Raw genomic sequence first — 144,179 nt, forward strand, 5'->3', positions numbered from 1 at the left:
AATGGTCACCTAAATCTGTGCTACCCTTTTCTGGCAACAATTGCTATCAAGCCTTTACGATAACTGGCAACGAGTCTTTTACATCATGGAGGAATTTTGGTCGGATCTTCTTTGCAGAATTGTTTTAACTCAACCACATTTGAGGGTTTTCCAGCCTTTTTAAGGCCATGACACAGGATTTCAAATGGATTTGACTGGACTTTGACTAGGCCACTCGACAACCTAATTGTTGTTTTTAAACTTGCTGGTGTGCTCTGGATTGTTGTCCTGCTCCAGAATCCAAGGGTTATTGAGCTCAAGGTCACCAAGTAATGGTCAAACATTTTCCTTCAGGATTTTGAGGTATAAAGCCGAATTTAGGATGCCATCAGTTACACCTAGTTGTCCAGGTCCTGAAGCAGCAAAACAGTCCCAGACCATCACACTACCACGACCACATTTAACTGTCCACTCGTTATTGTCCCAAAAGATCTTTGTGAAATGTAAAATAGGCCTTTGTGTAGTCTTTGGGCAGCTGTGGATTTCACCAGGAACTCTCCCATGGATCCTATTTTCACCCAGTCTCTCTTATTGTTAAATTATAAATGCTGTTACCTGAAGCAGCTGAATTCTGCTTTGCTTTAGATGCTGTTCTGGGTTCTTCTGTGACCTTCTGGATGACCCGTTGGAGTAATTTTGATACACCAACGTCTCCTGGGAATGTTCACCGTTTCATGTTTTTTCTATTTGGGGATAAAGGCTCTCTGTGGGTTGATGGAGTCCTAAAAGCTTTGTAACTTCGGACCAGGGTCTAACATATTGTTTTTAGTGATCTTTATGCCTGCTTCATGTTGTAAACCAGATTCTATTTGAGTGACCTTTAATTGTGCATGTCTGGCAGTATTCCAGTCCACGTTTGTCTGGTGAAATTGAGCTTTGCTTTCAAGATAAAAATTGGTTAAATTATTATTTAACTAGGGGAGGAATTACTTTTTCTACATGGGGTCAGCTTGGTTTGGATAGTTTTTTTACTCTTAATAAATTAAATCATAACCTGGGAACTGTTTATTGTATTTGCTCTTTTGATTTTTGTTTGATTTTAAAATTAGTTTGATGATCTGAAATATTCAAGTAACAAAACAGATGCCTTTGCCCAACCAGAACTAATACTGGTTCAAAAGCTACACGGTTCTGTGGTGGAAAGCTTGTCAAAGAGTTGTGGAACATCTTAGAAAGCCTGTTTCTCTCATTACATCTCATTGTGGCAGGTCTGCAGATCAGCGAGCCGTGGTAATCCTTCAGTCCCACGATGCCTTTCTTTCAGACCTGCTGCTGTTTACTGTAAACTGTAGCGCTGAGATAGAAGTTACAGAAGTTGAAAGACATGATCTTGCAGCTAAATGAGACTAAGAGCACCCACTGCTTTTATTCAGCAGGTGGACCTAATTAAGCCCATGTATGATGACAATGCGTGCATAGAGCAGCTTGCACTAACATAAGTAGATTACATAGCAGTAGAGCAAAAGATAACCATTTTATTTCCAAAACTTGCGTTTTAAAAATGTGCAATCCATCTGTGCTGTGGAGATTTTCTCTCTCTACCCAAAAAGCCCCATCCTTCCCCCATCGTAGCCCCTCTGCTTCACAGAAGGGGTTGTCATGACAACCACCCTGCTCCTCTGCCACATTTGGAGCAAGGAGGAGACGTCCACCATGGTATGCTAGTGACATGCTCTGACTGCTCAGAGTGAGGGAGGAGCAGGAGGAGGAAATCTGTGCGTATTTAGGACATCAGAACCTTCTTCCAGAACCCTTTAGAGAAAGAGAGAAACTGCTCTCTCATACCTCACACCACCTACAGTTGACGTCCCAGCTCTGTCTCCTCACAACAGTGAAAGCCTTGTTGTCCCGTCAGCGGCCAGACCGAAACACTGGGAAATCTGCTGGCTGTTTCATCACGACAAGAAAATATCTGTTCCTTCACAATGGGACAAAGTACTTGCTACACACTTCTTACACTGCAGAGAAATGGCTTTGAGCATACCCTGGAGCATTTGGATGTAGCTACTGATACTTGCACAGTGAAAGATGAAATCCATGTCTGGATGGAAAGTAGGACAAAGTGGAGCGAAATAATATTATTTGGTGTAGAAAGTAAAATAGCTAGGCATGGTAGGTTTTAATCAGACAAGAATACTGTATCAGCTGCAGAACATTCATAGCCGAGGTTTTTCATGTTCTCACTTCTTCATGGCAGTGAGAAAATGCACGTTTAAACTAACAGAACTTTTTATTATATTTGAACATCAACACCCAGAGGAACAGTGTAAGTGGAATATCCTAAAAGCTTTCTGACAACAGGGGCATTGTGGCGCAGGATTTCAGGCTAGCAGGTGGAGAGGATTAGGACACTAGGACTTGTAAAAAACTCAAATAAAAACAACTCCTGTCCTTTCACTAAGGTTTACACAGACTATGTATGTAATGTATATAATATGCGATGCCTTTTAAAAGTATTTATTGAATTTTTCACATATTGTCACCTTAAACATCACCGTGTTTTATGGCAATCTGTGACTCATTTGTGATAGACCAACACAAAGTAGCGCATATTTGTATCGTAGACGACGTCAATGACACACGTTTTCAGTTATTTTACAAATAAAATAGGGCCTGCACGGTGGTACAGCTGTGGCGTTGCAGCAAGAAGGTCCTGGGTTCGAATACCAACCTGAGGTCTTTCTGAATGAAGTTTGCATGTTCTCCCTGTGCATGCGTAGGTTCTCCCTGGGTACTCTGGCTTCCTTTCAGAATCCAAAAACATGACTGCGTGTTCGTGGATAGTTGTTTATCCTGTGTGTGTCTGTGTTGCCCTTTGATGGACTGGCAACCTGCCCAGGGTGTACCTTTCTTCTCACCAAATGGGGAGTAGCAACATTTAACATTTTACAAAGATCTGTCCATCTAAAGCCGGGTCAAGGAGTGCATTAATCATAGAAGCAACCCACGGTTAAGCCCAAAATTACTCAGAACCCAGGCGGATTTAGATTTAAAATAATCTTTAAACAACAAAGACATTTTTTTCAGTTTGAAAATGAGACATTTTTGTCTTAACAAATTAAAAACAAAAATGTAACAGGAGCATTTTATTAATTGGCATGTCCAAGATTATTCACACCTTTTCTCAATAATCAATGGAAGAGTCTTTACTCACATTACAGCAATCAAACCCATGTTATAATTGTTGACTTGGTTTTGCATATTTCCACTGGTATATTGATGGTTCATCTTTGATTAGAAGCGCCAGGTTAAGGTTATATTTAGCTCCCTCCACAGATTGTTAGATTCATCTCAGGACTCAGGCTGGACCACTCTAAAACATTTTTATTACATAGAGTCAGAAGAAACATGTTAGTAAATTTAATGTTTTACTTTAAATCTAAATCTGGCAGGAAAATGATTCATCTTGGGCTCAACTGCAATTCTATACAGGTCAGTTAGGAAAATATGTTGACACAACAACTATCTGTTATGCACTCTATAAATATGGCCACAGGCAAAGGCGGCATGAGACCACTGATTGAACCATGAGGGAAGAAAGCCTTAGGATGTCCTGTTTGCCAAAAGCCAAGTAGAGCACACGGGGAACATGCAGAAAGAAGCTATGTGTCCCTGCAGATCTTCCTGAACACACGGTCCTCACCTGATGGCAGTGGCAGCATTATACTGTGGAAATGCTTTTCTTCAGCAGCGACAGGGAAGCGGATAAGAGCTGATGGGAAGATTGATGAAACCCGAAACAGGGCAGCAGTCAAGGAAGAAAAACTGTTGGAATTGGAAGGCTGCAAAAGACTTGAGACTAGGAGAGAGTGTCATCTTTCAGGAGGCCAATGAGATCATGTGTTAGAATGGCCCAGTCAAAGCCCAGGCCTAAATCCAATGAATTGTGGCATATCTTAAAATTTTAAATTCAGACGACAATCCAAACTGACTGCTTCAGTTATTTGGCAAAGGAAACTGGAGAGAATTTTCTATAAGAGCTGAATACAAAAACACGCCACACTTTTCAGATTTGTTTTTTGCAAGAAAATTTTAAAAGCCTTTTCCCTTCTCTTTACAATGAAGCACTGCTTTGAGATGGTCTATCACATAAAATCCCAGTAAAAGATATTCCCAGAAAAGGAGGTTTGAGGGTTATGAATGCTTTTACAAAACTACTGTAAGCATTTAAATTTCTAACTGAACTGAAGAAATCCTGATCATCTTCAGATCTCATGTCTGTATGGAAACAGGAACCTTCTTGTGTAGTGTTTAATACAGGTTTCTAAAGATGGTCGCATGGCACCAACAACCTATGCTAATCACAGTTACATCCTGAAAGCTTAGTAGTCATGGTTACCTAAATCTTGGCCTTGTTTGTGAAAATAAATCCTCACTGAAAAAATTGTAGTTCATTTAGAAATGAAAAACAAACAGAGGAGGAGATCCTATTAAATAGATGATTTGTTTAATAAAAGACATCTGTTATTGCTTCAGGAGCTTACAGTATGGAGCCCGACCCGGCCAGTGTGACAACAAGGTGTCACAGAAACACATCCTCTGAAGAAAACACATCTCTTCAATGTACAGTTTGTAAATCTACATTCAAAATCATTAAACGTTGAAAAAGAAACTACGTACACACAATCCACGATGGAGACTATAGCACAGACGGATGGACTACACAAGCACCAGGTAAGAGGTCATCACTACGATGGAGTGAGTGGAGGTGATGGATGGTACAGGACATGCGGCAGAGTAAAGGTGGATGGAGTGGGAGAGGGAGTGTTGTTTTTTACTTTTTGGCCATGCAGAGAAGCAGATCTTTGTTTTATTAAAACAGCTCCACATTTGACATAAGTCTATAAATTACTGTTATCCTTTTAGAGCAGGATTAGAATCGGAGCATTTTCAGTTTTAAAGAAGTTCTGGGATCCAAACATTGCTCAGCCAGAGAGTTACATATAACAAATATAGATGTAATTATAGAATATAGTGTAGAGCAGGGATGGGTGGTTGATTACAAAGGTAGCATAGTGATAATAATATTAATAATTAATGGGACAATAACATAGATAGTTTTAATATCTATGGCCACAAGGCAGGGTGTCTGTGCATGTGTGTGTGCCCAAAGGTTTGTGTGTAGCGATGAAGGATCAGTGTCTACTTGAACTGCTTAAGGGGTGGGGGCACCTTGATGTCCTGGCCTTTCTCCAGTCTCTTCTCACACTCAATTAGATAGTTGACACCATCGACCACAGTCTGCACCAGCTGGACCTAAGTAAGAGACACGCCACATTTATATCCCATGATTTATTTTGCATTAAAAACTGCAAAACTTTTCCTTACTGCACACACAGAATCAAACAATTAAAGCATTTCCACCAACATCTGTGATCATTTGACTGCTATTTGATTCAATGAGTAATAAATTCATTATAAAAATGATAAAACTCTATTTTTTGAATTATTTGATCATGCAACCTTTTTAGCCTCAAGTCAGAGCTGCTGCCACTGGCTATAGATAATCAGCAACAAGCAACTCTGAACCATGGCCACATATTTTACAGAGATTATCAACTATAAACATAAGTGGCCTGCTTTTAACAGGGAAGAAAGAAGAAACTAAACCTATGTCTTTTAAGATCAGGTAAAACAAAGAATAACTCACAGCCAAAATGTTGAATACAGATGTGTAAACCTTGGTATACATAACTAAGAAATTGTATAGAACTGTCCCTGGTATCATTTAGTTATAGTTCTGTGTGTTATTCATATTCAATGTAAATTGGAAACAGACATTCAGTTTTTCCCAGGACGTGAACACAACTGTTCTGTAATACAAATCCTTTTTTATACAGAAAGAAACACTAGATAATAATCTCATTCGTCACTATATACCTACAGTATAAGTGCCCTAGCTTATAAAAACCTCCTCTGGGATAATCCATCATTAACAGATGTCACAGGTTTCTACAGTAGCCAGGGAGAGACAAAACACAACCTGGATTTGACCTTTCTTTGTTTTCATTATCAGAAACTACTGCAGTTTCTCCTGCATACTTGCAAGCATAGCGTGAAGAAGGGTTCATTCATTTCCTGATTATTGCGAAATTCATACCTCTTATTTTCCATGAACAGTGAGCTTTCCCTTGTTCTCATTAAAACTAGCAACAAATAAAACAGTTTTTACAGCAGGAAAATAAACACATCTAAATCTATAACGTAGCACATAAGCAGGGCAATTCAATACTTAATTTGTGTTCTCCAATACAGGCCCATACACCACAATGCACAGTGGCTTTTTAGATGTTTACTTTCTATTGCAACAAAAATGAATTTCCAATGTTCTAATCAGGCTCTGCAGAAGCAAACTCAGGCTTGTGGAGGCAGGAATACATCTCAACCACGCAGCAGTCTGCCAGTTAGCCAAACAACAGGAGTAAGAAATCAAAGAGGTCTCGGTCATCAGAGTCGTCTCAACAAGCTAGACATGTTACAGTACATCTAATAATTCAGATAAATCATCCTGTTGGCTCATCTGGAAAATATACATCAAATAAGCAGAATCGCATTTTTGTAGCTTTCTTAAAAGATGCTTAAAAAAAACTAAAACAGTTCCAGACCATTTAAACATTGTGTTAATCGGTTCTGACAACTAAAATTTACATCAACTGAATGCATTGATTAACTGATACTGAACTCCAGTGAAACAGTTCAGCATCCAAATATAATTGACTGATAAAAGACACGTCACGTTTTCCCCACCCTACCTCTGAATGTCCCAGGCGGTCCAGGTTGGAGATGTCAAACACACCGCCTACAGCAGCGGTGTCCACGCCACCGGTCCCGCGCTTCTGGAGACGCAGGTTATCTAGGATCTTACTCAAGCGGGGATCCTGTAAGGTAGAGGAAAGGAGTCATGCTGAACACTGTCAAACACCAATTCCCAAAATAGCCACATTCAACACCAGGTACCTGCTGGCAGCTTTCGTAAATCTGGAAGTTTACTGCCAGTGTGTAATAAAGAAACTCTCCCAAATAACCAGGTGAAAAGTAGCATAGGAGCTTTCAAAAACATGTCATCTAAAAATGTTCAGTAAAACAAATACAATGGGACTTACAAAACCTTTTTTACATTTTGACACAACCACACACCATCAATGTCTTTTTAACGGGATTTTATGTGACAGATTTAAAGACCCAGCAAACACAGAAGAAACTCTACAGGCGACAGGAAGCCAACATTACACATCTCCCTGAACACAACATCTCCACCGTGGCAGGTGGTGGCAGCAGCATCATGATGTGGGGAAGCTTTTCTTAAGCAGCAACAGGAAAGCTGACCACTGGTACTGGGAACATAGATGGAACAGAGGCAGCAGAAAACCCAGGGCAGAGGTTCACCCTCCAGCAGGACAGTGGCACTAAACAGTAAACCAGAGCTACAAAAGAACAGCTAAGATGAAAGCATATTCATGTGTTAGAATGGTCATGTCCAAGTCCAGACGTATGCCCAGTTGAGCCTGTGACAAGACTGAAAAACATCTGGTCATAGATGCGCTCCATCCAATCTGACTGAGCTTGTAATGTTTTGCAAAGAAAAATGGGCAAAGATTTCAGTCTCTAGATGAGCAAAGTTGGTCGAGATATAACCCAGTTTGCAGCTGAAATGTGACACAATGTAGATAAGTTCAAGAGATAGTAATATTTTTGGAAGGGACTGTATGTGTCATCTTGTAGTTATAGGCATTTATAAACCATTATCTAAGCAAAACAAATCTAAGTCAAATGACATTTAAAACAGATTGCTGCTTGTCAGATTTCCATTGATAAAAACCCATGTAAAGATGTTCAACGTTTGTGTTACCTTAGCTAGCAGGGGCAGCTTAACGTGGACACCAGCCCTGAGTCCAGTTCCCAGGTTGGAGGGGCAGGTCAGGACGTAGCCAAGCCTCTCGTTCCACATGAACTCCCAGCCTCTCTCCTGGATTAGACGCTCCACCTGATGGGGCATTACCATTGATATATATTACTGGATTGGACATCGCCTATTAGCTGGAACAGATAGTGATGTGCACACGCAGGTGCCATTGCTATACTCATATCAACCAAACCACGCTGTTCTGATGCAGGATGAGCGTGCATCTGTCACAACAGGTGGTGGCGCCCTTATTTCTTATCTAATTTATATAAAATATGGCTCAAATTAAAGCAGAGAAAATTGCTGATGTTCTGATGGATAGAAATATGTATTAACGTGTTAACAGATCTTGAAGCAGTGTGAGAACTGTAAATTATAGCGCTGACAGGTATCCCTACTGGTCTACACATATCACCATGCTGTCGATTGACTTTTAAGAGCTTAAGCTGCATAGTTGTGATTATTGTATCAGTTTGTTGCTAAGGGAGCAGTTAGGACATAAACACTAGTGGCGGAGAGTGAAAATGCTGACATTTCATGTAAATTATACATCAATTACATTCAGGTCAACCTGTCAAAGCAGTATGTTAATCTACTCCCAGAACTTTATTGGCCTTTAAAAAGAACCAGTTCTGTGTTCTTCTGAGGATGCTTCTGTTTCTGCAGCAGTCCTGACTCAATGCATGGCGCCTGTGTGTCATGCTAAAGTCATGTGGGCATTAGTTCCAGTAAGCACGTAACAGAATTTCATTTTTTTCTGGGACATCAAACCAAAAACGTGTGTAGGAGAGCTGCCTGTTAGTTGTGCAACAGAGCAGCACCACAAGCTGCATTGCTTGTCCTTTGCTCTTTGACTAATGGGGAACATGGAATGTTTGAATAAATAATTTATGTTCACATGACCATTTTTGGACAGTGTGTTCTTTATGTCTGTCAACAGGCTTTATTTTAGAAGGAGACGGAGGACTTATGTTCACCAGTTTCCTGCTTTTAGACAAACCTAAGTCCCCCTCGTTGAATTTATAAAGCCGTCTAAGAGCAGAAACCGTCCATAATAACAATATCCACCATCTATATTAGATAATGCAGAGCAGCTCAGTTCTGGGCTGTATTTCAAATTGGCTGAGCTTAACTCAGTACAAGCACCAGATACATTTAGTAAATATCACACACAATGACAAATATAGCCTAGAATGGCTGTTTACTCTCTGTTTTCCCTCAAGATCATAAATAATCTAGAAGGATCCATTCTCAACTGCAACCACATCTTACCTCTTTGAGACCTTTGCAAAACCTCTCGAAGACCCTCTTCATGTTACCTCCCTTCTCCATGGAGATAACTCTGGTGTGATCCTCCTCATTGACCCAAATCAGAAATGTCTTCTCATTGTTGTGCCTGCACAGAGGGAAGTTCTTTGCTTGATAAACAGCTCAGATCCATGTTATTTAAGCACGTTCTGTCCTTTACAGTTGCACCAACCTACATTGTCCATCAAAAGCTCACATTCAGTCATTGTTGACATAAATTACACTTCAATGGCCTTTAAAACCAATGTATACTAGACTGGTTGGTCAGTTCCCATGCGTCTTTAGGGTCATTGTTCTTCGGGACAGCTTTGTCCAAGTTTCTCTCATTTGACCCAAACTATTGCCTCGAATTGGAAAAAATTAGTTCAGGGTGTTTAGGAATCACCCAGGAACCACAAGCACGGTGGTGGTACTACGATGCAAAGCATGGTCCCAAACAAACATTAAAACTGGTTTTGGAATGAGTAAAGCTGGGTAACATCAAGCTTCTGGGGTCTCTTGTGCAAAGACTTAAATGCATTCGCAACTAAAACCTGCCATATGCTAACAATCAAGAAGGTTCACGCACAAAAAAATCCAGATGTATAAACCTTGATCCAAGCAGAATGTCTTTCTACGTCCCAATCAACATGGAATTGAGCACACATGTCAGATTACCAGACCGATCCTTAAAAAAAACCTCTATTTATGTATGCAAACCGATGTAAATAAACTCGGCGTGTGTGTGTGTGTGATTCTCCTGGCTGCACGCTCAAAAATCATGTCTTCTCGCTAGAAGAAGAGGAATTAAATTCCTAATAAGAGCCATTCTATATTCAACCAAAATTACACCACAGCTATAAAAAGTATGTGGTTTCTATGCAAATTGCTAAGGGACATTAATTCAAATATAGTGAGGCTGAGACTAAACTACTCGATACTCTGTGTGGTTTAGAGAAAATCAGAGATGTAGAAGATGAAGCATGTAGTTGTGATGCTGTATGCTGACTATTACGATGTTGATTATTATTAACCTCCATTTTCATGACTGTCATTTCTTCTCCATCATCACAACCATTAACTGTGAGCTTTAGCATCACAGTAATTAAACATCTGGATCTGGTGTCATCATCAAGGACAGGTCTGGCATGCAGAATCTCACTGCATGACACTTAAAATACTCTACTACATGCAAGCTGTGCTTTACCACTGCAATGTCTCAAACATTCATATTGCTATAATGACTGTGATTTGAAATATTTTGCAGGATTAAATAAAATTCATAATAAAATCAACCTTGTGAACCAAATTCTTGTTCTTAACATTTGATGAGGCTGTTTGTCATACCAGCATGAAGAAAAAATGCTTCAAATGCATCATTAAGAGCCTGAAATGAAAATGACACTGATGGAGATAATGGATGTTTGTAAACCTCTTACTGGCCTGAGATATGTCATCTATTGTGACACAGAAACTAGGAGTTGCCTGCAGGACTGACACTTCTACTCTCAAATATATTTCTTCTTGGTACAAATAGCGATGCTTGTTTCTGAGTCCACAAATCTGTTAATAAACGTTTTAAACTTTTTATGCAAAAACATACAGGTAAAAAAAAAAATCAATTGTTTCACAAATATCATTGTTCAAGAAGGAGTTCAAGAAGTACACAAATGTGTCTAGATGTCCAACGTTATGGTCCAGACTGAAAACAGAAAATGATTGGAATTAGATCACTAAAGATGCAAGAGGGTGAATCCTAATAATTAGCACCATAACCAGAAAAATGTCCCCTTTTGCACTCACCCCACACTTCAAGTCCTTAGAGACGTGGTGAAAGATGTTTTTTTTTTTCACTAAAGACAGTAATGTTTCCTACCAAGTCTTTATGTTGACGATTAATCTCCTGGCGTCATTCAAGCAGAATATGTTTCAAGTTTTAAAGCAACAAAACCATTTTACGCCCCAAACCAGTCTCCTTTCTTTTGTTTGACGATTAACAGAGGGTGTTGTCTGCAGTAGGAGAGGAAATGCCAACCAACTGTAGATCCCAGAATACATTAGAGGAGACCTAGAGGGACAAACAACTGTTCCCCTGAAAGAGGAGATAAAGGTCGAATACTTAAGAAGAGGAGTGTCTGATAGGCCTTGCAGAGGAAATAAACAGGGGGGTAGGTGATTGATTTTAGCCGACAGACACGTTGAACTGGGATATTCCTGTACACACACTGAAACTCAAAGCTTGTAGCATTGCCAGTGAATGCATTTTCACCACAGCTCAGCAAAAACAGAGAGGACATTACTGCAGTGAGTGATAGAAAATGAAAAGATGGTTTGAGTATGAACTGTATGGTTTTTTTTTATTGATAGAAAAGTCCAGTCACAAAACAAACATACCATAAATACAGTTTGCCTAATGGGCAGAATATTGTTATTCCTGCTTACCAAATACCACGGGCATCGGGCCAATCACGAGCCATGCCTGCACATGTCAGGAGTGGTGACACAGGCTTGTCAAACAGGAAGTGATCCTAATAAAAATACACAAAATCAATATTTTATTCACAACTTAGGCTGGACAGTATTCACCAATTAGGACAAACTACAATATTATAATTCAATAACATAACGCTAAGTACAAAAAAATATAGTAAAAAGAGTAAAAACAACCCTCTACATATACATATACTATAAAAATGCTATACTAAAAATACTATAAAAAAGAATTTAAAGCAGAAAAAATTAATTCTTGAAAAAGCAAAATAACAAAAAATGTCTTATTTTAAAGGTTGTACATATATTTAAAGCTTGAAAAAACTAAGAAGATTATGAAAGTTTTATATTTCAAATGAATCACATTTAGGTTTACATTGGTTTATAAGGAGGCGTCTCCAAGCTGCTGCACTCAGACATCAGTTGTCTTCACTTCCTCCACCTCAGATGATGAATTCCCAGATAAATCTTCACTTTATCAACTCAAACCATTCATTCTTTCAGGGGTGGACAGAGTGTGACGTAGATCCAAGCCGAAGGTTATAAGACACAACCTAATGAGAGGACCTTCCAGCTACTACACCTCTGGTAATATTTCCTTTTTAACATCCATGTTTTAACGTTTGTATAATATATAAAGTGCATCTCAATAATTTAGTATATTATATACGGCCATAACACAATCTGCTTTGCTTGAATCTCACGCCTCAAAGTCCTTTTACATGATGTACCATCAAGTGAAAAAGTTAGGACACCCTATGAAATCCTGTGTGTTTTTCCAACATAGTTGGACGTGTAGATTTTAAATACACATTTTAACAATATTGACATATTCAGCAACCTAACCAAACAATCCAAACTGTAGACCATCTAAATTTTTCTGTAAAATGTAATAATAAATGCAGTTTCCGGTGAGGAATAAATTAGGACGTCCCACATTATTCCCAGGGAAATGGCTAAAAATGTCTTCAGGTGAACATGATCCAAACAATGTTACTCAGCATTATGAAGAAGTTGCAAAAATTATGATCTATCCATTTTTATGATGGTTTACTGAAACACAGATTTTTTTTCCAATGAATGATTTTTGTAGAAGTTAAAACATATCTTTAGTACAGCAGGTTATTATTACTGACACCATGCATCACTTACATCAATGAGCTGTTGCTGCTCCTTCTCTGTCATTTGAGTAAGACTGTAGTATCTGCCAGCCAGGTCTCCCTTCAGCCCAGCGAGAGCATCCACCACCACCCTTTCCACTTCTCTGCGTTCTGCCCGGGTGCAGGCAGGGGGCAGGCTCAGGCCCCTGATGCTACGGCCTGTCCTCACCCTGGACGACAGCACGTAACGCTCATCGAAGTTACCTGAATGAAGCTGAAACAAATATGCTTAAGGATATACATCATTTTTAACATTTAAATCTTCTAGAAGTTTTCCTGAATTCATCCGATTGTTTCTATGAAAACATCTCTAGGGAGTGGCTGCTATACAATTATATCCTCTAAGATGGCTGTGGTTGGTTTCAAGAAATGGCAAAGAGCTAGAGGAAATTCCCCTGAAATGACCTAAAATACAAATCTGTGCAATAAAAACATGTTCTAACCAGAGACCCAGTACAATAGAGAAGGAACCTGTCATAGGTAGTCAGTACCTTGCTGGAATCCAGGTCAGTGGGATGTTTCATTGTGTTGGGATCATAGCCATTGTGCCTCTCTTTGATAACAGGGTCCAACAGGTCTGCAAACACCTAAAGAGAAACATATTCATCAGTTAATCCCAAGATTATTCACACCCACGACAGATTTAGATCCTGAATAATTTTCATCTAACATGAAAGCGTGTTTTAGACATGAAATGAGACAAATATCTCTCAAAACATAATAAAACAATACAAAAGCAGTTCCAATTCATAACAGGATCTATCTATTTTTATTTACATTGCAATAAAAAAGTGCATTCCAAATTATTTACACTATTCTCTTCTGATCAGCTTTTTCATGTACCCAATGGTAGTTTGAAGATTTCACTTTAGTGAGGAGCCCCAAGCCTTTAAAGTAGGACGTCTCTTTGCCATCACCCTAATATTTAGCTCCCCCTACAGATCCTCAGTCAGATTCAAGTTGGTACTCTGGCTGGCCACTCCAAAATGTTTACACATTCAGAAGTTTACATACACTAAGGGCCTGATGGTTTATGTGTGCATAACCTCAGGCAAACCTGTTTGCGTCCACAAAGCTCCTATAATCGGGTGCTAATCGGTAAAATCAGTGGAACAGCGGGCGCAAACGTTTTAGGGTGTTTACCTCAACGAATATGCAAAACATCTGATAATGACCCAAACATTCAAGTTTATGGGAGGGGGATATGCAAATGTAATCCCTTACCACCCGCAATGCGATTTCTCAAACATGAAACGGATTGCGGCGCTGTTTTTGCGTCTGGACTCTAGACATGTTAGAAATGCAGGTACTATCTGGGAAGCAACATTGTCTGCTGTCACTGTGGTCCGAGGGAGGCATGCATAGAACGACAGAGAAAGGAGAGAGAAAATCTTCTGTACTTGTGTCGACAGATTTGGGTTGTCAACAATTAAAATAATAAAAATAGATGAGAATAGAGGATTCTATGAGGATTATCTAAGGGATTTGGAGCCAATAACAAACAGAAGCCATGACACTTCTCCTATGACAAAACTCCTTGCAACATTTTTTTTCTTGCATCTGGATCATTCCAGCGCACCAGTCCTGTCAGTGAGATAATCTGCTGCTGAAGCACAAACCTGATGACGCAGAGGTGTGCACATAACTGATAACAGCCTGTTAACTGTAATTGCACACCATGCAAAAGACTCACTGTGCTTTGATGTTGATTTTATAATTAATAGAAAAGACATAAAGACATTATGAGGCAGATTAAAACCTTCATTTGCAAACTAGATGCTAGAATCACTTTTTAGCAGGTGAGAAATCACCATTTTAAGGCAACCTATTCCATGTGGTGAAAAACAGTGTAAGCTTTACCCTGGTCACTAAACTAAACAAACTGCATTATTGACAGCAACATTGTGTCGATGCAGAGCAATCGGAGCTGAATCCGTTTGATTATGTTGTTTGAATGTGAACATATGACAGGGGAGGGTTTACACAGTAAAAAATGACTTCATGCCACCAAAGAACAAATAAAACAAACAAACACGTTGTATATCGTTAGAATATTGGCAGAACAAACAAAACGAATTCAGTAAAATTATTGGAAAATATTACATTTTATGTAGTATGTTCAATTTGAATTCTTTGCAGGAACCTGGTGTGATGTTATGTTTTAAAATGAGCAAAGCTATAACATACAGATTGCAAACTCTTACAACAAACTATATCCATGTTTCTAATATTATATTCAGGCTTAAATATTGTGGCTGTTTATGATAAACACCAAACACTTCAAACATATAGTATATAAAAAAGAACACTGAGTCTGTCATGGTGGTGTTTAGGGAAGGACCAACGTGCAGGTAAGAGCTGGACAGCAGCATGTTAGAGGAAAACTTCTTCTTTATTCCAAAGTCCTTTACAAAACGTAGCAAAAACGTAGCATAGTCGAAATCCTTAACGTTTACAAAAACAAAGCAAAACGTAGCAAAATCACTGCAGGTGTACAAAGGTATTAAGCCCAAAAACTTACAAAAAGCCACTCTGCAGGAGCGAAGCATAAACAAGGTCTAGACGTGGTAAGGAACGGGGTAGTAACAGAAGGAACCAGCGAAGAACAATCAAAACCAGAGAGCTTATAAACAGAGGGGAGTGAGGTATGAACCAATGAGACACAGAGCCAGGTAATCAGAGGAGAATGAAATTCGGGTGTGGACCAGGCTGTAGAGAACTGGGGGAATGTGAATAGTTGCTAAGGTGACAAGGCTAGAACAAAACACGAGAACTAAACCAGAACATAAATCCAGAGGGGAAACATAACAAAAACAATAAGGACTGAAAAACAAACAAGAATCAGGAAACCAGGACAAAGATAAATAACCAGAGAAACAATAATGATTAGCTAAAGTAAACCGAGAAACTAGAAGGAACAGAAGAAACACCAGAACCTAATAATTAACAAAGAACCCATAAAGAAACTGACCAAAAATAAACAAAACCTAAACCACAGAAAGGGAACAAGAAGCGAGGGGAGAGAAAACAAGAAACACTAGGAGGCAGTAGAAGGAAATAAACAAAACAACCATGACAACAAAACCAAACCAAAGTCAAAACACAAACCACAACAAAGTCCAAAAAGTTGCACCACGACAGGGTCTCCGAAAAGAATTAAAAGATCAGGGGAGACAAACCTCTAATAAATTAATTGACAGGCATGTTTGTCTATTTTATTGTTAATATTTATCGTCCAATTTGTTGTGAGCTACGTCAATCAAAACAGTTAACAAGCTGTGCGTGCTCCTATGATGCTGTCAGCCTAGACCAGCTGCCCCGTGTTCGCACCGATGGCTGAGGGCACGCGCTACTTTGGAGAATGTTAGTCAGAAAAAAATAACTTGTTTCTTTTTTAACTTTATTCCGCCATGAACATTTGTCCGGACCGACTCTTCCTCCTCCGAAGAGTACCCACTCCCAACATACGCTCCTCACAAAACCAGTGCCCCTGGCGGATGAACATGTAATACGAAGAAATAAAGGAGTAACAATCTCCCACTTTTTCTAAAAAAAAAAACCAAACAAAATAAAGATATATATATTTTTAAGATTCATGAGAAAACACAGCCGTTAAGGATTTTGTTAGAACAGTTTCAACCTGATAGACTGTGAAACATCTTGTGAATGAATTTATTGAATTTTCCAAAGGCCTTCATAAAGAGCCTTAAGAAGTGAGGTTGTGGATGCTCCCTTCTTTGTTAAAGAGTCTGCGAGTTGGTCTTTTGTTTGAGACCACAACTCTCTTAGTTTGAATCAGCTCTTTAATTGAACTGATTTCCAGCCGTAACCTTTTCTCTGCAACAAACTTAGTTGACTTAAGTGCATCAACAAGAGAGAAATTATCAGTCACAGATTATAGGAGGATAAGCAGTACTACCAGCACTGAGTTCAGAAAAGAGCGTGGAAAGAAAAATGGCATTATCGATCCCCTCAGACATAGCAAGTGTTTCACCTGCCAGAGTGCTTCTGACAATTCTCTTAATTCTCTTTAACTGCCATGAAATGGGAGAGAACCGCCCATTGTCACCCATCAATACAATGAAGTGCCCGCCTTGAGTACCCCCATCTGAAAGATTTCCAAAAGATGCATCAGTAAATGTAACTATCTTTAAGTTACTGTCTTCCCCAATGTGTTGAAAATTCAATTCAACTGGCTTGGCCTTGAGCTTACACACAACTCTGTTTGCTTCATTAATGGTCTGTACTGTAGCATGTTTGAGACGAGATGCTAAATGACTAGCATCAAACATGACATCAGGCCTGCTCTGTCTCGCCACCCACAGAAGTCTTAGATCTGAGCTGCTCTGTCTCCTTTTCAGTGAGAGGTGAAGCTGACTCTGCTGCTCGTGAGGGTGAGAGGTGTATGGACTCCAAGTGCTGAATGTATGTTTCTTGGTGTATTTGCACCTTCTTACCTTCAGTAACAAGATCTACCCCCACATAGGAAAAGCTATTATGTGCTTCACGACCGACATTAAACTTTGACCTCAGGTGAGGTATGACTGACTCTAAAAACATGTGTGATCCATTCCACATAAAATCATCAACATGACAAGCAAGTACACCAGTTAAAGGCAAAGCAGGATGTAGTCTTTGCCTCACTGGGCTCGTCCGGACCACAAAAATGAAACATCTGCCCGCAGAACATCTTCAGACTCAACCTTCTATATGTGCAATTACGCACTCAGAGGCGCCAAGCGCACATGAACAGAGAAGAGAAATAAACTCATCACGGCAGAGGCTGCGATGACAAACCTGTTGCTGTGAATAACGACAAGAAAGGTTAACAAACTGTAACAGTCCAGAAAAGCAAGAGTGGAACAGAAGGAAAAAATCAGCAACTGGATCATTTATAATAACGCAGCGCAACAACCCCTGCATGCTTGGGGCAGTAGCACACGCAATTTCCTCATTTTAAATAGGGCCATCTGCACCTTTTTGCACTTGTTATCCATTGCACACGCACTCTTTGAAAATCCCACGCAACACTCCCAGTTATTGCACGTGCAATTTTTTTTTGTACAAGCAGTTTAGTGCCCCCTTTTTGGGATCTTTGAAGATCAGGCCCTAAGAGTGCTATCCCTTTAAACCTCTTGGTATGTTACAACATATGAGTTAAACTGAGGACACATAATATACATTTGTGGATGTATACTAAAGGAACACCACAAACACACTGCCTGTTTATGTCACACCATGCAACAATCTAATGAAATCCTCCAGGATATCAGGGAGAGAAACGTAGAAGTCTTCACAAGTCTGGTTCACCTTTGATACGATTCCTAGACGCCTGTAGGTTCATCTATTCGAACAATTATATGTAGATTTAAACAGCGCAGCTACGTCTGGCCATCATAGCGGAAGCATAGGAAGAAGACAGGACCTGTGTCCTGGAGATGAATTTATTTATTGTTAAATGTATCTCCTCAGACCAAAAGCTAAATCGATTTTAGACACCAGAAACATTTTGAGAAATGACCCAGATATATACTGCTTGATAAAGGAGCATACTTAACTCCACTGCAGATCAAATATACTGTTGTTTTCCACACAGCATACAGCACACTTGAACCTTGCACCCTTTATAGACTGATTATGAAATGCTCCATTTTGTCAAAGAATCTTTGGTAGCATAAATTGTGCTATTTTTGGGAACAATGACCACACGGACATTTCTGTTTGATTAAAACCAAACCCAGTGTGACGTCTGACCTCATAGGACTCCTCATCTCCTGCCACCATGCCAACAGTCTTGATGAAGGGGTGCCCGGGGTTGTCCACACCTGTCTGGATGGCCTGGTCCAGTGTGAACCCATTGGGCGTGGTCTTATCACACAGCTTGGCATAGATGGCAGGTGTCAGGTTACTGGCCATGCAGTTGTTGTGTTTGCGCAGGTCAGGGTACTCCGCACTGTGCAAATAGAAAAATGAGATAAAGCAAGACTTCATTAAGCTTTCAGACTGCATTTAATGGCAGCTTTTGTACAAGGTTAACAATCTGCTGAGCTCTGAACCCAACTGACTCACTAAAAGAACCGTTTACTTGTTTTTTCCACGAGCAACAGAAACCTAAGCATGTGGCCTTCCACTATTAGCATACCCTGTTGTTAACAATCCAACAGGCCTATTTACTAAAGAGAGACACAGATAAGTGGCACATATCTCCACACAAACGACAAACTGTCAATTATTTAATGGAATTGTCTTTATTGAATTAAACAATTATGATATTGAACAAAAAAAGAGACCAGACTGCATTTATTAAAGTATTTTAGGATTTAGGGTAACTATTTCAGCTTTGTTTTCACCTAATCTGTTAAAAGATAAAGTGAAGATGTTTAATTTTCTCCCAATAGGAAACCATTACCTGTGATTATACTAGCTTCAAGGACCTTTAGTTGGATTGAGGTCAATACTTTGACTAGGTGGTACCAAACTATTTAAATATCTCCTGTGAAACCACTCAAATGTTGTTTCAGCAGTGGTAAAAGCAAACCTGACGCTTAGTCTCATTTCCACGGATGACTGAAATCTGTGAAAAAATCTTTGAAAAATTCTATTTCAGGTCATCTTTCCCTCCTTTAACTTTGGTGTCAAATTCAATTAGAAATGTTAAATGCAAATCTGCATTTTATTCATACAGGAGTGTTTATTTCTGTTAATTTTGATGGTTATTTGCTTGCTGCTAATGAAAAGTCAGAATTGGGTCCCTCAGAAAATTTGAATATGACAGAACAACAAAATACAAACATGTCAGTCCACTGTAAAGTAACCCTAAGTGCTGTATGTTATATGTACTGAATACTTGGTCAGGGCTCCTTTTGCATTAATGCAGTGTGGCACGGAGGCGATTAGCCAACAGTTCCGAGGTGTTGAGGCTGTCCAGGTTGCTTTGATAGTGACCTTCAGCTCTTCTGCATTGTTAGCTCTGCTGTCTGTAGTCTTCTTGACGATACTCCATAGATGTCCTCTAGTTTGCTGGCCAAACCAAGCACAGTTGGACTTAAAGCATGCATTACTTCAGGCAGCGTGCGTAGGTGCCAAGTCCTGCTCGAAAATGAATTCAGCATCTCCATGATGTTTGTAGGCAGAGGGATGCATGAAGTGCTCTAATGTTTCCTAGTAAACAGATGCACTGACTTTACACTGGATAAAACCCAGTGGACCAACACCAGCAGATGACATGGTTCCCCAAATCATCAGTGACTGTGGAGACGTTACACTGGACCTCAAGCAGCTTGGATGTCTCTCCTCTCTTCCTCTAAATTCTGGGACCTACTTCTCATCAAGAAACAGCACTTTGGACCGATGAACAATGGCCCAGTTCTTTGTCACCATAGCCCAGGTCGGACACTTCTGAGGTAGGGGCGGGCGTTTATCTTATCGTTTATCGTCAACAAGGAAAATCCACATCTTGTGAATCTCCAATATCATTTAAAAGTTTTTAAACAAGCTTGGCTATACAATCCTCTTAAGGCTGCAGCTATCCCTGTTGCATGTGCACCTTTATCTACTACACTTTTACCTTCCTCTTAACTTTCCAATAATGCGCTTGAATACAGCCAGGTTCTTTTGCAATGACCTTTTGTGATTCACTCTCCATGTAGACAGTGTCAGGGACTGTCTGCTGAACAACTGTCATGTGAGCAGTGTTCTCCATGACGGTGTAGGCAAAAACATAACCTTTCTGTATTAAAACTCCTGCGTTGTAATACTCCATTTTTCTGACAACTCACTCTTGGGTTTTCATTAGCTGTAAACCATTACCATAAAACTGAAAATAAATAAACACTTGAAATACATCAGTCCCTGTGTAATAAACATGCATCTGATATTCAATTTTTTAGTTGAATGACTGAATTTAAAATAATCTTTACAATGACATAGTTGATATGCAACTATATGGAAAGTGTCAATTACAACATTATTATTCTGCAGGATGCAAAACTCCCGATGCTGTAGCAAATGTATCCGAAAGGATCAACAAGAAAATAGCTAAACCTGGCAAGAAGAATCAAGGTCAATCTATGAGCAAAAACGTCCTCTGTTACCTGAAGGGACTTTTATCCAGGGAGCAGATAACGTTTTACCAATCTGCATACAGTAAGGCTGTTTTATAGTTCATGCAGGAGTGCCATGAGTCACGTACACATCGTTTCTTTGACTGATTATCACACCCAAACCACGACTGTGGAATACTGTAGGCCAGGATGTATTTTATTCAACTAAATTGTAGTCTATTAGTCACACCGTTTTGAATTGTATTAATGAACAACGGATTGCAGTGCAATCTGTTGTTTATTAAGAGAAAGACAAGAAGACAAGATCCACTATAGCCTCATTTCTTATGAGGAACTGAGGCTGGGTTTATGATGTGTTGTAAAGTAAAGTTAAGATTAGGTTTCTCTCTGACCTGAATATGACACAAATAGTCTCCATATGGCTCTCCTGCTCTAGCAAACTGTGCTTCTCAATGTTTGCATAGATTTTATTTATGTTGTGTGCGACATTGGACGGTTTAGACATCCTAAAATAATATTCGTTTATTCATTTTCTGGGATGAGCACCGGTCCAATTTCTGCCCCTAGGCCTTGAACTTTCAGCAGTCGGCCATTCCTCGTCTAATAGCTCATTTTAATCATCTCTTTGTCCTTGTATCATATTAGAAAGAGTTTTATACGTCATAATTTGGTCCATACCTAACAAGGTCGGTAATATAGTCCAGGTAACACTATACTGGCGGGGTTTTTCCTTCTTACACTCCTCCACCCGCTTTAGCTTCCAACCGTTATTGTTTAAAAAACAAACTGAATATTTAGGGCGCTAACGTATCATTTCAATAAATGCCGTCTAAATATTTCATATTAATTCAGATAATTGCACATATAGTCTCTAAAAAGTCATAAAATGCCCATGTAGGCCGGAGGGTGCTGTTACCTGGCGGGGTACCTCCTGCGCAGAGGTTCTCCGGCGGTGACCTGCTCCCGGTGAAGCAGAAATCCAGCCGCTACGGAGCCTCCGACCAACGACAGGATTCCGACGTTTCTCTTGGAGGAGAGGATTCTTGAGAAACTACTGGCCATCTTTTCTAATTCTTTTCTTTAGAATTTAGCGCTTACAAAGGGTCTTACTGACAGGGTTGAACGGAGGGACGAACAGGTAGGTTGATGGAGAGAAGGTGATGAAGCTTAAATGATGGAATTATAAGGACAACGGTTGACCAGGGAGGGTCATCAAGATGGACGGAGAGAGCTGAAACTGGACCGGAAGTGAACATATGCCTTCAAAATAAAATACCCAGCTCGTTAAAAGTGTCTTAAATGTATGTTTTAGTTAAACGTTTGTAATTTACATCATTACTCTTACTTTACTGAACATTTTCTGTCATTTTCAGATTTTGATTTATACAAATGTTCTAGCTCTAAATCAGGGGTCTGTCAACAGTGGCCCCAGAGTGACACAGCGCGCATTAGGCCCTTGGCATGGGATCTTAACAACTTTGAACAAAAATAATACTGAAATGAGCAATGTGTTCAATTACAAAGATAATACAAACGGCTGGTTCTAGCAGTTCGTCTGTAGGTTTTCATGCAGCATCTGAATAGAGTTTCAACAAGGGAATGACACTGGCACCATAGTGGCATCTAAATGACTTTTATGTCATTTAGATGCCACTATGTTCTTTTTACTTTTCTAGGTAGTGCTGTTTTTCTTACTAACCTATAAGTATAAAAAGGATCCAGTTGACCTTATCCTGAATAAGAAAATGAACTTCCCCCCTTTTAAAAGTCTAATATTAATAATAACTTAATAACTTTATTTGTAAATCACTTCCAAACAAAGTGCTAAACAGTTACAGAACGATAAAAAAAAAAACAGTAAAACAGAACAGTGCTGTTTAAAACAAAACAAGGAAATACCAAAAGATGCAGTAAAACATTGAGCATAAAATTAAGAAGCATTAGTTTAAGTGAACAAATGGGTCTTTGGCTTAGCTTTAAAAAGTCACATAACATGCCTGCCTAATAACTTGAGGGATATACATTCCAGATAATAATCATCTGATATGTGTTTGCTTTTTAGTTTAATAACCAAAAACATGATTCTAGTGTCAGACAAATTTGGCAGGTAAAAAACTTGCAGTTAAGCACATTTTTGATTGAACAATGTTTTTTTTTTTGTTTTTTTTTATATATATGAAATAGTCCTTTAATTCTGTGCTATTTTGAGGCTACAGATCAGATAGCAATTTAAGCTTTATAATTTCTTAAAATATGTGTCTTCAACATTTTAGGGGGCTAACTATGAAAATGTTTTATTGTGTTGTCCTTCAACAGGAAGTTTGCTCTGTTCGTTTCGGTCAACTTGCTGAAGGTAAAGCGATGTAAGAATATTTGAAGAAAACTGAAGAGCTGCGGAATCCAAGGATTTACATCGCAGTTAGCTGAACCGGTCATTTCTCTTGTAATTTAAATTTCATTCGAATAATCGTTTAAAAATGTTTTCTTCGCAAGGTTATTCCAGTCATTCATTGTATTAAACTGCCGCAACGTCCTCATTGCGTCACGCCTGATTGGACTTAAAGGAAGCCTCACCTTCATCGTCCTGTTGGAAATTGCTTTCTGATAAACGCAACACAATGTGACTAACAATAATCTTTCTGAACATAAAAACAAATAAAGATCATCAGCAGTTTAATCTGAATTGAGATCAACATTTGCCTAAGAGTAGAGCTGCAGATTTTTACAAGAATTCTAATGCAGCAACTAAATATAATTTAAACTTGAAAGTAATGCATATTGTCTGGTACGCTTATTTCCAGCAAGCATTTAAAACCTGCAGAAAAAGCAGGCGCTTGTTAAGCGGTTTGTCTTGCAGTCACAGTCAGACAGGAAGTAATGTTTTAATCCTGTGCCAGAGCTCCTTATAGAACAAATCTGTTCAAAGTTCACATTCACTTTCATTTGATAAGTTTTATGCTTATAGACGAACAATGTGGTCACAGTAAATTGTTAGACACCCTGACATTAAACTGATATACCGTCTTGGTGCTTCAATGAACTGAATAAGATTAAAGAATAGATAAAAACGAGTAGAACATAATTGGTGTTTCAGGCTAGAATCAGTGTAAATAGAATTGGGCTTTCCATAACATGAACATGGTTGTATTAGTTTGATAAATGAACACACTGAAAGAACAAAAAAGGTTGTGCAGCTTCAATTAGAAAAAAAGGCAATTTAGCACAAAAAAAAATACCACAAAATCTGAAAATAATGATGACCAATTTAACAATAAATATTTAAATACTATACATTTTATTTTTAAACGTACGTTTATATAAATGGATATATTATGTTGAATTTATCAATGTCACTCATTTCTAATTTCAGGTGTTTACTTCGTTTATCTTGACATAGAAAACTTTACCCAGACGATGCGTTTTAAAAGCTACAGGAATGAATCATTTAGTCCAGGGGTGTCCAAAGTGCAGCCCCTGGACTGTTTTGGTGTGGCCACCTACTGTCCTGGTGCCAGGCCGGCCGTAAAAGCCTGCTAGGGCCACTGTTTTTGTGGAAACCAATGCTGATTATCGGCAAACAGGATGTCATTGTTATAGGTTACTTTTAAATGATGTCTTTATTTAATAAACAGCATTAGACCCATAACATAAGGTGGCTGTATTTATTTGGATAGAAAATAAATAGCACTGTGTGTGTGAGACGTGCTGAAAGGATGACGAAGACTGATTACACAAAGTTTCCACAAAAACAGCGGCAACCGCCATAGCAGGTTTTTATGGACCGAGCCAGAGGAGGGAGCCAGGGGACGGAGAAAGGGGAAGGAGCCAGGGGAGGGAGCCAGGGGAAGGAGCCAGGGGAAGGAGCATGGGGAGGGAGCCTCGGGAGGGAGCCAGGGGACGGAGCCAGGGGAGGGAGCCAGTTGACGGAGCCAGGGGAGGGAGCCAGGGGAAGGAGCCAGGGGAGGGAGCCAGGGGAGGGAGCCAGGGGAAGGAGCCAGGGGAGGGAACCAGGGGATTGAGCCTGGGGATGGAGCCTGGGGAGGGAGCCAGGGGAGTGAGCCAGGGGACGGAGCCAGGGGACGGAGCCAGGGGACGGAGCCTGGGGAGGGAGCCAGGGGAGTGAGCCAGGGGACGGAGCCAGGGGACGGAGCCTCGGGAGGGAGCCAGGGGAGGGAGCATGGGGAGGGAGCCTCGGGAGGGAGCCAGGGGACGGAGCCAGGGGAGGGAGCCAGGGGAGGGAGCATGGGGAGGGAGCCAGGGGAGGGAGCCTCGGGAGGGAGCCAGGGGAGGGAGCATGGGGAGGGAGCCTCGGGAGGGAGCCAGGGGACGGAGCCAGGGGAGGGAGCCAGTGGACGGATCCAGGGGACGGAGCCAGGGAACGGAGCCTGGGGATGGAGCCAGGGGAGGGAGCATGGGGAGGGAGCCTCGGGAGGGAGCCAGGGGACGGAGCCAGGGGAGGGAGCCAGGGGAGGGAGCATGGGGAGGGAGCCTCGGGAGGGAGCCAGGGGACGGAGCCAGGGGAGGGAGCCAGGGACGGAGCCAGGGGACGGAGCCAGGGAACGGAGCCTGGGGATGGAGCCAGGGGAGGGAGCCAGGGGAGGGAGCCTGGGGATGGAGCCAGGGGAAGGAGCCAGGGGAGGTAACCAGGGGAGTGAGCCTGGGGATGGAGCCTGGGGAGGGAGCCTGGGGAGGGAGCCAGGGGAGTGAGCCAGGGGACGGAGCCTGGGGAGGGAGCCAGGGGAGTGAGCCAGGGGACGGAGCCAGGGGACGGAGCCTCGGGAGGGAGCCAGGGGAGGGAGCATGGGGAGGGAGCCTCGGGAGGGAGCCAGGGGACGGAGCCAGGGGAGGGAGCCAGTGGACGGATCCAGGGGACGGAGCCAGGGGAGGGAGCCAGGGACGGAGCCAGGGGACGGAGCCAGGGAACGGAGCCTGGGGATGGAGCCAGGGGAGGGAGCCAGGGGAGGGAGCCTGGGGATGGAGCCAGGGGAAGGAGCCAGGGGAGGTAACCAGGGGAGTGAGCCTGGGGATGGAGCCTGGGGAGGGAGCCTGGGGAGGGAGCCAGGGGAGTGAGCCAGGGGACGGAGCCTGGGGAGGGAGCCAGGGGAGTGAGCCAGGGGACGGAGCCAGGGGACGGAGCCTCGGGAGGGAGCCAGGGGAGGGAGCATGGGGAGGGACCCAGGGGATTCCTCACAGAACCCCCAGGCTCCCTCCGGCATGCCATCTTCTAGCGGCCTCAGCCGCGAATTGACCTCCGCCCTGCTTTCCCAGCGCCGCCCAGCAGATAAAACTCCGACCCCTCTTTTGGACCACTTGTTTGCTGAATATTGGACCATTTGCACGTTGCTGGACGCCACTATGCCTTTCCAACGTCATCGGCCATTTTGTATCCAGGACAGTCCGTTCCTACAAATCCCATCGGACACTACGGCTGATATGACGGGGCGTCCCAAGAAGTCTGACATCGCAAGACGCTATATAGGAAGGCGCCCATTTTGAAAACTCACCTTCAGCTGGAGACCGTGACGCGGTGACCACGCAACTGAAGCATCACCTGGCGAAGAGTCCTGAGTGGATTTCATTTATTCTCCTTCGTTGGCCAACGAACAGTTCATAACTGAGGTTTCTGGAATAAGAAGGCCAGAAATTTCACTTTGCCGATCGAAGACGTGAGTTTAACACGTAACTAAAAACACAGAGTTTCGAGGAGACGAATCGCCACCTTGTTTTGTCCTAGTCGACTTTGACGGTCAGATCATATTTTCCCTTTCGCCAAGGAGGCCAGAGGACAAAGATTGACCGTTTTTCCTGAAGTAAACTGTGGACGCACAGTAACTTCCAACTTCCACCCCACTCTCTCTCAACCCCCCTCAGAAGGAAGACTTCAACAAAGTAAAACACATCCTTTTATTATTTCTTTCTTTCTTAGAAAGTCTGAGCAGGGTAGAGGAGGTTTTAGTGCGATGAGATTCGCTATTTAATCTAATGTGTCCTGAATGATATGTGCATGTAACCTTTTTATTGAAACTTTGACGTGCCGTGTTGGATGTCTGGAAGCCGCTGCGCTCCCCAGCTTTGTGTGTGTTTTGTGGGGTTATTTACCACCTGAGAGTCAGCGCAGGTACGCTGTGAGACTGGACTGTTAAAATAACCTCATGGTGAAATTCACCATTTTCTTTGTCTTCAATTTTACTGCCTAATAGCTTGCCGTCAAAAGTTTTATAACTCTTTGTCTGCTCACCTCACAGAGTTGGGGGACGTTTTATGACTGAGTTGCAGTTTGAGCTCTGCTCCCAACCGCCCCTCACCACCACATCCCTTTGTCATATTATCATTTTTCTATAACTGCTGGTTTGATCCCATACTGCTGTTTGCTTTATTTTGTTTAGATATTTTACACCTTTTGTGTAGAACTTTGCGTGTTTGATTAGGTGAAGATTATTAAATCAGAAGAACGGATTGTATCAGGGCTGTGATTTAATAAATGTTCACATAGATGGTAACAGAAGGCGTTTTGTGTTTATTTTGTGCAAGAGTGATTCGTCAGTCAAGATAAGGTTAAAAGTTCCACACATTTTGGCAGAAACTGTCGATTAAACAGCGACATCTCCGGTAATAGTTATTAATTATTACTGAGTATTTAACGGTTGTAATTATCAAAGGCGTTGAGCCACAATTACAACACCAGAAGACATCTCTGGTCTCGATTCATAAATGAGGATTTTGGTTAAGAAATTAATTTAGTCAAATTATGATTTTAATTATTATTGATAAATATGAATTGATCAATAATAATAATTCTAACACCTCATTTGAATATAAGAACATGAAATAAAAAGAGCTTAAAATGAAAAACGGGGTTAAAAAGTAAACGTCACTAAAATACATAAAGTAGCTTTACAAAATAAAAGTGTCGCAAAATAAAACTGCATTATGAAATAAACCTTTAAATAAAATATAAAAACTTATTTTAACAATTATTTTGTTTTATTTCATGGGGATATTTATTCATTTCATGGAATATTTATTGAAAATTTATTTCAGTTTTTTTCAATTCAATTCAGTTTTATTTATATAGCGCCAATTCACAACACATGTCGTCTCAAGGTTCTTCACAACAGTCAGGTTCATACATTCCAATTAATCGTAACCATTGAACAGTTCAGTCAGATTCAGTTATTTATTCAAATTGGATAAAAAGTTTTTCTATCTAAGGAAACCCAGCAGATTGCATCCAGTCAGTGACTTGCAGCATTCACTCCTCCTGGATGAGCATGTAGAGACAGTGGACAGTCACTGGTGTTGACTTTGCAGCAATCCCTCATACTGAGCATGCATGTAGCGACAGTGGAGAGGAAAAACTCCCTTTTAACAGGAAGAAACCTCCAGCAGAACCAGAACCAGGCTCAGTGTGAGCGGCCATCTGCCACGACCGACTGGGGGTTTGAGAGAACAGAGCAGAGACACAAAGAGAACAAATAAGTACTGATCCAGGAGTACTTTCTATGGGAAGGAAAAGTAAATGTTAATGGATGTAGCTCCTTTAGTCGTTTCATCTAGAAAGAAAGAACAGATAAACTCTGAGCCAGTTTTCAAGGTTAGAGTCTGAAAGAGAGAACATAGAGTTAGTTACAGTAGAAGCTCAGTCAGTAGCCATGTCTAGGAGAGAGAAAGGGTTAAATACTGAAAGACAGGGCCATGTGGATCATTGGTAGAAGGTGAGCATTACGTTGTTGCCAGCAGAAGCTCAGACGATGCCCCTCTCCAGAAAGGTGTCACAGGTAGACACAGAGTCAGGCCAGGTGTAGCTTCTAGGAAGAGAAAAGAGAGAACAAGGTTAAAAGCTGAAATAACAGCAAATAATGCAAAATTGGAGAGTAGTGTGAGAATGTAGCGAAGAGGGTGAAAGTGGTCATTATGTCCTGCAGCAGCCTAAGCCTATAGCAGCATAACTACAGAGATAGCTCAGGATAAACTAAGCCACTCTAACTATAAGCTTTATCAAAAAGGAAAGTTTTAAGCCTAGCCTTAAAAGTAGACAGGGTGTCTGCCTCACGGACTAAAACTGGGAGCTGGTTCCACAGGAGAGGAGCCTGATAACTAAAGGATCTGCCTCCCATTCTACTTCTAGAGACTCTAGGAACCACCAGTAAACCTGCAGTCTGAGAACAAAGTGCTCTGTTAGGAACATATGGACCAATCAGATCTCTGATGTATGATGGAGCTAGATCATTAAGGGCTTTATATGTGAGGAGGAGAATTTTAAATTCTATTCTGGATTTAACAAGGAGCCAATGAAGGGAAGCTAAAATAGGAGAAATATGATCTCTCTTTTTAATTTTCATCAGAACTCTTGCTGTAGCATTTTGAATCAGCTGAAGGCTTTTAACTGCATTTTGTGGACATCCTGATAGTAAAGAATTACAATAGTCCAGCCTTGAAGTAACAAATGCATGGACTAGTTTTTCAGAATCACTCCTGGACAGGATATTTCTAATTTTGGCAATGTTCTGGAGGTGAAAGAAGGAAATCCTAGAAACCTGTTTAATATGGGATTTAAATGACATGTCCTAGTCAAAGTTAACACCAAGGTTTTTTACTTTATTACCGGAGGTCAATTTAATGCCATCCAGGTTAAGTGATTGACTAAGCAGTTTCTTTTTTAAAGACTCCGGTCCAAAGACAACAACTTCTGTCTTGTCTGAATTTAGAAGCAAAAAATTTAACGTCATCCAAGTTTTTATGTCTTCAAGACATGCTTGTAGTCTATCTAACTGGTTGGGTTCATCAGGATTTATGGATAAGTAAAGCTGAGTATCATCAGCGTAACAGTGAAAATTTATCCCATGCTGCCTGATTATTTGACCTATTGGAAGCATATATATAGTAAAGAGAATTGGCCCAAGTACTGAACCCTGTGGTACTCCACAATTAACCCTGGAGTTTAAAGATGATTTATCATTTACATGAACAAACTGGAATCTGTCAGATAAATAAGATTTAAACCAGCCTAGCGCTGTTCCCCTGATCCCTACAGCATATTTCAGCTTTTCTAAGAGAATATTATGGTCGACTGGATCAAATGCAGCACTGAGATCTAACAGAACCAGAACAGACACAAGTCCATTATCTGAGGCCATAAGAATATCATTAGTGACTTTCAGCAGAGCTGTTTCAGTGCTATGATGAGCTCTGAAGCCTGACTGAAACTCTTCAAACAGGTCATTGCTGTATAAATGTTCACACATTTGATTAGCAACTATTTTCTCAAGAATTTTAGATAAGAATGGAAGATTGGATATAGGTCTGTAATTTATTGTCATCTCGATCAAAGGTTTCTTAAGTAAAGGTTTAATTACAGCTAACTTAAAAGCCTGTGGTTCTGATCCATTTACTAAAGATAGATTAATCATATCTAAAATGGGGCTGGTAATCAGAGGGAACACTTCCTTAAATAATTTGGTTGGGATTGGGTCTAACATACAAGTTGAAGGTTTAGATGAAGCTAATATTTCTGATAACTCAGGAAGCTTCACAGGATCAGAACAGTCCAAACACAAATCAGGTTCTGCAGTTACTTGCAATGTTGTCTCACTTACTAAGGATGAAATAATCATCTTCAGGAGTATGTCAAAGATTTTATTTTTAATAGAATCAATTTTATTTAAGAAGAATCCCATAAAGTCATGGATGCTAAGAGCTAAGGGATTGGATGGCTCAACAGAGCTATGACTCTGTGTAAGTTTAGCAACTGTACTAAAGAGAAACCTTGGATTATTCTTGTTCTCTTCTATTAATGATGAGAAATAAGCTGTTCTAGCTTGGTGAAGTGTCTTTTTGTACAACAGTAGGCTATTTTTCCAGATTAAGTAGGAATCCTCTAGGTGTGTAGAGCGCCATTTTCTCTCCAATTTTCTAACATTGTGCTTTAAAGTACGCAGCTCTGAATTAAACCAAGGAGCTAGCCTCCTATGATTACCTTCTTTTTCAAGGGGGCTGCATTGTCTAATGCATCACGCAATGATGAAGAAACACTATGAACAAAAGAATCAATTTGTGAAGGGCAAGAAACAAAATTATTTTTCTCCATTGTGCTTTTCAGTGATAATGAGGAAATTAAAAATGGAACAGATTCTTTAAAGGTTGTTACAGCATCGCCTGATAATGATATACTATAATGAAATTTTCTTTCAGGTGTGGAGAACTCGGTTAAATTAAACTCAAAGGTTATTAAAAAATGGTCAGACAGGACAGGGTTATGAGAGAATATTGTTATGTCTTTACACTCAATGCCATATGTCAGCACAAGGTCCAGAGAATGAAGACAAAGGTGGGTAGGTTTGTTAATGTTTTGATCAAAGCCAATTGAGTCTAAGATAGCATTAAAGGCTATATTTAGGCTATCACTTTCAGCGTCAACATGAATGTTAAAATCCCCCACTATAATAACTTTATCTGTATTTAACACTAAATCAGATAAAAGGTCTGAAAACTGATCTAAAAATCGAGAGTAAGGGCCTGGTGGACGGTACAAAACAACAAACTGAAGAGGTTTTAGTGCTTTGCAATTTGGATGAGGAAAACTAAGGATTAAATATTCAAAAGAGTTGTAGCTATTGATTGGTCTGGGACTAGTCAATAAATCGGACTAAAAGATGGTTGCTACTCCTCCTCCTCGCCCAGTATTTTGAGGAATGTGAAAATTTAAATAATTAGTAGGAGTTGACTCATTTAAAGTAACATAATCCTCTTGCTGCAGCCAGGTTTCCAGGTATCAATAGCAGTATTTAATTTTGAATGAAACAGTTCTCCATAGAATGGGGACTTATTTCTAACTATGGTAAAATTATTACCAACAAATTAAAATACCATGAAAATGTTGGAAACACTATTTGTCTTTTAATAATCCAGATTTTTGCATTCTGTTCAACTTCATAGCAAATAGGACCACATCCATCCAGTGTTTTTTTAATCAAAAGCAGATTTAGCTGCACCCAAACCTGCTTTTAATTTAATGAAATACAGCGAGGGTTTTCAAAGAGAGCCGAATCCTGTTCTTATTGCTGAGAATAGACTAAATTGGTCCTATTTTTTTCTTATCAAAGCCAATATGACTTACACAACCCTGCCCTACAAAAAAAAATTTGACTTTAAAAATAAAATATTTCATGTTGAATGTATTGTTGAGCAAATAAAAAAAACAACTTTTTTGATTTGTTAAAAAAAACCCAACTTTTTTTTACCTGTGAGTATTGTTGACATGACGATTTTGGGCCACATGACAAGTAGAACCAAAGACAGAAAGGAAACAGAGTTTCAGATGTAGGTTGGTCACACTGCAGCATAAAAAATGGAAAAGGGCGTGTTGGACTGAATTCACTGCCCTGACCTTTGAAACCAGATGAGCGTTGGTGATGGCAGGGCGCTGATAGATGTAGTCACATTTATGGAAAGCCAGAACAATAAAATGGAGTACAGGTTTTATTCAATCACTACTCGGGTTTAGTCTTCCTGCTGTTCAATGACTTCCCAAATGGTTAAGAAAAACTGTTTATTTTCAAGAATTTATCAACATTAACAAATTTACAAGATTTCAGAAAATCCCTTTTACTGAAAGACAAAGTTGAAAAAAAATAGAGCGAATTAATAAATAAACAATACTATTTAAATGGATGAGGAGGGATCAGCCTTGATTGTAAAAATAGGTGGGATAAAAAATATAATCATATGTACATTAGCACCATGCTTCACGTAAAACAACATCCATAGCCATTTTTGTTTAGTGAAATACTCCAAACAACTTTTGAAATCAATATAAAACATTCTTTGAATTCTTAAATGGTTCCGATTGAACAAAAGCAGCTCCAACACCTTTCACTGTGCTATCAAAAGGCTCACAGCTTCCCAGTCAGAAACAGAACGGTCGGTCCGACTGCTGATTGCCTGCAACGTTTTAAACATTTTGCCTCAATGCAGTAGTCTCTTCCTGCTGTAGGTCTTCCCTGTGTTTGAGCGTCTAGTTGGCTGGAAAAGGCTGAAAGGGGAGAGGTCCGGTTCATATTCTGTTTTCCCTGATGCAGCTTCATCTGGAAAATTCAGAAAATAAAGCAGGATGACGTGACCTGCAGTAAGAGGCCCATATATACACATCACATGAAAACGTTACCTTTGAAATTAGGTGTTTTCTTTCGAGTAGAACCCGTTTTTCCCTTAAACAGCAACGGAGACTGAGTGAGGGCCAAAATGCCGCTTGGTGTCACTGGTTTACTCCCCTTCCGACTGGGAGGAGTTACTGCTGCCGGAGAGGACAAAACACAACCGGGGGTTGATTCATGATATTCTACCTTAAGAAGCAGGACAAAGCAAAGCTATTCTCTGTATCCAGCCAATAAAACTTCATGTACAAGATGGTGATTGTTCCCTAAAATGCGTTGTACCACTGTATGAACAGATTTCATTTTTTTTCCTGACAATAAATCTGACAGAAAAGGTTTACATCCAAAGAAAACGATATTCAGTTTGTTAGTTACCTAATTAGTCATTTATTAAGCTAAAACAAAATTAATATGTTTTTTATTCATTATTCAGTTTACACTAGATGAACACCAGCTACCCTCTCCATCACATACATGACATATAAGAACATGGCTGGACTGCAGTAAATATGCAAAACTTACAGGGTTCAGGGACTCATGATGTTGCCATGCTTCTTAACAAAAAGGTGGATCTTTGCCATTTTCCACATCCGCGAGACGCTTTCCTGGGCTCCCGAAGAACCCTACAAGCCAGGAGCCCCGTCCCTTGATGATCCCATTATCGATGACCACAAATACAACACCCTCCCCTGGTGTGAGCCTCTCAGACCACATCAGGAAGAAGCTACAGACGAGATCCTACACAAAAGCACAGCACTACCACAGTGGGGATGGCATCTGTGCCACTGCTTCAAATTCTCAATAAGCAATGGAGTGGGAAGGCCCCATGTCATGGAGACCACGACCATGCTGACACCACGCTACTCCACGCCCCACACAAGACCTTGAAACAGTTTCACTGTGATAAATGGTCAAAACAATGCTGCAGCTGATTTTCGCATTCTCGAAACGCCTGCGCATCCTCAACCAGACTGCTTGGGTTTCAACGTGCCCCAGTAGACCATGATCTTCCACATTCTGGCTGACATGTCATTCATCAAAGGTTCCTCCTCATTTTTTACCTGAAAACTCCATACTCTACAAGACTTTAACTTCTCTTTTCATCCATTTCTAAAGTAAAAATATCAAACTTCACTAAATGTATGCCAAATATTTCAACATTGGTCAGGCTTTAGCTTTCGAACCACGGACAGGAAGGAAAGATGGATAAACACAAACGAATGGATGGATGATGAAGAAACCAATGAACAAACGGATGGATGGACAAAAAGTAGGATGGATAAATGGGAGGATGACGGATGGAAGGAAGGCGGACAATGGATGGATGGATTAATACAGCCATATAGGTACATCTCAAAGATTTGAGTATTGTAGAAAAGTTCAAAATCATATAGATTAATTACGCATGGAATAAAATTTTTCAATCCTTTATTTCTTGTAATTTTGATGATTATGTCTTACAGTGTTCACAGAAAACAAGATTTCATAAGATCAATAAGAAATGATTTGTAATCCATAAATTCCATGTTATGGCCTATACAGCTGTTCAGAAGACTGCAGATCTGCCAGTTGTCCAACACACACAAACACCCTCCACAGGAAGGGGACCCCACAAAAAGTTAGAAGCTGGCTTGCACAGAGTTCAAGTATATCAATGGAAAGTTGAGCGGAAGGAAAAAGTGTAACAGAAAAGGTACATGGACAAGAATAACTGTTGCCTTGATAGGATTGTATAGCAAAATTCATTCACAAATTTGGTGGAAAATTTTGTAGGCCATAATCATCAAAACTACAAAAAAAGTATTGAAAAATGTCACTATTTATAATAGAATCTAAGAGTTTCACTTTCTGAAATAAGGGACCCAAAAATGCAGAATGTTTTCACAATGTTCAGTTTTTTTCAGAACCTATATTTTCTTTCCTCACACACATGCAGATCTGGAAAATACGTGAAACAAATCCAATCCTTCTCCAAACTGCGTAGGAACCTTGAAATCACTGGGAGCTTTTATAGTAACAGAACGGAGCTGGAGCTGAGCTGATGGGACCGACCTGGACAGGACACTGGGACATCAGTTGACCAGTGCAGAGGCAAACAACCACCTGCAGTCATACTTACACCTGATGTCAGCTTAGAATGACCAGTTAACCTGCATGTTGTTTGGACTGTGAAAGCAACTTGGAGAACCCTGATGGAAAGCTACAGGTGAAAACAAACTCCTTACACAAACACACCGAGACTGGAACCCAAACCCTTTTCATTTTGAGACTGCAAAGCAAAAGGTTGTCTAATTTAATACCTCCAATACTCTTTTGAAGTACTGCTAGACATGGAACACTTTCATGTCATAGACTGTAAAAGTATTGCTTACTTGACATTAGCTCTCCAGCTTCAGATGCCCAGATGACTTCTGCAGTTTTATCCGAATCAGCATAGTCTGCCCCTTCAGCCAGCTTGGCCATCCAATACAAGTCCTCCATGGGTGAAAGAGGAGACGCATTTGCTGCAACTGGGGGAGCCTGTTTAGAAGTCAAAGCCATTTTTCCAGCTTTGCTGCTTGAGGGTTCGTCATTGTCATCAAAGTCCTCCAAGCGACTAACTCCAAGCTCAGCCTCCTCCAGGAGCTCCTCCAGCCGAGGCTCCCCCCTCAGCACTCGATCCTTGCCTCCAAACACACCGAGCTGAGGCCTCTTCCTGCGAGGCCAGCTGTTCAGGTTGTCTGGAGTCACTTTGCCCACACTCTGAGGTGAAGGAGTGAGAGGAATAATGTCTGCCACTGCCACCGCATTTGGAGAAGGGGTTGCTGTAGAATGGCGTGTAGGCGTGTAGGACTGACAGATGTAAGTTTGGACACCACCGCCTTTCCCAGGAGTACATTTGGCTGGAGTGATATGAGCGCAAAGAGACGGAGAGTAGCAGGAAGGATCTTTGTGTTTAGACATCAGAGCCAAGGCGCTTTCCATGTGAGGTTTTGTGCCGACTAAAGGGCTCTGTGCTCCGGGTTGAGGAGCGCCACCAGAAGAAAAGTCATCTGCATTCATGGAATCTGTTCGTTTTATTTTGAGTTTTGGAAGCCCAGATTTCTGCATTTCCAGTTCGACTTGGTAGGTAAGAGTGTTTGGAGTATTTGAGCCTTTCTTACTGTTGGATCTTGCCAAGCCTCTGGGGGTTGAAAATCGAGGGGAATCATTTCCGTATCCTAAACGGGCAGCAGCCTCCCTCTGCTGGCGGTCGGGGGTTTGTCGGAAGCCATAACTCCGGCTGGGTGTGTTTTGGAGCGGCAAAGGTTGTTTTGGGGAAGCTGTTCTTACGAGACAGTCTGGACTAGACACAGAAGACTTCCTTGAGAAGCTAATACTCATTTTTATACCTTGGTTGAACTGAGTCTTTACAACTGCAGCATCGACAATATTCAAACTGTCGTCATCTGTGGTCGCAGAATTACCATGAGAAGACTCACATTCCTGTGATTCAGCCTGGAGGCTGGAATCGGTTTCAGAAGACTGTAATGTTTCAGTCTGCTCCTCTGTTCTAAGTGAAGGTACAGAAGCTGTTGAACATCTATCACCCTCTGGTGGTGTAAATGTTGCTTTAAGGGGGGATACCGTGTCTGACCCTTTCCTCGGGGTTCGTCCAGAGCGAGTAACCATTTGGTGAGTAGGACTAGGTGTCTTCACTAGAGTTCTGGTTTTGTGCTGAGGTGAGATATGTTGGGTTGAGGATGCTGAGCGTAGTGGAGGAGTCGTTTCCAGATGAACTGCATCAACTTTTTTAGCTGTGTTGCAAATCGAAGGCGTCAGATTTTTTTCTGGAGTCAATAAATAATGTTCAGATATCCGTACTAGGCTTACATTGCAGATCTTATCTGGGGTCTTAAACATGCTTGTCTTATCATTGGTGCTTTGGTCTGGACTGCAGAGCTTGCTGGGAGTTTTCATTTGTCTCATAGAGATGTGAGAAGCTGTGCTTGGTGACTTAGGTACTTTAAAAGTTGCATAGTTCTCCTCCGCTGTACATTTCTGAGGAGAGGGAGACCATGTGACACTCTTCTTGGACAATGGACTGCTAAGTTTACATAATCCAGGAGCTTTGACTGGAGTCCTAAGAATACCCTTTAAAGGACTTTGCTTACTTGGCGTTGTTACATGAGGCTCTTTGCCTGGAGATTTCAAAGGGCTGGACTCAACAGCTGTACCAAGTCCAGAAGCAGCTGCTTCGGGGCTCTCTGCAACCATAGAAATGTGCATTTTAGACGATACCAGAGTCCTTGGGGTTTGAGGGGTCCTGGGCATCTTAGGAGATAAATTCCTTCCACGTCTGATGGGTGACTTTGATGGTGTTTTGTTTGGGCTCTAAATGGAAAGCAGAAATATTATATAGGTTTCAGAAAAATGTCAGTTGTTCAGCATAAACTTTTTTATATTCCTGGTAGATTTAGATTTAAAATAATTGTCATTCAACGAAGAATATTGTTTCTGATAGGAAACGAGACGGGCATCTCTCAAAAGATAATAAAGCACTGCGAAATAAGTAGCAGTTTTGAAAAGTAAATATAAAAAATCAGTCGGTAATGGTTGACTGTGATCCTTGCCTTATAGAGGCATTATATAATAAATCAGTTGGGACTGGATTTCATTTTTACAACTGGGCAGATGGTCGTGATGTCACTGTAGCATTCCCATGTGCAGAGTACCTGGGGCAGTTCAACATATGACTGGTTGGAAAAAATGTCCAAAAGATTGACCAGCAGCAGATAAGGGAAAAGTAAGTATTTTAGAAAAATGGCTAAACTATCTCTGAAATGAGTTTGGTGTGTTCTGGAGAAAGCTTTGAGGATCTGTAGGAGATATTGCTGGTTGTCTTACATCAAATAATGTTCAAAGAGTCATAAAGTAAATTAATAGGGCTGACTGGGAAGGTCTTGTACTGCATTCACTGTGGTATTTAGACCAAAACATTACAAATACAATTCAATAAGATTTCAGAACCTTTTAGTTAAATTCTGTCAAAATCTTTTGAAAAAAAAAAACAAACAAAAAAAAACGTATAAGTATTCAAAGGGGATACACTTTAATAAATTACCTCAAAAACACTGGAGTCTGTGGACAACCGGGACCTGGTGGTGCGGGTTTCACCAGACTGGTTGCTGGAACATATGGGAGAATCTGCAGCCCCGAAGAGAAGACGCATGGGAGACTGGACCGTTTTCACATTAATGCCACAGATTTTGCTGTCGCTGAGTGTAAGCTGAGATGAAGAAAGAGCTCTCTCCAGGTTCCTGGAGCGAGGCTGAGAACTTGAGTAGAAGGTGCTTGAGTGTCTTCTAGAGAACTTCTTTATTCTTGGGCTCCTTCTCAGGTCTGACAGAAAAACACAAAGAAAGAAAATATACTTGTGGTTTTATATCAAGCTTACCCTGTACTTCAAGTCAGGCAAACAAAACAAGTATCTTTTAGGTAAAATACTTAAAATTATATTTGAACCTTTATAAGGACGAGCTGTGCCCAGTAAACTCAAGTAAAAGTTTAAAAATGCACAAAGGAATTAAGGTGAAACCAAGGGGACTGGAAATGAAAGATTTTAATCCACCCACCCACCACAACATACTAATTCACTACGATGACAAGGCAGAAAACAGAAGTATAGGGTTGAGTTAATTAGCTTAAATACGACTATGAAAATCTGTTCCATCCATCCATCCAAGATCAGGTCACAGGGGCAACGGGTCCAGGAGGGAACCCCATTCATCTCTCTGCTCAGTGACATCTACCAGCTCATTCTGGGCGATTCTAAGGCTTTCATGTTCTGGGTCTTCCACAGGGTCTCCCCCACAGTAGGAAGTCCCCAGGAAACCTTCAAAAACACTTTGTTTTTGGAATATGTTGCATTCAAAATGAGCAAATATTTGCAAAAAAGATTAAGTTTATCAGTTAGAACATTAAATGTTTTGTCTTTATAGTGTTAGAGTTAAAGTTTTACAGAGATCATAAATCAGCAATGGTGGATTTCTATAAATTATAAAGGGAAAAGTAAACTAGGGTGAGCAACTCTGTATACATTTCAAAATAAATAGTGAATTTAGCTTCATTTATTCATTCATAGCGTTGTGTCCCAGATTAGTGGAGTTTTTTTACATTCATTTATACATTTCTTGAACAAAAAACAACCCTCAATTTACATAAATAAATAAGAAATATGTGATGTACATGAATATAAACTTTGGGAAAAACAAGGAACAATACCTTCGGCTGGTTTTATTGGTGATTCTTCTACTATGCACTCCTCGGTAAGGTCAGATTTCCTGTGAAATAAACATGATTTACTGTTAATTTACACCAAGCTACAGTTGATTTCATGTAATAGCAGAAATACCAGGATAATGACTGAAACATACCTTCCTATTTTCTGCCGTTGTAATAGGCGACTGGACACCTGCTTGTGGAGAGGTGTCTCACACACCTTCTTTGTGAGAAGTTTGTGTTTTTCTGATAATATAAAAAAGAGATTTAACCATTAAAATGTTAAAACAATAGTAAGTCATTAAAAATTGAGATTTGTTTTTGATAAATCTCAGAAACAATATCAAGTTGCACAGCCAAATACTGGAAAACACTGTTCACCTCCTGTAATTTACCAAGTCTAACATTATTTTTAAAAGCAACATATAACAATGTACGACATTACCTTCAGATTCAGAAAAACGTTTGCCTTTCATTCCTTCCACAGCAGATACAGACTGGCTCCTTGGTAGTTTTCTTTTCTTTGATGGGGAAACTATCTCTTGGTTGAAGAGGTTTCTTCTGACTTTGGTCACCTCTGTGGACCAATAAATGTATGATGAAAAACTTTACTACTTTACCTAGAGGATTTGTAGGTAGGGCTGCACAATACTTATTGTCATCACAATATAACTGTATGAAATATACATATCGCAAAGAAGCGCATAGACTGCAATAAGTCTCAGCTAATTACTTAAGTACCATGAGTTTAAGCTTTCCATGCCTGTAATGTACAAGGCGACTGTGGTTTAATGCAGTGTAAAAGGTTTTAGAAGGTAGAGAGGTGGTCAAGTCATTAAGCAACTACTGCTAATGTAACTTTTTCTATTGAAATGTTACTTCTAGGCAACGTTTGCTGTTTAGCTAGAAAGAATAAATTAACATTGTCTTCCAGTAGCTGGATCGACTACTCATTTTCTGGGGTCTATGTTTGCTAGAAATCAAAAGCAGCAAGACAAACACTTCTTAATTATTTGTGCATTTATCGCAACTCATTTAGCTATTACAACATTAAACAGTATTATCACATATCGCCAGACTTCCTAATTTCGTGCCGCCCCAAGTGTAGGACCTCTAACATTTATAAATCAAAATATGCGATGCCATTTGGCTTCGAGGTTTTTTTTTTCCAGGTACATTTTTGCTGGAAGTAAAGCTGAATCCAGCAAGTTTATATAAAAAAATCCCAGACAGGGCGTGGCGCTGGTGGTGTAGGGGTTAAATGTGCAACCATATATAGAGGCTATAGTCCTCAACCCAGCAACCTTTGCCGAATGTCTCCCACTCTCTCTGCCTCTCTTTCCTGTCTCACCTATTGTTGAAAAATGAAAAGTAAAAGCTTCTAGTGCCAAAGAAATATCTTTAAAAAAAAAGAAAAACCTGACAGAAGCCAGTTTATTGATCTGATCTACAATTTCAAGCATTCATTGGATGCTGCAACAGAGCACCTGAATCAGAGTCCACACAACGCTGAAACCCTGCAGTCTTACTTGGTGTCTTCTGAGCTGCTCAGAAAGCTTAGAAACTCAGAGGAGGGGGCTTCCGGTGGGACGCGAATCAAGATGGCAGCATAAGACCGAGCTCCCGTGTCGAGGAAATAAAAAAACCTCCCTAAAACAAAAAAGAATAATTAAAACACGATTTGCCCAGACACGAAATGATTGGAGGACGTAAGCAGAGAAGTATGAAGAATCCGGGACCGGGTCGCGGGGGCAGCAGACTCAACAGAGACGCCCAGACGTCCCTCTCTCCAGACACCTCCTCCAGTTCCTCCGGGGGGGAACCCAAGGCGTTCCCAGGCCAGCCGAGAGACATAGTCCCTCCAGCGTGTCCTGGGCCGTCCCCTGGGCCTCCTCCCGGTGGGACGTGCCTGGAACACCTCCCGAGGAAGGCGTCCAGGAGGCATCCGGTATAGATGCCCGAGCCACCTCAACTGGCTCCTCTCGATGTGGAGGAGCAGTGGCTCTACTCCGAGCTCCTCCCGGATGGCCGAGCTCCTCACCCTATCTCTAAGGGAGAGCCCGGCCACCCTACGGAGGAAGCTCATTTCAGCCGCTTGTATCCGGGATCTCGTTCTGTTGGTCATGGCCCTAAGTTCATGGCCATAGGTGAGGGTAGGAACGTAGATCGACCAGTAAATTGAGAGCTTTGCTTTTCGGCTCAGCTCTCTCTTCACCACAATGGACCGGCACAGCGCCCCCATTACTGTGGCAGCCGCACCGATCCGTCTGTCAATCTCCCGCTCCATTCTTCCCTCACTCGTGAACAAGACCCCGAGATAATAAAACTCATCCACTTGAGGCAGGAACTCCCCTCCAACCTGAAGAGGACAAGCCACCCTTTTCCGGTCGAGTACCATGGCCTCGGACTTGGAGGAGCTGATCCTCATCCCAGCCGCTTCACACTCGGCTGCAAACCGCCACAGCGCATGCTGTAGGTCTTGGCTAGAGGGGACCAGCAGGACCACGTCATCCGCAAAAAGAAGAGACGAAATCCACTGGTCCCCAAACCAGACCCCCTCCGGCCCTTGGCTGCACCTAGAAATCCTGTCCATACCCTGGCGTAGGCCTTACCAGGGAGGCTGAGGAGTGTGATCCCCCTGTAGTTGGAACACACCCTCCGGTCCCCCTTCTTATAAAGGGGGACCACCACCCCAGTCTGCCAGTCCAGAGGCACTGTCCCCGACCGCCACGCAATGTTGAAGAGACGTGTCAACCATGACAGCCCTACAACATCCAGACACTTGAGGTACTCAGGGCGGATCTCATCCACCCCCGAAGCCTTGCCACCGCGGAGCTTTTTAACCACCTCGGTGACTTCAGCCTGGGTGATGAAAGAGTCCAACCCCGAGTCCCCAGCCTCTGTTTCCACCAGGGAATGCGTGATGGCAGGATTGAGGAGATCCTCGAAGTACTCCTTCCACCGCCCGATAATGTCCTCAGTCGAGGTCAGCAGTCTCCTGCCCCCACTATAAACAGTGTTGGCAAAGCACTGCTTCCCCCTCCTGAGGCGCCGGACGGTTTGCCAGAATCGCTTCGAGGCCAACCGGTAGTCCTTCTCCATGGCCTCACCGAACTCCTCCCAGGCCCGAGTTTTTGCCTCTGCCACAGCCCGGGCCGCAGCACGCTTGGCCTTACGGTACCCGTCAGCCGCCTTAGGAGTCCCACAAGCCAACCACAGCCGATAGGACTCCTTCTTCAGCTTAACAGCATCCCTTACTGCCGGTGTCCACCACCGGGTTCTGGGATTGCCGCCACGACAGGCACCACAGACCTTACGGCCACAGCTACGGGCAGCAGCATCGACAATAGATGCAGAGAACATGGTCCACTCTGAGTCTATGTCTCCAACATCCCCCGGGATCTGGTCAAAGCTCTCCCGGAGGTGAGAGTTGAATACATCCCTGGCCGAGGGCTCCGCCAGGCGTTCCCAGCAGACCCTCACTATGCGCTTGGGCCTGCCGAGTCTGTCCGGCTTTCTCCTCCTCCAGCGGATCCAACTCACCACCAGGTGATGATCAGTGGACAGCTCAGCCCCTCTCTTCACCCGAGTGTCCAAAACATGCGGCCGAAGGTCTGATGATACGACAACAAAGTCGATCATCGACCTCCTGCCTAGGGTGTCCTGGTGCCAAGAACACTGATGGACACCCTTATGTTTGAACATGGTGTTCGTTATGGACAATCCGTGACTAGCACAGAAGTCCAATAACAAAACACCACTCGGATTCAGATCGGGGAGGCCATTCCTCCCGATCACGCCTCTCCAGGTGTCACTGTCATTCCCCACGTGGGCGTTGAAGTCCCCCAGCAGAATAATGGAGTCCCCGGGAGGGGCACTATCCAGCACCCCCAACAGGAACGCCAAGAAGGCAGGGTACTCTGCACTACCACTCGGCCCGTAGGCTGAAATGATAGTCAGTTTATTAAGGCAGAAGCATAAAAGGGAGTTATGACATTGATTTCGAATAATGTTCAGTTTGAATTGTTCAAGGAAATTAAGGACAAAAAAGGAAGATATCTACTGATAAAGGGCAAATTGGAAAATCAGTTAATAACATTGTTTAATGTATACGCCCCCCTCCCTTCGATATAGGGAGGAAAATGATAACGGCGAAGTCGACCCATTAATACTACGGGATGCCCTGAAAGCAGTCATAAGAGGGAAGATGATTTCTTACACAGCATTTATGAAAAAAGCGAGATTAGAAACATACAATAAGCTAATAAAGGGGCTAAGGGATTTGGAGCAGAAACATAAACAAACAAAGGACCCAGAAGTATTTAATTTGATTATAGAAACCAGGAAACAATTGGATGAGAGTTTATGGGAGGAAGTGGAAAAGAAGGCTAGATTTACCAAACAAACATACTATGAGGGAGGACCTAAAGCTGCAAAAAATCTGGCTAGACGTATTAAGAAACAGCAAACATTAAGTAATATATATAAAATAAGAGACCCACTAACTAAAAAAAAATGTATATGGGCAAGAAGATATACAAAGGATATTTGAGCAATACTACACTATAATACACTACTATACGACTCATTTAACTATAGTCTTAGGACTGGCAAGATCCCTCCATCCTGGAAAGACGCTATTATATCTGTTATTCCAAAGGAAGGTAAAGATCAGGAATATTGCCACAATTATAGACCAATATCGGTTCTTAATGTTGACTACAAATTGTTTTCCTCCATTATATCCAAAAGAATGGAAAACTTAGGGTATATTCACACCAGGAAAGTTCTTTGGTCCACTTGTTTGGTCCGGACCAAAAGCTAACTTTATTTTTTTCATTTGGTGCGGTTTGTTTTCACATTGTACTTTTTACAAGTGAACTATTACTGGTAAACAAAGCCACGCAGGTGACTATCATGGCTCCCATTGGACAGAAATGACGGGGGCGGGACAGAGCACAGACCTGGAAATGGAGGAAAACATCTGTAGATGTTCAGCTCCTCTGTTCTGCATATTTATGCTGTTATTAAAGCTGTAATATTATTGTGAGGCTGAAGAGCAGCTCATTCAACACAGACTTTGAGACGTTACATTTATAATGTTGGAACCCTGTTGGAGAACGCGTGCTGAACGCTGACGTTCTCTACGCGCCTTGTCCCACAACAAGCCAGTAGCGTTGCTAAGCAACACACAGCTTATCGGGTATGTTTACCTTACAACACACACCTTTGCTAGCGGCTACGGTGGCTTCTTAGGTCCAAAGAGACGTACGCTTTTTGTAGTTGGTTCAGATCAGGGCCGCTTTGTATTCAGACCATAAGCGAACCGCACCAGAGTCTGTTTGGAAGCGGACCGAGACCACCTCAAAAAGTGGGTCTCGGTCCGGTGGTTTGGTCTGGGGGGAAACGAACTCTGGTCCGTTTAAAGCGGACCGATAGAGGCAAGTGTGAATACACCCTTAATGCAGGATTTGATCGATGAGGATCAGACTGGCTTTATCAAAGACAGACAAACACAAGACAACATAAGAAGGACTCTACATATCATAGAGCACCTGCAATTCTAGTAAGTATAGACGCAGAGAAACCCATCGACATTGTAAATTGGACCTTTATGTACAAAGTTTTGGGTCAATTTGGATTTAATGAGATATTTGTAAATTGTATAAAATCAATATACTAGAGCCCAACGGCAAGGATTAAAATAAATGGCAACCTGTCGGGAAGATTTGCACTGGAGAGGGGAACCAGACAAGGTTGTTGCTTCTCACCAAGCCTTTTTGTATTGTTTATAGAGCCGCTAGCCCAGATGATTAGACAGGAAGATGAAATAAAAGGAGTGGAGATAGGAGGGGAAGAACATAAAATAGGGTTGTTCGCAGACGATATATTTATTTAAAACATCCAGATGAAAGCCTTTTAAAAACAATGACTCTTCTGGAGGAATACAGAAAATTATCTGGATACAAAATTAATGTTGAAAAAACACAGATTCTAGCAATAAACTACTCTCCACAGCAGAAAATAAGGGACATCTACAAGCTTAAGTGGAACGAAAAACATAAAATACTTGGGGGTAAACATAACCAAAGAAATAAGTAAACTCTACGAGGCAAACTATCCAAAAATAAATCAAGATATTATAAGGGACCTGGGGAGATGGATGGATGTGGTTCTAGCTCTCAGTTCAAGAGTGGATTTAATTAAAATGAATATTTTACCACGACTGCTATACATGTCTTTACCATTGATGATAACACAAAAACAATTTGTAGAATGGGACAAATGGATATCAAGGTTTATATGGAGTGGAAAGAAACCTAGGGTCAGATATAAAACACTTCAGCTTCCAAGGGACAGAGGAGGGCTGGGCTTGCCGGGCCTCAAGGAATACTTCTGGGCCGCACAAATTAGACCCCTAGTGTTTGGTGCAATGATGATTATGTTTCAAGATGGAAAAATATGGAAATAGGTATGAAAGGAATGGAAATCAAAAATCTAGTTGCACATAAAGGCTTATTAGGCAAACTAAGTAGTGAGCTAGATTTAATAACCAGGAATATAACTGAAATATGGAACACTGTAGTTGACAGTTATAGATTAGAGAAAGAAACGAAGAGTCTGAGCTGGTTTGTTTGGGACCCGAGGTTTAGACCGGGGGTTTATGATAAAGAGTTCAAGCGTTGGGCAGATAAGGGGATTACAGCGACATGCAAAATGCTAGAACAAGATAGGCTGCTGAGTTTTGAGAACTTGATCAATATCGATATTTACAGATAAGAGACTACTATGAGAAAGAGGTGAGGACTGAAATAGGTACAATAATTGGAATATTTCAGAAGGCTTATGAGGGGAAGAAATGTACTGTATCAGGGGTTGATGGGAGGCAGGGAAACATCTACTGTATATATTAAAGAAAAATGGGAAAAGAAACTGCAGGAACATATAAGTGAGGATGAATGGTTTAAAATCTGTAAAACACAGTGTACAGCCGCTTGCTCCAACGTTTGGAGAGAATTCAATTGGAAAAATATAATCAGATTTTTTATAACCCCAAAGATTAGAAAGAGGATGGTAACCAGCTCTCAGCTATGCTGGAGGCTCTGCGGTCAGATGGATGTGGGCCACACCCACATATTTTGGTCCTGCCCAAGATTAAGTGGATACTGGGATAACATGTGTTTTATTTTGAAAAAAATACTCGGATATGGAATACCCAGATCATGTAAGGCACTCTATTTGGGGTGTTTTACTCATGATATAATTTAAAAAGAAGATGTGTACCTGGTAAAAATCTTGCTTACTGCAACTAAGAAAGCCATCACAAGACTATGGTACAAAGAAGATCCACCAGCTGTGGAGTGGTGGCTGGGCATCGTGGAGGAGATTTATGAGATGGAAAGACTCACTTATAAACTGAGACTGCAAGAAGACCAGTTTGTTGAAAGATGGGAAAAATGGTCTGATTATAAAAACAAGGATGATACCACCTACACAACAGGCCAAAATGAACATTGATACGGTAAAAAATTAATATGGATGTATATATGTTGATACCTCTCCACTGTAACTGTTTAAAAGAAATGTTCAATAAAAAATAAGTAAAAAACAAAAAGGTCACTAAACTGACTAAATGACTGAATTTAAAAATCTTTCCCTGATTCTGGATCAAAATTTGAACACCATCAACATTTTTTATTTTATTTTACAACATTTAACTACAGCTAAATACATTTTAGATTTATTGGGAACTTTATTTCCCTGGACAGCCAAGATATTTGCAGACCATAAATCTGTCCCAGAGGACCTATTGTGTCACCAGCTACAGCGAGGATGGTGACACACCAATAAAGAAATGTCGAGCTTTTTCATTGTTGGCTTATGTTTCTTTTTGTATATTTTATTCATTATTTCATTGTTATTCTTCGACTGTTAGGTGTTCTCCTTATTTCAACACACTGAGTGACAACAGAAAGCTCTGATCTGGTATAGTGCAACAAATGTGAACATTTATGTTTGAGCTGTACAAATAAAAGGTAAGTAAATAAGAAACTCAGAGGAAGCAGCAGAGTCTAGACTGCGGTCAGTTTGTAATACGTTGATGAAACCACTGAATTTTCTTTATATAACAGAGCAAGAAACACACATTTTACAAGCTATGGCATAATCCTTAAAGGTCTACTTTAATTTCTAACACATACCTTGTGCTTGTTGTTTCTGAGGTTGCTGTATTTCTACATGTTTCTCCAAAGCAGTAGAGGTCTTCATTTTGGACTGAGAAAAAGTAAAATATAGTCAGGTGCTTGGACCAGGCATCGAAAATTAATAAGTACAAATGATTTTCCCCACCTAAGCAGTTCCATTGCGTACAGAGGGCTGATGCTATGAAAGGTTTTTAACTCGTTCTCTAACAGAACCGGTTAAGTTTTCGAACAACCAACAGAGAGAACTCAGAGAAATGTAATTACATCACTATTCCCATCTGGTCCAATAAAAGTTTGGTCATTTATCAGGCTTTATTTTTGTAAAAGATCAGCGAGAAAATCACCTAATTTACTCCTTCAAACAGACGATCAAACATAACTAATCTAATTTATTTTAAACAATAAGTAATGTTTGGGGATTTTTCAGAATCCTGACCAGCTAATCGTTTGTTCATACAGAAACTACAGTGGGATTGATGAACTACAGCTGATGATAGGAAAAGATCAACAGTTTTAGGGAAGTGTGTCAGAAACAGCTTTTATAGATTCAGCAGAAAATATTGGCCCACGAGGGGTGATATCAAAATAAATAGCGGGAAGATGAGATACAGAAGGTTCATGTTATTCCACAGCTAATTCACCTTTTTATTAACACTATAGCTCTGGGTCTTCACTATGTTCTGTCTTAAAGTACGAACAACCAAAAACAGTAACTCTGGATGAAATCGTAAAGTTATGCATATAACTACTGTTCCCTGAAGGAGAGTAACGAAGTACAACACATGAGTATGGGATATCACGTCCCGCGTGTCCTGGCTGAAGCCACCTCCAATCACGCCTCCTAGGTAAATGATGTGATGACGACAGGTGACAGGCCCCGCCTGCACTATATACCTGTCCGTCATCGTCGTCGTTACTCAGTTCGACAGCCGCTATTCACCGAGCCCAGCTGAGCAGCGGGGCAGCCATGTGTTGTACTTCGTTACTCTCCTTCAGGGAACAGTAGTTGTATTCATAACTTTAAGTTCCCTTTCAGTCGATTCGCTCAGTACAACACATGATGGGACATATATAAACACCCTGCAGAACAGCCATCAAAACTGGATCATACACTGCATACTAGTGCAGCACTTCAGACCCAGCAGAAAGAACAGAGTGAGCCACAGAAGGGGTTGTCACATCCAAACGATAAAACTTTACAAATGTGTGCGGCGAAGACCAGCTGGCTGCAGCTCAAATGTCACTCATGGCCACCCCTCTAAATAGGGCCCAGGAGGTCGCTATGCCCCTGGTGGAGTGAGCCCTCACACCACGTGGCATTGGGAGACCCCTGTTGCTGTAAGCCAGAGAAATAGCCTCAACAATCCAGTGGGAGAGTCTTTGTCTGGACAGAGCTTTCCCTCTTGCTGGGTTAGCAATACACACAAACAGCTGATCACACAACCTCACAGACTGAGTACGGTCAATGTAACTACGCAGTGCACGTAAAGGGCACAGGAAGTGTAACCTCCTTTGTTCCTCAGATGCAAAAGGAGGTGGACAAAAACTAGAAAGCTCCATAGTCATGGAGCTGTAGTCTGAAGGTATAACCTTAGGAAGATAAGCTGCATAAGATCGCAAGGTGACCTTGGAACCATCAGGTGAAAAGTGTATGCAGGTAGGATTTACAGACAAAGCATGGAGGTCTCCAACTCGCTTTGCAGTTGTCAGAGCAAGAAGCAGAGCAAGCTTGTATGAAAGGAACTTCACATCTACTGACTCCAAAAGTTCAAATGGAGAGTCACAAAGAGCTTCTAGTACCAATGTGAGATCTCAGGAAGGAAAACTGGGTTTAATCACAGGTCTGAGTCTACGAACCCCCTTTAAGAAGCGTACAGCCAGAGGATGAGCACCTGGTGTGACTCCATTAAAACCAATATGGCAGGCAGAAATGACAGCCAAGTAGACCTTAATTGTGGAAAAGGAAAGACCTTTATCCAGCAGATCCTACAAAAATATTAAAACTTCTACCACTGAGCACTGAAATGGAACAATGTCCTCACACCACTGCTCAAAAACTCTCCATTTATAAGCGTATAAGTCTCTAGTGGAGGATGCTCTTGCATTCTGGATTGTTCCCACCACATCAGGGAGGAGGCCTTTGGCTAATAAGCTGGACCTCTCAGCAGGTAAGCATGCAGCTTCCACAGCTCTGGGTGTAGATGAAATATCTCCCCCCCTGCCTGAGTGAGGAGATCCCGGCAAACGGGAGGTTGCCACGGCTCTGGAAAAAAACAGAGGACAGTGGGTGTTGGCTCTGGTGGCAAAAAGATCTACTGCTGCTGTCCCAAACAGACACCATATCTGTGCCACCACAGAGGGGTGAAGCCTCCACTCTCTCACCCGCCTCTGAGGTCCGCCTCTGGAGAGCAAATCTGCACCCAGATTCAGTCGTCCCGGGACATGAGTAGCTCTGATAGACAGAAAGCGTATGTTGCACCACTGCAAGAGGTGTGTGAGATGGCTTCAGGAGAGGAAATGAACGAGTCCCTCCCTGTCTGTTTATGTATGAAGTCACAGTGGTGTTGTCTGTCCTGATCAGAACATGTTGGTTTAACAGAACCTGGCAGAAATGTTGTAGAGCCAGCAGAACCGCTAAGAACTCCAGGTAGTTTATGTGGAGTTTGGATTGTACTGGTGTCCAAACCCCCCTCACCGCCACCCCATCGCACAACACCCACCACTCCCTCAGGGAGGCATCCGTGGATACCACCTTGCGAAAGGTTACTCTCCCTATTGGCGAACCTCGGCACAACAGTCCTGGTTCCCGCCAAGGGCTGAGAGCCGACATACAGGCAGTGGTTATCGTTAGCTTTCGGCTGCGGTGACGCCATGCACACAACCGGTGAGAGCGGGTCCACCGCTGGAACGGGCGCATCTTCAGGTCTATCGTGGCGAACCAATCACCCGGGCTGATAGCACTCAGAAGCTGCTTGACTGTTAACATTTTGAACTTGTATGTTTGGAGGTATTTGTTCAGACCTCTCAAGTCCAGGATTGGACGAAGCCCGCCCCCTTTTATCGGAACAACAATCTCTGGCGAAACTGTAAACAGTAACCCATAGCAACAGTCCTCTCCACCCAAGCTTGGAGCGCGCATGCGCGCCACATGTGGAGATGTGCAGCTAGGTGATTGGCCTGCGGTACAGTTGGCGGAACGGTGCTGCCCTCTCCTGACGTGCGAGAGAGGTGTAGCCTCATTTGGCTGTCGCCTGTAGCCATTTGATTTTGACTTTATTCTTTATTGAAACATTTGGAGCAACTGCAGTGCTCAGAAACACATTCAATGCACCAAACTGGGGCCTTTTAGTGCCAATGCATTTGTGGGGAAATTGTGGTTGGGAGACTGTGTGGGGGAAACACAGCGCCTCTTGGGACTGGGATCCCGAACAACACCAGCAAAACATCTTTTGGGTGGCAGCCGCCGAAAACTGGCAAACATGTCTCCCTGCTCCCGAAACCCCTGAACCTCGAGTCCCACAGCTAGGAGGACTGTGTCTTCTTCTTCCGGGACGTCGAGTCCCTCTGGAGCCCTGGAGGAGGACCCCTGCTCCAGGCCGTCTTTCGGGGAGCTTGGCCATGGTTCTGTGGCTGTGCCGTCTGAGGGCTCAAGCTCACGGGCTGCGTCATCCTCTTTGGTGGGGGTGGCAGTACAGATGGTTTGCAAGTGCCCGAGCTGGATTTGGGTCTCACATCTCGCCTGGGGATGATACAGCGCAGTGCTTCGGTCTGCTTTTTCTTCAGCTCGAATTTCGCCCATATGAGGTCGAGAGATTGCCCAAACAGTGCGTCGGCTACCGCCGGTAAATCCAGGTAGACGGCTCTATCCCTATCCGGGATGTCAGAGAGCGTCAGCCACAGGTGCCTTTGGGCAACCACCGTTAATGCCATCCCTCTGCCCAGGGACAGCGCTCCACAGCGGGATACACGGAAGATGTAGTTAGCGGTGATTCTCACCTCATTCAAGAGCGGCATCAAAGGGTTCTCCGGCGGGGTTGTGGCTCCAAGCTCCGCCAAGCGCATAGTTGGTATGTTTGCAGCATGGTAATGAAGCTCAAGGCACGAGCGGTGGTCGCTTGAGCCCTGTAGATTTTCTCCAATTGAGCAGCGGAGAACCTACAGTGCTTAGACGGAAGCGATGTTGGACCACCCACACCATGATTTTGGGACGGGGCCAGATATGCTGCCAAAGACGGTTCCATAGGCAGAATATTCACCTGTCCGGCTTTTTCGGCGCCTTCGAGGTCCAGATACTGTCTATAACCCAGCACCGGTGACGCGGGTGGACAGTGGCTTTTTCCACGTAGACGTCAACTCAGAAACAAAGTCTGGGAACATTGGTAGATGGTGCTTAACTGCGGCCGGCTCCGAGGGGAGGGCCATTCCACGTCCAGGGTATCAGCTGCACGACGACAAAGAGAGAAAAAAGACGTGTCGCCCGGGTCTGCTGGCGCAGCAGCGGCAGCCTGACTTGGCAGAGACTCATCCTCATCATCGGACAGACCGTGAACATCCAAACCGATGTCCAGTATGTCCTCCTCTCCCTGAAGGGGTTCTAGTTGAAGCTGAGACCGAGCACCTTCATTATCGGCTAACCCATCAACATACTCCATATGGTCCGCCCAGCTGGAAGCGGGGACTTTGACCGAAAAGCCGTCCTCGTCAGAATCGGACAAAACTGGGTTTCCCGACTTGGAGAGCAGTGGGTCTCGCCGTGAGACAGCAGCCTCTCCCAGCACCTTCTCGAGGAATTCAACCCACCTCTCCAGGGTCGAGCAACGAAACGATGACAGAACACACATGCGTTGGGCTCCGCCAATGCTCTGGGAGCGTGAACGATCCCGAGACAGACGGGACAAGCCTCATGCTGGTCCTTCTCATGAAGCGAGAAGCCGCACCCCTGAGGACAGGGACGAATAGAAGATTTCTTCTTCGCTTGCGTTAGCTTTGTGCTCATCTAGAACCACGAAAGCCAGACCAAACTGCTTGAAATTAGCGCTTCGCGGGCAGACATGCTTACCAGCAGGCAGCAGTGACTAACTCCAACAAAAGCAGTTGAACAAGTTCCATGTAGCCTTTAGAAAGAAACAGAGTTAACCAGCAGCAGCTAGCTAGCCTGACTCAAAGAGGTGTTCTTAGCGAGGTGAAGAGCGTAAGAACTGAGTAACGACGACGATGACGGACAGGTATATAGTGCAGGCGGGGCCTGTCACCTGTCGTCATCACATCATTTGCCTAGGAGGCGTGATTGGAGGTGGCTTCAGCCAGGACACTGGTTGAAAGGGAACATAGGAGAGTTATAATTGGATTGGTTGTTGGTCTCCGTGAGCCCGCCCATAGCTCCTGATACCAGTGGATCTTTCATCTAATCAGGCTTCACGTTGTGGCCGACATAGCACCAGATTATCAGTGCCAGAGCCAAAGCTTGAGGCAGTGGAAACAGAGAAAACTGATGCAAAGCAAGAACTAGCACCAGTTTAGGAATAGAACCGGTTTGATGGAGCAATAAATCCCTGCTAAGATGTCAGACAGAAAGTTGATCAAGATTAAGGTAGAACTCAAAATGAAAAGAGAAAAAACCTAACTTACTGTTCTTGTGACCTTTTTGGGCAGCTGTATTTGACGAAGACTCTGTGTGGATTCAGTCATACTGCGATGTCGAGTCAACATCCCACTCCTGCACAGGAAACAAATCGAGAGGAGTTCTAAAACTTTATAAAATGTCACAGAAAAATACCCCTAAATGTTAAATTAACATACATTTTTTTCTAAAAAAATAAAACAGGTACAATGTTACTTTTGCCTTAAAGTCCAGTTTTAAATGTTCACAATTTTATGACACTCTTTTCATACTTTTCCAATCCCTTTTGAGCATTTTTGCAAAACTTACCTCCTCTTGTTGGCTGAGCGAGTTCGCAGGTCGAATAGACCATCCTCTGAAATGAGGCTCTGTGTTGAGATGGGAGGTAAGGAGGCGGAAGGAGAAATGCTGTCCTTGGCAACAGAGTCATCACTGAAGAAGTCAGCAGGCAGAACCGCCACTAAAGCATCAGGAAGCTGAGTGCCCAGACTGTTGTAGATGTCTGCAAGCACTTTGGGAACAGCCGTCAGGAACCTGTCAGGATGGACAAGTAACACATTTTAAGGTTCTTGGGAAGCATTTAAATATGGCACTTCTCATCCTTTAACATTATTGGCAACAAAAAAACGAAATTGAAAAAAAAAAAAAGTTTTCTTCTATATTTTGGTAAAAAGGGGCGTGGAGAAAAATTAATACAGGTTTATCTCAAATTAAATATTCAAAAATGTATATTTTAATTAAATGTAAAATGTTTAAGCAAATAGATTAAGGACAAACAGAGTGATACCTTTCAAGCATTTATTTTTGTTATTTTAATGATTATAGCTTAGAACTAATGAAAACCCCAAATTCTGTCTCAGAAAATTATATTACATAAGAACATTAAAAAGGATTTTTAATGCAGAAATGTTCTGCCACTCTTCACAAAGAAGGTGAGCCACCAAGGATTGGTGCTATTGAAGATGGCCATTTACAGCAACTGTATGAATGTTGATGGAAAGTTTAATGAAAAGGAAAAAATGTGACAGTCCCCAAGCATTAGGGATGATCATGAAGGCTAAGCGATACTGGTAAATATTGCAATGACAATGTCAGTTTCCATATGTACCTATTTTCTTTTTTCCTCTTTCCCATCTGTGCCTGCATCCCTCTGACCTTCAGCATTTAGGACAATGTCATTTTGATCAAGTGTAAGCATCTGCTGCTGTGAGACTCTGCCCAACTGACTAAATATTACATCGGCACGTAAAGCGTCAAAAAGTTCAGAACACTTGGAATATATCGGCCAATAATTATGTGCTCTAAACAGACTATTGTGATATTGACATAGCACATGCCCATTTTGCAATGTTCATATATTTGCGATATATTGTGCAGCTGTATTGTGAAGCAAAGCCTATTTAAGAATATGGGGCAGACACACAAGTCATTACGTGCAACAGCGATCAGTGCTTCACCACACAGACAACCAGGACATGGGCTGCAGCTGTCACATTGCTTGTGTTAAGACCTGAACCAGAGACATCAGAAGTTACCTGGGAAACCTGGGAGAAAAAGAACTGGACTCTGTTCTTTTTCTCTGTTGCTTTTCAGTAAATCTTGCATTTTATTTGGAAATCAGACTCTAGAGGAAGAACGAAGAGGCACAGAATTTAAGTTGCTTGTATTCCGGTGTGGAGTTTCCACTGTTAGTGATTTTTTTGGGAGGCCAGGTCATCCACTGGTGTTTTCTCAAGTCCAAAGTCTTATAGCCCTATACCCTGAAATATTAGTGCATTTTATAATTCCCTTTGCTCAGAAGCTTTGTGGAGAAGCACAGCCAAAAGTACCAATATCTGATCTAATGACCAGGATATGCCTGTGGTTGAACTAAACCCCATAGAAAATCAACAGGGTGTTGTCGGGAGGAAGACGAAAAAGACCTAAACCAACGATGCAGATGCGCAGAATGCTGCTACTAAAGCAACCTGGACTTAGGGCTGAAATGATTCCTCGAATGATTCTAGGAACTCCATTACTAAACTTCCTCCAAGAATATTATCCGACCCAAAGCTTCATATCATCAGCTATGGAGAGAGATGGTGAGGGAGAAAAAGAAGCACAGAGAAAACAACAGAAAGTGTCAGAGTGGGGATCACTTTAAACCTAACACAAAAGAAAACAGCGCAGTGTGCACGCTGCAACACTGAGTCCTCCATGCTGCAGGAAACATCTGCTGCAGTGGCATGTTGATGTTAGAACTTTGTTTTAGCTGCAGATGCATCATTTGATACAAATTTAGATCATTTTCTTTAAAAAGATGTTGAATTATTTGTTTACTTGCAGTTTCTCTTTTATGTATTACTATTACTCATGATATAAGCCTAATTAGTTCAATGGAAAATCAGCAAAGTGTCCCAATTATTTATTCGATGACTCGGCTAATTGTCAGAATAATTAATAGAAAACCAGTTTACTAAAAATAATTGTTAGCTGCAGTCCTACCTGGACTTCAACACCTCAGCAGATGCCATGGAGCACTGATGTAGTTATTTATGCAAAATAATACCTGACCAAGTAATGAATGCTTATACTGTACAGAACATGAATGTGAATTAAATTAATAAAATAAATGATCTTCCCAATGATATTCTATTGTACTGAGATGCACTTGAAGATTAAAAAAAAAGAAAGAAGAAAAGACTGAATTACCACGCACTACATCGCAGCAGAGGTCCACACTTACCCTGGGAGGACTTCATCTTGAAGGAACCTTGCTAGGCACACTGGGTCTGTTGTTAATGAGATTATCCTCAGCATTTCAGCTGCCTAATCAGGACAAAATATTACAACTTCATCCTTTTCATGTGAACGACTATTCACTACTGATAAACACAAGACAAAAGCATTTGATAAATCAATACATAGAGTATGTTGACCCTCTGACCTCCTCTGCCATCTGATCTGCATCCAATGAGTAAGACTGTTTTGAAGAGAAACGTCTGCAGAGCTCCAGCCTCAGCATCACTTGCAGTTGGCACCTAGATTAGACGGCCTGTGTTATTTCGACCTTAACGCTTCTGATACGATTTAAGAACAGTCTCACTTCAGTTTTTTAAAAGAAAGATAAAAAGGACTTCTTTCAGAAACTGGATGAATCACTCACTCCCTGACTTTGTTGGCAGCATCATGAGCCCCTCCGTAAAGCTGACGGACTGATTTGCTGCTCTTCATCAGGTGCTGTTGGACAAGTAAAGAGGCTTTTTCCTGCAGATCAGACACACGGTTGTAGAATGAAGTTAATTGAAGCAACTCTGCCACACTTGGCCTTCATATCATGATATTTATGTGCCATCTCTGACCCTGTAATCATTTTCTTCTCTAACATAAACATATTGTTTATTGCATGTACACTGGGCAATATTACAGTCATGTTTAAATGTGACGATGTGCAAAATTGAATAATTTTCTATGTTCATTTTGAAACAGGTGAAACTGAAAAGCAAGCTCATGCAATACTATGCAGTACATTGACTGAGCAAATTTCAAAAACAAAGATAAATGAGACCCAGACACATATTTACAGAGTAAACGTAAGAATTAAAAAGGCACTTTCTCTCACCTCCCAGTCTGATTCAGCAACTAGAAACATTTTTACAGCATTCAGAAGCTGTTGAATGCTTGTAAGTAATGACGAGTCCTTCTCTTCTAGGGTCTTGTCATAACTGACCTTCAGATGGCACAGCAGCTCTTTCTCACTAGAGAAACCTGAGAAACAGAAGACAAAGAAATACCTGAAGTCTTCATTTATAAATGTGTACAACATTTATAATCTACACACATTATCCCAGATGTTTTATGTGAACGATTTATAACACAGCAAACGTCTTGTTTTAGGCTTAAACAGTGACACCTACTGAGGGTGCTTGCTCCTCCAGGTTTGTTCCTGTCACTCAGTCGTCTCCTCCCTGGTCTGTCGGCCCCCCGGCCCTCACTCCCCACCGGCTCAGTCTCAGTCTTCTGGGCTTTGACATTCAGACGTGCCACATTTAGCATTTGCAACGAGCGACTCATTGTCTTCATTTTCTGCTTCACAGGTGTACAGTGGGCACCTCCTATAGTAAAGTAAAAGAAGGGAAAATTGTAAAGAATTTTGACTATTGGATATTAAAAACATTGAACACCAAGGTGGAAATACTTATGATCAAAAGAAGGAGTTTATTCACGTTTCTTGCCCCTTTTGCTGACCGACTCCTGGGACCCCTGGTACAGTTCAGACAGACCGCTGACTAGATCCTGCTGAGCCTCAGAAAGATCCTCATCTGTACCTTGATCTGGTACTGCATGAAGCAATCTGAAAACAGTCATTTGTTTCAGCTTTCTTCACTCCTAACATCATACAAATAAACCTGGATAATGTGCAGCAGGGATCATTATGCCTTCACAACAAAGGAAAACAATGTTCTGGCTGCCCCAAACGTCAAACTAGTGCACACAGAATTGAAAAAGCAAAACGTTCAACATTCAGATGTGGCTTCCCAACAGATTTTAGTTGTTCTCTTTCAGCCATTCACAGACCTGCTTTAAAAAAATCCTTCTAATATTACTGAGGGTGGAAAAAAGGTTTGTAGGGTTGTTTTGTGATAGTCGGTTTATACTTTTTCTTATGTTTTTAAGACTATATAAATACATATTTTATTTTAGAAACTGCTTCTGCAAGTAAACTAATAAAAAAAAAAAAACGCATTAAAGCAGATAGGTATGTCTGTGAAAATACAAATTAAAATAACAGCTAATAAAACACAAAAACCTAGTTTCTGGGAACCTGTACTTCACACAGACATGTAGGGATGAGCTCTTTTGATCTCTGCACACCTTTTGACAAAAACCTTTTAAAAAGTGAAAACTACTGTAAGAAATACAACATGTAAAAGTATCACTCTAGTACCTTATTGACTCCATTAAATTGGCGCTTACTCCTGACTGATCCGACTGTGGGAACCAAGCCTCCAACATGTTTGTTGTTTGTGGCCTGTAGCCGAGTTCCTGCAGAGCCCACTCAGGCGCAGGGGCATCTTTAGAATAAACAAAAGAACATTTACATATTTAAATTGCACATAAAATTTTAAATAACATGTGATCATATCTCTGCATTTAGTGCTTTAAATTTCAGAGATGGATTCTCAAATCAGATGCAATAAATATGAACATGTGCAGTCTATATTTTTTAAAACTACAACTCAAACTAGGACTTTATATATCTGTGCAACTGGCTAAGTAACACCAAGACACACACTCTCTTTCTTTTGCATTTGAGAGATATTTGTAAATTATCCTGCACCAAGTCAGGCAGACTGCTGAAAACATTTGTGAAAGAATGGGTTGCTCTAAGGATTTCATTGAATTCTAGCGTGGTGCGGTGATAGGATCCCACCTGTGCATTAAGAACATTTGACAAACCTTGCTTCCACGGTCACGTGTTAATTGAGGTGTACTTGCAAAGTCAATAACTACAGACCTACAAACCCCATGTGGCGCTCAGATTAGCTAAAGAACAGTGCGCCAAGAGCCTTATTGACCTCTTAGTGGGCGGAGCAGCTGCATTAAAGCTTTACATCACCAAGCGTAGTGCAAAACGTGGGATGCAGTGGTCTAAAGCATGCTGCCACTGGATGCTAGTGCAGGAGAGACGTGATCTGAGTGTCAAATCATCCTCTCTCGTTTAGCAATCTAAAGGACGAGTTTGGGTTTGGCGACTGCCAGGACAACAACAATTTCCTGACAGCATTTTTAAGTAGAGTACAGTGGATATCATGGTTTGGGGCTGTTTTTCAGGAGTTGGGATCCCCACTGAATTCAAGTTAAAGGGACCTCTTAATGTTTCACCATACCCAGATATTTTGAACAATGTCACATTCCAACTTAGAGGGAATGGTTTAGGGAAGGCCCATTCTGGTTCCGACGGCATCAGTTAACAAAGCAAGGCCACATATATGTACAGTAGTGCCTTCGTGTTTTATTATCAACCGAATAAAGGAAGCCATAACTTCAGGAGCACACCAGCTTTGTTGAACAAGAAGTACAGTTAAAGTCAAGGAGTTGACACAAATGTTAATAGTTTTGTAATCACTGTAGTAAACCACTGAGGATTTAATGATAGGTAGCTAGACAGAAATAATGTTTCACAAAGGTAATGTACTAATCTTTGGGAGGTTAAGCATCAAGTAACTAAGCATAAGGTAAGATGGAAAAAGAACATCTGGTCTAAACCCAACTCAAGTAGTACATCTGAATAAGCCTAGAAGTTGCACACCCTCTAGTAGCAGAGCTAATGATTGCAACAACATGCCAAAAAAGAACCATGAAGACGCTGATTAGAAGTAGGAAAAAGTACTAACATGAAGAGAGGAAAATGCATCCAGATAGTGAGTAGTAACTAAGCAATAAACTGATAAAAACAATAATGATAAATTCAATTATATTACACACCTGGAAAATAAAGAGAAAAACATTTTTAATCAACATTAATAAAGTGTTATCAAACCACTTTTTGTATTTATTATTAGAAAACTTGAAACATCTAAAGTAACAGTGTTGCATTAACACTACAAATAAATCTAAAGTCAAATCCCAGCAAAATTCTCCATGAAAAGCTCTCAAACTGGAGGCTGCTGTTTTTATAAAAGTATGGCTTGTTTGGGAAGGCCATCACAAGGAAGGGTTTCCTCTCTGTAAGAAATGTGGCAACATCTATGTTTACAGAGCTGCATCTGAACCCAGAACAAGTCTAAAACGATGCACCTTGCAAAAGTATTCACCCCCTATGGCATTTTTCATGTTTTGTTGCCTCACAACCTGGAATTGTATTTACAGAGCACGCCTACGGTGTTGAAGATGTATTAATTTATTTTTTTTAAATTGTGAAGCAAACAATAAATATGCCAAAATAAGAGAACTTCAGCGGGCCCTCTCTTGGCAGGTTTGTGGTACCATGTGCTTTCCATTTGAAGATGAATGATTTGATGTGAAAAATCAAAGATATGGATATGTCTTCATAACCCCACCCTGAATTTTACTTCTCAGAAACCCTGACTTGTCTGGAGAGCTCCTTGGTCTTCATGGTGTGATGCCTCTTGCTTAGTGGTGTTTCAGCCTCTGGGGCCTTTCAGAAAAGGTGTGTTTATACTGAGAGATCATGTGATTGCACACAGGTGGACTTCTTTCACTATTTATGTGACCTTTGAAGGTAATTGGTTGCACCAGAACTTTTTAGGGGCTTCAATTTTAATTTTTTCTTTTTATATATTTTTTTCTCATTTCATCTCACGACTACTTTGTGCAGATCCATCACATAAAATAAGACTGAAAAACATTTAACTTACAGGTTGGTATGTAACCAAACGGGTAAAAAGCCAAGGGGGTTGAATACTTTCGCAAGGTACTGTAAATACAGCATATTCACTACAAACACCTTGCATCTGATGACTTAGGCTTGTCGTGCAAAACAATTTCTTGCAGATATTAAGCCAACCATGAGTTCCTCTTCATACCAAGTATTCTGGAGTCAAATGTGAGGCCAAAGGTGGAGCAGTTGAAATACTTTCTAAATATTTGTTTTTGAATTTTCTTTTGACATCATTTAAAACATGTTAAGGTATCTGTAAATGGATGCAGTAACATCAGCAGATGTTCAAATGTCAGCTTTGTTATAATTCCTACCGTCGGTCCCATCACCGTCCTCGTTCATGATGTCATAAATGACGCTCAGAACACTATCCACCACATCTGGCAGATCAGCAGAGGTTTCAGCTGTGACAGGGGCTATAATATTTGTCTTCAGTAGCTGGTCATGCTCAAAGATTATTGGCTGGAGAATGGTGAGTAGAGCTGTGGACTGTGACAGCGGGGAGAAGACACCTGGACACCACAACCCATTATGATTGACTTCAGCAAGCTGTGGAAACAATTAAAACAGGGAAAGAAAAGAAAAAATGAGTCATTTTGAGTCATCAAATGCTAGGTTATTTTCTTTTAGAGAGATGCGGCTTTCCAATATTCTGACACCTGATTTTGAGGCATCTTCAGGTTGTATGAAAAAAAATAATAATTATATTTCAAATGTGAAAATTCACATCTTTTCTTGACATTTGCAGAATCATATCTCTGTCAGATGGGGAATTTATTAAGACAGACTGTCTTTTGTTTTTTTTGCGTAGTCAACTATTTTCATGGACTATGGTGTTACATAGTAATAACTTCAATGTGAAATTTCATGTAATTGTGTATTATTTCCTGAAACTTTGTATTGAACTCCTGCTCCATTGATTAATCTATGTTTGGAGGAGATGCAATAATAGATTATAGCCTCTTACTAAGGCAGAATAAGTGAGCAATCCCCTGCTGGTCGTTACTATTTACTGGATACACATGACATCAGTGTTTCCCTTACCCTTCCTAAACATCTGTACGTGTTCACACGTTAAGAATTTATAGCAGCAGGAGAGGAACTACATTGTTTAAAACCTATGGCGGAGGAACATGGCTATTTAAGTCTTGATGTGACGATGTGCCATGAAGACGCATCCCATGAGGAGCAAGGAGGGGGAGAACACAGAGACGTCCCCTGGTGTTCCCCTGGTAGACTTACTGGAGCCAAGTTAATCTTTTTTAATCTATTTTCTAAATAATGCGGGAGAGGAAAAGAGAAATCAACTGTGGTGGTTTTGCATGGAAGCTAAAACTCTTGTTTTACTGTTCTCACCATGTGCAGTGAAAGAGCAGACAGTTGTCTGAAGAGATGCAAGAAGGCAGCAGCTTCGTGGTTACTGCTATCGCAGATCTGAAGCACCCATGACTCTGTGAAGGTTTGTGTCAGCATTGAAGCATCCCAGCCCTGCAGAGCTCCCTTTAGGTTCACCTCTATAGACTCGTGCAGAAGCCTCTGACCTCGGGACACCGGCTCCACCACCACATGGCAGTTATGAGCTGCATTTCCTAGGTCAGTAAAAAATAACAACACACAACAACAACAAAAAAAACAGCATATTCATTCATAAGTCGTTGCTAATGTGCTTTTTTTTTCTTCCAATAACCTGACATCTATGTATAGACTTAGGTTTTTACTACACGTTTAGTCATCTTTATGATATTGTTTGTGTTCCGGGTGTTACTGCTTTAAAAAAATATTTGCAAATTAATTTAAAAAACTTTGAAAAGTGTATAAAACACGACATTTTTGTTTTTTTTCTAATTATTATCGGATTCTACGAACCATGATCCCATCGCAGAACACCAGCTACTGCAGGAAAAGCCAGGCGGTACAGCCTTTCAGATGACAGGAGGTATCCGATGCTGGAGTTAATAAGGAAGGTTTCTCTCCTGAAACCAGAGTCTGATTTGTGATCGCAGCAGAGGTTGAACAACAGAGCAACCACGGGGATCACTCTGCCACCCACCTGAGCTAGAACTGCGGATAGCTTGTCAGAACCAAAACGATCCTCACAGCTCATAACCTGAAATAAAACATGAAGTTGCAACCGATTATATTTGTGTTGTAAGTAATAACATTTCATTTAGTAAAGATTCTAAGTGTGAGGAAACATCTGAATATTTCAAATCACGAAGAAACTCTTCCTCATAAAACAGAGAGAGGAAATAGAGATCACTCTTTTATAATGAATTTAAGAGATCAGACACTTATGTTGGACAAGAAGGCCTGGCTCAAAGTCTCCGATCTAATTCACCACCAAAGACGCTCTATCAGGTGGAGGTCCTGGCTGTGTGCAGACCTGTCAAGTTCTTTCCCACTGGAACTTGCTTTGTGCAAGATCATGTATGAACGGGGAGGGACCATCTAAAACTGTTTTACAGAGAATGAGGAGCATAAATTCATCTGAAATGTCTTGACATGCTGACACATCAGGAGTTCCAATCATTGGAACTGAAAGGATCAGCCCAACTTTAGAAAAACATCCCCGCACTCTAATCCCTCCTGCAATAATCTTTACACCTGATACAATACAGTCAGACAAGTGTTGTTCTCCTAGAAACTGCCAAACCCAGACCTGGCCAATAGAAAACCATCCTCCGTTGCTCTAAAGTCCAGTCGCGACATGCTTTACACCACTGCATCCAATGATTTGCACTGCAGTTGGTGATGTAAGGCTCGGATGTACAGGTCCTTCTCAAAATATTAGCATATTGTGATAAAGTTCATTATTTTCCATAATATCATGATGAAAATTTAACATTCATATATTTTAGATTCATTGCACACTAACTGAAATATTTCAGGTCTTTTATTGTCTTAATACGGATGATTTTGGCATACAGCTCATGAAAACCCAAAATTCCTATCTCACAAAATTAGCATATCATTAAAAGGGTCTCTAAACGAGCTATGAACCTAATCATCTGAATCAACGAGTTAACTCTAAACACCTGCAAAAGATTCCTGAGGCCTTTAAAACTCCCAGCCTGGTTCATCACTCAAAACCCCAATCATGGGTAAGACTGCCGACCTGACTGCTGTCCAGAAGGCCACTATTGACACCCTCAAGCAAGAGGGTAAGACACAGAAAGAAATTTCTGAACGAATAGGCTGTTCCCAGAGTGCTGTATCAAGGCACCTCAGTGGGAAGTCTGTGGGAAGGAAAAAGTGTGGCAGAAAACGCTGCACAACGAGAAGAGGTGACCGGACCCTGAGGAAGATTGTGGAGAAGGGCCGATTCCAGACCTCGGGGGACCTGCGGAAGCAGTGGACTGAGTCTGGAGTAGAAACATCCAGAGCCACCGTGCACAGGCGTGTGCAGGAAATGGGCTACAGGTGCCGCATTCCCCAGACCTGGGCTACAGAGAAGCAGCACTGGACTGTTGCTCAGTGGTCCAAAGTACTTTTTTCGGATGAAAGCAAATTCTGCATGTCATTCGGAAATCAAGGTGCCAGAGTCTGGAGGAAGACTGGGGAGAAGGAAATGCCAAAATGCCAGAAGTCCAGTGCCAAGTACCCACAGTCAGTGATGGTCTGGGGTGCCGTGTCAGCTGCTGGTGTTGGTCCACTGTGTTTTATCAAGGGCAGGGTCAATGCAGCTAGCTATCAGGAGATTTTGGAGCACTTCATGCTTCCATCTGCTGAAAAGCTTTATGGAGATGAAGATTTCATTTTTCAGCACGACCTGGCACCTGCTCACAGTGCCAAAACCACTGGTAAATGGTTTACTGACCATGGTATCACTGTGCTCAATTGGCCTGCCAACTCTCCTGACCTGAACCCCATAGAGAATCTGTGGGATATTGTGAAGAGAACGTTGAGAGACTCAAGACCCAACACTCTGGATGAGCTAAAGGCCGCTATCGAAGCATCCTGGGCCTCCATAAGACCTCAGCAGTGCCACAGGCTGATTGCCTCCATGCCACGCCGCATTGAAGCAGTCATTTCTGCAAAAGGATTCCTGACCAAGTATTGAGTGCATAACTGTACATGATTATTTGAAGGTTGATGTTTTTTGTATTAAAAACACTTTTCTTTTATTGGTCGGATGAAATATGCTAATTTTGTGAGATATGAATTTGGGGTTTTCATGAGCTGTATGCCAAAATCATCCGTATTAAGACAATAAAAGACCTGAAATATTTCAGTTAGTGTGCAATGAATCTAAAATATATGAATGTTACATTTTCATCATTACATTATGGAAAATAATGAACTTTATCACAATATGCTAATATTTTGAGAAGGACCTGTATTTGCTCAGCCGTGGGAAGCTAATCTGAAGGCCTTGTGAGCTTTTGAGGTCTGTTAGCTTTTGACTTTACGCACCATCTGCCTCCACATATGCTTACTCCGCTCTGTGAATTTACCATGGCCTACCACTTCATGATATGTTGCTGTCACTTACAACCACATTAACTTTGTTATACCAGACTGTTGACTATAGTAGTCAGAAATTTTCTGCATAGGTGGTCATATCACAGAACCATGCTGGGATTCACTGAGCTCCTGAGAGTGATCCACACATTCAAAAGTGTTTGTAGAGGCAGTCGTCAGATTAATCGATTTGGAGCGATGACCCAATACTTTATACGATACAATGTTTATTTAGTCTCTAAATTTGTGTGGCATCAATCACATCAACTGTTTATTTCATTACAAATTCAAAAATACTTTATTAATCCCAAAGGGAAATTAAATGTTGTTATAGCTCATATTATGAAGGTTTCTTCAAAGATTCGTTGTAGATGCTGATGGCTGTGGGCAGGAAGGATCTCCTGTAGCTCCGTCTTACAGCAGATCTGAAGAAGCCTCTGACTGAAGACACTCTGTTGTTGTAGGACAGTCTCATGAAGAGGATGCTCAGGGTTCTCCATGATGTTCATTTATGAAGAATCGTTCTTTGTACAATGATCTCCAGAGGTTTCTAACGTTCATTTCTACGATTTTCTTATGGTCTAAATTTCTAAAACGCTATAGTTTTTTAAGGTTCATTGTACAACTTATTGGAAGGTCCACTTTTTTCTTGCCAACATCCATTATGCCAATTTCTGGCTTTTAAAGCCACATTTGAGCAGTTTTTTTCTCAGGGTTGACTGATGGTACACCAACTTTGCTGGACTTTAAAAACAGGAATTATGTGAACAAGTTTGAACTTCAGACATTTTCTCCAATGATCACAAGCTCAAAATGATGTTTACAGGCTCAAAGATGTACATGTACTACAGCCTGTATTAAATTAAATCCCATTTGCCAAGTTGCAGAAAAACAACCACACTTTTTAAAGGTCAATAATAGGACCTGCCATATTTCTAGTATTTATATCTTTGACAGAATTGGTGGAGCTAATTTAAAATGTTTGGCTTGTGGGCACAGATCCAGGTGACTTTAGACTCAAACTGATCACAAGCTGGAAGACGCAGGAAAACTGGTGTCAGTGGACAGAGGGTGCCGACCAAGAAAAAAAAGAGCTGCTCAAAAATCAACACTTTCAAGCATGAAATTTGCAGCAGCCTGCAAGTGAAAATGCCTTCAGGAAAAAAGTGTAATAACCAAAAGAGAACATATAGAAAACATATAGACTGGCTTCAGAATGGTCAGCAAACGTCAGGGTTCTGATGTGGCTTTTCCAAAACCAAATGTCCAAGAGGAATTTTGCCAGAAGTTTGTTGATGGCTACAAAAAATATATCTAGATTCTCTGCAACTTGCTAAAGGACATTTATCTGGTAGACATTGTGGGTTTATATAAAAAACTATATATGTATGTATAACTTAGATGGTATGCTAATTAGAGAAAATCCACAATAAATTCAAATTTGAGCACCTAAAACATGGTTTTAAGATTTTTTCCCCCCACATTATGACATTATTGTTCCCGAGGACTGTATGTAAATTTCTGACCGACACTGGGAGTAACTCACCTCAAAATGTGATCGAGTGTCAATCCAGTGAAGAACAACTTGTTGCTGAACAAGCATGTCGTTAAGACTCTTCGGCAAGATATACTCGGTCACATCTGCTGGAAGGTCATCATCTTTTACAGACAGGAAGTCCAGAAGATGCGCCCTTGAACGGGGACACCGTGAGACCACAAACACAACATTTCTCCCACTGCTTAAAGAGTCATTTTCTTGAGACAACCCGAGCTTTCCAGCACGACTCGACTTCCTGGGCCTCAAGGAAAGTTTAGTTGGAGAAGTGATGTCTGGTCTGTCCCACTGGAAGTCCAACAGAGTTTCCCTGAAAGCGTTTTGAACTGAAACTAATTTACTAGACTGTTGCTTCTGTTGAGAAGGACAAACTTTATCCTTTGCGTCAAATCTCGCTTCAAACTCTTGTTCAAAGTCCTCAAATGTTTTGTGTCGCAGCTCCTTGAAGTCGGATCCTCTCGATATGATGCTGGCATTACGACCAGCTCTTGCCTGGTAAAATTTATAACCCCAACGAACTTTCTCAAACCCATATTTATAACCGTAATGCAACAGGATATATAATATTCCCCGTTTCACGAAATTGTTTCTGACCTCCAGTCGATGGTCTGACTCGTAATCTTCATAATCAACATCAATAACAAACACTAGGTTGTGCAGAGCCATACTTTTAAATGCGATAGTCCGCTTGGCTCAAATAAAAAGCATGAAAACTGGTAGTTGTTGGTCAAACGTTGACCAACAACACTGTCGCTAGGTTAATAGTTTAGCTCTATCTGCTCTTTCATGACATGCAATAACTTTACCTTAGTTGTATGTTTGGGTTAACTTCATGTTTCTAAACTAACCGCTACCTGCTAGCAAACAATCGTTACGATACAGCTATAGAAACTTCAGTCTGATGTGATGCTCTACGGACGTTTAGACGGTTATTAAAATAACGTAACGCCTGCGCTATTAGATAGACGTTATCGAACGTAAAAAAGATACTATCCAGAACAGAATGCTTAATGGGTCAACACAACAGTTCTCGCATACATATAATCTACATAGTCGCCATTTTCTCATAGTTGTTCTTAACGTTCGCGCTTCTTGAATACTAATCCCACCCCCACGATCTAATTGGTTGTAACTCAAGACAGTATCAGCTTAATTGGTCAAAAGTGAAGTCAAACGTGCGTCACGAGTCTTGTATGCGCATTTTCATTGGATAAATGTCCAATCACTTAAACAACTACCGCTGACATAGATATACGTAAAAGATTGACAGGAACAGGTTGCGTTTAACATTGTTTTCCTCTTTTCAAGAACTTAACAATATTTTGAACATAGAACATTACAGAATAAATAAATTGCACTTAAAATTGATAACTAATATCAATTATAAAAAATAATCATTTATATCAATTATCAACAAATAATGATATCTACGGAGGAATAATAGTTTAAAAATGAGGTAAAATAAATATAAATTTCGATTACTCTCGAGGGTTTTTAAATGCCAAATATAGGTGCCTTTTGAAAAAGAAATGTGTATATCTTATTTTCTTTAATTTTGTACAAAGCAAGAATAGTTCGGAACAACATTGTCTGTTTAAACGCTAGGGGGCGATAACAGTCTACCTAAAGAAGTTGAAACGGAGACAAGCTTCCATGGTTTTAATTGCTTTCTGAAGATTAAATATAATCTAAGAGACCTGTGCGAAGAGGATGTTTATGGATCAGAACCCACGACAAGAAGGCCTAAGAGTCATTTTATAAATGTCATGGTTGCACATAAAAAATATACCATGTAGTTTATATCACAAAATGCTTTATTGTTGTTAATGCCTTAAAATTATTTTTGAAAAGCAGCACAATTATTTTCTTTTATACTAATTACTATTTCTTGACAGGAGTAAGGGGAATGGCCCCTCGGCAATTATTTAAACCTTGTATAGAAATTTTTAACAGATAACATGTCCCCCTTTCTGACTTTGTATCCACTGTAATGTGTTAAATATATTTATGAAAAGGTATGAATTTCATGATTATAGTTTTACTGTACTGTACTTGTTTGTGTAGACTTAATATGAGTATGAAGATCATAATTATTTTGGACATTTATTGGCTTGTAGCAGCAGTTCTCATATTTTTATAATGAGTACCACCATGGTAAGTAGTTTTAAAAAGTGAAAAGTTGTCCAACTATCAGACATTTTTAACCAGTAGTACAACAGGGCTGGATATGGGGCATTTTATGTCATAAAAACAGAAAAAAGAAAAATGAAGAAAGCACCAACTTTTTATCCTTCAGCATTGCTTGACAGGTTGAAGGATTCAATTTAATTATCCTTTCCAATTTTCACAGAGAAGTTAAACATTTCTTGCTGGAAAAGTTAACACAAAAATTCAATGAAGTCCAAGTGAAAAAGTTTATGTATTCTTACAAACCTCAAGCTCCAAATCCAATATGGCTTAAGTGATTGCTGCAGTCAAAACAGTTAACTTGCGATTTCAAAAATCTTCTATCAAATCTTACACACCTCATTCAGTAAACACATTGCTAAAGTGTTTGAAAGTAGAAAGTTCAGTGTAATACTCTTGTTAAACTAATTGTTAATGCTAGTAGGTCTGGTCACAAAGCATATCACATCACCTCAGTTAAGTTCAGTTTGATGTCATTCCCAGATCCAAGTTCTAAATTTAGAAGTAAATTCAGCATAACCGCCACCGGCATTTTTTCTTGCTTCCCGGATGTACAAGGAGTTCTCCAAATTTTCCAAACAGCACTTTTCTTTTCAGAAGACACTGATGAAGCAAAGTTCAATGTGGTTGAACAGTTTATATATTGCTGTTGCTGCTTAGCAACTCTAATAGATAGCGTGTTTGCGTTAACATGTCAAATAATTATGACAAAATTTCTGGTGAGTACCACTCAGGGAAGTCCAAGTCCCACAAGTGGGATTTGTACCATGGTCTGAGAACCATTGGTTTAGAAAATTGGTTGCATATTTAAATTGAATGTGGATTTTACCTAATATTTGAAAAATGTCTCTTAGCAAGGAGCAGAGAAACCATACACTGGCATAAATCACATTGAATGTTTGACAACTATTCTTATCAGAAATAGTACCACTCATATAAATTCCTTTGTTTCCTGGCACAGACCCAGCGTTAAATCTAATTCACAAAATGATAATAAGACTGAGGTCGGGCCAATCCAGAAGATTAACATTGGCCTGCTTTATTCATTTAAATGCTGTCTAAAAGTCTGTTTGGAATCATTGTCCTGTTGAAATCCTTTAGTATACTTGAGTTTCAACCATCTAGCTGTTTGTTTGAGTTTAATTTGAAAACGATTCAATCTTTGTTTCACCCGGTCATTAAACTTTTTTCTACAGGGTGTATGGCTTCCCCATGTGGGAGGCAACACATTTTAGTGCAGCTCAAAGGTATTTAATCTGAAGCTGGCTCTTCTTTCTTGGTACCCACCCTCTCAGTCAATGACGTGTAAAACCAATATTCATACTGGGTTGGGGCAGGAAATATATTCTACCAGTTCTGACCAAAAAGGTGTTTAAACATCCAGCCAGAATTCTGCCAGAAGCTCGTTGAGGCTATAAAGGCAGCTTTAAATGCCACTGATTCTGTATATATGTAGGGCTGCACGGTGGCGCAGTTGGTAGCACTGTTGCCTTGCAGCAAGAAAGTCCTGGGTTTGATTCCCTGCCGGGGGTCTTTCTGCATGGAGTCGGCATGTTCTCCCTGTGCATGCGTGGGTTCTCACCAGGTACTCCAGCTTCCTCCCACAGTCCAAAGACATGCCTGTTAGGTTAATTGGTAACTCTAAATTGCCCTTAGGTGTATGAATGAGTGTGTGCTTGGTTGTTTGTGTGTTGCCCTGCGATGGACTGGCAACCTGTCCAGAGTGTACCGCGCCTCTCACCCGTAGACTGCTGGAGATAGGCACCAGCTTTCTCGTGACTTGTGTATGTATGTATATTTGAGGCTGTATGTATAAATTTGGCCTATGTTTATTGTGCCATCTTTCCACCCTGGACAACAATGGTTAAAATACACGATTAAAAGCCTACTGTAAAGATGTAAACATTTGGACCTCTCATAAGGATGCTTGGCCAACCACAGAGCACACATTTAACATAGTTATTCAAACCATTGGGTCAAGTAAAAATGAAGCAAGCTGATAAACTAAATCAAACACAATAATACCTGTAATATTTTATTTTAAAGTAAATATTTAAAGTAAAAGACAAATTTAAACATGGCAATACGGCTAAAATAGTTTTCTTTTTTGTATCATCAGTTATCTACTATGCTGGACTGAGTGAAACAGTGAGAAAGAGAGCTTGGCATCCTCTCTCTTTTTGCAGTGCATTGCCTAAAATGGGGAAAAAATTCCCAGTCATTCATAGCAAGGCAGCAATGATGAGGTCTGGAAATTTTTCAGGGCTTTTCAGTGACACTTCGGCTATTTGGATTTTACAGTTTCTAACACAAAATTAGAACGTATTTCACAGACGTTTGACGCACATTGTGTCACCATGTTTGTGTTAAAATAGTGGAGACCTTGCAAAATCTTTGTTTGCTAATAAATAAAGTCATATGATTAGATGGCTGGTCTTCAGCTTGTAGTTAAGTAGCAGCAGATGTCACTGCAGCTGTCCTTGTTAAAATCTTGGAAACCAGGAAACTTCTCTGAACAAAATCTAAAAGAAACAACTCAGTTTAAAACGTCTTTAAGCACATTCTTTAATGTGCTTAGTCAGCCTCACGTTCCTTGAGGCAGAAAGACAAACCAGTGGAACAAAGAAAAACAGAGAACTGATACCTTTGCTTTGCATTTATGGTCACTACAACTCTGCACCACCTGGGAGAGATAAATAAATTAAAAATGAAGCTGAGCAGATGAAGCTTAACAGATGTATGTAGTTTTTTCTGTAGCTTGGGAGTATAGTTTTGGGGACAGAAATATGTAGAAACTGCTCAATGTGCTTTATAATGAAGAAAATGCTGAAATAGTTTTACAGCTTTTATCAGTCAGAGAGATATTGGCAGTATAGTTTAGTTTGACATTTCTAATTCCACCTGAGCCAGTCAAGACAGAAGACCACCAATCCTCATCCCGATTTCTCTCTACTGTTGCTTTGTGCTTCATCAGAATGAGGAATTACAGCGATGCGGTCTGATGGTTTTTACAGTCTGATGGTTTCATTCTACTCACTGTTTTTTATAATAATTGAGCTTAGTCACTTGTGCTGATCAGCAGTTCACTTGGCTTGAATTGGACTGAATATGAACATGTGCCTCAGTGAAATGAAGTGAATTCATGCATTTAGATTTTATGTAAGGTGCCTAGAGATTATTTTCTGTCAAGATTAGATTAGATTCATAATTGAATTAATTAAACTGCTCTGAATTGAACTGAACAGAATTGAACTCAGTTAAAGTACATTTTGTATTAAAGTCCATTTGTACCAAGTGTGTGTATAGAGCAAATCTTTAAACATTAATGTTAGATTAAAACTAACAAAACAGATCCAATCTTAAATACAGAAAAAAACATAGTGTAATATTTAATAAAATACTGTAATTTCAAGTTATAGTAGTTCATGACTCCCTGTACGAATACTATTGGACAAGATAATACTACATGACTATCCATTTTCTCATTTATAGATCCACAGAGCTGGAAAAATTTGCAAAATTAATATAAAATTGGAAAGACTCAATTCTACCAGGAACATAAATATCTCACCTTGCTCCACAGGAAATACTAAAAATTCATTGGACAGCCAAAAACAGTTTAAAGAAGTGCATGCACAGTTGTATTTGCCCAGTGTGTAACACTACTATTATCATATATACAGTGGCAGTGGCATTTATTGAAAGTCCTGTAAAAGATGTATAAAAAGCCTAAAATAACATGTTTTATTAAAGTTGCAAAATATCACTGTCAAATTTGAGAAACTCCCAACTTTTAATTTGAGTGCATCTATTCAGTGGGGAAAAATCCTATGTTAATAACTTATTGTTGAAAGCTAAGTCACAGGTGGTGAAACTGCCTGTGCCTCTGTCGTCGACACTTTGACCCGTTCCCTTTGTGCAATCTCTGTAGCTCATCCAGAGTCCTTGGTCCTTTGGTATGCTTTCCTTTCCTCAGCTGCAATGGTTTTTTATTTTATTTTATTGGATTTAGGTTTGGGAAATCTGATGTGCAAAGGCTGAGTTTGCATCTTTGGCGCCATTTCTGTGTTTATTTGTATATTCAGGATAATACTTCTGCTAAAAGATTCAATTAGGGCTCGTTTTTGGTTTTCTGGTGGAGCTCACCAGATTTTCTTTTTTTATGTGCTGGTATTTTAGAGGTGATGATGCAATGAATTGAATCATTTTTTTTTCTCATGCTGATATCAACCTGGAATGTTTGTTCCTGAAAAGTTCACTTACAAAACTGAAAAAAATACACATTACAAATCTAAAAAACGATTCAGCCGTGTTTATTTTTAAAGAATTGATAATGGGTACAAATAACTGTCTTTTTGTTGATTTTATTCAAAACAATAAATTCCTGAATTTTTCTGAATTTCTTTTCCTATCAAGTGCCATTTAATTCTAGCTTAAAATATTATATCATTATTATTAGCTGTGAGTTCTTTCTTGATTTTATCTCAAAACTTAGTTTTCCTGTTGCTTTTCATTCTTATTTGATATCTTCTAAATCTCAAAATACTACCGAACATTTTTTCATAAAACGTTTGGATTGAAAATACACCAGAGAATTATCCAGGACCCAGCCTCAGCCATAAATGTCAACAGAATCATAAAAATGCAGTTAGAACAGGAGAAAAACATCAAGAACAAGTTGCTTACCATAATGTTCCCCAGGCTGTGGGTGGAACCACAGAGCAGATGCTTTCCTACGTGGTCGAGAGGACTTTTGTTCCAGAGAAAACATTGTACCAGATATTAGTCATGTTGATGGTTCTGTATGAGGACATCACTCTAGTACCCCAACTAAGATGTCAGTTAGGTCTTAATAACATCAGAGAGCTGGGATAGTCTTCATTAATGCTCATGTTTAAACTTTTTCTGATTTTAGCCAACTAAAAATAAATCCTCCCTCCCCTAACAAACCAGTCCTCTGCCTTCTGTTTGTATTCAAAACAAGACACATGACTGGCTTGTTTTAGAGATATTTTCTACTTGTTTTTACAGACATTTTGTAACACTGTCACCTCTAGAGTGATGTCAAAAAAAACAAAACATGGCTGAACAAAATCTGGATATAATAAGCATTTATTTTAGCATTTAAAAATTCTCAAAGCACTGATTGAGTGTGTGCAGAAAATCAAAAGAATAATGCAAAACAATTACAAAGTATTGTATAGAAGTAAAGAAATAAAACATTTATTAACTGAAAGTCATACATTTGGTAAGACGACGATTAAATGCCAGCAGTTCCTCATCTTTTGTTGATGCAGCTTTAACATTTTTTACATGTTGCCCAGTTTCTGTGGTAAATTATTATCCAATGATGCACTGTACTTCCTAAGTACATAGTGAAAGGCTCTGATGCTAATCCTGCGGATGAGGACGTGGAAGCCGCTGTATGTTGCAAATTGCTTGGGGGACGCTGGGGGTGCAGTTTGTGAGATGGAAGCAGCCTGGGTTCTGGAGCACTGAGGAGAGGCCAGGACTCTACTGCACAGAGGTAGTAGCAGATTGAGGCCGGGAGCAGGATCTGGTGCTATGAGGAGGGGAGAAGCTGATTCTACTGCTCTCAGGAGATGAGGAGCAGGCTCTGCTGCAGAAACAACCCTCTGCTGCAGACCACAGGATGGCACTGAAGAAGCGGACGCTGGAGGTGGTGCCGACACCAGCTTAGATCCCCAAACACTATGCCCCATCTCCTACAACAGCAGTGGAGAAGGCAGGATCTTTACATTAACGGATAAGTTCTTAGCCTCCTCCAGCTGCTGCTGGATCCACCAAGAGCAATAGTCTGCTTGGTCCAAATCTTGGGGCTCCACGAAGGGCTTGACCTGAGAAACGTGGAACGTGGGGTGAATCCTCATGGAGTTGGGTAATCTCAGTCGTACAGCGACAGGGTCGATGATCTTGGAGATTGGGAAAGGTCCAACAAATCGGGGTGCCAACTTCCGGGATTCTACCCTTAATGGTAGGTTCTTGGCGGAGAGCCAAACTTTCTGCCCCACCTGGTACTTAGGGGCAGGGGTCCATCTCCGGTTGGCCGTTCTCGACTGAACCAGTGACATTCTGATCATCGACCTCCTGGTCTTTCTCCATATTCTTTGGCACCTTAGGGCATCGTTCCTGCTCCTGACCTCATTCTCTGCAGTTTTCTTACCCTTCTCCAGTTCATGAATTGTCTTTCCTGTTTCACTAATATGCTCAGTCAAATCACTTATTTCCTGTTGCAGGTTCTTGTTCTCCCTCTTCAGGGTCTCCAGGTGGTCCAGAGCTTCTTCATAGGAGTTTTTCATTTTGAACATCTCTGTGTTCAAAGCATGCGCCTCCTTCAGAGCTCCTTCCAGCTCGACCTGACTCTCTTCATACTTCTGCTTCCACTCTGCAAGAACCTTGTCAAAGTTCCTCTGCTTCTTGTCCAGGTTTGCAGCCAGAGCATTAGCTCTCTCCACGTCAATCATCAAGACCTCCACTTCACCCTGTAGCCTCTGTTTGGTCTTCTCCAGAGAGGCACATTTCACATTCATGGCCTCGATGGACTCTTCCGCATCCTGAAGACGCTGGGCAAGCTTTTTCTTGGCCTCCTCGAGCTCCTCAGTGCGCTGAATGGCATCAGTTTCATATATGGTTCTCCACTGAGCCACCTCACTGTTAGCCTTGGACATAGCGGGCTGCAGCTCAGCTTTGGCCTCCTGCTCCTCCTCATACTGCTCTCTGAGCAGATCACAGTCATGACGAGCCAAATGAACAGCATGAGCCAGAGCGTTCTTGGCCTTAATCTTATTAAATACTTCCTTTAGATCATGGTATTCTCGCGGTACCTTGGATAAATCCGGATAGGTCTCCTCAACCTCATTCTCCACAATGACCTCTGTAGCAGCAGACAAAAGGCAGTCAGCGGAACATGACTCAGACCAACCCAGAACTTCTTTTCTCTTCCAGTCAATGTGAGGGTTGTGTTTCTGCAACCAGGAGGCCCCTAGGACAACAGGAAGTTCAGGTGAATTTATGATCATGAAGGTTACATTCTCTTGATGATTACCTCCAACTGTTAAGGTAATCTCCTTCGTCCTGAGGTGTGAATTGTTCATGCTGTGACCATCCAATGCTAGCACTTTACGTGTGTCAGCTGACGGAATGAGCTTTATGTTGTTTTTAATGGCGAATGCTTCATCCATGTATTCAGTGTCTGCTCCTGAATCAATAAACACGGCCCCCTGGAGAGACATGGAAGAGGTTCGAAAATGAACAGAAAACAAGGAGGAGGAGGCAGTTAGCTGACTTCGGCTCAGTAGAGACCTCCCTTCCTCTGCTGAGCCTGTCCTTTTAGTGGACACCTGAGTGCTAAATGTCCCTTCTCTCCACAATAAAAACAGAGCTTGAATCTTCTCTGACGATCTTTCTCCTCAGGGGTAATCTTGGTTCTGCCCAACTGCATGGGCTCACAATCCTCATTTTCCTCAGTGAGAGGTGACCGGCTCCTTCTCTCATACTGGTGTGCAGAAACCTGAGGTAATGATGAGCGACCCTTCTCATGGCGCTTCTCCCTCCTTCTCTCTGCCAGCCGAATATCAATGCGAGCAGCCAAATCCTCGAGTTGCTTCAGGGAAGAGGGATAGTCACAGGTCGCTAACTCATCCTTGATGTCTTCGTTTAATCCTTTCATGAATGCATCCATCTGTGCTGCCTCATTCCAACGGCTCTCTGCGGCCAACAAATGAAAGTCAATTATATAGGACGAGACAGACTGATCACCCTGTTTGAGGGACAATAATCCTCTTGCGGCCTCACGACTTGGAAGAACAGGGTTAAAAACTCGAATGAGTTCCTTGGAAAAAGTTTCATAGAAGGTACAAGATGCAGACCTGTTTTGCCATTCAGCAGTCCCCCACTGCTTCGCCCTTCCTGCCAGCAGAGATATAACAAATGCCACCTTGGAACGTTCAGTGGGAAAGGATGACGGCTGAAGCTCAAAATTAATTTCACACTGAGTTAGAAAAGCTCGACACTGGTCTGAGTCTCCCCTGAACATCTCAGGCGGAGAGAGGCACAGCACAGGTAAGAAGTGACTCCAGGCTCAATAATCCAAGGACAGAAACAGGGTCAACGATTGGCCGGTTATATAAGATCTCCTGGCTCAAGAGGGGGGCAATGGAGAAATATATTGGAGAATCGCTCACAGCCGGCATCATTCTGCCATCCTCCTCGCTCGGTGCGGGTTTTTTCTTTGTCGGTAAAAAGGATGGCTCCCTACGCCCCTGCATCGACTATAGGGGGCTTAACGCCATTACAGTTCAAAAAAGGTACCCATTACCTCTTCTCTCAGTGGCTTTTGAGCCTGTTCATGGGGCGATTATCTTTACCAAGCTCGACCTTAGAAACGCATATCATTTAGTTAGGATCCGCCGGGGGGATGAGTAGAAGACGGCGTTCAAGACACCTCTCGGGCACTTTGAATATTTGGTGATGCCGTTTGGATTGTGCAACGCACCTGCAGTTTTTCAGACTCTTGTAAATGACGTCTTAAGAGATTTTTTGGATGTATTTGTTTTTGTATATCTGGACGACATCTTGATTTTTTCCAGAACTGTTGAAGAGCACCGCCATCATGTACGCTTGGTCCTGCAGCGCCTCCTGGAAAACCAACTATTCGTTAAGGCGGAGAAGTGCCACTTCCACCAAACTTTCATCAGCTTTTTAGGTTTTATCCTTGAAGGTGGGCAGGTTCGCGCTGATCCAGACAAGGTGAAGGCTGTGGAGAACTGGCCAACCCCAACCACTTGAAAGCAGTTGCAGCGCTTTTTGTGGTTCGCTAATTTCTATAGGAGGTTTATCCAGAACTACAGCCGCATCGCCAGCCCTCTGACAGCATTAACATTCATCAGAGTACCCTTCACCTGGTCTCCCGAAGCTGAAGCAGCTTTCAGCCTGCTGAAGAACAAGTTCGCTCAAGCGCTGGTGCTCATTCATCCTGATCCTGGAGTGCAATTCACCTCGGAAGTGGATGCTTCTGACACTGGGGTGGGAGCGGTGCTCTCCCAGCGTCAGAGCCAGGATGGCAAGCTTCACCCCTGTGCCTTTTTCTCCCGTCGCCTGGGGCCTGCAGAGAGGAATTATGATGTTGGGGACAAGGAGCTGCTGGCCATTAAACTCGCCTTGGAGGAGTGGCGGCATTGACTGGAGAGGTCTGAGTTGCCTGTGCTGGTTTGGACCGATCATAAGAACCTGTCATATATCCAGTCAGCCAAATGTTTAAATCCCCGTCAGTCACGTTGGTTTCTTTTTTTTTCTCCTCGATTTAAGCTGTTAATTTCTTACAGACCTGGCACTAAGAACGTTAAGCCCGATGCTCTGTCTCGGCAATTCACTTCTGACGACTCTGAGAAAAAGGCAGCACCCATACTGCCCCCATGCTGCACCGTAGGAGCCATAACTTGGGAGATAGAGGACTGCGTGCGACAGGCCCTCCTCGCTGACCCGGGCCCGGGGACCGGTCCGCCTAACCGCATGTTCGTTCCTGCAGCAGTTCGGGGCCGGTTGATTGCCTGGTTCCACTCTTCAAGAATTGCCATTCACCCAGGGGCCAGTTGAACTATCGCAGCTGTTGCCAGGCGATTCTGGTGGCCCACACTGCATCGTGATGTCAAAGAATTTGTATCTGCCTGCCCAGTATGTGCACGGAACAAGACGTCGAGCCAACCACCCGCAGGCCTCCTGCAACCGCTTGCTGTACCTCTCCGCCCTTGGTCCCACATTGCAGTAGACTTTGTCACAGGATTACCATCTTCTCGCGGTATGACAGCCATTATGACTATTGTGGACAGGTTTTCTAAAGCCTGTCATCTGATTCCTCTTAGGAGATTGCCATCAGCCCTCCGGACTGCACAGCTCTTGGTAAAACATGTATTCCGGCTCCATGGAATACCCCAGGACATACTGTCAGATCGGGGACCCCAGTTCACCGCCCGGCTCTGGAAGGAGTTCTGCACGGCTCTGGGGGCGAAGGTTTCTCTGACTTCCGGTTTCCACCCTCAAACCAACGGGCAGGTAGAGAGGCTCAACCAAGAGCTGGAGGCGGCGCTCCATTGTGTTGCATCCTCCGACCCCGTCAAGTGGAGCACTCACCTGTCTTGGGTTGAGTACTCGCATAACTCGCACGTCTCAGCAGCAACTGGATTTACCCCGTTTGAGGTCTCCCTGGGTTATCAACCGCCCCAGTTTCCGTCCGATGAGAGGGAAATCACGGTGACGTCTGCGCGTCGACACATCCGCAGGAGCAAGCGCATCTGGACCGCAGCTACAAAGGCGCTGCATCGGACGGCAGCTCAGAACAAGTGTTACGCCAACAGGCGCCGCGTCTCGGCCCCGACCTACCATCCGGGTCAGCAGGTGTGGCTCTCCACACAGGACGTCCCTCTCAAGTCCCTCTCCTGAAAACTATCTCCCAGGTTCATCGGTCCTTACTCTATCGAGTCCCTGGTTGGGTCTGCCTCAGTTCGACTTCGTTTGCCTGCCAGTTTCCGGATTCATCCGGTTTTTCACGTCTCCCAAATTAAGCCGGTCCAGACCAGCACACTTTGCCCCCCAGCTGTGCCTCCGCCAGCGCCCCGGGACTTCCGGAGCCACCCAGCCTATTCGGTCCGCCGGATTGTGGCCTCCCGTCGACGGGGCCGAGGATGGCAGTACCTCGTTGACTGGGAGGGTCCCACGATCCTTCATCCTGGACCCGACGCTCGTCCGGGACTACTGGGACTCCCAGGCCGGATCTTCAAGATCGCCGAGTGGCAGTCGTTGAGGGGGAGGTAGTGTCACAGTCTGTTGGTCAACTTGCCTGCTACTAATGTTCTCTCACCCCTAAGAGGCGCTGGAGCTGCAGACCAGAGTTTTGACAGGTGTACGTCGTTGCTTCATCAGCTGGAGGACTATATGAGGGTGGTTCGCTGGCTTCTCTACGCCTGAGTGTTTTGCCTACCATGGTAGTGTTTACCTGGCCAGCATCTTCTGAATTCTGGAAGCTCCACTTGTTTTTTTGAGCCTTGATTAACTATCTGTCTCTTCCCTTCGTCATAGGCTGTTCACACCAAGCTGGGTTTTCCCCTCCTGAACTCACCTCCTGTCAAGATTGGAATCTGCTGCAACCAGTCCACCCACCTTGCTACCTGGAACATCAGAGCGCTCCATCCGTTTCCATGCAGGCTCACACCCCAGACTTGAACCGGCTCTTTCCCCCTGGCGGATCGATCACCTCCTGAAAAGTGAGCATAGATCTTTACTTGAATTATCCAATCTGTTCCTCCGCTCACCTCTGTTCTTCTTTTACAGCCTGACTCCTGATCACTCTGCTCACCTCGTTCCTGAGATTGAAAAGAAATAAAAACTTTAAATTTATTCTTCTCTGTCTGAGTGTCCTCTGCATGTGGGTCAAGTCGGCCTTAAAAACTATGACATAGGGAGACTAATTAACACAGAGGAGCTAAACTAGGATACAAAGAACCACTAAACCAAGGGGAATTGAAAAATACTAACCTAAGCTAATGGGAATAAAATAAAATGTACAGGGAACAGAACACAGAAAGAAGCACAAAAGAGTAACAATATGGCAACACCTTACTGGCATTAATGAACACATAGGAAAAAACTATATACAGTAAGACCATATAGAAAATAATAAACAAAAGGCAAATGGTGAGAACACAACTGCAAACCAAACTTAACACTCAAGAATCATCAGGATTTTATCTGATTCTTTTTTCAGTGGTCCCACCCTCCAGCACAAAGTGTGGAGAACTTTCACGGGATGCCATCTGGTCTTTGTCCACCTGGCCCACTAACTGGAAGGAGTGGTCTTGAAAGAAGTATAGGTGTGCACTGTGAAACACAGCAGCAGAGGTTGTCATACCTTTTAAGATAATTTGTATTGCTTGCTCTATCAAGGATAAAATCAAATGCCTTCTCCATTTTATTCTGTGAGAAAGGCCTTCTTTACAAAAAATAAATGAGTAGCGTTGTTGGACTCCTAAAAAAAGATGTACTTAACTTAAGAGTTTACATTAGCAAATCCCTAAAGCGTTGTCTCCTTTAGCTTTTTCCTGCTGAGTTGCACTTGGATGGGAGCTTACATACTTTACTTGTCACCACGAGGATTAAGAAAAAGGGTTATTAAGAACAGGAGAGGAGCTGGAGAAACTCTGTAGTTGGGTCCATGTTCTAGCAGACTGAATTGTGTTGTGGCTGAGTTCACTGATGAAAACCTGACATTACCAAAAGTGCGTCACCAGCCAAGCAGCAGAAATAGGTCAAGTACTGAGTGTTTGCACAGGGGTCAGTGATCACCCTTATATAACAAAACACTGAAGATGAATGGGCAGATAAAGCTGAGGTTGCCATAAGTTTACATAAGCTCTTCATGGACAGGAATGTCATGTTATTTTGGCTTTAACAATTACTTTGAACCATTCTTCTTACTTATTGTGGAATGATTAATAAAATACACTTGCAGAAGTTTTAATATATATTTATTTATTTATTTATTTTTTCTTTCTAAACCACCCATGATGAGAATTATTCATATAGACTCGAAAAGTATAATGTTTCATTCAGCAATCCTTTGAAAATTGCACCTTCAACAGACCACCCTTCATGGTAGAATTGCTGTTGATCATTTAAAGTGACCAAATGACTAGCTTCATGCCATGGAACGGTCTCAATCTGGCTATGATCAGGGCTTTCTTGTCTGCCTCCCTTACTCATTCTGGTCTTGGTGTGTGTTGGTGATAACTTTCTTGTCAGAACACTCATTTCTGTCCAAGTTTCAATTGTCTGACCCAAACTGTCAACCTCACATGAAATGAAATGAGTATGCATATTTAGGAACAACAGAGGAATCCACAAGGCTCAAGCCAATGATGAACTGTAACCCCCTGGAACCCCAGTCATAAAATTCACAGTGAAGCTACTTTCACATCAATGTGAACTGAGAGGGAGCAGACCAAGAAAGAAGGCCCAAACTCAACCTGTTGAAAATTTGTAAACTATGTTTAAAAGCCTGATCTATGGGTTATTACTGTTTACTCCAGTTTTTATGATTTGTGGGCTTTTTTGGGTTTTGTTGGTCTGTTTCACAGTTAAGGTTTTGAATCATTCTTCTGTTTATTATTTTCCTGGTTATGCTTTAGTTTCATGTTTTTCTAGTTGTATTTCTATTACAACTAGGCGACTGTGGCTCAGTAGGAAGAGTAGTTGTCTTGCAATCAGAAGGTTGTGGGTTGGATTCCAGCTTCCTCCTGCCATATGTCGATGTGCCCCTGGGCAAGACACTTAACCTCAAGTTGCCTACCGATCTGTGTATTGGTGTATGAATGTGTGAGCGTTAGTGAGTACAATTGGGTGAATGTGGCTCTAGTGTAAAGTGCTGTGAGCGGTCTGTATGACTGGAAAAGCGCTATATAAGTTCAGTACATTTACCATTTATTAGTTTGTATCGTTGCATTTCCGTTCTGCTCAAGCCACGTTTTGTCCTGTCAATCAACTTTATTCGGTTCACCTGCACCTAGTTAATCTGTCTACTTGTTTCTCCTGGTCACACTTCATAAATACACACCTGTTCTGTCATTCGGCGTGGAAACATTGCCTCGATCATGCTCATGTCTAGTTTTTTGGATCATGCCATGCCTGTCTTACCTGCTCATTTAATGTTTTGTTCCTGCCTCTTCCTATGAGTGAGTTTTTTGTTTATTAAATCCTTTTTCACTTACCGTCATGCTGCCTGCTAGTCTGCATTTGGGGTTCCTTTGTTGCACTAAGCCTGACAGTTGTGTTAGATTCTAGTAGTCTTTTTACAGCTCTCAAAGTCAAACTGAAAGGAAACGGGAAATGACTCAGTATCCTTGAAAATATTTATTGAAGTACATAAACAATTATATGTATATATATATATATATATATATATATATATATACATAAAAAGTGATAAAATCACAAAATATAAAGGTTATTCTTTGTATGAATGTCAAAGTGACCAGAGTTCAGAGACAGGAAAATGTTTACCTCTAGAATTGTACTTAGTTATGCAGAAAAAAAACAAAAATAAATAAGTGCATCTAGAAAGGTAGAAAAGTAATTTCTGGTCAGAAATAGAAGCTACAGCACTTACTCCACTGACTGTGAAGCTGGAAAAAAAAACATTGAGACTCTGGAGAAGAGCTCTCTGATGGTCCTCTACAGTTTCAGGCACAGTCAGGAAAACTCTTGCTGCAGAACATTTTGGTTTGTCGGTGTATTTACAGACAATTCAATCACAATGTTAACATTTTAAACCCTCCTTTCTATGATAACTCCTCAATTAGAGAAAACTTGACTGAAATATATTCTACAGCTTCAAAATGGAAAAATATCTTTCATGTTTCAGATTTGTCCTAAACAACTAGAGTAGAAAAGGAATTCATTTGAAGACAATGTGCTGAACATCGCATTATTTGCTACCTCTATTAATATCTGTACAGCCGTTATACCAGCCTGTGGTAGAGATCTTTACAGATATGTATGATGTGCATCTTCAAGCAGTGTGCCAACATGTTAGTGAACTAAATGCAGACTTTGCATGGCAGCAGTAGCTTAAACATAAAGGCAGGACTGAACCAGTTTGGTTTAGTCTAGTTGGCCTCCATCTGAAGTCCCATAAAGGAATATTAGAACCAGAAGACACGCACACAGAAGCCCTCACTGGGTGGAGTCGGAGTCACTGGAGTCCAGGCTGGCCTGTGTGGGTGTGGGGGTACGATTGGTAGCCGCTGAGCAGTAAAGGGTCTGCGTGCTCCTCCGCAGGTTCTCCAAGGACTGTAGAAAGGAGCGACGTGCCCTCTCCTCTTCCAGCGGGGAAGAACCTTCTTCTTCTACTTCTGCAATCTCAGCAAATGTGACAGGCTGGGTTTTAAAGCGGGCCTCCCGAGGTCGGCGGGAGCGACTCTTGCCCTTTGCTGGGCCCTTGGGCACAGGCAGTTGCTGGGGGAACTCCTCCATAGCAGTGGCCATCAGGTGGGCTGAGAGGACATGGAAACCAGAGGTCTCGGCTGGCATCTGACGAACAGCAGTCATGGTGAAACAGCGACCAAATGAAATGAAATTCACTTTAAATAAAATGTTGTATAGTCAGAGGAAGATGTTGCTCTTCCCTGCAGACTCAATGTTGTCTTTGATTGTTCTTTTGAGAGCCTTGTCCTAGAAAAAGGAAAAAAGTCTCAATCTCAGAAGCAAGAAAGTGAGAGTTGATCTGAAAACCAAGGCAAACAACGTAAGTACAAACCTCCAAGGCTAGGTAGACTAAAGAAAATCAGTCTTGAAGAATAAAACAACTTTCAAGCAATTGTTGCCAGTGTCTACTCTTCCCCGTCAGTGTGTTTCAGCTTTGGAGCTGGCTGTCCCTCATTTGTATGTGCCAGTGTCGGTTTGCTGGAGCGAATGTCACAAACAGCTCCAGCTTTCTCTTTTATACCAGCTCACTACCCACCCTTTTTCCCTTTCCACACCATGTGTTTGCCAGGGCCCTCCTACCGCCCTCCCCTCCTCTCAGTCAGGGATCCAGCCTCCGTAATAGTAAGCCCCTCAGAATAAACACATGACAAGACAACATCTAAGTGTGTCCACAGGCTACGCAGGATTTAAAGGATATGCAGCAGACACACATAATCCAAGATAAATACAGTAGGCAGAGAAATTAAAGAGAAAATGGGACTGGTCCAAAGTTTTAAAATGGAGGCCTTTAGACTATGAGAAGTCATATTTAATTATAACCTTTTCAGATAGCTGTCCTTGTAGTTGGCCTTAGTCTACTTCTATCAACAGATTTATTGCAGCTCAAGTACACCAAATAGTAATTAATTACCCCCATTTCAGCCCTGTATTTAGCACATTTAATCTCTTCCCATCAATTCAGAAAAGCTCCCCCAGCCCTGCTAAAGAAAAGCGTCTCACAGCATGATCCTGACACCACTATATTAAATGGTGGAGATGGTGTGTTTCTGAGTGATATGCGGCGTTAGTTACATAGTGTTTTGCAAGTACATAAAAAAAGTTCAATTTTGGTCTCGTTTGACCAGACGAAGTTCTTCCGCATGTTTGATGTGTCCCCTGCAAACTTTCAACAGGACTTCGTATGCTTTCTAACCAAATTATTTCAAAACATTCCTAAATAAAAATGTCACAGTCTGAAATAGAGGAAACATTCCTTTAAAGAACATTACTTTTGACTGTATTCACATGCATTTATGTAGACTTTACTAAATATTTTAAACGATTTATCATAACAGCTCATTAAAAAATCTGTTTGGAGATTCTCAAGAGCAGTCTGTTGAATTAACAGGTTCTCTTGAATCTAACGTCACCTGAATACTTTTTTACAGTCTAGGCCAAATTGTTGAAGTGTTTAAATCTGTGTATAAATATGTTCATTTTCAGTTCTTCTGTGTATCTTAATGCTACAAACATGACAAAATAGGAAAACATTCAAGGTTTTTTCCTATTTTGTTTAATACAGTGCCTTTCAAAAGGCACTGTATTAAAAAGAAAAAGTGGACTGAAGCAAAGTTTTACAAAGTAGACTGTGAGACTCAAATGTCCTGACAAATTGTAAACTTTTAAATTCACAAAGTTCTTTGTTGTTAGCGTTCGTCTGTTTTTGTCAACATATATGACATTGCCAAGTGGTTTTTTGAGTTCTCATCCATGTTGGACAGAATCCAGCTACAACAATGTCAGTGTTGGACAGCTGCTGCTTTATCTGCCAAAGTAAGTTTGGGTGAGTTAACTTATTCAATCTCACCAGACCTAAAAGAAGGTTCTGGTGCAAAATGTGACTTATAGTTGGGCTCACTGTGTTAACACTGTAAATATGTAAGCACGACTGCGGCAGAGCAAAATACTGGAAGTAATAACAGACCCTGTGTTGATAAAACAGCAGTCTCATGTCTTACCACACAGGCAGCTACACTTGCAAACCTGCACTCAAAGGCCAGAGACCAGCAGAAAGATGATAGATATGGGTTATGTGTAGAGAAAGAGGCTTCTCATCCTAAAAGAAAGAGCTCTAGAAAACAGTCTTACAATTCACAGAGTGTGCATTAGAAAGGGGTATTTGCAGCAGTCCTTATTTTAAAACTGTATTACAGTTTAAATTCATCAACGCTGATTGTTCACACCTGTGTGCAGAAAGACCAGTCCAGTAACTTTTCTGTCTTATTTTGTAGCCATGTCTGCATTAAGTGTTTCGGTACTATTGTCAGATGAATTCTTAAAGGCTGTAGATGAATATATTACAATACCTAATTTGCTATAAGCACTGATAAAACAGAGTATCATCACAGGACATAACCTGGACTTACTGCTGATGTAGGTTTAGAAACTCAACTCTTTGCTGGCAGCACAGCAGTCAAACCATTCTATTTGCTGACCAGCTTTTTGCAGGTTTCCTCTGGTATTCTCATGATTTGTCTTTGGTGAAGAGCTCCTACCAGCCTTGCACAACAAGAGAGACTTTTTTTGGTGGCACTCAGTTTTAATGTAACACGTAAAGAGGCACAAATGCAATTACAGGCCGCTGTTTTGCAATTTTATGGTTGTAAGAAATAAAATCCTAATAAAATACACTTACCTTTGTTGTTGTAAAGTGACAGAATGTGAAAAAGTTCAAGGAATATGTATCAGTTTGCAAGACACTACAGAAACATGACTAAATCTTTTCATTTCAGTACCGTATAGTAAATGCTAATTTCAGAAAATCCTAGAAATGGACCTATGTGCAGATGAGAGGAAAGGATAACAGGTCATAGTCACATGAGCTTGGCCTCGTAGAGCTTGCAGTGAAAGTCAGAGTAGATAAATAGAAACAGACAAGCCACAGATTCATCAGCAGTCCCAGCAACACTCTGACATGTCACGTCATCCTAACGGTTACTGTAATGACTATATTTATCAGTGTCAGTGCTGACGGTGGGGAAGTCAGAGCCAGCGTACAAGGATCAGATCAGATCTCACACTGCAGCTGAAAGATTGTTTTTCTTCCGTCTATGACACAGGTCAGATGTCTGATCAGAGTTTCTGTGTTTCAACCCATTTCCCCAATCTTGATCCAAAATGTCAAACCAATTTTAGTAGGAAAAAAAGAAGAAAGAAATGAGAATTGCAATAAAACAAGAGAAGTGCATTATCTATGTGTGATTTCATCACAAAGGTGGCTTCTGCTTGTATCTACAGTCGTCACATGCAATATTATCATGGGCATAATGAAGGCCTGACAGATGAGGACAGAGTCGGTCAGTGTCAGCTGACCACTGTCTCAACTTTCGCAGAGAGTGTGCAAAGCATTAATTGAAGCAAAGTCTATTCTGAAGAATCTAAAATATAAGATGTTTTTTGTTATATACTTTTGCTTCAAAGTTCTGATGTTTTCACTATGTAGAAAGTAATTAAACTAAGAAAAAAGGTGTGTCCAAACTGTTGACTAGTTGCGTAAAAATATATAATCTTAACCCAATACTGAAGTCTGTGTCAAAGTAGGCTAGGCAACAGAAAACACATATCAAAAAAACTAAGGCACAAAGCAAAGCTGTTGTCATGTTTATAATACTTTGAACCAGCAGTCCTCCTGAAGTGAGAAGGTTTTCCCAGAGTATGACCTCATGGGATTTCCTTCCTCATGCCCTTATCAATTTCAGGAGTGATGTTATCTTTTTATGATTCCCCCAAGATTTCATCACGCATTTCTTTGATGATGCCTCAGTGGAGTTCAGGAAGCAACCAGGTCATTCCATTTCCAGTATTCCACATGCAGACTTGCCAATGCAAACATACCCTCATGCACTCAGTATGGGTGCAAGTTGTTAAAGGGAACCTTAAAATGTCCCCTTGGTTTGTTTTGAGTGGATTTACGGTCAGTAATGTCAAAGATGGCTGTTGCCACTCAGGTGACGTGATGTGACATGGTTCTAAAAGCATGGACTTAGAGGGATTAATAGAAATGCATGTCACTATTTTCAGATGTTTAAATGTTAAAGAAACTGATAATCATGTAATCTTTCTCTGTTACTTCACAATTACGTGTGCATTTGTGTTTCATCCATCTCTTCATAACATTTTCTATACCCGCTAAATCCTTGCAGGGTTGCGAAAGGGACTTGTGTCTGTCTCTGGGGGTCAGAGGGTGAAAGGCAGGGTCACTCTAGGCAGGTCCATCAGAGGGCAACACAGAAACACACAAGAGAAGCAACCTGCACACACAAACTGACATCTAAGATCATTTCAGACCATCTAACCTAAGATTCATGTTTCTGAACTGTGGGAGGAACCTAGAGTAGTCAGAGAGAACCTGCATATGCATGAGGAGAACATGTTAACCCCTTGCAGAAAAGCTCCAGATTTGAATCCATGATTCTCTTGGTGCAAGGCAACAGTGGTAACTTCACGCTGGTCAATAAAATATAATCCAAATAAAATACATTGACATTTCTGGCTGTAACATATAAAATGTGGAAAATTAAAGGGGGAAGAATGCTTTCGCAAGCCACTCTAACTCTCCTTAAAAGCTTAGTTTTGTTCACATGCTTAGGGTACATGTTTATGAAAAGCTAGTGGGGAAACATAACTGTACTGTAAGAGACAGCATAACAGGCCAAGTGTTCTGATTTATGTCTTATGGGATCACTTGTTTTCCTCACAGTGACAAGGCTGCATGTGCTGTACACAAGGCCATGGTTTGGCAAAAACAAAGTAGACATTTCTGCCCTTTATGCATCTTTCAACCTGTTGTGTTTCTTCCTCTTTATAACACCAGAAAATTATTAAATCAAAAACACATTCCAGTCAATGTGTCAATGTGCAAAAGTCTTGAGCCATCCAATTATTTCTGTCATATTTTGCTTCTAAGTAGGGTCTTGTACATATGTAATACTTCTATGTGCCTTCTTTAAAAAGGTATGGAAATCTGTGGAGGGAAAAGAATTACAAAGGTTGATTTTAGACTTTGGAGTACAGTGATCATGTTAGGCTTGGATGCAGCTGCTCAGCCATAGAAATGTATTGTATTAAGCTCTCTACACACACTTTTCTTGAGCTTATTTGAAGGCAGTATGAAGTGTGGAGGTCTGAAACTATATCTTCAGCAGAATGTTGGTGACCTCTGCGCACTATGTGCCTCATCATTTGCTAACCCTGCTCTGTGATTACATGTGGACTAACTCTTCATGATTGAGTAGCTATCGTTCCAGGTAATTTCCACTTATTATACCACTAATAGTTGACAGCATATTTAGTAGGGAGGAAATTTCACATCTGGACTTGTAGCACAAATGGCATCCAGTCATGGTACCATCCTGGAACTCACTGAGGTCTTGTGAGCGAAGTATGTAGAAGCTGTCTGTATGTCTAGGTGCTGAATTGTATACACCCAAAGTTGGAACACTTGAATTCAATGATTTGGGTAGGTGAGTGAACTGTCTACACATAATAGACAACTTAGCAAACAGTTAAAATTGAATTGGATACAAGTACTCAGACTGGGCAAAGATTAAGAGAGACAGAAAAAGCCTGAAGAAAAACTTCACTTTAAATAAATAACCTAGTGTTGTTACCAAGGAATACATAATGCAGAATATCAAAATAAAGCAACATATATTATTTCTAATTTTAAGCTTCATTTTCTTTATACCTCTTTTTTAACGCATTAAAATATTTTGGGATTTTTTATGTTTCTCTAACATCACTGCGGTAAATCCTCCTCTGCTGTGGTGTGATTCTTTGAAGCCCAGTCATGAAAGTTACATTCAGGTATGAGGAGAAAAGAAGAAACAAAAGATGAAAATATTGTCAGAATATGTAGGGTAAAATGTAAATACAGTTAATTAACAGCAGTGTTTCAGTGCAAATGATACCATTTCGAACAACTATTCTTCTCCTGTCACAAATAACACTGTTAGCAGGGCTATGCTGGCTCCCGCTTTTCTGCTGCATCCTGTTTCCAGCAGCTGATGACATTTTGAGGGGAATACACCATGGAGGAAGCAAGAAGCACCTGAGACATAATCCCCTCCAGTCCTCCCTATTGGTACCGATCTAAACATAAACACATACTTGGAAAAAAATAAGATAAATAAAAATAAAAATTAATTGTGCAATTTGGATATAACAGACGTTTAAATCTATAATGTCTCTTTATATATATATATATATATATATATATATAAAAATACAATGTTTTTTTTTATATATATATATATATAAAAAACCATTGTATTGTGCCTCTTTATAATAACTGTGAGCTGGAGGTTTTGAAGCATGCCTGGTTCTCCAATGAATACAGGGTATTACAATTAAGGGGAATTGAATATTTAATTTACCATTTACCAATGATATAAAGACCAGACTTGCAGCAGCTTTTTGAAATGGGTTTGTTTAAAACTTATTTCAAAAAACATCTCTTCAAAAGCAGAGTGTCGTTATACTACTGTCCAGGTTCTAGATTCGAGTTGCCTGGGAATCGTTGTTGGTATATGTGCATTGACCAGCCATAATAGGAGATTAAAAAAACAAATATAAACTTGTTAATTGTGTTAAAATGTAGTCATTTACTGGGCCTTTCTGCAGGCTGGCAGTAGCACAGACATTACTTTGACACTTGCAACAGACTCAAACATTGCTGGTAATTAGTCTTAGCCCCACAAATTAAAATAATTTTCTCACAGAAGGTACCTTTTTCAGCAGGAAAGTAGTGGCCCCTTCAGAAACTGGTTTTATTTCTATCAAGCAATACCCAGAGACAAAAACTTAAGTCTGAATAATCAATGTCTAATTTCCCAGTATGAGCCTCCCACAGTTGTTCATTGTTCATTCTCAACAGATATTTTGGCAGCAAAGTGAGACCTACATAAATGGAACACTGATAGTAAGAACTTGATTATTTGATTGAGAAGCAAGTCTTTGTAATAACTGAAAGTATACTTTCTTGTTTAAAGTGGATAGAGATAACAGATGTTTTTGGTTAAATAAATGCGGTAACATCAAAGACCTTTGTCTGATTAAGCAACACTTGATTAAAAATGAAGGATGGATGGATTTAAAGAAGTGTTCTTGGAGTTAGACCTAAATTGCAGACAGACAGGATCAGCACAGTGAGTAAAGAAAATGTGATAAATAAAATAAAAAATCCTACAGGTTGGCATGAGGAGAATCAGAATCAGAATCAGCTTTATTGCCAAGTTCGTTCATACAAACAAGGAATTTGACTCCGGTACACTTTGCTCTTTTGTTTTGTTTTGTATTACAGAATATACATATTTATAATTTACAATGTACACATATCTAATAAAAGGTACATTTGCAACATCTATATGTTGTTGTTTTGTTCTCTATTAAATGTTCATCAGAGAAACAGCCTGGAGGAAGAAACTGTCTCTGTGGCGGCTGGTTTTAGTGAACAGTGCTCTGTAGCGCCACCTGAAGGTAAAACTCTGAACAGTTTATGTGCAGGGTGTGTGGGGTCTGCAGAGATTTTAGCAGCTCTTTTCCTGACCCTAGACCTGTATAAGTCCTGGATGGAGGGAAGGTCAGCTCTGATTATTCTCTCTGCAGACCTGAATATTCGTTGCAGTCTGGACCTGTCCTGTTTTGTGGATGAACCAAACCACACTGAGATGGATGAAGACAGGACAGACTGAATGATGGCAGTGTAGAAGATGACCAACAGCTCCTGTGGAAGGTTGAACTTCTTGAGTTGCCTCAGGAAGTACAGTCTCTGCTGGACCTTCTTCTGAACAGTGTCTATGTGTGAAGACCATCTCAGGTCCTCAGAGATGGTGGTTCCTAAGAACCTGAAGTGGTCCACGGCCGATACAGTGTTGTTGAGGATGGTGAGGGGGGTGTATGGGGGTGGTGTTCTCCGAAAGTCCACCACCATTTCCACAGTCTTGAGTGGGTTCAGTTCCAGGTAGTTCTGACCGCACCAGTGTACCAGCCGATCCACCTGCTGTCTGTATGCAGACTCATCACCGTCCTGGATCAGTCCAATGACAGTGGTGTCATCTGCAAACTTCAGGAGTTTCATGGACGAGTCCGATGAGGTGCAGTCATTTGTGTACAGAGAGAAGAGGAGTGGGGATAGAACACACCCCTGGGGGGAACCAGTACTTATTGATCTGGATCAGGAGAAGATGCTCCCCAGTCTCACCTGCTGCTGTCGGTCCGTCAGGAAGCTGTTGATCCACTGACAGGTGGAGGCTGGGACGTTGAGCTGGGTGAGCTTCTGGTGATGGATGTCTGGTATGATGGTGTTGAAGGCCGAGCTGAAGTCTACAAACAGGATCCTGGCGTACGTCCCTGGGTGGTCGAGGTGTTGCAGGATGAAGTGTAGACCTAAGTTAACAGCATCATCTGCTGACCTGTTTGCTCGGTAAGCAAACTGCAGGGGGTCCAGCAGGGGGCCTGTGATGTCTTTCAGGTGCTTCAACACCAGCCGCTCAAATGATTTCATGACCACAGACGTCAGGGCTACAGGCCTGTAGTCATTTAATCCTAGGATGGTGGGTTTCTTGGGAACCGGGATGATGGTGGATCGTTTGAGGCAGGAGGGGACCTCACATTTCTCCAGTGACTTGTTGAAGATCCTTGTGAAGATCAGAGCGAGTTGATGTGCGCGGCTTTCAGACATGATGGGGAGATGTTATCAGGTCCTCCAGCTTTCTTTGTTTTCATGCGCTGAAAGAGTCTGTTTACATCTTCCTCAGAGATCTTTAGTGCAGGTAGAGGATCTGAAGCTTTATGGGAAGAACTTGTTCCTGAATGGGATGTAGAGGAGATGGTTTGAGGTGTGAACAGCTTCCTGTCATGTCTGCAGTAGAAGCCATTCAGACGGTTGACCAGGAGACGACTCTGTTCAGGATGGGTGGAGGGGCTCCTATAGGCAGTCAGGTTTCTCAGACCAGTCCATACAGCTGAAGTATCACCAGTAGAAAGGTTGTTCTTCAGCTTCTCACTGTAGCTTCTCTTAGCTGCTTTGATCTCCTTTGTTAGTCTGTTCCTGGCCTGCCTGTACCGCGCCCAATCTCCACTGCTGTGAGCTTCTTCCTTTTCCCTGCGCAGATTCCTGAGGTGTGGAGTAAACCATGGCTTGTTGTTCCCAAAGGTGCAGAAGATCTTGGTCTGGACACACATGTCCTCACAGAAACTGATGTATGATGTCACCACATCAGTTAGTTGGTTTAAGTCAGTGGCTGAAGTTTCAAAAACAGTCCAGTCTGTACATTCAAAGCAGGCCTGTAGCATCTGCTTTGGTTCCTCAGTCCACTTCTTAACAGTGTGAACCTTGGGTTTGGAAGCTCTTAGTCTCTGTCTGTAGGTTGGGATGAGGTGGATTAGATAATGATCCGAAAAACCCAGAGCAGCCCTGGTAACAGCATGATATGAGTCCTTTAAAGCTGTGTAACAATGGTCCAGTGTGTTTTTATCTCTGGTGGGACACTTAATATGCTGTCTGTATTTGGGGAGTTCATGGGAGAGGTTTGCTCTGTTAAAATCTCCCAGTATTATGATGAAAGAGTCCGTGTATTTTGTGTATTTTTTCTCCACGTCTGTAATCAGCTCAGCAAGATGTTTTTCAGCAGCAGAAGTGCAGCCATGAGGTGGAAAATATGAGCCAATTATTATAAACGAGGAAAACTCTCTCAGTGAATAAAACGGTTCACAGATTATGGAAAATGACTCCAGATCAGGACTACATGTTTTTCCAGGACTTTTACGTCTCTGCATCAACCTTCATTTATATAAAAGCAGATTCCTCCTCCTCGCTTCTTCCCCGCTAGCTCCACGCTGCGATCCGCTCTGAGCAGCTGGAAGTCCGGCATCAGCAGTTCTCGGTCCGGGATGTTTTCACTCAGCCATGTCTCGGTGAAGCAGAGAATCACTGATCCACGGAGGTCCGTGTTTTTACCGGTGAGAAGAAGCAGCTCGTCCATCTTGTTGTTGAGAGAGCGGACATTTGCCAGGTGGATTGAAGGCAGTGGTGTTCATAGTCCTCTTTTGCGGAGCTTTACCAGTGCGCCAGCACGATTTCCCCTCTGACGCTTTCAGCGCAGAATCCCGTATAGAGCTGCAGCCCCGCTTGCCAGGAGCTCAGTGAACCTCGGATCGATGAAAGATGGTGAGAAAAACCCAAGAGAGGACTCTCTGATGTTGAGAAGTTCCTCTCTACTGAATGAGACCACAGGATTGTGGCTCGAAAAACATAAAAACACACAAAATACAAAATGAAAGAGAGAGCGAAGCTCCGAGGCTGCCATCATCGGCGCCATCTTGAAGCATGGAACATAGGCAAGAGCACAGACGTGGACATGAGCAAAAACAATATAAACCAGCGCGGAGAAATGAGAAATGGGAAGTATGAATAGCAGGGGGAACAGGTGGAAAGCATGAGTCTGATGAGCAGGCAGCAGCTGGACTGAATAAACCTAATTGAACGGTGGCTGAGAGAGACTAATAAACATTAATGGAAACTGCATGGAAGCAAAAGAAAACCCAAAGGACATATCTAACAGATGCAACAAAACATAAAAAGGCATCATAACAATAATGAAGTAAGAAAGTAAGAAACCAAATCCAGAGGAAAAACAAAACCCAAACATCTATAAATCGTGACAATGGATGGATGGATGGAGTTGACTGTTGTTGCAGGATATTGCAATTACAGCAGATGTACTCAATCTGAACCACTATAGAAAACATAAAGATACTTTCTCTGATGACGCTTTGATCTCTTGGCGTTCTCTCCATGAGCTTCATGAGGTGGTCACCTGGAATGGTTTTCCAAAGAGTCTTCCTAGACGTTCATTATAGAAACGGCCAAAGGTTAATATTTTAGTCATCACAGCAAAGGGCGGCTACTTTAAGGAATCTAAAATATAAAACATAAGTTCTTTAACAATTTTTTGTTTGCTACATATTTCCATATGTGTTCATTCAGTTTTGATGCCTTCAGTGAGAATCTACGTACAATGTAAATAGTTCTAAACATAAAGAAAATCACAGACAGCCATATTGGTTTACTTAGGTTTTTCCCTTGTAAATGAAATCCTCATTCTAACTGTATTTTGTATTTACTCTGTTTATTTTGATGTAAACTTCTGTTTGATATTCTGAAACATAAATGTATCAAAAAAGCAAAATCAGAAGACATCTAGGGGGGAAAATACTTTTTAATGGTAATATAGGTGCTATGATGTCACTGTGAGCATACTAGCCACAGATGTAAGCACTGATCACTTTAATTTGTGTTTGGATACAACTGTTGAATCTGTACCATGTCATATTTAGTCTTGTCTATATCAGTCTGTCCTCCATCAGTGCCTTGTACTAGTCAAACAATTGTAGTTAGCTTGTGATATATTTAAGTTACACGTCTTAATACCTCTCACATAATGGGGTGTATTGGATTATTTCACTATATATTTCTGCATATCAATTGAACCTGTTTGTTTTGCAAAGTGCTTTGAGCTGTGAATACGTGAACAAACTGATCAAAAGTAAAATCTGATAACGTTTTTTTGAAGTTGGGATGTGTAAGCAACAGCCTTCTATTTTGTCATAGATGAGGTATATACGTATATCCTTTTGGTCCATTGGTTATTTGATTGCGGTGTATTTACATTACCCTGTGAACATGTAGTTGCAGAAAGAAGTGAACAGAAATGTAACCAGAATCAGAATCAACTTTAATGACCAAGTTTGTGTGCACAAACAAGAAATTTGACTTTGATTTCCATCGCTCACATCGTATATCAATGTCAATCCAAACAACAACCACAATGTGTAAAAACACTTAAATAAGGACAAGAAACAGTATGTTCAAGTGGGTGTTTTTTAATATTCAGTATTGCTAAAAGTACTAGCTCATCTGCCTTGACTCGGATATGAATTTAAATGATTTTCGATTCTTTATCCATAAGGTTCAATATGACGTTGGGCCACCCTCTGCAGCTACAACAGCTTCAACTCTTCTGGGAAGGTTGTCCTCAAGGTTTAGGAGCATGTTCATGGGAATCTTTGACTATGCTTCCAGAAGCACATTTGTACTTCACAAATGTGCTTCTGGAAGCATAGTCAAAGATTCCCATAGACTGATGTTGGACAAGAAGGCTTGGCTTTTAGTCTCCTCTCTAATTCATCCCAAGGGTGTTCGATAGGGTTGAGGTCAAGACTCTGTGCAGGTCAGTCAAACTCATCCACACCAAACTTTCTTTATGGATTGTGCTTTGTGCACTGGTGCACAGTCATGATGCAAGATGAAGGGGCCATCTTTAAGCTGTTCCCACAAAGTCGGGGGCATTGCCCAAAATGTCTTCGTATGCTAAAGCATTCACTGTTCTTTTGACTGGAACTTTGGGGCCAAGCCCAGCTCCTGAAAAACAACCCCAGAGCGTAATCCCCCCTCCACCAAACTTTACACTTGGCACAATACAGTCAGACAAGTACTCATGGCAACCGCCAAACCCAGACTACAAACCATCAGATTGCTAGATGGAGAAGCACAATCCGTCACTCCAGAGAATGAGCTTCCACTGCTCTAGACTCCACTAGCGGTGTGCTTTACATCACTGCATCCGACACTTTGCATTACACTTGGTGATGTGTGACTTGGATAAAGCTGCTCAGCCATGGAAACGCATTCCATGAAGCTATCTCACTGTTTTTAAGATAACCTGATGGCCACATGAAGTTTGGAGGTCTGTAACCATTGATTCTGCAGAAAGGTGACAACATCTGCGCTCTCCGCTCCGTCAGTTTACATGGCCTACCACTTTGTGGCTGAGTTGCTGTTGTTTGCAATCGCTTCCAATTTCTTAACATACCAGTAATAGTTGAAATATTTAGCAGTGAGCAAATTTCACGGCTGGAGTTGTTGCACAGGTGGCATCCTATCACAACGCCACACTGGAATTCACTGAGCTCCCGAGAGTGATCCATTCTTTCACAAATGTTCGTAGAAACAGTCTGCATGTCTAGGTGCTTGATTTTATACACTTGTGGCCATGAACAATTACTAAAAACAGCAAATTTTTATTTATTTGGATTGGTAACTGAATATGTTTGGCAATATAGTATATATATATATATATATATATATATATATATACAGTACTGTGCAAAAGTTATAGGCAGGTGTGAAATAATGCTGTAAACAAAGAATGTTTTCAGAAATATAAATGATGATTGTTTATTTTTATCAATGTACAAAACGCTAAGTGAGGAAACTCAAACATACAGCCAAAGTCATTAAGAACTATCTTCAGCATAACTATCTGCAGAGATGTTAGCTGCCTTTTCTCTGACCCTAGACCTGTACAGGTCACGGATGAAGGGAAGGTCCACCCTGATGATCCTTACTGCAGACCTAATTGTTTGTTGCAATTTGGACCCATCCGGTTTTGTAAATAACCAAGCTACACAGAGATGAATGAGCACAGAACAGATTGAATAATGGCAGTGTAGAAGACGATCAGCAGCTCTTGTGGAGCCGATCCACCACTGTTCTGGATGAGACCATTAACAGTGGTGATATTGGTCTGATCCCCCATGAGTAAGATCAGTACCACCCCTGGGGGGCCGAAGTGCTGATGGTTCTTGTGCAAGAGAAGATGCTTCCCAGCTTCACCTGCTGCTGCAGATCAGCCAGGACATTGGTGATCCACTTACAGGTGTTGAATGTTGTTGAGTGTGAAAATGGTCTTGACCTGCTCACGCATGTCCTCACAGAAGCTGATGTATGATGTCACTCATCAGTTAAATGGTTTAAATCAGAGTCTGAAGCTTCAGAAACATTCCAATCTGTGCTGTCGAGGCAGTTCTGTAGCATCTTATCAATCCATTTCCTAACTGCAATAGTTTAGAACTTTTAAGTGAGCTGCTTCTCCAAGAGTGCCCAAGACCAAAGTGGGCTTCTATCATCTTAAAACAAGTACAATCACAAAACACCATGACATTTTATGTAAAGGCTATTTTGTGAACTGTTGCCACATTTGAATGTTTATTAACGCAGAAGCTGATGATTATTAATACAGAATATAGAGGTAGCAGGTGGTGGGCCATTAAAAGTTTTTCTGTGTGAAACACACACTTTCTAGTCAGAGTAACTACCCAAAAGTAAAGTAAGGCAGTGGAAAAAACAAGGCGATAGCAGTCACTATGTTTTGCTTTCGGCACTGCTTTACTTTTAAACTCGTCTGTTACTCTAACTGGAAACGCTTTACATGTCCTGTTAGTCTGTATTTCACATGAGCTAAAAGGTTCATAAATTAGTGTTGGCATAAACCGCTTTGAGGATTTAGAGGTTGAACTTGTTGTAAGTCAGCTGAAGTCCACTTTGGTCTTGGCTTCTTTTGGAAAAGCCTTTACCTTTAGTCTCTGAGACCAGCAAATCTGGATTTATACGAAGACACATAGACTATTATCTCCTGCAGGTAAGATATTAACTGCTTATAACATTGTAACAGAACCTTACCTTAACAAATCTGTGCTCAAACAAGATGTTTACTGGGCAGAGAGGGGAACCAGGAAACATTGAGCCACAACTGAGCATGAACCTTACCACACAAGTGCATGTGCCAGCCACTATGATGATTTTTGGTTGTACAACAAACTTTTTACAGACACTACTTACAAAGGAGCAGAAAAGAAAAACACACAAAAGGTCAAAGATTCAACTAATGTTTTATGCCATGATATTACCTATCACTATTTGGTTTAGTTGAGTAAAAAAATATTAAGGAAGGATAAAAGAAAATGTAGATTTCACATTCAAAGTAGCCTTTTCATGGTTTTACTTCTGGATTGAACATGCAAAAAATGCAACAAAAGTTACCAGTTGTAGCCTTTATAATAAAAGATTGTATGAAACTTCTGTACATTGCTTCCAAATTCAAAGTCTTCTGTTAAGATTGCATGCAGGAGGAGAACGGGGAAAAGGCAGTAAGACAAGTGAGTGAAAATCAATGAACCAAACCCATAGGGTCAAAAGGTGAGGAACACGCTACAGGACACATTCCCAGACTCGCAAATCTCCTTGTAAACATTTTTATGGGACTCTCATGCTGCCACAGCAACCTAAATGTCAGCAGCTTACAGAAAGCAGGAGAAATAAAGGTGCTACGTCACAGTATGTTCTCTTTCCTCATTAACAGTAAGAGTGCAAAGCTACTGTGCAGATCCTTAAAGAGACTCGTGCACACAGAGAACAAACCGCAAATGTTGTGTATATCACATGACAAAAAAGGCCGTAAACCAGGGGTGAGCAATTAACTTTGACCAAATAGTCAATAAGTAACTATGACCGTTATGAAGGGACAGATTATTGGTTGAAAATTTTTCCAAAAACAAATTTGTTAATAATCTCTAAATATATATTTTTTGCAGCTGCTGGTAATGTTGTCATTGCAGCTGTATAAAGCCCTTTACATACTGCACAGCTGCGAGGAACAAATTTCTCACCTCTTGGAGTATGTAAAGGGATTACTGCACAATAAGCAATTTATGTATGTGTATTTTCAGAATTTCTGCTGACCGCCACTGGCCAGGTCCATAACTAAAGGGCAAGATGTGCTCAGCAGACCATAAAATGCCCAGGTGAGTGGACTGTGATAAAAGGCTTGTCAAACAATTCTGATGATTCAGAATGTAATTTAATTTCAGATTTTATTCGCTTGATCGAGATGACTTTAAACATTACAGACCTATATCCAATCTTCCATTCTTATCTAAAATTCTTGAGAAAATAGTTTCTAATCAAATGTGTGAACATTTATACAGCAATGACCTGTTTGAAGAGTTTCAGTCAGGTTTCAGAGCTCATCATAGCACTGAAACAGCTCTGCTGAAAGTCACTAATGATATTCTTATGGCCTCAGATAATGAACTTGTGTCTGTTCTGGTTCTGTTAGATCTCAGTGCTGCATTTGATCCAGTCGACCATAATATTATCTTAGAAAGGCTGGAATATGCTGTAGGGATCAGGGGAACAGCGCTAGGCTGGTTTAAATCTTATCTGTCTGACAGATTCCAGTTTGTTCATGTAAATGATAAATCATCTTTAAACTCCAGGGTTAATTGTGGAGTACCACAGGGTTCAGTACTTGGGCCAATTCTCTTTACTATATATATGCTTCCAATAGGTCAAATTATCAGGCAGCATGGGATAAATTTTCACTGTTACGCTGATGATACTCAGCTTTACTTATCCATAAATCCTGATGAACCCAACCAGTTAGATAGACTACAAGCATGTCTTGAAGACATAAAAACTTGGATGACTTTAAAGTTTCTGCTTCTAAATTCAGACAAGACAGAAATTGTCGTCTTTGGACCGGAGTCTTTAAAAAAGAAACTGCTTAGTCAATCACTTAACCTGGATGGCATTAAATTGACCTCCGGTAATAAAGTAAAAAACCTTGGTGTTAACTTTGACTAGGACATGTCATTTAAATCCTATATTAAACAGGTTTCTAGGATTTCCTTCTTTCATCTCCAGAACATTGCCAAAATTAGAAATATCCTGTCCAGGAGTGACGCTGAAAAACTAGTCCAGGCATTTGTTACTTCAAGGCTGGACTATTGTAATTCTTTACTATCAGGATGTCCACAAAATGCAGTTAAAAGCCTTCAGCTGATTCAAAATGCTGCAGCAAGAGTTCTGATGAAAATTAAAAAGAGAGATCATATTTCTCCTATTTTAGCTTCCATTCATTGGCTCCCTGTTAAATCCAGAATAGAATTTAAAATTCTCCTCCTCACATATAAAGCCCTTAATGATCTAGCTCCATCATACATCAGAGATCTGATTGTTCCATATGTTCCTAACAGAGCACTTTGTTCTCAGACTGCAGGTTTACTGGAGGTTATAATCAGTCTGACAGAGAGAGGTATCCCAATCGTTGTGGTTTTTAGTATAACAATGACCATCAGTGGGACCCTTTGTGGGGTTCCTTGAGACGACATTGTTGTAAATAAGCGCCGTTTAACTAAATAATCTGAACTGAAACTATCTGTGTAGTTATGCTGCTATAGGCTTAGGCTGCTGGAGGACATAATGACCACTTTCACCCTCTTCGCTACATTCTCACACTACTCTCCAATTTTGCATTATTTGCTGTTATTTCAGCTTTTAACTTTGTTCTCTCTTTTCTCTTCCTAGAAGCTACACCTGGCCTGACTCTGTGTCTACCTGCGACACCTTTCTGGAGAGGGGAATCGTCCGAGCTTCTGCTGGCAACAACTTAATGCTCACCCTCTACCGATGATCCACATGGCCCTGTCTTTCAGTGTTTAACCCTTTCTCTCTCCTAGACATGGCTACTGACTGAGCTTCTACTGTAACTAACTCTATGTTCTCTCTTTCAGACTCTAACCTTGAAAACTGGATCAGAGTTTATCTGTTCTTTCTTTCTAGGTGAAACGACTAAAGGAGCTACATCCATTAACATTTACTTTTCCTTCCCATAGAAAGTACTCCTGGATCAGTGCTTCTTTGTTCTCTTTGTGTCTCTGCTCTGTTCTCTCAAACCTCCAGTCGGTCGTGGCAGATGGCCGCTCACACTGAGCCTGGTTCTGGTTCTGCTGGAGGTTTCTTCCTGTTAAAAGGGAGTTTTTCCTCTCCACTGTCACTACATGCATTCTCAGTATGAGGGATTGCTGCAAAGACAACACCAGTGACTGTCCACTGTCTCTACATGCTCATCCAGGAGGAGTGAATGCTGCAAGTCACTGACTGGATGCAATCTGCTGGGTTTCCTTAGATAGAAAAACTTTTTATCCACTTTGAATAAAAAGCTAACTCCAACTGCATTGTTCAATGGTTACGATTAATTGGAAAGTATGAACCTGACTGTTGTGAAGTGCCTTGAGACAACATGTGTTGTGAATTGGCGCTATATAAATAAAACTGAATTGAATTGAAAAAAATTAAGACCGAACTTAGCCATTATCAAAAAGGATCCTTGTTGACAATAGCTACATTTGGTAGTGTTGCTGGGCTAATAAACAGTATAAAACAATTGTATTTGATCTCATTGCGAAATGTAAATTCAACACTTATTATCTCTTGGAACTGAAAGTGGAAAAAAATATTTAAACTGCAAATGTAGCACTCCCAATTGCCTTCTGATTTTGGTGTTTGCAAACATTATCAGTTAAGTTAAGGATGACTAATACTTCATCACAATTTTTTATTTTAAGGAAAGATTGCCTGAACCTATTAGGCTGACTGAAATGTTGTATTTGTTTTACTTCTGAGCTCTTTAAAATAGCCAATACATCTAGTTTATGCAAATACTGAATATTTAGTAGTAGTACCGACCCCTTTTTTTCAAACGTCTGCAAGCCATTCTGCCATGCTGAATTAGTCCTTCTCAGACAAATCTTGAGTGAGGGTGACCTACAGAGCCTTGTGAAAGTATTCGGCCCCCTTGAACTTTTCAACCTCTTGCCACATTTCAGGCTTCAAACATAAAGATATAAAATTCTAATTTTTTGTGAAGAATCAACAACAAGTGGGACACAATCATGAAGAGGAATGAAATTTATTGGATGTGTCAAACTTTTTTAACAAATAAAAAACTGAAAAGTGGGCGTGCAATATTATTCAGCCCCTTTACTTTCAGTGCAGCAAACTGACTCCAGAAGTTCAGTGAGGATCTCTGAATGATCCAATGTTGTCCCAAATGACTGATGATGATAAATAGAATCCACCTGTGTGTAATCAAGTCTCCGTATAAATGGACCTGCTCTGTGATAGTCTCAGGGTTCTGTTCAAAGCGCAGAGACCATCATGAAGACCAAGGAACACACCAGGCAGGTCCAAGATACTGTTGTGGAGAAGTTTAAAGCTGGATTTGGATACAAAAAGATTTCCCAAGCTTTAAACATCCCAAGGAGCACTGTGCAAGCAATCATACTGAAATGGAAGGAGTATCAGACCACTGCAAATCTACCAAGACCCGACCGTCCCTCTAAACTTTCATCTCGAACAAGGAGAAGACTGATCAGAGATGCAGCCAAGAGGCCCATGATCACTCTGGATGAACTGCAGAGATCTACAGCTGAGGTGGGAGAGTCTGTCCATAGGACAACAATCAGTTGTACACTGCACAAATCTGGCCTTTATGGAAGAGTGGCAAGAAGAAAGTCATTTCTCAAAGATATCCATAAAAAGTCTCGTTTAAAGTTTGCCACAAGCCACCTGGGAGACACACCAAACATGTGGAAGAAGGTGCTCTGGTCAGATGAAACCAAAATCAAACTGTTTGGCCACAATGCAAAACGATATGTTTGGTGTAAAAGCAACACAGCTCATCACCCTGAACACACCATCCCCACTGTCAAACATGGTGGTGGCAGCATCATGGTTTGGGCCTGCTTTTCATCAGCAGGGACAGGGAAGATGGTCAAAATTGATGGGAAGATGGATGGGTCCAAATACAGGACCATTCTGGAAGAAAACCTGTTGGAGTCTGCAAGAGACCTGAGACTGGGACGGAGATTTATTTTCCAACAAGACAATGATCCAAAACATAAAGCCAAATCTACAATGAAATGGTTCATAAATAAACGTATCCAGGTGTTGAAATGGCCAAGTCAAAGTCCAGACCTGAATCCAATCAAGAATCTGTGGAAAGAGCTGAAGACTGATGTTCATAAACGCTCTCCATCCAACATCATTGAGCTCCAGCTGTTTTACAAGGAAGAATGGGCAAGAATTTCAGTCTCTCGATGTGAAAACTGATAGAGACAAACCCCAAGAGACTTGCAGCTGTAATTGCAGCAAAGGGTGGCGCTACAAAGTATTAACGCAAGGGGGCTGAATAATATTACACGCCCCACTTTTCAGTTTTTTATTTGTTAAAAACGTTTGACACATCCAATAAATTTCATTCCACTTCATGATTGTGTCCCACTTGTTGTTGATTCTTCACAAAAAATTAGAATTTTATATCTTTATGTTTGAAGCCTGAAATGTGGCAAGAGCTTGAAAAGTTCAAGGGGGCTGAGTACTTTTGCAAGGCACTGTATTCTTTGTCTAATTAGGACTTCGAGTCGACTGCAAATATGGACCTATGTTTATCCACCTGCTTAACAATTAACCAGAGATTCTCAGGGCGTTAAACCCACAATAGTTTAGTGGCCACAAGTCCAAAATTTTAATCTTGTGATCTTTCAGGTACTTCATTGTCACTTTTGCCTTGTATAACAATGTTCCTTTAGGCTGGAAAATATACAGTGTCTTACAAGTTCTAACTGTTTCATCACGTTAGTGTGCTTGGGTAGACTTCCAAGCAAGCTTGCCCTTGGGTAAACCATAGAAATGAAATTTTGTCAGGGTGTTTCCCTGTTAGAAAAACACAGGACTCATAGTAGCTGCAGAAAAAGAATCTGAGCCAATGATAACCCTAGATGAGAGGACAAAGCTGTTTTCTTCCTCCGTGACTGAAGAAGAAGGCATTGAAACCGCAACGCTACATGCTGCCTATGTGTGTGCCAATCGGAGCAGAGGCTCACTGTAGCTAGTAGACCAAGAGCAGCCGCCATGTCTCCTTTGTTCATAACAGCCATGGCTTTTTTGTCCATCGGACCTACTGAACTCACTGCCCCATCAGACCTCTCCCTTTCACCAGAACGGTTTACATAAGAGGTTGTATCTGGGCAGAGAAAATTGCTTTAGGGGAAAACAGTTTAAATATTGTTATTTCACTGTGTTTGGCTTTGTGGTGCTAAACTATTTGATGTGACTTTGTAAAGTGCCTTGAGAAGAATTGAATTGAATTGAGTGATGGCAGGCTACCTAGTCTTGATGCTACAAATTTGTTTTGGGTTGTGATTTCAATCAATCAATCAATCCAATCAATCAATCCAATCAATCCAATCAATCAATCAATCAATCAATCAATCAATCAATCAATCAATCAATCAATCCATCAATCAATCCATCAATCAATCCATCAATCAATCAATCAATCAATCAATCAATCAATCAATTATAAAGCTCTTTACACAGCTAATTAAGGCAACCAGAGAGCTTTACAATTAAAGACTGTAAAAGAAACATACAGAGATTAAACAAAACAAAGCAACCATAAGAACAGGCAAAAAAGATTAAAAATTAAGAAATAGAATGTTGCGGCCCTACTTGCTATTAAAAGCCAGCCTGGCTAAATAGATTTTCAGATTTTATTTAAAAAGACACGTAAGGGACTTCCGGGGAGCAACCCAATGGAGTAGTTGCACTAGTCCGCGTGCCCCGACTTCACAACTTCTGCCTGGTCATTAATCTTGATTTCACTCCCATTATTCACACATAGTTGCTTTAGTTTGTGCTGTGTAAGGGTTTCTGCTTGAAAATGTCTAAGAAATTGAAGAGGGAACAAGATGAGCGAGATGACGCCACGAGCTCCCTGATGGTGCTGCTGATAACCAAGTTAGCTGACCACAAAGAAGCGCTGCCAACAGTGTTTAAGGGAATGTACTCCAAACTTGAAGCTAAGTTGAACAGTTTTCAGGCCACCGTTAGCGACCACCATCAACGCATCGCAAAGCTGCAGGAGTTTGCGGACTTTGCAGCCGATAGCGACTGCCGTGATGTGCAGTCCAAACTTGAAGCTATGCTAGCGGAAAATACAAAACTGAGGGCTAAGCTAGGAGACCTCAAGAGCAGAAGCTGCCACAACAATGTGCACATTGTGGAACTCCCCGAGAATGTTGAGGGCTCCCACCCAACTGCATTCTTCTCCCACCTGCTTTTTGAGTTATTTGGAGATGAGATTTTAACTTTGCCTCTCAAATTGGACAGGGCCCATCGATCCCTGGCTCCCAAACTGGGACCTTTGTAGCGGCATCGCCCTGTAGTAGCCTGCTTTTATTGATTTCAGACACGGGAGCTGGTGGTCCATGTAGCTCAAAGATTGAGGTATAAGGTGAAATATAAAGACCTTCCTATCCACCTCTTTGAAGATCACAGTCCAGACGCGTAGAGCAACGCATCGCTTATTGTGACATCATGAAGCAGTTGTACAGTATGGGCCACAAGCCAGCCTTTTCCAGTTACAATTAGGCCCAGAAATATTTGGACAGTAACACAAGTTTTGTCATATTAGCTGTTTACGAAAACATATTCTGGAGACAATTATATAATCAATGTAGGCTTAAAGTGCAGACCCTCAGCTGTAATTTGACAGTATTTACATCCAAACTGGAGCAAGGGTTTAGGAATTACAGCTCTTTAATATGTAGCTGCATCTTTTTCAAGGGACTAATAGTAATTGGACTATTGACTCAGAAGTCTGCAAAAAAAATATTCAAGGCTGCATGGGCTCTTCCCTCGTTAACCTGTCATCAACTAAGTGTAGGATCTCTGCTCCTCCCCTTCTGGTTGGTTCTGGCAGCTCATTGTCTGCAGCTGCAACGTATTCTCCTAATGAGCTCATGGGCTTCTTAAGGTAGCTGCTGATACAGACCTTTGCAGGGATTTCCGATCTGGATCATGAAAGCTGTAAGAGAGTGGAGTGTCGGCGGAGCGCGAAACTTCGGTCTGAAAACGCTGGTTTACTTAGAACCCCACAGTGGTAGAAATTATTTACTTTTGGAAGTGGCAGTAAAAGGCATAAACTGGTATGTGACTGGTTCAGAATGGATACACAGGAGGACAATATGGACTTTGATGAATGGACGCCAGTAAGTAGAGGGAGAGGATGCGGAAGAGGTAAAGCAGAAGAAGGAAAGATGTTAGACAGCCAAAGGAGTAAAAGAGAGCTGGAAGAAAACAGTTCTGAAGAAGAGAGAGAAGTTAGGAGGAAAATCGGAAGGGAAGAATGTAAAATAATATTAAAGATAAAAAATGAAGAAGAAAAAGAGAACCTGAGTCCTATTTTACTATCTAGAGAAATAAAAAAAAAGATAGGAGATGTTGAAATGGTGAAGGTCTTGAGAGATGGAAATATATATATTTACTGGTGTAACAAAGAAGAAAGGCTTTACAAGTGGAAAACATTTGCAAGAAAACGGTGACAGAGAGGAAGATTATAGGAGAAGATAAAATCATTCGGGGGGTAATTTATGGCATTCCTCTGGAGGAAGACATAGACAAGTTAAAAAAAAGCATTGTTGGTGCGAAGATAAAAAATCTCAAAAGACTGACTAAAAATGTAAATGGAGAAAGAGTAGGAAGCCTGTTAATTTTAATAGACTTTGAAGAAAAGGTGTTGCCACAAAATGTTAAAATAGGATATCTGAGTTTTTCTGTGAGGCCTTTCATTCCTCCACCACTAAGATGTTATAAATGTCAGAGATATGGTCATATAGCAGCTGTATGAAAAGGAAAACAAAGATGTCCAAAGTGTGGAGAAGATCACAGAATTGAAGATTGTGGGGAAGAAGTGCAGGAAAAATGTTGCAATTGTGGAGGGAAACATAGAGTTACATTCAGAGGATGTGAGGTAAGGAAGAAAGCAAAAGAAATTCAGCAAATTAAAATAACTAAAAACATAAGCTATGCTGAAGCAGTTAAAAATGTACAGAATGAAAAATCAAGGGATGAAGGTCAAATTAGGATTCCAGATTATCAACAAAGAAAAGTAGAATCAGAGGAAAATGTTACAATGTCTGGAAAAACTGATATTATTTATAGCTTATGTCATTAACTGCACTGAACAGGCTAAACACAAAACAGAAAAGATTAAAATAATAGTCAGAGGAGCAGAAAAGTTCTTAGGGTTTAAAGAAGGATCTTGGGAATACATTAATAAAAAGTTGGAAACAGATGGAAGGCAAGGAGGAACCCAGCTGATAGAAATATATGATAATATTACAGTGGAATGAAAGAAGTTTAATCGCTAATGGACAGGAATTTAAATGGTATATAGATGGAATTGAAGAAAAACCAGAAATTATATGTATACAGGAGACATGATTAAAACCAAACCTAGATTTTGTAGTTAAAGGTATAATAGTATCAGAAGGGATAGACGAGGAGGATGTGGAATATTTATAAAAAGAAGGAATATAATATCAGATATTAGGAAAAGGTAAAAATTTAGAATACATAGTAGTTGAAATTTATAATAAAAAAGAAAAATGTAAGATAATAAATTTTTTTAATCCATGTAAAATATTATCATTTGAGTTGATGGATGAATTAATGGGATACTTAGAAGGAAAAGTAATCTGGTGTGGAGATTTTAATGCTAACAGCACATTATGGGGAAAATGTAATAATAAAAATGGACAAGTTATTGAAGAAATAATGGAAATAAAAAATTGGGTATGTATAAATGATGGAAGAGGAACAAGAATTAATGTAAAAACAGGTACAGAGTCTGTGATTGATTTAACAATAGTATCAAATTGTTTAGCTAATAACTGTGAGTGAGACATTGACAAAGATACAACAGTAGGCAGTGATCATTACCCCATTAAAATCATAACAGGAATATTAATAAATAATAGGAATACAGGATTATATAAAAGATGGAACTTTAACAAGGCTGATTGGGAAAAATTTAAATATTTAAGTCAAAAGAAATTGGAAGAAATAGATGAGTCAATTGATATAAATAGTTTAAATATAAATATCTGTAAAAAAATCTTACAGGCTGCAGAAGAATCAATAAAAAAAGGAGAAAGAAAGAACGATAAAAAAATTGTGCCATGGTGGACAAAAGATTGTAGTGAAGTAATAAAATTAAGAAATAAAGCATTTAAAATGTTAAAAAGTAACCCAATTTATCAGAATCTAATTGAGTACAAAAGAAAGCAGGCAAAGGTAAGAAAGATCATTAAACATACAAAAAGAGAATATTGGAGAAACTTTTGTAATACCGTAGGGAGAGAAACAAAAATTGATCAAATTTGGAAAACGATTAAAAGAATGAAGGGTATTAGAAAAGAATATGGATATCCTATATTAAAAATAGATAATACAACTATAACGGAAGATAAAGAAAAAGCAGAAATATTAGCTAAAACATTTAGTAAAATTCATAGTTCAAATAATATTAGTGAAGAGGGAAAGAAAGGTAGGGAAATCACAAAGATGAAATATAAAGAATTAATGCAAAATAATGTAGATACAAATAAATGAATAAATGAACCATTTACACAAGGAGAAATTAACTTTGTAACCAGGAAAACAAAAAATACATCACCTGAAAAAGATCAAATTTACTATACGATGATAGAACATCTTAATGACAAAGTAAAATAAAAAATATTATAATTATACAATAAAGTCTGGGAGGAGGGAGAGCTGCCACAGAGCTGGAAGGAAGCAATAATTATTCCAATAGTTAAACTAGGAAAAGATAACACAAAACCAGAAAATTATAGACCAATCACATTAACATCAAATATTTGTAAAATAATGGAATAAATGATTAATAATAGATTAACATATTATTTAAATATTAATGGATATATATCTAGAAATCAAAATGAGTTTGGAAAAGGGAGAAGCACAAATGACTCTGCATTATGTTTAGAATATGAAATTAGGAGAGCAGAAATAAACAAAGAAAATGTAGTAGCTGTATTTTATGATATAGAAAAAGCTTATGACATGATGTGGGTTGAAGGATTATTAATTAAATTAAATAAAATGGGTATTACTGGAAAAATGTTTAACTGGATTAAAGATTTTTTATCAAATAGAACAATACAAGTAAGAATTGGTCAAGAATTGTCAGGTAAATATATAAAAGATAATGGTACTCCTCAAGGAAGTATTATAAGTCCTTTATTGTTTTCTGTAATGATAAATGATGTATTTAAAAATATTGGTAAGGAAGTCGGTTGTTCACTATTTGCAGATGATGGAGCTATATGGAAAAGGGGTCGTAATATCAAACTTATTGAAAAGAAAATACAGGATGAGATTATTAGATTAGAACAATGGGGATTTAAGTTCTCAGTGGAAAAAACAAAAGTAATGGTGTTTACACAGAAAAGGAAAAGAGAAAATATAAAACTAAAATTATACAATCAAGTTTTAGAACAAGTAAAAAATATAAAATTTTTAGGCATATGGTTTGATGAAAACATTATATGGAAAGTACATATAGAAAGAATCATAAATAAATGCAAAAAAATATTAAACATTATGAGATGTATGGCTGGTATTGATTGGGGAACAGATCGAACATCATTAAAAATTATTTATACAGGATTAATTAGATCAAATATTGATTATGGAAGTATAATTTATGGATCAGCAGCAAACACTCATCTTATAAAATTAGACAATATACAACATCAAGCTTTAAGAATTTGTACAGGAGCAATCAGAACCTGTCCAATAGCAGCACTTCAGGTAGAGATGGGAGAGATGCCATTAGATCTAAGAAGGAAACAGTTAGCAATAAATTACTGGATAAACTTACAAAGCAATAATCCGGATTATCCCACACGTGATATTTTAAAACCATGCTGGGAAAAAGAAAAAAAACAAGTTAAGAGTTTTGGTTGGATTATCAATAATATAGCAGAAGAATTTCAAATATATGAAAAAGAAATAAGTTTAATGTTGCCTTTGCCAGTAGTGCCACCGTGGCTGTTACCAGAAGCAGTGGTGGATATGGCATTGATGGAAAAGAAAAAGGATAAGAAATGTAGATTAGATTCAAGTATAATACAAGAATATGTAAACAATTACTATCATTATGTCCAGATTTACACAGACGCATCAAAAACAGATGAAAAAATAGGAATAGCATTTATAATACCAGAATTTAAAATAAAAGTAGGAAGGATAATTACAGATGGATTATCAGTATATTCAGGAGAATTATTAGCAATATTATTAGCAGTGCAGTGGGTGGAGGATATAAAACCATTAAAAACAATCCTTTGTTCAGATTCAAGTTCAGCATTATTAAGTTTAAAACATAATCATTCAGAGGGTAGACCAGACATTTTGTTGGAAATAAAACATACTTTATTTAGAATACAAAGAATGGGATTAATATTAGTGTTTTTATGGGTACCAGCACATGTAGGAGTTGGAGGGAATGAGATGGTGGACAGGATAGCAAAGAAGGCAACACAAAACAACATTAGCTTTATAATAAATATTAGTAGGTCAGAGACAAGAAATATAATTAAACAGAGAATCAGGAAAGAGTTGCAAAAAAGGTGGGATGAAGAAAAGAAAGGAAGATGGTTTTACAGAATCAACAAGATAGTAGGAGAAGTAAGAACAGGAAGAAGGAGTAGAAAAGAGGAAAGATTAATTACAAGATTAAGACTAGGACATACAGGACTTAATTCTACATTGTTCAAGATAAAGAAACATAATACAGGAAAATGTGATCATTGTGGAGAGGAGGAAACAATAGAACATGTAATATTCAAGTGTCAGAAATATGAACAAGAAAGAACAATTTTGAGGATAGAATTTGTAGGTATTAAAGAAAATTTTATTTTGAGAAATTGAGCTCTCAATGAAGAAGCAGAAGCAGCCGGATGAATTCTGAAGTGTTCTGCTCAGATTCAGCCAAATGCAACAAAGTTGAGTGGACGGCGCTTCGCAGTGCAGATGGACATACTGCAAAAGCAAACCAGGAGATTTTTAAAGCAAAGAAGTGGAATATTCTGCAACGGCTAAGTCCATCACCAGATCTCAACCCAATCGAGCATGCATTTCACTTGCTCAAGACAAAATGTAAGGCAGGAAGACCCACAAACAAGCAACAACTGAAGACAGCTGCAGTAAAGGCCTGGCAAAGCAGCACAAAGGAGGAAACCCAGCATTTGGTGATGTCCATGGGTTCCAGACTTCAGTCATTGCCTGCAAAGGGTTATGTTTATTTGTTCAATTACTTTTGAGCCCCTGAAATGAGGAGTGTTTGTATAAAAATAGCTACAATTCCTCCATGTTTAATCACATATTTTTGTTCAACCCCTTAAAGTCTGCACTTCATTGATATTGTAGTTGTTTCATTTCATGTCTAATGTGGTGGCATGCAGAGCCCAAATCATGAGGATTGTGTCACTGTCCAAATATTTCTGAGCCTAACTGTAAACTGGTCATTGTTGCTCAAAAATGTTTCTGCCTTTGGTGAAAGCAGCCAAGGAGTTCATCCCCTGCTGCTCCAACCAGCTGAACGCAGACCTGAGCTAACTGAGGACTAACTGTAAGTGGAAGGAACTCTTTGTGCTCTCATGCCCACCAATTTTGTTGCTGTTCAATCGGCACTATGGGAGTGCTGAATGCCCAGAGTTCGCTGAGGCCAGATTTCTGTTGGTGGGAAGTAAGCTAGAGCTTGAGTTTTTGTTGTGTTCACATTACACTGCATAGAAGCTTTTGCGACCTATTAGTTAGTGCTAATATTATGGTGTGACACCGTTCAAATGGTTGAACAGTGGTTTTTGTTATTCAGGCATTCAGTTGACGACATTGTTATCTAATCTTTATCAAGACAACTATGTTCCATTGGTCAACAAGATGGGGAAAGACTTTACCCACTGGTCAACTTTGCCTTAATCACTTGTAGGCCGTATCAATCTAGTTAAGATGATGGTTCATTCTTTGTTACATTGGACAAGCAGATCTCGACTTTCTTGTGGAGTGGTAAACCCGCAAGAATCCGTAGGTCAATCCTCCAGTCACCTCGGCAGGAGGGGGGCTTTGCCAAAACGACATGGGAGGACAGTCTTGGTGTCCAGTTGACAGACCAGCAATGGGATCCATCCTTATCTACGGTTCATTTATCATCCATTTGTGCTCGCCAAAGGTTGATTCTATACAGGGTCCACTATACAAATGCCAAGCTTGCAAAACTTGAACCCTCTGTTAGTGAGGCCTGCCCCAAATGCCACTTATCTCCAGCCAATCATGTGCACATGTTCTGGTCTTGTATAAAACTGAGGTCATTCTGGTCTAATATTCCTGGCAGCATCTTGGCAGCATCATCGTTCCAATTCCTCTACCTGTTGTTTTTGGCACAACCCCCAATATAGACTTGCCCAAGACTGTCATAGTTCTATTTTTAGGGTGGACCAAAAGGCAGACAAGCACAGAGAAGAAGCAGAGAGGTGGTCAAAAACTCCTTTAATTTAAAGCGAGTCCACTTACATGCAGGCGAGGTGCAGGGTGACAAGATTATCCAGTTCAAGGACAAAATCCAAAAAACATCTCCAAAACAGAACTTAACAGGATCCGCAGCAAGAACAAAATCCAAAGAGACATAACGACACCGCGTGGAACAAAGGACGAAGGCAAACTTAAATACAGACAAAGGTGGACAAGAAACAATAGGGCAGGTAATCAGGAACAGGGAACAGGTGACACAAGGAGGCTGGAAGGCAGGGGGAGCAGGTGAAACAGATCAACCAATAAGGAGAAACACAGACCCAAGCAGAACAGGAGAAAAGATGACCAGAGTAAAAGTAAACAGTAACTAAAGCTAACCTGTTAAAGGAAGAATCGGAGAATAAAGATAGACAGAAGAAACAGAGCTAAGAGGGACAATGAATGTAAAGAGAACATAAACTGAGTAATTAACAACTAAAAGAAGAAAACTAATGATGAGAGGAGAACAGACAGGGAGGCAAAAGGAAACCAGAATTGTCAGAACATAAAGTGATGAACAAGAATACAAAAACTTCAAACAAGAGCATCTAGTAAAACAAAACACCAAACCACAAATAAAGTCCAAAATCTCACATCCTGACAAAGACATTAAAATGTGTAATTTCATTTACAACCCTGCTGACCCGCTGGTTAATTGGAAGCAGGTACATCCCTCTTCTCACTTCCGTTGGGTTCTGGAAGTGCTTTACAATCTAAAGCTTGAGAAGCTTAGGTTCTCTACTGAAACTCTAACCCTAACCCAATGGAATCATTCAACACCATGTGGGATCCCTTTCTAAAGCATGCACAGTGTCTTGTCTATACCTCAGATAGGCAGGTTGGTATGCTTTCAGATGTGCCATACTGTTTCAATTTTTGAATGATATATAGTATAACTCTCCATGGAATGTTCAAAGCTTGGGATATTGTTGTATAACCTAACCCTGGCCTGTCTGGGTGGACTCTATATACTAAGGAAGTGACCTCTGAAGGTAATTTGTTGCACTGGATTTTATTTAGACGCACCAGAGTAACGGGTGTCTGAATACAAATGCACACCACAATTATTAGATTTTTATTTGTAAAAATATTCAAAAACTTCATTTTTTCCCACATCTTAAATCCCAATAAATACAATGAGATAATGTGAAAAAACATGAAAAGTTAAAGGTGTTTGAATTCTTTTGCAAGGTTATTTTTGCAAAACAAAGTATAGCATCACGGCCTTGTGGATTACTCAAATCCCGCTTCTCACTTTCTGTGTGACAATAAACTCAGAAGTTAGCAGGAGGTGTAAGACAAGCAGAAACTATCTGAGAGGTTGGGCTGGTTTTTTTTCTAACCCCCTTCTTATTGATTGGGTTAGTAAGACAACATAGAGAGAACATGTTTATTTATAGAATTAGACTTGGAGAGGGGGAAGTACTCTCATCAGGAACGCTGTGTCTGTTTACACTGCAATGCCAGAATAGCAACAATATTGAAGTCATGTCTCAAGTCTCACAGCTACATTTCAGTATTGGTTTGTTTGCAATTTAAGAGGAACAAACAGTGGTTTGCTTCTGAGATTATATTTTCAGACGTTGAGTCTAAACACAAACTAACTGACAGGTAGTATCATTTAGACTTATTAAAAGGTGAAACAGCCCTAAACCTCTTAAGCCCAACGTGGTTTTGTAAAGTTTAAGCTCCAAATAACATGCACAAATCTAACTAAATTTTTCTGAGATGCTTATAATTATGTGTTTCAAATGGGAGTGATAATTCTGGCCTTCCTTTGCTGCTGGTTGAGTAAATCCTGGGTGGATTGTGACAAAATGTATTTTTTGGAATCTGTGAGCTCTCTGCTTACAGCAGACATGCTGGTTGTGTGTGTGAACAGCTGAGACCACGTTTTGCAGTTATGTCATTTTGTGAAGTTTGTTTATTTTCTGATTCCACTGCCTTTAGTTTGAACTGTTTTTGGTATTTGTAGAAATGGTTTATATTAGCTTTTAGCCAAGATTCTACGATTTCTGTGGATACCACATATGTTTACATATGTTTATGTTTAACTAATGGAACTTTCAGTAAAGAAAGTAAGAAAAAAAGTTCAATTCTGCCCCCAGTACTGGGGGTTAGGCTTAAACATTTGTTGCATCATATACAACCTCTTGAGAACTGCAAACAGACTGAACTTGATTTTTTGTAGTGGCACGTCTGGTTGTAAAAGGCATCCCAACAAAAACTAGCTGCTATGCTCTTGATGTGGTTAGAAATGGTTGGAGACCATATGGAAAACACATCTGATGGGGCTCCACAAGGCTCAACTTTAGGACCACTTTTGTTTCATGATTTCCTTGTTATTTAAATTCTCTTAGTGTTGCTACTTTAGTTCATTCTATTGTTTACATATTTCTTAGTCTCTTTTTGTGTTTTGTTACATTTAGATATTTCGGTGAGATTTTTCCGTGAATTTCTTTGCTCTGATCCTGCTCATTTCTCTTTTCTCCTCAGTTTTCACTGGTCTCAGTTGATGCACATTTCTACATGATTACACCCATCTCTTTTTGCCATGCTCTCCTTCTGTTTGGTTGTCATTGTACATTGTTGGCATCTATCGTTACTCTGTTTCATGCTCGGTGCTCCGTTTTCTTGTCTGTCTGTCTGTCTGCTTTTCCTGCATTTCCTGGTTCCCACATTTTTTTCTGTTTAAACATTCATTAAACTGGCATGATGCCCAACCCCAGTGCCTGTTTGCAGTTTTGTCCAGATATAAATACACAAGACCTGACACTTGTAACTTAAAATCTTGCCAAGCAATCCAATAAATAAAACCAAACAAGCATCAATAGCAGATAAGCTGTTTGGTATTCAAATATAGATTTGTCAAGTTTTTTAAGGGCACACCCCACATGCTGAACTCATAAATGTATTTCTCATACAAATGCAGCACCATTTAAAGGGAAATAAACAGGCTTTCCAACTGTTTGGAAATTATTTGCAAGAAGCATTGTTACAACAAAAAATGCAAATTAAATTTTTGTGTTAAATTTACATAACCATCCCAATGCATTGACAACCCTAACCCTGTCTTCTTCAGAGGTACAGTTAGGCTGAAATTATCCACACCGCTGGCAGATTTTGATTTAAAATTATTTTCATTCAACCAAGCATTTTGCTTTAACGGCCCGGACTATAACAAGACGATATATAAGGGGTATCATGTTTGAAAAGTCGTTTTTATCTTCTTTAATTTTTATTTTAACAAAAATGGACATGTCAAAAATTATTCATACCCGTCTCAATAACCAGTGAAAAAACAGTTATTACTCGCTTCTTACACCTGCTGATAAATTGTTGTCATATCTCCACTGATATTTTTGATGACTCATCTCTTGCGATGAGGTCTATGTCTCAAAGATTTTAAGGCCTCCATGTCATTCTAATCTTTTCCCTAACCCACAAATGCTCTATCAGAATTAGGTCAATACTCTTTTGTTTTTGTGTTTGTTATGTAGTTCTGCTGTGTTTTTTTAGTGTTTTGCTTTGATTTTGTCATTTTTCTTTATTTGGCTGAACTGCTATTCCCTCCCATTAGTTTCTCTTAGATGCCAAAGTTTCCAGCCCTCTGCACCTGCTATTAACAGTAATCACACTCAGTACTTGTCCTCCTTGGTTGTCTTTGCTACACGTCTAAATTGTCCTGCTGCCTACCTGTTGGTTATCCGTTTACTTACTTACGTGTTGCGAACTTGTTTCCTTAAGTCATTCTATTTTTTGGCCAGCTTCTTTAAAGTTCTTGGATTATTGTACTGCTGCGTATACCTTCACCTTCGTTGTTGCAACTTTGCTCTTTTAGCAAGTACCAAAGTTTTTTACTTCAATTTAGACTCACTGTCTCTATGTCTGTGTTTGGGTCTCCATTAACACAAATAAGACAGAAGGATCTGACCAATCATGGGCCCCCTTGAATGCTTTCCTGGCCTGTGATTCAGAAGCTGAGTGATCATGGATAAAATGGAGAAAAGAAGGAATAGAGAATGAATAGATGTCCTGTGGGACTAAAATGGCTGCTTCCATTTTTCAGCATAGAGGAGCTTCTAGAAAAGGCAGACATGATGAGCAGCTTTGTGAGATAATTAACATTCCAACTCAGCATCGGGTCCAGTCCCTCCTCCAGGCCTCACTACCGCTGTCTTCACATCAACCCTAAGTCCTGACTCTTTCCATGCAGAGATCAGCACTTCACCATGGCCCTAGTCCAGTGCCACTCTAGTCACTCCACTACAGGCCAAAATCCTCACCAAGAATGTTGCATAGGCACTCGCCACTATGCTGGCAAGGGTTCTGCCCCTTTCCATCCACTTTTCCAGAGTCCTGTAATGACTTTTCTTCTACACTACAGCCAGACTCCAGTTTAAAGTACTGGTGGCATTACTACAACAGTCATGGCACTGCCACTTAAACATAACTTCTTTGTTGTTCCAGCAATGATTCTTTTCCAGTTACTGTTTTTGTTGTTGTGTTTTCTAGAGGTGCCGCTCCATTTTCAGTCTCCAAAGGCTCTTAAGGGTGCCTTACTGTCTCCCTGTTTTATCCAATACCTGTCCAATCTCCAGGGGCTCCAGTATCATAGTTCTATCTTAAGTCTATATGTAATCTGCCAGTGCCCCCGCTGGTTTTAAGGTACACAGTTGATCATGCTTCTACTCTGTGCATCAAGCAGTCCATGGGTGCCCACCTTCAAGTTCTTTTCCTGTCTCTGAGGGTCCACACTAGCAATTGTCTGCTTCAGTTCTCAAAAGTCATTCCTGTTTCTGAAGAATCCCATAAGTGTCTGCCTCCCCTATTCAGACCAGTGCCTGTCTCCAAGACAGCCCCAGAGATTTTCCATTTGATGATATCTCTCCCTGCTATTGTTCCTACTGTATGATCCAGTTCCTGTACCTCTTACTGTCCAAGAGCTCACTGAAGATGTCCCTGTAGTAGAGTCAGTCTTTGAGGAACACGTAGTTACTTCTCTGTTGTCAGCGCCAAGTCCTCCATCTCTTATTTCTAAACCAGTGTCTGCAGACCTCTTGCACATTGCTGAGGGAGTCCAACTGTGGGTCCCTTCCTGTCCTGGGTTCTGCAAATATTCTGTCAAACGCCTCTCCTCCAACTCCAGCATCAGTCGTTGAATGGATCTTAATGGACCCACCCAAATCAGCTATGCCTCCAGCAGCAGAAAAGGTTGAGGATGACCTGTATCTCCAAAGGTAGCTTCTAAAACTGAGCAAGACTAGACTCCATCTGCTCCAGTCACTGTAAATGACCAGTGTTGGTCACCTTCAGCAGGGTTTCTGCCAGATCTCAACCAGTTAAAGGTTTTACAAAGTCTCAAATGTGTGCAAATTATCTAAAAAAGGTTTTAAACTTCATTTACTAAAATCTGTTTGTTGACCACTTCTTAATTGAATTATTTTCTCTTATTTTTCCATTTTGTTTTATTTAACACATATTTTAAACAAATGCTCTGGCAGCAATCACTGTATTGGTTGTAGTCCTGGTTGGCAAATTATGGCCTTAAAAAGCTAGGACAAAACTATAAGAATAAAAAATGGTCAGCAAATAGCCCTGTCAGAAAGAAATCACCCATTACTAAAAACTCTTAAAAGAAATCTGTTCATGCAACCGATTGTTATTTAGGGAATTAAAATGAAAACAATCCTGTTAACTACCAGCTGCTTCAGAAGCACATGTATTTCACCAAGTCTGGCTTGCTAAACCCGGACCTGGTGAATTTAAAGGTTGGCTAAAACCTGCTCGAAATAACTGTTATGATCCTTACTGTAAAGACTACTGTGTAAAAAAGTGTTAAAATTAGGTTACTCATGTGCAAACATAATGGATTCATGTACCAGAGCAACAACTTAAAAAAGTTACATTTAGTAAGATTTATTCATAAGTTAGGTGTGTTATTGGAAAAAGTCATTAAGTTAACTTTCTCATGTTATTTGAAGGTTTAAATTAAAATATTTATGGTCTTAAGAAATATTACCCCGATGGAACTTGCAGAAACCCTTTCCAGTTCCTGCCTCCAATGTTGCCTCCTCAGTGGCTCCAGCTACTGTCACAGTGAAGCTCCAGAAAAACACTCCTCTGTCATTTCTGCAGCATTTCACTGGTTCTGCATGAAAAAATATCATATAACAGCAGCTAAAACACATGGATAGATTTTAGTAAGTTAAGCGACCAGGATGGATGTTTCATAGACAAAAAAGGATTTATTCAAAAGGCATAATCATGTATAACAGAGACAAGTAAATTTGAACTGGGGAAACAGAGTGATCAGTCAGTCAGTCATTTTCTGTTACCGCTTCTTCCATAGTGGGTCACGGGGAAGCTGGTGCCTATCTCCAGCAGTCTATGAGCATGAGGCGGGGTCACCCTGGACAGGTCGCCAGTCCATCGCAGAGAAACAGAATGATGTATAAAATAATTTATATTTGTATAATGTTTGTTATATTTGTGTAATCCATTATATCAAGCCAAAATACCTATAAACATGTATTACATTTGAGTCAGCCATCTAAATATCAAGACTGTAATTTACTGCAGCTAAATAAACATATAGGAGATACCAACCTTCTCAGAGGTGGTTCTCTAAGTAGCAGTTGCAACATGATACTACAAACCCAAACAAGATAACATAGTCAAGGGATAAATGAGTATGACAAGAGTTAAAGATATGTAGAACATGATCAAGGTCTGGAATGAGCTATTCCGCATTCTGCATGTTTAGGACATTCCCCTGCTTAAACACACCTTGTTTGAATAAATGGGTCATGAAGAACTTGGTGAAACATTGACAAGATCGTAGAACTATTTGAATCAGTTGTGTTGGAGCAGGGACACATGTAGATCATACAGAATAATGTCCGTCAAGGGCCTGAATTGGAAAGTGAAGTGGAGAAGAGAGGAAAGGAGCGGCGGGAATGGACCGAATATGTCGACTTCATTGCAGCTTCCCAGCAAATCACAGCATGATTTCAGACTTCAACGTAAACATGAAAAGCACAAAGGCAGATTCCTCCACTGAGATAAAATATAAAACCTATAGTAACCTGGTGTCCAGAGGTACAATGTTAGTTAGCTGAATACTCCATCTGCACACAAACAGGTTCACAGGCAGTCCTCCTTTTGTCATCAGTGTGTTTAGGTCAGGTTTAACAAGACAATGAACGGGTTTGCAGCACTATATAATCAAAATGCCCAGGTCAAGATCTTTGTCATTTGCATTTTTATCCTGCTGTGGTACAGCTTCAACAAACTGACAAAGCTGTTGGCATTTACCATCTACTGTAGCTTTGCAAGGCTCCTCTGTGGCAAAAATGTTGGGGACTACTTAATATTAATTATAGAAATTTGTTTGTTACCTTGCTAAAATGTTGTGTAACTCCTGCATTTGTATGTATTATAAATGGTGATAAATTCACCAGCCACTTAATTAGATATGCCTTACAAGTACCGGGCTAGAACACCTTCAGAACTGCCTTACATTTTTGTGGCATAACTTCAACAAGCTGTGGAAAACATTCCTCAGAGATTTTAGTCCATACTGACTAGGTTTGCACGATACTAAAATATGTAATTGCAGTAACATTGTTCCATCAACATGACATTCTCACCACGATGAACTTTAGCATTTGTGAAGCTAGGATCTACACCAGGTATGGGGACCAGAGAGTCCATTCAAGAGGCTTGATTAGTTACTGTTGTGCAACTTGAGATTTTCCACACATTGATAGTGCAAAGACAATTATGATTTAATATACTGTGCATCTTAAATACTGACATGATAGCATCATGCAGGTGCTTCAAATTTTTGAGCTCCACATCCATTATGCAAACTTCCTGTTCCACCACATCTCCAAGGTGCTCTATTGGATCAACATCTGGTGACTGCGGACTGTGCCATTAAAGTGAACTTATGTTCAACAAACCAGTTTGAGATCATTTGAGCTTTGTGACATGGTGCTTTATGCTGCTAGAGATCATGAGAAGATGGACACATTGTGTTCATAAAGGGATGGACATGATAAGCAACAATAGGCTGGTAGTTTGTGATGTTTAAATGGTTGAACCTAGGGGCAGAAAGTATGCCATGAAAATATTCCCAACAAAATTAAATCACATACTGCCTGAACTGTTAGGAGCAAGGATGGATCCATGCTTTCATTTTGTTTATGACAAACAAAATCAAGATCTTGATGCCAAAGCTGAAATTGAGACTCATCTAGGCAATCGATCTGTTATTGTCCAATTTTGTTGAGACTATGCAAATTGTAGCCTCATTTTCTTGTTCTTCGCTGACAGGGGTGGCAGCGGGGGTGGTTTTCTGCTGCTGTAGCCCATCTGCTTCCAGGTTCAATTTGTTGTGCGATCAGAGATGTTATTCCCCCTACCTTTTATCAGAATCAGAATCAGAATCAGAATCAGCTTTATTGCCAAGTTCGTGCATAAAAACAAGGAATTTGACTCCGGTACACTTTGCTCTTTTGTTCTGTTTTTGTATTACAGAATATACAAATTTACAATTTACAATATACACATATATAATAAAAAGTACATTTGCAACATCTGTATGCTGTAGTTTTGTACTCTATTAAATGTTCAACAGAGAAACAGCCTGGAGGTAGAAACTGTCTCTGTGGTGGCTGGTTTTAGTGAACAGTGCTCTGTAGCGCCACCTGAAGGTAAAACTCTGAACAGTTTATGTGCAGGGTGTGTGGGGTCTGCAGAGATTTTAGCAGCTCTTTTCCTGACCCTTGACCTGTATAAGTCCTGGATGGAGGGAAGGTCAGCTCTGATTATTCTCTCTGCAGTCCTGATTATTCGTTGCAGTCTGGACCTGTCCTGTTTTGTGGATGATCCAAACCACACTGAGATGGATGAAGACAGGACAGACTGAATGATGGCAGTGTAGAAGATGACCAGCAGCTCCTGTGGAAGGTTGAACTTCTTGAGTTGCCTCAGGAAGTACAGTCTCTGCTGGACCTTCTTTCGAACAGTGTCTATGTGTGAAGACCATCTCAGGTCCTCAGAGATGGTGGTTCCTAAGAACCTGAAGTGGTCCACGGCCGATACAGTGTTGTTGAGGATGGTGAGGGGGGTGTATGGGGGTGGTGTTCTCCTAAAGTCCACCACCATTTCCACAGTCTTGAGTGGGTTCAGTTCCAGGTAGTTCTGACCGCACCAGTGTACCAGCCGATCCACCTGCTGTCTGTATGCAGACTCATCACCGTCCTGGATCAGTCCAATGACAGTGGTGTCATCTGCAAACTTCAGGAGTTTCACGGACATAGCATCTTGCAAATGTTACAAAAAAACTGTCATTTGTGTACAGAGAGAAGAGGAGTGGGGATAGAACACACCCCTGGGGGGCACCAGTACTTATTGATCTGGATCGGGAGAAGATGCTCCCCAGTCTCACCTGCTGCTGTCGGTCCATCAGGAAGCTGTTGATCCACTGACAGGTGGAGGCTGGGACGTTGAGCTGGGTGAGCTTCTGGTGGAGGATGTCTGGTATGATGGTGTTGAAGGCCGAGCTGAAGTCTACAAACAGGATCCTGGCGTACGTCCCTGGGTGGTCGAGGTGTTGCAGGATGAAGTGTAGACCTAAGTTAACAGCATCATCTGCCGACCTGTTTGCTCGGTAAGCAAACTGCAGGAGGTCCAGCAGGGGGCCTGTGATGTCTTTCAGGTGCTTCAACACCAGCTGCTCAAAGGATTTCATGACCACAGACATCAGGGCTACAGGCCTGTAGTCATTTAATCCTAGGATGGTGGGTTTCTTGGGAACCGGGATGATGGTGGATCGTTTGAGGCAGGAGGGGACCTCACATTTCTCCAGTGACTTGAGTTTTAGTCGTCACTGTTGCCTTCCTGTCATCTCAAATCTGCAAGCCCATTCTCCTGTTCTGTGACATCAGCAAGGCATTTTCATTCACACAACCACCGCTCTCTGGATATTCACTCTTTTTTAAACCATGCTCTGTAAACCAGAGTGCTGATTGGGTATAAAAATCCCCATAGATCAACAGTTTCTGAAATCCGAAAACCAGCTCATCTGACCCCAACATTCATGCCGTGTTCAGCATCACTTAAACTCCCTTTATTTCTCATCTTGAAGCTTGGTTTGAACTTCAGCAGGTCATCTTCACCATGTCCAGATGCTTAAATGCATTAACTTTTTCTGTTGTGACTGGGCGTTTTACTACTTGAGTAAGTGAGTTTATGTTCCACACTGGATTCATTTTAGAGAATAAATTGATTAAGCATTTATAACATATAAAACAATTTATAAATCAATTTTTATAAATGCCTTACCGGTCTGCTCATATGGGATTGGTCACAGGAATGTGAGAGGGTAAAGTAAATACAGTGAAAGTCTCCGGGCTTGAGAATGTGATCCATGCAGTTGTTTCAGTGGATACAGAAGAAGACAAGAGTGAGGGGACACTGCAGCTCTGGAGTGGTTATAGTAGGCCAAGCACTTCCAGCTCTGCATATCAGCCGCCAGGACCTAAAACAAGTTAACAGCGACTGGAAACTTGTTTGTTGTGCTTCATTCCAAGCTACTTTCTTGACACCACATAACAGGCAGACAGCAACAATGATAAATTTAAACTAGTCTAAATTTAATTAGTCATTAGTCACAATAGAAGAAATTTCACAATGGCAATAACATGCAAACAGATACATTCGTATGCACTTTAATTATGCTCTGATAAACAATGAAATTAAACGACGTAAGAAAAAGAATGAAACCACCGCTGTTTTTCTCTGTGATTTGTTGTTATTGTTGTGGTTCTTAGCTGGACCTTGAACAATCAGTACTCAGAGAATATGTACAGCTCATCTTGTCTGGAACATCATGGCACTGCGCCAAAATTAAATCAAATGTTCAGCTCTAGTAAATTTAATATGCAGCAGTGTGAAGCTCCTTTTATTTTGTACAAAATGTTCCAATGCACACAACAGAAAGCTTCATATCCAGTAACCAATACGCTCTGCACAGCAGGGCACATTTTTAACCAGTACTGCCACTAATAAAAGATCGGACCTGTTACACGGTTTGCTGAGGTCAATGCAAGCCCTTCCTTATCGACTCTGTCCTCTCAGAAAGACAAATTCCTAAACTCATCTTTGCATACAGAAACGTGATGCTCTGTAAAAGCATTGATGAAGCAGTTTTCTCAGCTTGGTGCTCAGATGTGAGAGACATGAAGAAAGCAGTTAAAATGCTTGTGGTGTATTGATCAGTATTTAAAGTTAAGAGTGGTCCAAATTAAGGCCCAGGTAAGAGACTAAACACAGTTGGTATGGTCATATTTGCACAGTTTGATGCAATTAGTGAAAAACTGAGGTAAGCACCTTGCTGGTGGGAATTTGCTGTGTCATGTTAAACATGCGGCAAATTACAGAGGAATCTTGTTAGAGTTAGAAAATACTACTATTCCCATCTATGTACACCCTTTCTGTTCTATAAAAAAACATTCTCCTCAGAATGCTGCTATGACTATTATATAGGATAAATAGTGGTTTAATATGTGATGTTTTATATAGTGTTTGGGGCAAATGTTCGTCATCCCGACCATATAGTCGTACGACCAAACAACACTTACCTTGGTCTCACCTGACAACAGGACCAGTTTGCTATGTAAGAGCGAATCAGAATATACCGCTAGTTTCCCAGTAAATGATGCCCGACAATCTGGACTCAAACTGTAAACCTGAATTTATCTGCACACTTCACTTGAGGAGATGAAGACCTTTAATTTGACATTTAAGACCTCATTAGTTTCATTGGGCATTTGGCCCTGAAACACCACAGTCTTTAAATTATTTAACCATGTGATTACTAACCATTGTTAATTCCTTTTTATTTTAACTATCGTTCTTGGTGCGTTGTACTCCTATTTTATTAGTTGGTCACTGTTACAGATCATATTGTGTTTTGAACAAGTATTACCTTTTCCAAACTTTGTCAAGCTACAAACACAAAAACTTCAGAGTATGTCTGGAATGATGGATTTTATGTGATAGATCTGCACAAAATAGAGCACAACTAAGAAAAAGGTTACATGGTTTAAATAAAAATCTGAAGTAATCTGGATTTGTATCTAGACCCCTTTTACTCTGATACCCTTAAGTAAAATCTGGTGCAACAGTCTGCCTTCAGAAGGCCCCTCAATTAATAAATAGAGTACACCTGTGTCTGATTAAGTGGCAGATCCTCTTCCCCACCTGTTTTTCTTTTTAAATGCACTCTATAACAACATGCATCAACACCACATTTGAGCAGGTGGAGGTAGGCTTGGGGTCTTTCAACACCCCTGTTCGCTGTCTGAGGTTGGGAGAAGAAGCGGCCTTTTTGAGGAGGGGCGTAAGTGAAGGGGGGTGCCGGTGGACGGGCTGGCCAGCCTGCTTGGTGCGGCGGGGTGCTCCATACGGGAGTGTGCGGCCGTTTCCGCTATTCTTTTCTCCTTCTTTCCCATTTTCCTTGTCGCCCCACCTCTCTCGCTTTCTTGCTTCTTTTCTTTTGGGCTTCTTCATGGCACTCAGACAACAATTCAGTCGTAGTCTGCCAAACAGGACGCATTAAACAAACAAAAAAAAAGATAGCCAGGGCGTGGCGCTGATGGTGTAAGGGCGAAAGCGTGCAACCATGTGCAGAGGCTGTGGTCCTCAGGGCGGCTGTCCGGGGTTCGAGTTCCAAACCTGGCGTGTCTCCCCCTCTCTCTACCCCTCTTTCCTGTCTGCCTACTGTCAAAGGATAAAAAAATAAAGGCCACTAGTGCTGAAAAAAAAAAAGCCACAAAAGAGGAAGACAAGCTTGAATTTGCACCAAATTGTGTTCTGGGAGCCCTCTATACAATTATTCTGAGCTTTAGGTATTTTGCAGAGAGAAATAGGCATACATTTCAACTTGTAGATATGCAAAGCTGGTAGAGAGATACCCCAAAATGTTGGCTGTTCAGCTGTTAGTTTAGGCCACATTTGAGCTGCATCACAGTTAGCTTAAGACAGCTTTTTCCTTTAATATATAGCGTCAAGAAGCGGTTTAATTGAGCTTAAATTTCAAAACAACCTTCTCAACTTTCAAGTGGAGAGCAGTAACATCAAACCTGAATATACGTTTACCAGGAGAAGGTTTAGTTGTCATGAAAAGATAGACTGTAGCAGTTCCCATGCTGCAAACGACTATTTATAAACCACACAGAGAGCCCAGTGGAATGACTGGATCCCTACATGCAGTCTGAGGTTCTGTATCAAGTGACCTAAAATCTAATTATATAAACATCGTACATCCGTAGACCTTCTGATCAAACAGTTCAATGATTCTAGCATCTTGTTTTTGGTCCAGAGTTTCCTGCTAATGCATCTAAGAATTTGCACCTGTTTTTATAAACTGACCATGGGACAACCTTTACACTCACTGATAGTCCATCATCGATGCTCCAAGCCACTAAAAGTAATCCTGAAAAGGACCCTACAGCAGTCTTTGGGTCATTTGACACAGTTCAATGATTTCTCAACCATTTCTTGTCCTGCTTTAGAAGATAAATGCAGCCCATTTTAAATGTACCCAACATTTTACTTCTTCCCTTTAACCCACTTCTGACTCCTATGTAATGTCTTTAATTTGCCTTTTATATGCATATTTTCTAATTTTCTTTTGTATTTAATGGCAGCAGGTTCTTTTTCCAATATTCTAAACGAAACCAGATGTAAACAAGTTCTGCTAAAACATTTGAAATAAATCTAATTTTTAACTGTCTTTGTACTTCTTAAATGCCTGGTTCCCAAAATGTGCAAATAACACTTCAGTCTATTTTAAATAGAGTTCCATCTGTAGAAAATGATTTTTAATATAAGCACAACAAAGAGAAAAACAAATGTCCCATTCTTATCGTTACATCTTTTCAAGGTGATTCCAACAATGGTTGCATAATTTCTCCACTGCCACAGGTTAGAGGGGGTGAATATATATTATGCTCACTGTATTTTGAAAACACTACAATCAGATTATTACACTCAGTCTATTTACATGACAAACTTCTTCTAATCCCTGCCCTGATGGCCTCTTCCAAACAGAATGTTGACTCTTCAGGCAAAACACCGACAATTTGGTTCTAAGTTATATTTTACGTTTATGCAGTGTATTAGATGTTTTAAAGCTGCTGTAGTTAAAAGTACTGTGCAAAAGTTTTTAATCATCCCTGTTTTGTTTCCTTTCTGTTTTGCTTTTATTCAATTTTTAAAAGATGACTTTTAGGTACCTTTTCAACCCCACTGATGTTAGCTGCTATTTTCTCCATCTGTCCAGTCATTGCTGAGCATTTTTAAGGGACTGTTTCCTTCTGAGTTATTCTTTCAGATCACATAATCTGCAATAAACAGATTAGGAATTTTAAAAAAGGTGACCATTGTTAATATCAAAAGGGAACAAAGAATGTCACAGTCTTAAATTCATACTTTTGCATGATCAATGTGCTTTATGCTGATCAGACTTGGATGGAGTCAGTAAATCACAATTAATCTCTCTCCATCTGATAAAAACAACTGCCTTAGGTCTGCAGTATTTCCCAGTGTTTCCTTATCGATACCATGGTTAGAATGTAGGACTACAAATACGTTTAATATTCAGAAAAGATTAGGGAAAATGCAAGAAACATTTTATTAACACAGAAGTAACAAATAATCCTCAATTTACATTAGAAGAATGTTTATTAAGAAAAACAGGCCATACTTCAGCAAATGGGTTAGGTCTCTGTTATCACAAGAAACATGTTTCAGAAAGGTGGTCAATAAAAACATACAAGCTAAGCTGTTGAAAGGGTTTTACAGTTTCTCACATAAATGTCCTTTTCATTTTTCTACTGCAGAAAACTACAAATGCAAACTTGAATTTTGCAATCAAAAAGATTTTGTCTTTTTATTACTTTAGGATTTGCACATTTGTCAAGAAAATATGACAAAAACAAACGAAAAAAAAAAGGACTTTGGATATTATTTAACAAAAAAACGTTCTTTAAATTATACTGAGCGCTCAGGCAGCTTTCCTAAGTAAGCTGCTGATCTGTACAGTAGTGTTTCCTCTGCTTAGCATTTGACTTAAGATAGAAGAAGAGCATTCCATAAATAAATCTTACTTTCCTGTTGTTCACTGACCCAAGTGGCTACTTGCTTTAAACAGAAGCCTTCCCTACAATTAACAAGGCATACGTTCATCAACTCTATGTGGACATTCTGAACAGTCTTTACAGACTAGATCATCCAGGACCTGTCATATAATATCTGCTATGTACCAGTACACACACGTTTGAATTTCATCCAAAAACAGTTGTTCAAATTAAGGTTTGGGCAGATTTTAAATCAAACCGATCAAATCTGTTCATTACGGCGACAATCAGAAAACGTTTATTCAACATATGTACCACTGTAGGAGGCTACAAACGCAGTGGGTGAAGGTGTTTTTCTGTATTTCAGGTAGGTGAAGTGAACATTAACAAATATTGTAGAACGGTTTCTGTAAACGGCTTTGGAAAAAGCACCACTCAACGCAGCCTCAGACACTTCAGGTATTAAAAAACATCTCAGGTACTTTTCTCCACTTATACAAACTAAGCAGGACTAAGTAATGCCTTACAACCCGAGTGCTTCTTCCAAAACACCCTTCTGTTCATCCCACGGGTGAAAATTTCCTTTTGTACCCGACTCTAAGAGGGATCTACAGTTGCTTTGCTGCAAATCTCATCTCTGTGCCAGCTCTGTGGCCCTCTGGCTCTGGGTGAATAGTCCTGAAGGTCAGGTTGATGCGTGGGCCCCTGTCATGGTACTCCTTTGCCACTTGATGCTGGTGAAGATAAAGAGACCAATGTGAAAAGTATCTAAAATGCTTGTGTCACATGTTAACATTTAGTGTTTTCTCTAGATCCAGAAGGCTTAGCAGCCTCATAAAGTATCAAGAACATGGGCAGGTAATGAGCTAATGTGCAACACCTAGCACATTACCAGGTGTTGCACATTAGCAACACCTGGTAATACGAGGATATAAACTAGATGTTCAATGTTTTCAACTCAGTCACTGTTCATAAAATCTGCCTCATTTAAAAGCCACAATCAAACGTAGGAATAAAGATTGACCATTTTTTATAATAACTGTGAGAATAAAATGAAAAATGTTTGTTCTTATCTTATGTCACAACAGAAAAATGACATCAGATTTAACTATTGACTACCATCTACTAAAGGTGGAAGCAGAGATCCACTGATCAGAGATTTAGGAACGATTTCACAGGGCTTTGATCGTCTGATAGATTTTAGCAGATTCTGTAACTTACAGGGCTTAAAATGCATTTCCTTCCAGCCATCCTGCTGTGAGATGGCATTAATAATTCACATTAGGAGCAGAGGCAAATCCTGCTGTATGTGTGTGTTAGAGAGAGAGGGTGGTCGCCGTAAAACAGGGTGTTACTATTTTAAAACAAAGACAAAATCATTTGGAGCTGTACTATAAAAAATTGTGATGAGGACAATTTGCCTGATTTTAGGACAAAGAAGAAGAATCCGTCTCAACATAAACACATCTTTGTGTGATCCCTCAATATTTTAGACCCGTAACTCTGCGTTTTCTAAAATGCAAACATTTCCAACGTCAACATTGTTCCTGGTTTCTGTTGAAGTCAGTGCCTTTCTGCCAGCTTAATGAAACATCCCAGTCAGGTACTAATTGACTCCTTTTTATACCAAAAAAAGACAGAAACAACCAAGACTTCAGTAGTTAAACATAAAAAGGAGTAAAATGAACAGTATGCAGCAATGCTTAACTCTCAGCTGTACCAGCCTGACTGAACAAACAACATTAGAAAATATAGTTTTCCGTTAAATAACTTTCTGACTTTTCAACAGGGTGTTTAATGATATTTCACCAGCCAATTTATTTATTCATCTAATAACAAAAGTAAATTTTCTCATTTCAAAAACAACACAACTTAAATCAGCTTATTTATATCTGGACCTTTTGAATAGGTTAAATATGTTGGTTGATTTCAGCATCTTCTACCTTCAAACACACACACACACACACACACACACACACACACACACACACACACACACACACACACACACACACACACACACACACACACACACACACACACACTCTTGTTTTGCTATATGTAGTGAGGACCATGTGTTGACTCCCATTGACTTCCATTGATTTTCAGTCATTTTCAACCCTTTCTATGCCCTAACCCTGACAATAACCCTAAACCTAACCATTACCAGTGCATGCCTAACCCTAACCTTAACCTAAAGTCAATTCACACCTTAGTCCTAAACCTAACCGTTAGCAAAATAGTTCGTGAGGACCAGCAAAATGTCCTCACTTTGGTACAAACGGTCCTCAATTTGATGGTTAAATCGGGAAAATGGTTCTCACTGTGATGCCAAGACAGGAACACACACACACACACACACACACACACACACACACTACTTGTCATTTAACTGCTTATCTAGATCCGTTTATAAGGCAGAAAGCACCATTCATTCTGTTTTTAGAACCAATTCCTTTAAGCAGAACAGATTGGTTTTGTTTGATATTTACTTGTAAACCTTTCTCCCTGACCCAGATGCTTTGTTAGCGGGACTTTGACTGCAATAACAAAGGGTGGATTAATGATCTGAGTAATCTTCTTGCTTTGAACCTGTCCTAAAGCGGCAATGGAACCTCTGTTGGGTTAGTTAGAGAGATGTCAACATAAAACATCCCTGACCTTATCTAATTTTCTGGTGGGGCTCAAACCTTTTTCTCTGGCTCCTTGCTTTCCAAATGTTTTATTCTCTTGCTCTTTAGTTTGTCAGCTTACTACTCAACTAACTCGGTTTAATGTGAGGGAAAATAGAGGGGGAAGTTCTGGAAAATCATATGGGAGGAGTACTTCTAGTGTTCAGAGATTTTATAATGTAAACCTGTGCTAAAAACATTAAGGGCATACATTTGTTGCTACTGAATGCTATGTGGAGTCCCTCATGGCACTATTTATGAACCTATGTCATTTTGCACCAGAAATGTTGTTTATATGACTAAACTCCTCCACTTTCAATGTGGACAAATTAAAATTTAAACCTAGTTTTTTTCATTTCGTTTCTCATCTCATACATTCGACTTTCATTTTCTTGGCCTTCAGGCGTTCTGAACATCTTATGATTGTAAAAAAAAGTCGATTCATGGAACAGAGTGTGCAAATAACTACACGATAATAAACAAATGTGCCCCTGCTAGTACCACCTTGCAGTTTACGTCAAATGACTTTAGCTATGTACAATATTAACAAAAAATGTTGTATTTCAGTACCTTTGTAGATACACTTGATAGAACATCCATTTACCTTTTCTCATGTGAAACAGCACTGCTAAATGTTTCACACATTCAAAGTTTCTCCACTAATTTAAATCAAGAAGTTGTCTGAGTGTAAAACAAATAACCCGAACTAAAAGGTGAAGCTCTTCTAAGCTCCCCAGGACCTCATATGTCCTGGGTGGGTGTCTGTCGTGGGAGGAACCTAACTGTCTTCAGTGTGGAGCAACCTGCTAAGCATCAGAGGTAGTTTATTTATAACAAGAGGCTGAGACACACCCGTGTGCCTTGTTATCTGAAACTTTAAACCAGGACTGATCATACTAGTTACATGCCAAGTCATCAAGGTCAGTCAGTCATTTTCAACCGTTTCTTCCATAGTGGGTCGTGGGGAAGCTGGTGCCTATCTCCAGCACTCTATGGGTGGGATGCGGGGTCACCCTGGACAGGTCGCCAGTCCATCACAAGTTATCATACCAACTCTGGCAGCACTTCAAGTGAGCAACTGTAACACATTTTTGGGCGTGGTTTGTATGCGGATCGCTTTCCACCACTGCTGTGGCTGCAACAGAAATGATCTCAACAAGCAGCTGAGACAAACAATCTCCATGCCAACAAAAACTGTGCCGTGTTCAGGTTGCTGGTACTCTCCATGGAGAAGGCACTCAGGTTGACAGAAGCGCACACACCTCCAACTTGTGCTGTTTGTCTGGAGACTGAGGGAAGTTGAGATTTCCAATTAAAAGTTTTGCCTTGTTATTGTGTTTAGCGTATAAAAACTGTCAGGCTTTGGCGGCTCGGTGTGATCAGTGAAGCACATAAATGTATAATTTTGTGTGGATCATTAATTCTGAATGCACTTGGCAAAAGATACGCACAGAACGCTGCAACACTGTGAAAACCGGCACACTCTGAGGAGAACGAAAAGAGAGTTAGGAGTACTGGTTTCTCTGCTAATTTCAACCGTTACTGGTAAAAATGTTGTAACTGAAGAACATAACATAGAATCGTTATTTCCTCTACAGTTTCTTAAAAGGCTAGTGTTGCTGATCTTCCAGATCTAAAACTGTACTGTAAGAGTCTGTTTCCTGTCTGTTATTAAGGCGAGTAGGGATGGGTGATTGTCATGTTGTTTGTTATTATCATCAGGGATAAACTTATCATCATAGATATGCTGATTTATCATAAAAGCCTCAAAAGCCCAAAAAACTGAATTTTTTGTAAAATGTTTCTGTTTGAACTATTTTTTTTTACTTCTGGTTCCATGAAAGCATCAATAAATAGACATTTGTTTCAAATAAGATTGAATAGAACTATTGTGTGCTGTTTTGCAGTAAAATTGAACTACTTAATGTAACTGGGGTTCTGAAAAGACTTGTTTGACTGTGGGTAAGTTCTGTTTTAGAGCAATATTTGTGTTCTGCGTGCAGAAACAAATGTAATACTAAAAAGACTGTGATGAGTTTTTAAATACAAGCTATTGTCACTTTTGTTGTTATAGTATGTATACATTTTATACTGTGATAAAACTTCAAGACCATCTTGCCTAGGCCAATTGGATGGAAATATTTGTCTTTTTTCTGCAGAGTACCTCCCAGTTAAAGGTGGAGTGAGACAATCCACATATTTACTGTAAGTAGGAAGGAAAATTCATCCCAAATTGGATGCATGTACCTGCTAACCGTCTTGTCTACTCAGTGCACGTACCAGCAACCTCTACAGCTGCTGTATTACTGAAAGCAACAACAATTAAATCCATTTTGAGTTGAATTGATGAACCATGCCTGCCAGTCATCCTGTGTTGCTCCCTCCATCAGCAGAAGAGTGCCATGGCTCAGAGGAATCCGAATTCGCTCCACATAGGTGTAGTCACCATTGTCCTCCTTGCATATAAGCAGATCAATGCAAAACCAAGAGTTATAAACTCAAACCTTTAACTTACATTACAAAACATCTCATCTGTGTGTGGTCTGCTGAATCTTACCTTCATAGAAGCACAGAATGTAACTGTTTTTTACATTAATGTTGTATTTTTTCACTTTGCATTTTTTAATAAAATGTAAGCCAAATCACTCACACACAAACCAGACTGAGGGTTCAGAAGCAAAAACATATGTGACAGAATTAGCACATTACTGTTAGGAAACTGTTAAGCTGATTTACTGCCATCAAAGTGGTCCTAAACATGGGCTGACATGCCCTAATTCATGTCTAAAAACAGAGAAATTGATCTTTGAGGATGGGTAAACCAGTTTTAATCATCGTCTCACCGCTGGAGGCTTCTTGCGAAGGCTGAACACTCTGGTGTCGCCCAGACTGAGAGACGCAACTGTAGGTTTGGGACCCAAAGAGGCCTCGTCGTCGCTGTGCCAGCCGATGCTGTCGTGTCCATCACGATACAAGTTGCACAGCAGCGAGTTGAAGGTGCATCTGCTCGCCTGCTCCACCGTCTCTCTGAGGGCTACCAGCAATGGGTGCCACTATGTAGAAAAGACAGTAGAACAGCATTCAGCAAATGATATGAAGCACTACAGAATTCAGATTCAAGATAATAAGGACAAAATGAACCCACAGGAAGAAATATGTAGGCTGCGAGACTGAAAACAAAAGTTTTCATACCCCTGGAACTGTTTTTAGTTTTCCACGAACACTAAGATTTTATGGGAAATGTTATAGATCAACACAAAGCAGCACTAACTATGAAGTGGAAGAAAAAGTATGCATGGTTTTCAAAATGTCGTGCAAATAAAAACACACTCGCCCTTCCTTTAATCTGATTAGGGCAGCAACTAATGATCATTTTGTTAACTGATTATTCTGTTGGCTATTCTTTCGTTTAATAATCGGACAGCAAAAGCTGCTTAATAGGACATTTTTTACAGAATTGGAACCAGGTGAACCTAAAGCTGTATAGCCTAAAGCATATTTACAGAAAAAGGTTTTTCACCTTAAAGGCAAAATGTAAATATTTTTTGTAAAACTTTGGCCTAACGACTGTTCTGAGTGAGTTGTTCTTTCAGCAACGATTATTCCATTACTAAATTAGTTGACGATTATTTAAAAAAACGATTAATCACAATGAACTGTTTCTGATACCACTAAATAAAACCCAGTGCAAGCAACTGCCTTGAGACAGAGGTACCTGAGTGTTGGCAGCCATGGTGGAGCGAGCGTACGTATACGGTAACTCTCCATACCAGCAGCTGAGCCTGGGCTCTTCATATGCCTCACCTTGACAAAACACAGCAACACGGGCAAATTCAAACACAACCAACAAGCAATAAAAGAATAATGACCATCAAGAATGAGCAGGTTTATTAGAGTGAAAACATTTATTTGAAAAAAATGTCATTTTCTTTTTTACAGAAACCTTAAAACTGCTGCAAGTCTTAAAATCCCATATTTCCTGACTAAATGTATTTTTCTTCATAGAAAACAGCAGCTGCTTGAATGTGAATATTGAATTTCAAAAACATCTCTAACATCTTTACCCATCAGTAAATGAATGATGAACCATTTTGAGTAGAACAGAACATGAAGAAACGGGTTTTTAATTGGTTCTCTTCAGGCAAGCATTTTGCCACCAAAGTCTATTTCCAGCCAAAGGCAGAGTCAGCGTCTAAATCTAATTTGACTTGTTTTCAGTTGTTCCTTTTGGATCTGCGTGCTTCCCAACCAAGAAACGATTCTCTGCTGTTCTGCTTATTTTGGCTGATCCTCCGGTACAGAAACACAGTCAAACCAGAACAAACTGCTTGACAAGCCATCACTTCTACTGGGAATGAATTATTTCAGGGCTTGTGGAGCAAAGATAAACATGTGGAGCTATTTAGGCACTCAGAAACTTTATTCGTTCCTTAAAAAGATGTTGACGGAGGGGAAAGAAGTTACAAATTTGTACATAGCTTAATTTAGACCCCTGAGACTGAAAAGATCGGAAAAATGAATCAGTGCATTAAAAGGGCACTATAAACCAAAGCATGACAAATAACAGCTTCCCACATCTTCCCCCAGCTGCTCCTTCAACCTAACACCATACGTACGTTGTTGACAAACTCTGGCGAGTGAAAGAGGATTGCAAAACTTGTCTCTGTGGGCTGGGTTCAGAAATGGTCACCCCCCCTGGTTTACATCATGCTGTTTGTCTGCTGTGGAGATATCACAGAACTGCACATAGGATGGATGAGAGCCAGCTGGGAGAAAAGGCAGACTGAAGGAAAGTATGGCATCGTCTCAACATGATCACTCCATATAGGCTGGGTGGTGTGTGATTTCTTCCTATTTAACTGACAACGGTCACTGTTCTGGTACAACGCCTTGTAAAAGCATCCACATTCTGAAGTCTGCCCTCTTTACTGTGATACTACTAAATAAAATTCAACTTTCAGTAGTCATCAGTAAGTAGATACCCACTTGTGTGCCGTTTAGTATCAGTATAATTATAGCTGTTCTGTGAGGGTTCAGATGCTTGTTAGAGAACATTACAGAACAAACAATCAGTAAGGCATGTCAGGTTTAAAACAATGTCCTACCAAGATCTGAACATCTCATTCAGTATTGATCAAATAATCATCTTAAAGTAGGTTGTGGCGCAGCTGCAGACTAGAGATGGGCAAGTGTGGTACCATTTATCGATGATGCGAATGCAACGTCCCAGCCATATAACCAACTGGCAAAAGGACTTTTAAAGGGTTTTTAAATACTGATTGATCAGCACAAACATTGTAATAAGCCTTTAAGTCCATATCACCAATCTCTACTGCAAACCTACCAAAACATGGCCGCCCACCTGAAATGACAGGCCGAGCAAGGGGAGCATTCATCAGATAAACAGCCAAGTAGCCCATGGCATCTCCAGAGGAGCTACAGATGCTCAGGTGGGAGAATTTGAGCCATGTTGCAGTATGCCACAAGCTATGTAGGAGACAGCAAGCATGTCAGATCAGACCATAGCTTCAACTGGCCTTCATCCAAAACATTATGTGTGGCAAAAATTAACACTGGACTTCACCCTGAGCGCACCATCGCCACAGTGGGATACGGTGATGGCAGCATCATGATATGGGGATCCTATTGTTCAGAAGGAATAGATAAACTGGTCAGAACAGGTGACAAAATGGATGTAATTAAATTAAATTAAATTAAATTAAAAGCAAAATCCTGGAGAAACACCTGTTAGAGGCTGCAAAATATTTCAGTCTTGGACCAGAGTTTTATCCTGCAGCTGTCAATATACATGAGGTCCTATGAGGTATTGGACCAGGTAGGGCTGAATACTAGTAAAGCTATTATAGCCTTTAAAGCATACTTATTTTCCACACTTTGCTCAGTAGTACCTGTTGCAGTTACAGGTACCCACCCAGTCTGTAGTTGGTCTTCTGGGACCAGGGAAGCTCTGCTAGCAGCTTACTGAACATCCAGTCAGCCTCCTCTGGTGTGAGAAACCCAGGCCGCAGCCGCAGTCTGCATGGATCAAAACACAAACAACACACAGACGTACTAAATACCTGAGAGGTTTCAAGCTTTACTTTTATATTATTACAAAACCAAAGCATTTAAAAACCACTCAGTGCTAAACACAAAATGAGGTGAACAGTAAAAAAGTGTTTGCAGCTCAGGTAATGACTGAGAAAATGTCAAAAATTAAGTATCCTGATAATTTAGGGGCTTATAAAACCAACTGAATCTCTGGCTCAAGTCTTAAAAACCATGGATCATATCTTCCAATTTCTGTTTTGCTTATAAACTTCAGTATTTTGCAAGATAACTGAAATCTTCAAATATTTTGGGCGGCTGAGCTTAGAGTACATTTACTACAGGCTGATCAGATTTCTGCCTTTTCTGGTATGTTGTTTCACTGCCAGCAGGTGATGTAATGCCACGTGTCTTAAAACCTTTTAAACTTGTCTCATACCACATAAATCTACTGATATTCCTCTACAGTGGGTCATATTAAACCAAGTCTTTGCACTGTGCAAAAGGGTGTAGCCCAAGCTGGACACAGGTGATCGTTGATCCTTCAGATTATTTTTTATCAGAACTTGCTGAGTTTAACTGTGGGAAACCCTTCTAAAGCACTGCTGTACAAAGGTTTCTGATCAGACACATGAGACCATCTAAATGCAACAATTGCTACCTTTTCATTTGTTTGCATTTGATGCTAAGAAATGACATTGTTATCTTTACACTTAAAAGACCTTGCACTTTTATTTGCAGAAATATGACAGGTAATCTGTGAGTGATTACTGCCATCTAGTGGACTTAAATATCCAATACAGATTAGTTTTATCTTCAGGAATGATAAGTCTGGTGCCAATACCTTCATATTGTTTATTTGATTTATGTTCCTTCTCCTCATTCAACTTCATTTGTGCTTTTATCCACACATCCACCTAGAGGAAGTCATTTCCTTTTTCACTAAACTATACTCACCGAGATACCCCAGATGGCCCAGGACTTATTTCATAATCACCCAAATGTCTGTTGAGAGAAAAGTTAGATGCATTAGTTCATCTTTGAATAAAAGAATTAGAATCTTACAAAAACACCATGTAACAAAAGGTCAAACACGTGCTTTTAATCCAAAGAAGTCTTAAAAACTGAGCATAGTTTGACTTACTCTATCACCCTCTCTGGAAGTACTTCTTTTACTGGCTGCAGAGAATGAAAGGATGAGGGTTTAATAATGTCCTCAAGTGTATTTCAAAGTCACGCATAGTTTAAATGTAACAGTTTGCAGTTTACCTTGGCAGGCTGGTAAAACTCAAATGTTTTAGATGTTTTGTCGTTGCCAAATCCCCACTGACCAGAGGTGGTGGTGTTAGCATGTTTGGGCTGATTGTTCAGGACGCCCACTGTTAAGGGCGAGACAGAAAAATTAAAAACCAAAACCAGAAAAATGTTCTATATATCATCCATATGTCTTTTGATTAGGAACAGCTCAATAACTAGAGACGACAAAATAATTTCATAGACTCCAGGGAATAAAATATGAATCAACAAAAATGCCCATTTTCACAATTTAAAAGGACACCTTAAAATTACCCGTTTGAGTGGAGGACTTTGGCAGTGGTTTGGCCCAGGAACCCTGGATTCGTGCACGCTGACGTTTATCTGACATCCCATCTGATCTGCAGTTACACAAAAAAAACCTGGTTTATCATAAACATATGAGGAAATTCTTCGTCAAATCAAACTAAAGCAATAAATCACTGCTGCTGGATTTCTGGATTTGTGTATTTGTTTGCAAAGTCAGTGTCTTCCTGTGAGAATATGTCAATCCTGCGATTGATTGGCTTAGCTTTAAGATAAAATCCAGTGGTGTATTCTTTTCACTCACAAATATACACTAAGTAAATCACCACAGAGTTATGCAATATAGATTCACTCTGTAGGACTTCACAAAATAAAAAGCTTTTAAAAAGTGACCTAAAGAAAAAATCCTGTAAATTCTACTTCGGGCATATTTGGGTTAGATGACATCAAAAGAGAGACAAGAATCAAGCTCATCATCTGGCATTAGAAAAACCTATGCAGGATGAGTGACTTTTAACAGGTTTCAACACATATTCTAAATGTTTTGAGTTGAAAGCAGTTCAGCCTTATGCATCCGTTTATATTCTTGTTTGAATGCTTCCATCCCATTGGTTTTCATGCATATTCACCACTCATAAAAGGTGCAAATACAATTCTGCTTTTATCATACTAAATAGCTTGGTTACTTGCAGCACTGCATGTCATTTAGCTAACCTGAACAAGTTCCATCTTTCTGACTGGCAATGTTAATGAATTTTCTTCTTTCCTCCCTCTGGTGTTAGGTGGAACGATGGTGATGGTACAGACGAAGCTGTAGATGCATGCATGGAGGGGCTGACTAGTAGGACTGGGACCATTAAACATCTGTCAGCCTGGCAATCACTTTCACCAGAAGCAGCATGTGATGCAACAGTTTACTAGTGATGTGAGGTTCACGAACGAATTGATTCTTTTGAACAACTCTTTATCTTGAATGATAGGAATCACGTCTTAGTGAGAGACGTTCTTTGTTTTTCACTGCTTTGCTTGCGTATAACGCAATTTAATTTTAAATTATGTCATATTTTAATTTTAAATTATGTAATATTAGGCGATTTAATCCGAAAAACGAAAGGGGGTAGGTACGAGCATACAGCGGGCATGCTCATTGCTCTTCATGTCATAGCGGCAGGGTGTGTGGCGCTGCGTGCGACCCGGTGGGAGAGAGGAGGAGGACGGTCACAGTGTGATCCTTGCTTGAGGACGAAACAATGAGTGGCGCAACAAAACGTCTGCACACTTTATTTGGTTAATGTTTCCAGTTAAGTGTTGTTTACCATTAGCGTGTTGCATTAATCGTAATATTTAATGCTGCAGTTGGTGATTTGATTTTTGCCAAAGCAACCCAGGTGCACTTTCTTGCATTCTTCAGGTGCTTTCTTTATTTTGTTTCCATATTATATATAGCAATAAAATGCTATTAATGCACACAAAACGTGTAGTAAAGAACTACATGGGTATTTGATATTTATGTTTCAATATTTTATACTTCATTTTATGGAAAATATACATTTAAATTTTTTTTTTTTGCATGAACATACTGTGGTTCTATTTAGCACCTTTTAAATAATAATATTAAACTTTCTTAATAAAGATGATTTAGCTTTAGTTGCAAATTTTACCCACACATGCCAGGTTTCCCACATAGTTCTATATTTAACACTATATTAAGAGCAAAATTGCTTGTTTTTCAAAAACGGATCATTTCAACGGCTCTTTTAAAGTCAACGGATCCTGAAGATTCGTTCCCTTCAGAGTGACAAAAGTCCCATCACTACAGTTTACCAGGAAACATTGTTGGGATTTGAAAGTCATCCTAATGCAATGCAAACAACAACTGGCTCCAAGTAATCACTGAAAATATTTGATAATAAAACCTGGTCATGCCAGTCTGCCCTGGCCAGCCTCACAAATCAGCATTCTGTTTTACTGGAAGTCCATGCAGGGTTTTCACATATGGCTCATTTTGCTGCAGCCGTGCGGGATGCAAGTAAACGCCTTGTAATTGAAGGAATTGATTTTAAAGTTGTGAAAAGAGAGAAAAAAAAAACAATAAAATTACAAATGCAAGGTACGAAATCTAAAGGACCATGATCAGCTGCCTTATGTGACGTCACCAGAAGCATGTGTGCATGGATGCTCGTTTTTAGGAGGGTAGAGTTTATCTTGATTAAATGACGATTTACAACAATATAACAAAAGAAAGAGAAGCATGGCATTTTCTACAGATGACAAACTAGATCTAAAATTAGTTTTAAAGTGACTTTACAGACAAATCTGGCTAGCAGCTTTAAGTCTGTCACATAACTCGCTACCAAAAACCTAATCATGCATATTCATAATAATGTTTTAAACTTGATCAAATGATATGCCCACAATAAAATGACTACCTTTCACAGCCTGTTCGAATAAATGTAACAAGATTCAGTCTAAACTATATGCCTAGAAAAAAATAGCCAAGCTATTTAAAGCTACGTAAATAGTATCAAAGTTTACTTATGACGGGCGACGAACACCAAAAACCTTCAAAGACTCACCTAAACCGCAGCTAAAACGCCACAGCAGAGATAAGTCAAGAAATACTGACGATAGGCAGCCATTGCTACGGTGTTACCCAATAATAGGTCCCATTACAAACTATCAAGCTACATCAAGGTTCCTATGCAATGTTCACCCAGTATCAATCATGTAATAAATCTATGATATACCCAAGTCTATCCGCGTACTTTACCTAGGAATAAAATGCCCCCATGTAAACTTTATATTTTAAACAATATTTAAAATACTTTTAGGTACATACATTATATCTGTTTGCTTCAAGATCAAGAACCATAACCCCTTAAACCCTCCGCACCCCCATGGCGATCTGACTGTTGAAGCTGAGAATATAAAGTATGTATACTTATAGTAAGGGTACATATCAAAGTACCTTTTAAAGTTTAGATTTAAATCAATTAGCCAACACCGTTTTGAAACTAAAATGCAGTGAAAATGTGAAACCAAAGTTTGCGTTTGTGCGATACGAACAAACACAAACTTCTTTCATTTATTCTGTACTTTACTAAACTATACTATACTATAAACTAAGCTCTGAGGAACACCTTTTAGCTTGACTGTGCGCTAAATGTCCAATTTTATCAGTATATTTATGACTTTGTTTTTGTGATGTAGAAATGATTTTTAATGTAGTTCTTACCTTGTTTTAAAGCACATGAATTGTTTTTGTTTAAATGTTGCTATACAAAGATCATTGTAATATTTATTTAATACAACAATGTTTTTGTCTAAAATATACTCACCCTGTTTGAAATTCCTGCACCTTGTGCAGTGTTTGCATCACTCAATTCAAAATTTTAATTCAAAAATACTTTATTAATCCCAAAGACAAATTAAATGTTGTTATAGCTCATATTATGAAGGTTTCCTCAAAGAGACGTTGTAGATGCTGATGGCTGTGGGAAGGAAGGATCTCCTGTAGCGTCCGTCTTACAGCAGATCTGAAGAAGCCTCTGACTGAAGACACTCTGTTGTTGTAGGACAGTCTCATGAAGAGGATGCTCAGGGTTCTCCATAATGTTCTTCATTTTATGAAGAATCCTTCTTTCCACAATGATCTCCAGAGGTTCCAGAGGAGTCCCCAGAACAGAGCCAGCCTTTTTTATCAGCTTGTTGAGCTGTTTAAGTCCCTGGCTCTGATGCTGCTTCCCCAGCAGATGATGGTAGAAGAGATCAGACTCTCCACAACGACTTATAGAAGATCTGCAGCATCTTGCTGCAAACACCGAATGACCTAAGCTTCCTCAAGAAGTACAGTCTGCTCTGTCCCTTCTTGTAGATGGCTTCACAGTTGCATCTCCACTCTAGTCTGTTGTCCAGGTGAACACCGAGGTATTTATACTCCTCCACCACCTCCACTTCTTCTCCCATGATGGAAATAGTGTTTGACCTGTTCCCGTACTCGTACTCGTCGTCTTCCACTTTATCCGGGACCGGGTCACGGGGGCAGCAGACTCAGCAGAGACGCCCAGACGTCCCTCTCCCCAGACACTTCCTCCAGCTCCTCCAGGGGGAGCCCAAGGTGTTCCCAGGCCAGCCGAGAGACATAGTCCCTCCAGCGTGTCCTGGGCCGTCCCCTGGGCCTCCTCCCGGTGGGACGTGCCTGGAACACCTCCCGAGGAAGGCGTCAAGGAGGCATCCGGTATAGATGCCCAAACCACCTCAACTGGCTCCTCTCGATGTGGAGAAGCAGCGGTTCTACTCCGAGCTCCTCCTGGATGGCCGAGCTCCTCACCCTATCTCTAAGGGAGTGCCCGGCCACCCTACGGAGGAAGCTCATTTCAGCCGCTTGTATCTGGGATCTCGTTCTTTCGGTCAAGACCCAAAGTTCATGGCCATAGGTGAGGGTAGGAACGTAGACCGACTGGTAAATCGAGAGCTTCGCTTTTCAGCTCAGCTCTCTCTTCACCACAACGGACCGGCACAGCGCCCCCATTACTGCGGCAGCCGCACCGATCCGTCTGTCGATCTCCCCTCCAACCTGAAGAGGACAACCACCCTTTTTCAGTCGAGAACCATGGCCTCGGACTTGGAGGAGCTGATCTTCATCCCAGCCGCTTCACACTTGGCTGGGAACCGCCCCAGTGCATGCTGTAGGTCTTGGCTAGAAGGGGCCAGCAGGACCACGCCATCTGCGAAAAGAAGAGATGAAATCCACTGGTTCCCAAACCAGACCCCCTCCGGCCCTTGGCTGCACCTAGAAATCCTGTCCATAAAAGTTATGAACAGGACCGGCGACAAAGGGCAGCCCTGCTGGAGTCCAACATGCACCGGGAACAGGTCCGACTTAGTGCCGGCAATGCGAACCAAACTCCTGCTCCGCTCGTACAGAAACCGGATGGCCCCTAGTAAAGGGCCCCCGATTCCATACTCCTGGAGCACCCCCCACAGGGCATCACAAGGGACACAGTCGAATGCCTTCTCCAGGTCCACAAAACACATGTGAACCGGTTGGGCAAACTCCCATGAACCCTTGAGTACCCTGTAGAGGGTATAGAGCTGGTCCAGTGTTCCACAGCCGGGACTAAAACCACACTGCTCCTCCTGAAGCCGAGGTTCGACTATCGGCCGGACTCTCCTCTCCAATACCCTGGCGTAGGCCTTACCAGGGAGGCTGAGGAGTGTGATCCCCCTGTAGTTGGAACCCACCCTCCGGTCACCCTTCTTATGAAGGGGGACCACCACCCCAGTCTGCCAGTCCAGAGGCACTGTCCCCGACCGCCACGCAATGTTGAAGAGACGTGTCAACCATGACAGCCCTACAACATCCAGAGACTTGAGGTACTCAGGTCGGATCTCATCCACCCCCGAAGCCTTGCCACCGCGGAGCTTTTTAACCACCTCGGTGACTTCAGCCTGGGTGATGAAAGAGTCCAACCCCGAGTCCCCAGCCTCTGTTTCCACCAGGGAATGCGTGAGGGCAGGATTGAGGAGATCCTCCAAGTACTCCTTCCACCGGCCGATAATGTCCCCAGTCGAGGTCAGCAGCTCCCCATCCCCACTGTAAACATTGCTGGCGAAGCACTGCTTCCCCCTCCTGAGGCGCCGGACGGTTTGCCAGAATCACTTCGAGGCCAACCGGTAGTCCTTCTCCATGGCCTCACCGAACTCTTCCCAGGCCCGAGTTTTTGCCTCTGCCACAGCCCGGGCCGCAGCACGCTTGGCCCCACGGTACCCGTCAGCCGCCTCAGGAGTCCCTCAAGCCAACCACAACCGATAGGACTCCTTCTTCAGCTTGACAGCGTCCCTTAC

General features: G+C 40.8%; 5 protein-coding genes across 6 annotated transcripts; all 5 read right to left on the reverse strand.

Annotated features, from left to right (window-relative positions):
- Nucleotides 1-4,464: 4,464 nt before the first annotated feature.
- Nucleotides 4,465-22,174, reverse strand: ckmt1 (creatine kinase, mitochondrial 1). Its single transcript, XM_047384728.1, has 9 exons — nt 21,859-22,174; nt 18,634-18,832; nt 13,371-13,466; nt 12,872-13,093; nt 11,672-11,757; nt 9,215-9,338; nt 7,889-8,023; nt 6,792-6,917; nt 4,465-5,295 (listed from the first exon to the last, which is right to left on the reverse strand). Exons 1-9 carry the CDS (start codon nt 22,002-22,004, stop codon nt 5,182-5,184), a joined length of 1,248 nt encoding a protein of 415 aa, XP_047240684.1. The 5' UTR covers nt 22,005-22,174; the 3' UTR covers nt 4,465-5,181.
- A 10,302-nt stretch (nt 22,175-32,476) lies between these two features.
- Nucleotides 32,477-67,641, reverse strand: ticrr (TopBP1-interacting, checkpoint, and replication regulator). 2 transcript variants are annotated; one of them, XM_047352849.1, is made up of 21 exons: nt 66,550-67,641; nt 62,409-62,649; nt 61,899-62,131; nt 60,857-61,091; nt 58,086-58,212; nt 57,364-57,491; nt 57,055-57,252; nt 56,760-56,905; nt 56,304-56,404; nt 56,085-56,178; nt 55,884-55,966; nt 53,468-53,692; nt 53,167-53,254; nt 47,536-47,608; nt 39,780-39,911; nt 39,490-39,580; nt 39,338-39,396; nt 38,178-38,455; nt 35,467-37,447; nt 33,106-33,231; nt 32,477-33,025 (listed from the first exon to the last, which is right to left on the reverse strand). In XM_047352849.1, the coding sequence occupies exons 1-21, from the start codon at nt 67,222-67,224 to the stop codon at nt 32,907-32,909; spliced, it is 5,433 nt and encodes a 1,810-aa protein (XP_047208805.1). In that variant the 5' UTR covers nt 67,225-67,641; the 3' UTR covers nt 32,477-32,906. The 2 variants fall into 2 exon arrangements, with proteins under 2 accessions (XP_047208805.1, XP_047208795.1); XM_047352839.1 differs by having other exon boundaries at nt 33,106-33,234.
- A 6,830-nt stretch (nt 67,642-74,471) lies between these two features.
- On the reverse strand, nt 74,472-75,625 carry LOC124882641 (myosin heavy chain, fast skeletal muscle-like). The gene is made up of 3 exons (XM_047389084.1): nt 75,621-75,625; nt 74,907-75,483; nt 74,472-74,603 (listed from the first exon to the last, which is right to left on the reverse strand). The coding sequence occupies exons 1-3, from the start codon at nt 75,623-75,625 to the stop codon at nt 74,472-74,474; spliced, it is 714 nt and encodes a 237-aa protein (XP_047245040.1).
- Nucleotides 75,626-82,650: 7,025 nt separating this feature from the next.
- Nucleotides 82,651-84,217, reverse strand: c2h11orf96 (chromosome 2 C11orf96 homolog). The gene is made up of 2 exons (XM_047348660.1): nt 84,071-84,217; nt 82,651-83,985 (listed from the first exon to the last, which is right to left on the reverse strand). Exon 2 carries the CDS (start codon nt 83,860-83,862, stop codon nt 83,488-83,490), a length of 375 nt encoding a protein of 124 aa, XP_047204616.1. The 5' UTR covers nt 83,863-83,985; nt 84,071-84,217; the 3' UTR covers nt 82,651-83,487.
- A 43,371-nt stretch (nt 84,218-127,588) lies between these two features.
- On the reverse strand, nt 127,589-141,009 carry alkbh3 (alkB homolog 3, alpha-ketoglutarate dependent dioxygenase). Its single transcript, XM_047354704.1, has 10 exons — nt 140,909-141,009; nt 138,342-138,427; nt 138,042-138,151; nt 137,917-137,951; nt 137,730-137,777; nt 136,657-136,760; nt 134,440-134,528; nt 133,568-133,777; nt 133,082-133,180; nt 127,589-128,786 (listed from the first exon to the last, which is right to left on the reverse strand). The coding sequence occupies exons 2-10, from the start codon at nt 138,415-138,417 to the stop codon at nt 128,661-128,663; spliced, it is 897 nt and encodes a 298-aa protein (XP_047210660.1). The 5' UTR covers nt 138,418-138,427; nt 140,909-141,009; the 3' UTR covers nt 127,589-128,660.
- Nucleotides 141,010-144,179: the final 3,170 nt, after the last annotated feature.

Source organism: Girardinichthys multiradiatus, chromosome 2, assembly GCF_021462225.1.
Source record: "Girardinichthys multiradiatus isolate DD_20200921_A chromosome 2, DD_fGirMul_XY1, whole genome shotgun sequence".
Taxonomy (NCBI): Eukaryota; Metazoa; Chordata; class Actinopteri; order Cyprinodontiformes; family Goodeidae; genus Girardinichthys; species Girardinichthys multiradiatus.

Bases quoted from the DNA above. Each gene is read 5' to 3' on its own strand.
- ckmt1 (XM_047384728.1), bottom strand. From the start codon at position 22,004: ATGGCCAGTAGTTTCTCAAGAATCCTCTCCTCCAAGAGAAACGTCGGA. The intron at 18,833-21,858 runs GTAACAGCACCC...CTATTTGCACAG, and splicing joins CGCAGGAGGTACCCCGCCAG to TGCGGAGTACCCTGACCTGC. The intron at 11,758-12,871 runs GTAAGTGATGCA...TATTTTTATTAG, and splicing joins AGCAGCAACAGCTCATTGAT to GATCACTTCCTGTTTGACAA.
- ticrr (XM_047352839.1), bottom strand. From the start codon at position 67,224: ATGGCTCTGCACAACCTAGTGTTTGTTATTGATGTTGATTATGAAGAT. The intron at 62,650-66,549 runs GTGAGTTACTCC...GTTTTATTTCAG, and splicing joins ACACTCGATCACATTTTGAG to GTTATGAGCTGTGAGGATCG. The intron at 39,397-39,489 runs GTATGTTTCAGT...TTTATTTCACAG, and splicing joins CAACGGCAGAAAATAGGAAG to GAAATCTGACCTTACCGAGG.
- LOC124882641 (XM_047389084.1), bottom strand. The intron at 74,604-74,906 runs GTCAGGAGCAGG...CACGTTTCTCAG, and splicing joins AGAAAACTGCAGAGAATGAG to GTCAAGCCCTTCGTGGAGCC.
- c2h11orf96 (XM_047348660.1), bottom strand. From the start codon at position 83,862: ATGACTGCTGTTCGTCAGATGCCAGCCGAGACCTCTGGTTTCCATGTC.
- alkbh3 (XM_047354704.1), bottom strand. From the start codon at position 138,417: ATGTCAGATAAACGTCAGCGTGCACGAATCCAGGGTTCCTGGGCCAAA. The intron at 134,529-136,656 runs GTGGGTACCTGT...TGTTTTGTCAAG, and splicing joins GAAGACCAACTACAGACTGG to GTGAGGCATATGAAGAGCCC. The intron at 133,181-133,567 runs GTGAGACGATGA...CTTATATGCAAG, and splicing joins TTCGCAAGAAGCCTCCAGCG to GAGGACAATGGTGACTACAC.